The sequence below is a fragment of the Euleptes europaea genome, chromosome 13 (assembly GCF_029931775.1).
Source record: "Euleptes europaea isolate rEulEur1 chromosome 13, rEulEur1.hap1, whole genome shotgun sequence".
Classification (NCBI taxonomy): Eukaryota; Metazoa; Chordata; class Lepidosauria; order Squamata; family Sphaerodactylidae; genus Euleptes; species Euleptes europaea.
Genome location: NC_079324.1, coordinates 10,153,746 through 10,263,424, shown reverse-complemented (window position 1 = coordinate 10,263,424; position 109,679 = coordinate 10,153,746). Strand labels below are relative to the sequence as shown.

At 46.7% G+C, this 109,679-nt stretch overlaps 1 protein-coding gene across 1 annotated transcript; it reads right to left on the bottom strand.

Annotated features, from left to right (window-relative positions):
• Positions 1 to 1,072: 1,072 nt before the first annotated feature.
• Positions 1,073 to 85,130, bottom strand: CAPN6 (calpain 6). The gene is made up of 12 exons (XM_056859423.1): positions 84,966 to 85,130; positions 52,450 to 52,581; positions 50,129 to 50,337; positions 48,513 to 48,705; positions 39,078 to 39,271; positions 35,651 to 35,728; positions 34,762 to 34,957; positions 32,028 to 32,150; positions 31,586 to 31,788; positions 25,526 to 25,647; positions 4,158 to 4,294; positions 1,073 to 1,255 (listed from the first exon to the last, which is right to left on the bottom strand). Exons 1-12 carry the CDS (start codon positions 85,128 to 85,130, stop codon positions 1,073 to 1,075), a joined length of 1,935 nt encoding a protein of 644 aa, XP_056715401.1.
• Positions 85,131 to 109,679: the final 24,549 nt, after the last annotated feature.

Below are 109,679 nucleotides of genomic sequence, written 5' to 3'. Positions count from 1 at the left end.
TTCACACAGCTGTGGTAAATCAGGTAATAAAACTGAATCGGGTCCAAGATACGCAGCCCAGAATGTATCTCAACAAATCCTCCTTTCCCCCATTCCTCCAGCTCTGCAATGTGAATTGCAAGGAGTCTACTCAACAATTAGATATCCTCTTCTCATGGTAGTCATGAACAGACATGTGGCATTTAACCACTGCTTCGACTACCACAGTGGTACTCAGCACAAGACAAAGGAAATGTAGTCAATGCAGCAATATTCATGGTATGATTCATGAGAATTAGGCTAACGAGAAGCAAATTCAAGTCAAGTCTCTACAATCCCATTCTAACATTATGCTAAGGCCATTTACACAGGGCTGTTTCCCCTGGTCACCCCGCTGAATGCTTGAGGGTTTCCTTTTGATTTCCTTTCCCGACTGTCAGAGGTCTCCTTGCGCTCCCCATGTGTTTCTACACATTTTGCCTGCATTTTCTGGATTCTGGCTAAAAAAGCATCCAGAAAACACGGGGAAAGCATGTGGGGAGAGTGAGGCGACTTCTGATGGTTTGGAAAGGCATGCATGATCAAAAGGTAGACCAGTAGCAGTCGGCGGGGGTGACCGTGAGGGAAACGGCCCTGCATAAATGGCCTAAGTCTCCTATCATCACAAAGATTCAGCCCTGTGACTCCCAATGGCCAACAGTTCTGGAAGTAAATCCTATCTTGCCCATCTCCAGGAAATTTCAACTTCTAAGAGAGGGACTCAGACGTGTATAACAGCTTCACTCCAGTGGTAAACCCACCTCTTGAAACCAACCCAGTGCAAGGTAATGAGGTTAGAGAGAGAATATATATGTAGAAAAAGAGAGAGAGAGTGGTATATCAGTTACATAATTGCTCCCATCCTATTTTTTTTAGTCATTTTTCTTATTGTTCAGGTGAAACCCGGGTTCAGTGACAGAAGGCCGCAAAGCAAAAATAGGCTGTGTGCAAGCGACAATGTTTCTTCATCTTCTTCCCTGCTGAGAGGACAAACAAGGTCTCTTGCTGAGAGGCGGCAGCCCTGTCTGAGCTCGTCAGCTTCAGTTTTCGCTATTCATAGCTCCAGAAGGTCATCGCTGGAAATGACCGTGACGGTGATGTGACCTGGCATCTTCTCCGCCTCCCGCCTGCCCCTCCCCAAGAGCTGGAGTGTCTGTGCTTCCCTGAAGTCACCGGGTGATGCTGTCAGCCGCACTTGTCCCAGGAACCGGTCACACAAGATGCTGCTGTGCCAGACCTAGAGAGACGAGACGGGAAATACAAATTAACCCATTCCAGTGCAAAAAGAGCGCCTGTATGCAAATGAACATTGAGGCGTAACTTGATTATAACTTTCGGCGTACTTTCAAAGCAGCCGTCAATTTATTTATTTATTCAAATTTATAGCCCGCCTTCAATTCCCAGCCGAGCTGAGCTCAGGGCAAATAACGCTATAAAATCACATAAAAACCATAAGCATCAAGTTAAAAACATAGCATCACACTAATTAAACAGCATTTAAATAAGCCAGTCGCCACTATGGAACTGGATTACAGCAGATCACCCCCCACCGATGACAGGGGTCGGGGGAGGATGGGGGAGGATAACAGCCTTATCTTTACCAGACAGCAGATAGATTAAGTGATAGTCGTACAAATTACCTGCTGCAAGATTGGTTTGCCCTGACCTGGATGGCCCAGGCTAGCCTGATCTCGTCAGATCTCAGAAGCTAAGCAGGGTCAGCCCTGGTTAGTATTTGGACGGGAGACCACCAAGGAAGACCAGGGTTGCTGTGCAGAGGAAGGCACTGGCAAACCACCTCTGTTCGTCTCTTGCCATGAAAACCCCCAAAAAGGGGTCGCCATAAGTCGGCTGCGACTTGATAGCACTTTACACACACACACACAAGATTGGTTTGCTCCCCACCCCATCTTTCACCTTTCTCTGGTGAAAAGGGTCCAAGATCCCTTGTAAGAGTCAGTTTTGTGGAAGGATTGCTGGGATTTGGAAGTTGCTTTTTTCCTGAGGATTCGCTGGGCTTTGCATATAATTTGAATTGACTTAGACTCCATAGGGGTGTGTGAAACAGCTGGAGTTTGCATGTATTTGAATAAATAGTAACACAGACCTCTAGGGAATGAAAACTGTGTCTAGAACATGATAGGTACAAAGATAGGGTTGCCAGCCTCCAGGTGGTGGCTGGAGGTTTCCCAGTATTACGTCTCATCTCCAGGCAATAGACATCAGTTCACCTGGAGAAAATGGCCACTTAGTTGAGTTGGGAGGGGATTCAGCACCCCTGAGGGGAAAGGCTGAGATCCTGTGAACTGCCACAGGATATTTCAAAGACCTCAAGTCAGATGGTGTTGTTGGGCTGCCAACCTCCAGGTGGCGGCTGGAGATCTCCTGGGATTACAACTGATCTCCAAGCAACAGAGATCCATTCCCCTGGAGAAAATGGCTGCTTTAGAAGGTGGACACTATGGCATTATACCCCACTGAAGTCCCTCCCCTCCCCAGACCTCACCCTTCTCAGGCTCCACCCACAAAATCTCCAGGTGTTTGAATCACAGAGCTAGCAACCCTACACAAAGATAATCGTATCATAATATTGTTGAAGGCTTTCATGGTCAGAGTTCATTGGTTCTTGTAGGTTATCCGGGCTGTGTGACCGTGGTCTTGGTATTTTCTTTCCTGACGTTTCGCCAGCAGTTGTGGCAGGCATCTTCAGAGGAGTAACACTGAAGGACAGTGTCTCTGAAGAGACACTGTCCTTCAGTGTTCCTCCTCTGAAGATGCCTGCCACAGCTGCTGGCGAAACGTCAGGAAAGAAAATACCAAGACCACGGTCACACAGCCCGGATAACCTACAAGAACCAATAATCGTATCATGTTCCAAACATGTATCTGTGTGAAATGCTTCTTAAAGTCCCTTAATAATGAGCTGAGTGCCCTTTAATTAGAGTTGACAGCTCCAGGTTGGGAAATACCTGGAAATTTTAAGGGTGGAGCCTGAGGAGGGCAGGGTTTGGAGAAGGGAGGGACTTCAATGCCATAGAATCCAATTGCCAAAGTGGCCATTTTCTCCAGGGGAACTGATCTCTGTTGCCTGGAGATCAGTTGTTGTAATAGCGGGAGATCTTCAGGCACCACCTGGAGGTTGGCAACCCTACTTTTAATCCAAAACACATCAGAAGCCCCATAATGCAACATATCGGGGCTTTTCTATGGTGGCCCCAGCTGTGTGGAATGGACTCCCTGAAGAGGCAAGAGGGAGCCCTCCCTGGAGATCTTCAAGAGACGCAGCAAGGCCTGCCAGGTTGCCCAGGGCTTTCGAGAGGGTTTGAGTCACAGGCATCTTTTAAGCGGCGGGAGAGTTTGGGCTTTGCTATTTTATTTTTGGTTTTAAACTGAAAAGGCTTTTCACTATAATTGTAAGCCACCTTAAACCATGAGGAAAGGTGGGATGGTGGTGGTGATGGACAGTGCTGTCAAGTCACAGCTGACTGATGGTGACCCTGTAGGGCAGGGGTGTCAAACTCATTTGTTACGAGGGCTGGATATGACATAAATGTCACTTGGTCGGGCCAGGCCAGGCCTCGCCAGCCCAGATTGGGACTGGGGGGGTGGGGGTGGCTGCCTCAGCTGGCTCGCAGGCCAGATAAGAGGCCAGATCCTGTCCCTGGGCCATCTGTTTGACACCCCTGCTACAGCGTTTTCAAGGCAAGAGACAATTCAGAGGTGGTTTACCATTGCCTGCTTCTGCATGAACCTTCTGGGAGAACGGTGACTGGCCTATGGTCACTGAGCAGGCTTCATGCAGAGGAGTGGGGAATCAGCCCCCATTCTCCAGATTAGAGTCCGCCGCTCTTAACCAATTTAATAATTAATAAAATTAATAAGAACATACAGGGCCAATATGCCAGATCAAGTGTGGATGGAAGGATTATGAATGGGCAGCCATCCTTCAGGGCTGGTTTGGCAGGCCTCCGCATAGAATTCCTAAGGGGGATTTTGTACATCCTTCAGTAGCTACATTACAAGCTCAGGGGTGCTCTCAAGAGAACTAGTTCAGACTTTATTGTGCCAATCAAAAATGTACAGTTGGCAGAGAAACTCCAATGTTGGGCACAATCCAAGAGTGTGTCAGTTTCTCTTACCTGGACCACAATAGGCTGTTTAACCTTCCTTCGATAGAAAATGGCTTGAGTGTTGAAAACAGCATTGATGGTTCCCCGCTGCACAGGAGAGCGAACTTTCTCATTCTCACAGCTGACGATCAGGTAGGGGTTTGCTCCTGAAAGAGATTTAAAAAATATGAGTCGCACTGGAGAGTCAGTGTGAAGTAGTGGCTAGAGAGAAGAAGAAGAGTTAAGAAAAGTCATTGTGGATCAGACCAAGGTCCATCACGTCCAGCAGTCTGTTCACACAGTGGCCAACCAGGTGCCTCTAGGAAGCCCCCAAGCAAGACGACTGCAGCAGCACCGTCCTGCGTGTGCTCCACCGCACCTAATGCAATAGGCATGGCTCCTCTGATGCTGTAGAGCAGCGGTTCCCAAACCTTTTCGGTCATGGAGCACTTTTCAGGAGAGACGCTTGTCACGGAACACTAATTTTCACCTAGCACCTATATACTATGTTGGAAAATCTCTGGAGCCGAATTTGAGTGCGGGGGGGGGGGGGTTTCTTTCCTCCTCCAGAATCAGCCTCTTCCCTTGTGTTGATAGTTATGGCTAACTGACGCTGACAATTGCCTCTCTCTAGTTCACTCTCTCTCTCTAGCTCACTCTCTCAAGCTGTTGCACTGTTTTTGTTAAAATGAGGTAAAAGTTACAAAAGCCTCTCAAGAAAAATGATGTTTGTTTGGAATGACTTTATGATTATTTATTAAAACAGTTTTTCCTGAACATTTGATATGTGTGCTCTTCAAATTCCTCCACATTCACAGAATTGGCCGTTTAAGGACTCTGCTGTTAAAGAGGTGGAATATTCTGCACCCGGTCAGTGCTGGGATATTACCCCTAAAGAAGTAAGTGGGTTATTTCCCTTCTCCCACCCCATACATACTAAACCAAATGACAGTAATGTTTTTCTTTCCAATCTCTTTGCAGAGCACCAAGTGCTCCGTGGAGCACAGTTTGGGAACCGCTGCTGTAGAGAATAGGTGTGCATCATGATTAGTATCCATTTTGACTAGTGATGTGCCTCCCCATTTACGTAGAGTCCAATGGAGCAAGGAGGGCAAGGAGGCTGGTGTGAGCTTACGGCTTGCTTTATTGGCCAAGAAGTCATAACTGGGTGAGCCAGGATACAGCCGAACAGCTCTGCAATCCTGTCACACCGAGGGAGGGGCAATGCAAGAGGTTTTATAGACATTTGACATTCCAATACAACATTCGACGTTTACTTAACATTCGATGTTAGCTTGTCAATGCAACGTCATTAGTTTCTACAGCGTGTGCGTGAGCAATGCTACATTAATGAATGGAGCCTAGTGTTCCCTTGCAGGCTGAAGCGAAAGTTATCTGAAGGGGGAAGGGGGGGGGAACGCTGGACCGTTCCTTATCAGACATTGGAATGTGTGTGCGTGCTAGAAGAAAGGTGGGGCACTGAGAAGCGGCTTCTGACTTTTGCAAGTCAGTGGCTTATGCGTGTATGTCTGAATGTCATTACTCCAGCACAACACTAGGAGCCATAGATAGCCCTCTCCTCCACGAACATGTCCACTCCCCTCTTGAAGCCTTCCAAGTTGGCAGCCATCACCACATCCTGGGGCAGAGAGTTCCACAGTTTAACTATATGGTTGGTTTTTATATGCTGATTTTCTCTACCTTTAAAGGCAAATCAAACCAGCTTACAATCTCCTTCCCTTCCTCTCCCCACAACAGACACCTTGTGAGGTAGGTGGGGTTGAGAGATGTGACTAGCCTAAGGGCACCCAGATGGCTTGATGTGAATGCGCAAGGAATCAAACCCGGATCTCCAGATTAGAGTCCACCGCTCTTAACCACTACACAACGCTGGCTCTCATTGAAGAGCTAATTCCAAATTAACCAGCCCATTCCATCAGAAGAAGGCTTCAAACTTTGCTGATCCAAAGGGGGTGGATACAGGCCAATCTACCCCATTAGGGAGACTAGTAGGGGAGACCACCCACATTTATCCCTTGTTTGTGGGCTTCCTGGAAGCATCTGCCACTTGCCATTTTGGGAAGCAGCAAGCTGCAGCAGATGGCTCCTTCAGTCTGATCCAGCAGGGCTCTTTGCTTATTCCTCTGCGTGCAAACTGGCTGAATGGCTCATTAATCACGAGCCAATTTTATGACCAGACCTGTTCCACTGACAGTGTTAAAAAAGCATTTGTGGCAGTAATTAACATGTGATTGTTAAGTGATGCCATAGACCTGTTGAATCATAAGGTGGAGAGCAATAGAAGGATCAGAAGAACTGCACTTGCGAGCTGCATCCGTGAGCCGGAAGCCTGGCCTCTTGGCTCTTAAAGGTGTGGATTTCCTAAATTGTCCACCCTTGCTCGGTTCTCAGTGAGCACAGAGAGACTCTTCCATGTGCCTTGCAAGCACAAGAGGAAAGAATTAAATTCCGTGACCTCACACACAGGAAGCATCCAGACCCCATGATAAACCCTACATGTGTTTAAACCGTGGTTCGTGCAACAAATTCTAGTTAGCCTACCAAATGTATACAGCACATCCTTTGTTTGTGCACAATCCCCATACTGTCTGCTTCTTGCTTCCTTCTCACACCCCAACAGAGGGGACAGCCTTCCTGTGCTACCATGTGGTCACAAGGACAGTGCTACCAACAAACTGTGGTTTGTCAGTTTAGAGGTCACAACAAACCACTGCTTGCACAAATGGTGCTTAGCAAGCCAGGTAAAGGAAAGCCAAGGCAGTGTAGTGGTTAGAGTTGTAATAGGCAATGTCTGATGTACAAATAAGAAGAGAAGAAGATCCTGAAGGGGCTACAAGAGGGCAGTTAGATAGGATAGTGAGGTCGGCCCCTTCTCTCCTGATCTGGAGAACCAGGTACGATTCCCCACTCCTCCACATGAGCAGCGGAAGCTAATCTGGTGAACCAGGTTGGTTTCCCCACGCCTACACATGAAGCCGGCTGGGTGACCTTGGGTTAGTCACAGCTCTATTAAGAGCTCTCTCAGCCCCACCTACCTCACAGGGTGTCTGTTGTGGGAAGGGGAATGGAAGGTGACTGTAAGCCAGTTTGATTCTGCCTTAAGTGGTAGAGAAAGTCGGCATATAAAAACCAACTTTCTTCATCATTCCTTGTCTGTCACCAGATTGCTACTCTTAGGGCACGATCCTCCTACTTTTTGGAAATTCCACACCTAGATTCTCTCTCAGATAGTCATGTAGTTCGGACACTATCTCTGTCTCTCGTTTTCACTATCAAGTATGTTAGTTCCTGAATAAAGCTTTATCTACACTTTAGTCAGGTTTGTTGTGTTAATTACTCGGCTAGCAGTTAGTCTGTTGAACTAGGATTTGAGAAACATAGGTGCAGTCTCCTGCACTGCCATGAAGCATGCTAGGTTACCTTCAGCCAGCCACACACTCTCATTCCTACCTTATAGTGTTGTTGTGCATATAAAATGGCAAAGGATGGGCAGGATTAAAAATGTCCTAGATACAAATCCAAGTTTGGTGCCAGTTTGTTGGGCTTTCTGCATTTAGCCATCACAACTAACTGAGTTTTGATCTCACCATTTCTGGAAAACCAGTCTGCTGGTCAGAATAAAGCCAGTTTCAGAATGCTACATAAGAGAAACAGTTTTGTCTCTATAATTAAGAGCAAGATTTAAGGTAGGGATGATTGGATTTTCTTTAGTTGCTGCTCCTTTATCTTTGCTCCGCTGAGCATTTCATTCCTCCTGAATTCCCATTTAACTAGGTCGATTTCTAAAAGTAAGTTGGCAAATGGAGCATACGTGGTTTGCCACAGCGTTGAGTTCTTTCAGTACATTTTCATCTTTCCTCCCTTCTATATGACCAAGATCCATGTGTGCATTGACAAAGCACTGGAATCGGTCACACATGTAAGTGCCATCAAAATTCTTGTTTTGCTCGTATATGCACAAACATGGAGCTGGGGGAAGGAGCAGAGAGCAACACGCCAGGTGGGGGACGCGGGAGCCGCCCCTGCAGAAAAAAGAGAGGGAGAGCAGCGGCCAGTACAAACTGAGGGCAGGCGGTGCACGCTAGGGTTGCCAGGTGCCCGCTGGTGGCAGGCAAACCCCCCACAATTTACCCCTCTGCCCGCCAACCACCTGAGGGTGGGCGGGCAAACGTGCCCGCACAGGTAAATTAAAAGCTGGCTATTCAGAATACCTGACAGAAACACTGTTATAAAGTTATAATGCTATAACAATATTCAACTGCCACTGAAGAACAAAACAAAAAGCCCCCTGGTTGCAGGAGAGGCTATGGCTGCCGTGGCAGGGAAAATGTGGGGAAATTTGCTGTATGGAAGCTCTGTTGCTTCTGCGCTTTACTGGACGCCGCAGCAGCAATGGGAAAACCACACAAGCTTGTCCTCATATGGAAAACACCTAGGACATTTGGAACTGGGAACCAATTTAGATTAAATCTGGAAACATCCTAAAGATGGTGGTAATGAGCATAATCATGTTGGTAGGAAAAAGCAGGAAACCCGGAGCAGGATCCCCAGGCAATACCCTAATGACACCCAAACAAGCCGGAACGTTACAACCTCTTAAATAAACAGCTGCGTTTATTAAGAAGAGACCAAAAAGGACAATAAAACCCTACCTTCCTTTCTGCTACACAGCAGCAGTTTCTCTAAGTCAAGTTGGCAATTAATACAAGGGAACTGTTGCCTGCACAACAGAGAACACTCAGGAACCATCCCAGCAAGTTGCAATTTATGAAGGAACATTTGTGGTAGCAGAAGTGCATCATTCTTTCGTCCCTGCAAGGGCTGATTTCACCGAGACAAACCGAGAGAAGCCCTCTCCCCTAGCTATGTTTATCTGCTTCCCGTCAGGAGCCCTGGGGGCATACGTGGTTCTCCCTTCTTCCACTGCATTTCACAACAACCCTGTGAGGTACATTACACTGAGAGTAAGACACACACACACAGAGAGAGAGAGAGAGAGCAACAGATCCAAAGATACCCAGAGAGGCAGCTTTATGGATGAGAGGGAATTTGAACCTGGAGGGCCAGCGTGGCGAAGTAATTAAGAGTGGCAGACTCTAATCTGGTGAACCGGGTTGGTTTCCCCGCTGCTTCACATGAAGCCAGCTGGGTGATCTTGGGCAAGTCACAGCTCTCTAAGAGCTCTCCCAGCCTCACCTACAGCACAGGGTGTCTGTTTTGGGGAGGGGAAGGAGATTGTAAGTTGCTTTGAGACTCCTTAAAGGTAGAGAAAAGCGGGGTATAAAATCCAATTCTTCTTTTCCTCCTTCTCCTCCTCATCCCCTCCTCCCTGGTCCTAGCCCATTACTCAAACCCCTATGTTTACTAGGAAGCACCATGAATGCCAACCTGAGACACTAAAATGGGAATGGGGGGGGGGGGAAAGGATGACCAAGTTTCCCAGGTTCCATTCCTTTCTTGTTCCAGACATTTGCTCTGTACTGCTTTTTACCCCTCCCACTTAATTCCGCCAGAATTAAGAGAATTTCTAATATTAATTCCAGAATTGGGGCCCTCCACAACTTTCCATTTACTCCCAAATTTCTTTTCCCTTCTGTGATACCAATGTGCACACAGGCATGTTGGTAAAATTCTGCAAAAGCAATCTCACTGTGGGTCATACTCAGGTTGCATCAAGATAGGGTTTTTTCCTTTTCAGGATGTTATCAAGGCTCTCAAGCCCATCAGCAGAAACACCACAATCCGAAGAACACTTTCCTGGGAGAAAGTCCCATTGGAAAAAAAATGGGCTATACTTCCAAGCAGACCCAGGATTGCTCTTGCAATCTGACATCAAGAGTAGGGATGACCTTGAAATCCAGGGTAATCAGTCACTGAATCATGTTTTGTCACTGCATCCCTTTGGGACAGTTCAGTGGATCATCCTCTGGACTTCTGATGAACTTGGCTTTATATTCTTCCAGACGAAGGCACCATGAAAATGAAACTAAGGCTTTCAACAGCTGTAAGCCTTTGTCAATTTTATTTTTGATACACTAGGAGAGTACCCACCCTGATCTCAATGGCCCAGGCTAGCCTGCTGCCATCAGAAGTTAGCAGGTTCAGCCCTGGTTAGTACTTGGATGGGAGACCACCAAGGAAGTCCAGGGTTGCTACGCAGAGGCAGGCAATGGCAAACCACCTCTGAAGGTCTGTTGCCTTGAAAACACCATGAAGGGTCGCCATAAGTTGGCTGTGACTTGACAGCATCATCCACCACCACCCAGAAGATTCCTTTGCATGGGAATACAGCCCTGAGTGTAGGAAAGTGAACTGGAAGTCTCTGAGGGTGGCGCCTTCAGGAAAAAACATGGTAAAAAACAATTAAAAAGCAAAGGTCCTGCTTGGGGAGTGTAAGAGATGAGGAGAGAAAGGTCTTTTCTCCCCCTCTCCCACTTTCCTGCTCCATTTGAGAAGTTTCACTCTCAGTTTGAGAATTTTGACAGAATGATCTTCAGAATGAATCATCAAATCAAAACTGTTAACAAAACGGCTCTTCGGAGGTGACGGGGTTCCAAATTAAGCCCGATTTTTATAGTGTTCTGTCAAAGCAAACCTGCGTAGAGGAGAACAAAGATCTGACTGAATTGAAGCACCTGAACGCTGCAGACAAATTGTCCATATCCAACACTCTGTATGAATTTGTACATAAAAAACAGAACAGGGGAACAAAATGCATTCTTCCCATGCTGCAACTCCAAAAGAAATTCAGATGACAATTTCGAAAGTGCCTCTCATTGTCACACAACTAGCGTAACTCAGCATATGGTTGGAGAAGGGTTGCCAGGTCCCCCCTCTCCACCAGCAAAAGGTTTTTGGGGTAGGGGTGGGGCGGTGATCATGCGCGCAGACAGTGTGGTGTAGCGGTTAAGAGTAGTGGTTAGGAGCAGTAGACTCTGATCTGGAGAACTGGGTTTGATTCCCCACTCATCCACATGAGTTGCGGAGGCTAATCTGGTGATCTGGGTTGGTTTCCCCACTCCTACACACGAAGCCAGCTGGGTGACCTTGGGCTAGTCACAGCTCAGCCCCACCTACCTCACAGGGTGTCTGTTGGGGGGAGGGGAAGGGAAGGTGATTGTAAGCTGGTTTGTCTTCCTAAAATGGTAGAGAAAGCTGGCATATAAAAACCAACTCTTCTTCTTCCAGTAAACCCAGAAGTGACGCAATTGTGTCACACGCATCCGCACACGTGCAAATGCTTCTCCAAGCAGCGTGGTGGGTTGGCGGGCAATTGCCCACTGAAAATGCCAACCTGGCAACCCTAGGTTGGAGCACTGCATGGAATTCACACACTAGACCCCAACTGTAGAGAAGCAGGAAGAGTAGAGAAATCAGGACAAGGCAAATGGGTCTGGAAATCAACACCCATAACTGCCTTAATTCAGTGCATCACTTCCACATATGCAGAGGTTATTTCATTTGGCCATATTTAGGAGGGAGGCACATGCGATCTGCACAGTGCAAGCAGTATTCCTACATTGGTCAACAAAAAACAAAGCAACTCAGGCAATTACAACAGTAACTAGACTTTCATAAAGGGAAATTCATTAAGCTCTTACAATGTTTGCACAAACATAAATATACCAACAAAAGTCACATGTGACATTCAAATACAAATATCTCCATATGCAACCAGTTAGGGCATGTTCACACAGAAAAGAAGCTGTTCCATGTGGTAAAAGGTAAGTATCCAGTATCCAGTTATTTAACACATTATAAGTACATGTCCCCCTGACCTGGATGGCCCAGGCTAGCCTGATCTCATCAGATCTCAGAAGCTAAGCAGGGTCAGCCCTGGTTAGTATTTGGATGGGAGACCACCAAGGAAGGCCAGGGTTGCTGTGCAGAGGAAGGCACTGGCAAATCACCTCTGTTAGTCTCTTGCCATGAAAACCCCCCAAAGGGCTCGCCATAAGTCGGCTGCGACTTGACAGCACTTTACACACACACACAAGTACATGTCCGTGTCTAATATATCCTTCTTGCCCCTTAACAGGTCTCCGGTAGAAATTATCCTGTTTCAAGAATTTGTCTTCATCAGAGGATTCCCATGATGTTGTACTAAACTAAATTTGTTTGTCTGAGCACTGCTCCTTCATGGCACTGCCTTGGAAAACCACGCTTCCTAATCGTGATGCATATAGATCCCCGTTGTATGGTCCCCATGATCCCAGGTGGAGACCCATATCTTTTGCTCCCCAAGATCCTCCTGCCTAGCAAAGTCAGAGGATCCATCTTTTGATATCAAATCACAGTCTCTTGATCAAGACAGGCATTTCCTTAGGTGCTGCCAAGGGGAAGTAGAATGGCTGCCAAGAGAACTCCTGGGGGACATTAATCAAGGGTCCTTTGTGTGATCCTCCACAAAGTCCACACACCTGTGGCTTGCAGGACAATAGCTGACTTTCGCAGAATAACCTTCCCAATGAAGACTTCTCTGGGATTCTAATCAAGCACCCAGGAATCCCCATCCATCAGCCCATCTTATGACCATTGTCAACAAGCCTGAGTCATGTCTGCCACCTAATTTAACATCATCATTTGGAACCTCACATCTCTCTCCTTCCCATTATATCACCTATGTAACCCCTTACAACAGAAGGTTTGAATGATCCAGTTAAAGTTTGGTTTCTGACTCTGTCACCAATGGGACCTGAGATCCTAAAGTTGTACATGCAACTCAAATTTTGCCAGTCCTGAAGTTTGACCCAATGCCATTGGCGTAAGGGAATGGTGGGGAGAAGGTGCAGGCGAGCCGTCTCCTAAGACCGTTCCCTGTACGCCGATAAACAAAAAAAGCCATTTCGCGGCTTTTGTTTTGTTTAACGGGGCCTTTCGCCCCATTGAAAACAGCGAGGCAGCAACGCCGTCCTAGCGGCCAGTGGCCAAGGCCAAAAAGGCATAGGGAGCTGCCTAACGGCAGTTCTGCCACCACCCCACCCCAGGAATACCCCCCATGCTGGCGCAGCAATTCTCCACCGTTGCCTGCGCCATGGAGAGACTGCGCCAGTGGAGGGGCAAAATGCAGCTCTGTGGCGCTCGGGCACCAGCGGAACTGGCCTCGCTGCCAGCATAAGTGTGTCTTGTGTGATTAAACGCACTTACGCTGGTGGCGAGGTCACCCCGCCTCCTAAGAGGACTCGCCCCCCCCTCAGGAATGCACGGTAATTCTGCACAAATTTCAGCAAACACCACTGCATCGCATCCCCTCTGAGCCAGGGGCATAAAAAGAACTGCCAAGCCCTCCATTTCTGTACTTGATTCTGACCCCGAGCCTTTTCCCATTACTGCTGGTACAGAAATCCCACACTTCCTCATCGAGACAGGCAGAAAACGCTTCTCCCTTCTCCCATCTTGCTTCACTTCCTAAAATTAGCCCTCCATGTCTTTCAACCCATTCCTGTCTCTTAGCTTCTCTTTTCCCTGTTCTCAACCGGTCATCCTGACTGCCAGCTGATCTTCCCCAATAACATCCCCACCTGGTTGGGGACCCCTATCTCAAAAACCCTTCCCAGCCCATTCCTTCACGGTTACTGCTTCCTTTTGAGGCAACCCTAACACCTGTCTCTTCTCTCTGGCTTGGTTTTTCTGGACTACCCATGAGGGAAGAACACAGTCTGGACCCAAATAACTCTACTAGAGCACAAGCCTAAAACAGTACAACTGAACACTGGGACTGTCCAAAAGTAAATGGGGTTTGTTGCTTCCCCCTTTCTACTCTGTACCTTGGATAGGTCAATAAATCATTCTGGTTAAGTATCTGTCCCCCCCTTTGTCTTTCCTTCCCTGGGATACTTGTTAAGCCCTACTGGGAGCTTACACTAGACCCAAATGATCCCAGCCCTGAAATCCATGTTTAGTTCTATGTGTGTACAGGATGCTCTGTGCGTGCATTCCCTGGCACAGGGACTAACTGGGGTAACACTTGGATAATGGAGGAGGAGGAGGAGGAGGAGGAAGAAGCAGCAGCAGCAGCAGCAGCAGCTTTTCAACATGTTCACCAATGACCTGGAGTTGGGGTTAAACAGTGAAGTAGCCAAGTTTGCAGATGACACCAAATTATTTAGGGTGGTTAAAAGAAAACCGGACTGTGAAGAACTCCAGAAGGATCTCTACATACTGGAAGAATGGGCATTAAAATGGCAAATGAGATTCAATGTGAGTAAGTGTAAAGTGATGCATATTGGGGCAAAAAATCCCAACTTCACATATACACTGGTGGGATCTGTGCTGGCAGCGACAGACCAAGAAAGGGATCTTGGGGTGGTAGTGGATAGCTCAATGAAGATGTCAACCCAGTGTGCAGCTGCTGTAAAAAAGGCAAATTCCATGCTGGCCATAATTAGACGAGGAATAGAGAATAAAACTGCTGCTATCATACTGCCCTTGTACAAATCTATGGTGAGACCACACTTGGAATACTGTGTACAGTTCTGGTCACCACACCTAAAAAAGGATATTACAGAGCTTGAGAAGGTGCAGAAAAGAGCAACCAAAATGATTAAGGGACTAGAGCAACTGTCCTATGGGGAGCGGTTAGGATGCTTAGGGCTGTTTAGCTTGGAAAGAAGGTGGCTAAGGGGAGACATGATTGAGGTCTATAAAATTATGCATGGTTTGGAGAGAGTGGACAGGGAGACGTTTTTTCTCCCTCTCCCATAATACTAGAACACGGGGTCATCTGCTAAAGCTGGAGGGTGAGAGATTCAAAACAGATAAAAGGAGGTATTTTTTCACACAACACATAGTTAAATTGTGGAACTCCCTGCCCCAGGGTGTGGTGATGGCTGCCAGCTTGGAGGGCTTTAAGAGTGGAGTGGACATATTCATGGAGGAAAGGGGTATTCAAGGCTATCAGTTAGAATGGATACTAGTCATGCTGCATACCTATTCTCTCTAGTATCAGAGGAGCATGCCTATTATTTTGAGTGCTGCTGCAGTCGTCTTGTTTGTGGCTTCCTAGAGGCACCTGGTTGGCCACTGTGTGAACAGACTGCTGGACTTGATGGGCCTTGGTCTGAACCAGCAGGGCCTTTCTTATGTTCAGAAGAAGAAGAAGAAGAAGAAGACCTGGTTTTTATATGCTGACTTTCTCTACCACTTAAGGAAGAATCAAACCAGCTTACAATCACCTTCCCTCCCCCTCCCCACAACAGACACCCTGTGAGGTAGGTTAGGCTGAGAGAGCTCTAAGAGAGCTGTGACTAGCCCAAGGTTACCCAGCTGGCTTCATGTGGAGGAGTGGGGAAACAAATCCAGTTCACCAGATGTGATGGATATGTGAAGCAGCCCCAGAGTGCTGTGATTCTGCACATGAATTCCCAGTGTAAGAGCGGCTGACACATGCATATTAATTGCAAATGGATGGAAGGCTTGTGGGAGCGAATGGGCTGCCACGTCTAGAACACAACAGACAGATTTTACTGCATTTTCCATACATAGTCAACTCCTAGGCTCAGAAAGCCATTCCGGAGTAAGAATGAGATTAGAGGTCCAGTTTCAAATTCCTAGTCTGTCATAAACCTCTGCAGGTGACCTTGGGACCTCTCTCAACAAGGACTACCTCACATGGCCGTCTTGAGAATAAAGCTAGGGGAAGCCATGTGTATGTACTTCACTCCTTCGCAGAAGGGTGTGATTAAAAATAAGTAACAAACCCATCAAGCCCCTTAGACCATCCTCACCATTGAGGATATTCTTGTCATTTCTAAGAAGTGGTTATGGAGTTAGGACGCCATCTTGTTAATCTAAACTGAACAACTGGTTTAAAATTGTATGTTTTAATCTTACATTTATATTGTAATACATTGTGAGTTGTTATTGTTGGAAGCTGTCCTGAGCCTGGCCTAGCCGGGAAAGGGCAGGATATAAGTTAAATAAAATTTATTTAAAAACAAAAACCAACAACCATCAAGCTCAAATCCTGGTGGAACACTTGCAACCTTGACGTCAATGCTAGGGTTGCCAGGTCCCCCCTCTCCATCGGCAGGAGATTTGGGGGGTGGGGCTGAGGTGGTGATCAAGTGCACCAGTGGCTCGCAATGCGATCACACCACTTCCAGATTTACCCTGGAAGCGCCACACTGCAACAGGATGCTTCTATGCATTTGGGGGGGGGGGGTTGAGTGTTACAGCGTCCCATCGCGATACGGTGCGTCCGAGGGTAAACCTGGAAATCACGTCATTGCGTTGCACGCAGTTGCCGTTCCTTGCAGCCGGGTGGATCGTCAGGCAATTGCCCATCGAAACCAGACACCTGGCAACCCTATTTGATGACCAACTATTGTTTACCAGCAGTGGGCAGAAACCACAGAAAGCCGACATTATAGGGAAGGGGCTGAGGAGCAGGGGCAAAAAAGGAAGAGGAAAGAGACGCCCATAGATGCCAAGCGTGCAGGACAAGGTCCTCCTTGTTTACATACAAGTAAAACAAACGACAGGAGCTCATTTTGTTTATCAAGGGCCTGGGGATCTTGGCCCCCCGAGATGGGCAGTCCATTCAAAAGCATAACCACACCCCAGATAATGTACTTCATGCTGCCGGCGCAATGGGGCTTTCCCTTGACAGCTAGACACAAGTCTCTCTGCTCATTTTCCTCTTGAGTAAACATATTGAACATGCGTCACCCAACAGGGGGGGAATCCTCCCTTAGAATTCCTTCCTGAATTGTTTGCTCAGATGCCTCGCCTCAGCACTCAGCATCTATTAGACAGGAGGGCGCTCTGGTTGCATTGGGAGGGGATTCTGCATCTGTGAAGGGAAAGGATGAGATCCTGTGAACGGCCAGTGGAGATTTCAAAGTCCTCAACTCAGGTGCTTGTGTGGGGTTGCCAACCTCCAGGTGGTGGCTGGAGATCTCATCAGAACATAAGAAAAGCCCTGCTGGATCAGACCGAGGCCCATCAAATCCAGCAATCTGTTCACACAGTGGCCAACCAGGTGCCTCTAGAAAGCCTACAAAAAGACAATTGCAGCGGCATTATCCTGCCTGTGTTCCACAGCACTTAAGATAATAGGCCTGCTCCTTTGATCCTGGAGAGAATAGGCACGCATCATGACTGGTATTCATTTTGACTAGTAGCTATGGATAGCCCTGGGATTACAACTGATCTCCAAGTGACAGAGATCAGTTCACCTGGAGAAAATGGCCGCTTTGGAAGGCAGACTCTATGGCATCATATCCCATTGAAGTTCCTCCCCTCCCCAAACCTCACCCTCCTTACGCTCCCAACTCCAAAATCTATGCAGCTGTCCTCCAATGGATGAGCCTTCACCCAGTGCTACAGAAAAGCACGTCCGTCCTCAAACGAACAAACTCAACCGTTTGATATTTTCAATAATATCCTCCCTGACTCTCAGCACACCTTCATTTGTGTATGGATTAGGATTGCCAACCTGCAGGTGGGGCCTGGAGCTCTCCCAGAATGACAACTGATCCCTAGTCTACAGAGATCAATTCCCCCGGAGGAAATGGCGGCTTCAGAGGGTGGACCTCAGGACATCCCTTTCCTGCTGAGCTCCCTCTTCAGCAAGGTATAATACCACAGAGTCTACCCTCCAAAGCTGCCATTTTCTCCAGGGGAACCCATCTTCATTTTCTGCAGACCAGTTGTGATTCCAAGAGATCTCCAGGCTGCAGGCCCTATTAGATCTCAGAAGCTAAGCAGGGTCAGCTCTGGTTAGTACTTGGATGGGGGACCACCAAGGAAATCCAGGGTCACTACACTGAGGCAGGCAATGGCAAACCATCCCTGATCATCTCTTGCCTTGAAAATCCTACACCATAAATCAGCTGCGGCTTGAATGCAATAATAATAATAATAATAATAATAATAATAATAATAATAATAATAATAATAATAAAGTAACTGAGTAAATAAATAAATGGAGATACTGGAAATCAATCCTGGGGCTTGTGTATGTGAAGCAGATGTTCAGCCACCAAGCCACAGCCCACCCTATCCTAGGTATAAATGTGTGCAGTTTGCACTTCCAAACCCCAAGTGGTGGCGGTGAAGCATTTGTTTTAATGATCTGTTGGCCCTGCAGGAAGAGCTGTGGAATCAGCAGTCATGTTCTCCTAACTTCTTCAGGGAACGTCAAAAGAAAAACATTCCATGTGTTTTTAAGAGATGAGGGAGGGAGTCTCTAAAAATAAATATTGGGGAGTAGAGCTGACAAAAATGTTGCCTGAAGTTCTTGTTCTGGTTCCCTCCCTATTTATCTGCCCCTTTGGGTCTATGAAGTTCTTGGACTTGGAAAACAGGAAGGCGTAGTACTCAAACGTCTCATACAATTCTCATGAGGAAAAACACCAGCCTCGGCAAGAAAAATGTCTGGAAAATGAAGTCTAGAAACCTAGTCCACCATCCCGACATCCCCTCCTTCCCAAGGACCACCAAAGTTGACAAAGAAATATAATCTATTCTGAAATCTCAGAGGAAAAATCAGCACTGATTGCAGTGGGGAAAACTCAGCCAGGGCCGGCGTCAGGGATGAACAAGGGGGGCTCGTAGCCCATTTGCTACCACAAACTTTTCAAACGCATCCAAATGTAGGTTCCTATGACTGCATTGCCCTGGCCTGGATGGCCCAGGCTAGCTGGATCTTGTCAGATCTCAGAAGCTCGGCAGGGTCGGCCCTGGTCAGTATTTGGATGGGAGACCACCAAGGAAGTCCAGGGTCACTATGAAGGCAGGCAATGGCAAACCATCTGTCTTGAAAACCCTATTGGTAGGGTTACCAATTCTGGGTTGGGAAATACCTGGAGATTTTTGGGGTGGAGTCTGAAGAGGGCAGGGTTTGGGGAGAGGAGGGACTTCAATGCCATAGAGTTCAATTGCCAAAACGGCCATTTTTTCCAGGTGAACTGATCTCTGTCAGCTGGAGATGAGTTGTAATAGCAGGATATCACCAGCTTGTACCTGGAGGCTGACAACCCTACCTATGGGGTCACCATAAGTCAGCTGTGACTTAATGGTCCTTTCCCACACAGCAGTCCTCACAACCACTGGAGGTGTGTGCAGGCACCACGTGAGAGTAACATGCAAAATGTGAAAGTAGGGTTGCCAACCTCCAGGTAGTAGCTGGAGATCTCCTGCTATTACAACTGATCTCCAATCGATAGAGATCAGTTCACCTGGAGAAAATGGCCGCTTTGGCAATTGGACTCTATGGCATTGAGGTCCCTCCCCTACCCAAACCCCACCCTCCTCAGGCTCCATCCCCAAACCTCCCACTGGTGGCGAAGAGGGACCTGGCAACCCTATGTGCAAGGGCCAATTGCTCAGTGAAGGAGTACTTCTCTGGATCAAGGTCCCAGGTTCAATCCCTGGCACTTCCAGGTAAAGGATTTTCAGTAACCGTTGTTGGGAGAGAACTCTCACTGCCAGTTAGAATGCATACGATTTATGCAATAAACACATGAAGGCACCTTATACTGAATCAGACTATCAGTCCATCAAGATCAGTATTGTCTACTCAGACTGGCAGTGCATCTCCAGGGTCTCAGGCACAGGTTTTCACATCACCTGGTCTTTTGCCTCAAGATGCCAGAGATTGAACCTGGGACAGTCTCACGCCAAGCAGAGGCTCTTCCACTGAGCCACAGCCCCTCCCCAATAAAGACCAGTGGTCTGATGGACTATAAGGAAACTCCTAAGCTCAGCCTTCAATAATAGACTCATTTGGTACCTTATGAGAATAAGGTTGCTAGCATGTGGATGGGAGTGTCCGTGGGGGGGGGGGGGAGAAACTGGGGGACAGGATCGTGTGCAATGCTGTCTTCCCCCAAGTTTTTTTCCTGGTGCTCCATTGAATGAGGGTAGGGGCTCGATCGATGAGGGAGGGAAGTTGCCAAGATGTCTATATGAGAACAAATTAGGCAGATTTTTTTTTTTGCCATCAAGTCACAGCTGACTTACGGTGACCCCATGGGGTTTTCAAGGCAAGAGATGTTCAGAGGTGGTTTGCCATTGCGTGCTACTGCATAGCAACCCTGGTATTCCTTGGAAGTCTCCCACAGAAGTACTAACCAGGGCTGACCCCACTTAGCTTCCAAGATCTGACCAGATTGAGCTAGCTTGGGCTGTCCAGGGGCTTCCCCACATTCTCATTTTCCTCACTTGTAAATTCCTGTTTCTTCAGAGTTTTTTTCCTGTTTTGTGTGCGTGTTGCTCCCTCTGGTAGTCAGTTCAATATCACACAGGTTGATGTCCGACATAAAAAGCTGCAGTTTAAATATGCAGGGCAATATGCTGGATAGAAGACGGTGTGATATCTAATCGGCCACTAGAGTGAGCAAAAAACAAAAACCTCCCCCCTCCCCAAAGAAACAGGAACCTACAAGCGAGGAAAATGAGAACGTGGAAAAGTTCTAAGTCAGGGCAGACAAACCATAAGCAGTACTTAAAACAAATGAAGAAACTTGCGTGTGCTTCACTGTGCCTCACAGTTTAATCCGTCATGCTCTACATCCTTGGGATGTATTTTGCAGACCAGAGTCTGGGGACCGAGTGGCTTAAACGTCTGATTAAGAAAGGCGGCAATCTCATTGGCTCTTGCAGAATGAACTGTAACATCTAGAAATTCTGAAAAGAAATGCTACTCTAACTCAAACATGGAATTCAAACCATTGCAGAGTTAAATATAGTCTTTGCGTATTTTCTGATGAAGACTGGCAGCGTAACCAATCTTCTCTTGTGAATTTCTTCAAGCTGGCTGCCTGACAGCTTAGAAGATGCATGAGCTGGATATGTGCAGGGGCAAGATTCTCTGAACTCATTTCGAGCCTGGATCTTCTTCAGCAGCTTAAGTACATCAGAGCAGTTTTGATAACAAAGCTGGCTTGCCAATCTTGTTTAGCAAATATCGACGGTCAGTCTTCTTAGTTCCCACAAGAGATTCAATACCAAAAGGACTTCCTCATTTCTCTTCAGTGCAGCATCCAACGGATCAATTGAAAAGCCTGTGGAGTTTCTGAAAAGAACAGCGAACTGGAGACCAACTCTGAATTGGAACTCTGCTCTATTCAAGTCAGGAGCCATGTGCAAACTGGGGCCCAGTTCAATGTTCAATCAATCTTTATTATGGCCCACAAGCCACGTGCATGTATGTGTGTGTGTAAAGTGCTGTCAAGTCACAGATGATTTATGGTAATCCCATAGGGTTTTAAAGGCAAGAGATGTTCAGAGACTGAGGCATAACATCCAAATCACAAGATGTCATAGTTCCGCTGTACACTGCATTGGTCAGGCCGCACCTGGAGTACTGTGTGCAGTTCTGGAGGCCTCACTTCAAAAAGGATGTGGACAGAATCGAGCGGATGCAGAGGAGAGCAATGAGGATGATCAGGGGCCTGGAGACTAAGCCCTGAGAGGAAAGGCTGAGGGAATTGGGGATTTTTAGTCTAGAGAAGAGGAGGTTGAGGGGGGACATGATTGCTTTCTTTAAGTATTTGAAGGGCTGTCACTTAGAGGAGGGCAGGGAGCTGTTCCTGTTGGCAGCAGAAGATAGGACTTGCAATAGGGTTTACATTGCAGGCAGAAAGGTCAATAGGAAAAAATTTTTTACAGTAAGAGTTGTTCGACAGTGGAACCAGCTACCTAGGGAGGTGGTGAGCTCCCCCTCACTGGCAGTCTTTAAGCAGAGGCTGGACAAATACTTGTCAGGGATGCTCTAGGCTGATCCTGCTTTAAGCAGGGGGTTGGACTAGATGGCCTGTATGGCCCCTTCCAACTCTATGATTCCATGATGTGGTTTGCCATTGCCTGCCTCTGCGTAGCAACTCTGGACTTCCTTGGTGGTATCCCATCCAAATACTAATCAGAGCTGACCCTGTTTAGCTTCTGAAATCTGATGAAATTGGGCTAGCCAGGGGCCTGAGGCACAAACCACAGATACAATAAAACCAGCAAAACAATATTGCAAACCACTCTTGCCTATATGGTATGATCTTATCTCAAGTGTGATGCCAAACTACCGTGTTGCATTACACAAACTAGTCTTGGGTTCGCACGCCGCCTCCTCCTGCTGCTCCAGCTCCCTCCCTGGCTTCCATGGTTTGAAGCAAAGTTGAAAGTGTTGGACCCAGGTTTGAATGGGGACCCAAGTCGGCTTACATCATTTTCCTCTCCTCCATTTTAGCCTTACAACAACCTTGCAAGGTAGGTTAGGCTGAGAATATGTGACTAGCCCAAGATCACCCAGTGAGCTTCCATGGCATGAGTGGGGATTTGAACCCGGGTCTCCCAGATACTAGCCCAGGGGTGCCCAATGTGGAACCCATGGGTGCCTCGGTGTCCGCTGACACCTTTTCTGGTGCCCACCAAATGTTTTTAGGAAGTGGACAGGGCCAGGTAGGACTTTTGCCCAGCAAAGCTTCTGATTGACTATTGGAGATTTGATTGGCTGTGCAGCAGCAGCAGCCACCACAGCACAAGAATCTGCACTGGGTAACTGAAGTTAAGCTGTGGCAATCATTTTGTGGACGACTCCGCCTCCTGAACAGGGATGCCAGCAGCCTCCAGGTGGGACCTGGGGATCCCTCGGAATTACAGCTCATCTCCAGAATACAGAGATCAGTTTGCCTGAAGAAAATGGCTGCTTTGGAGAGTGGGCTGTAGGGCATTGTACCCCACTGAGCTTCCTCCCCAGGCTCCCTCCCCAAATCTCCAAGAGTTTCTCAACCTGGATCTGGCAACCCTACCCCCCCATCCCCCATCAGTGCCCGGGGGGACCTGGCAACTCTTCTCCTGTGGCAGCCATCCTGTTGCCACACCCACCATGCTGTGACAGAATTTCAAATGTGCCCGCAGGGTCAAAAAAGTTGGGGGGCCCTTTATTAATCTGACACTCCTAACCACTACAACACATTAATAACCACAGCGAGAATTATTTTTGTCTGCGTTGCCTGCTAATTTTGTAATGTTTGTCCTATTGTGATATTCATTGGATGCCTCATTTATGCTGTTTGTTTGCATTGGGCTAGTCACATATTCTCAGCCTAACCTACCTTTCCCCCCCTACTCCACCTTGAGTCTCACTGAGAAAGACGGACAGCAAATTAAGTAAATAAGTAAATAAACAAATAATGTGCAAAGATGGTATCCTGACAGGTCTCAGGTGTGGTGGGGGGGGAGGCAGGGGGGGGGAAACAAAGGCAATGAAACCATCTGTTGTCAAGGAAAACCAGGACTAAAATGATCATCTGTGACCAAATCCTGGTGTCACGAACGGAGCATCAAAACTTGGAGTTTTGCATTATATCTGAACACACCTGCATTTGGTGTGCCAGAAGGCAGTAAAAGTTCATGTGAAATACAAAAAGCTGGGAGTAAATTTAGCTTAAATCACAACTGTTAACGGTTGCATTTAAACATGGCTTGCATCTGTCCAGGCATATTGTAGGGTTGCCAAACCTCCAGGTGGAAGTTGGAGACCTCCTGGAATCAAAATCAGGTCCCCTGAAAAAAAATGGCTTCTTTTGAGGGTGGACTCTGGTATTTTACAGTGCTGAGGTCCCCCCTTCCTGAAGCACCCCCTTCCCCAGGCTCCACCTCCAAATGTCCAGGAATTTCCCATCCTGGAACTGGCAACCATACATGGGTCTCACACATTTTGTTACCAACCAGCAGCTATTTGGTCTCCATGTTCTTCTGCGTTTGCAAAAGGCAAAGTAGAAAGGACTACTCTATATGTGTTTAGACCCGCAGCAAAAAAGCAGCTGCAAACAAGTCTGAGAATCAAAGATGTCGCACAACTACTAACAGGTAGCCAGCAGAGGGCGCTGCTTGATTTTTCAACATAACATTTTCCTTTACAATGAGTCAGAGGTCTCGATCAAGAGTGGATTCAGACAGACAATCAACAAGGCAATGCATTCAACCCTCCCTTCTGCCCCCACCTCACTGACATCTACACCCTGAAACTGAGAATTCAGGGAGAGCTGATGGTCTGGGCCAGAGAGGTGCAAACATGCCTCTGCTTAAATACTCAATGGCTAGAAGCAACCTCGTAAAGTTTTTCCCAAAAAAAAAAAAAAAAAATCCCTTTTAACAAGCAAATGACACACTCTGAAATGAGATGGCAATATTTTCTAGATTTCAAAAATCCTCACCATTTCATTCCAGCTTGTCTGTCATTTGCCAACTGCAATAACAAGAATAACAATTAGGGTTGCCAGGTCCCTCTTCGTAACCAGCGAGAGCTTTTGGGGCAGAGACTGAGGAGGGCGGGGTTTGGGGAGGGACTTCAATGCCATAGAGTCCAATTGCCAAAGCAGCAATTTTCTCCAGGTGAACTGATCTCTATCGGCTGGAGATCAGTTGTAATAGCAGGAGATCTCCAGCTAGTTCTTGGTGGTTGGCAACCCTAATAACAATAGTCATTTTGCTTTCATAGCTCCTTTTCTAACCTGGTAGCCCTGTATGGATTCTTCCAAATTCCTCCCCAATAGGGGATTCTCCCAGTGTTGATCTGAACTGTATATATGTTGTTGGAAGGACTGGACTGTGCCATGTCGCTTAATGCTAGCACAGGCCTTGGAGCGACAGTGGAGGGCAGTAGAAAGTTAGTATAGGGATAGATAGGATGCTCCCTGACCTTTTCTTTTGTCCACTCCTACTGCTGTCCCTTTGTTACCCAGAACGCTACTCTTAGGGGTTTCTCTTCTTTCTGGTCACTCCTTCTCTCTCTCCCTTTGTCCGTGAGGGCTGGACATGTGTTCAACAATCTCTCTCCTTCCTAGTTTAGATTGATAGCTAGAAGCCTTTACTCTTCCTTTCCTATCCAGTAAGGAGTTCTCCTACAATAAGGAACTTCTATTTCTTTTCTAAAGTAATAAGCCTGAGTGTGAACTTATTCCTCCAGCAGTCGAACTATAGAATTCCACTGCACAGACACAACTCTGCTTTCATACGTTGCAGAGCAGAGTTTTATACAAATTCATTCTTCCCAATTTCCCCATTGTTGTGACTCAGATTTTGTGACTCATTGTTGTGACTCATTGGGTGCACATTTTGATGTGTGTTATCATTGTGGCAGTAGTGTGGAAGTATGGATTGCAAAGCGTATCAGAGAAGTGCAGAACACATACCAAAATGTGCAGCACCTATACGTTCACAGTAGAGTATTGGAAAAGTGTGGAATGGAAGCCTCGCTCCAACAAAACTATGGAAGGGGATCCAAACGGAAGAAAGTGGTGGGGTCATCCAACCGTTCAGCAGAGTATTTTCACAGATAAAGGGAATGGAATTTTAATAAACAAGTCACTGTAATAATCTGCTGTCTCAGAAGAAGATTATGAAAACTTTTGGGATCCACCCTTTGCGCTTACCCCCGTGTCTGTCTTGACTCTTGAGGCCTTCTGCCGCACCGATTTTTATCTGAGACACCCTCTTAGGGAAGCCATGCAGGATATCCAGGCACTCTGGCTTGGGTTTATTCAGCTTGAGCTCCCTGAAATGTCAAGATTGAACACATCAGGTGATTTGGAAGGATTTCAGTACAGGTACTGGGTTCCTTTTACAAAATGCTGAAATTTACCACCTTCGACAGCTGTTAAGCAATCTGCAATTTTTATTGATAATAAAGAAGAAGAGCCAGAAGTATATATGGCCTTCAAGAAGCCTCACAAATCTATTAAAATTAGACACCAGAATTAGGAAGAAAAAGACTCCTCGCGCTGTAGCTCTGCTGTTTCCTAACTAATGTCCCCGAAGAGAAGATTCTCTGTTGCTTTTGCCCCTGTGAAGGTTACTCAACTTGCTGCCTATGGAGGTTGTTGTTGGTGGAAAGTGCAGCCAAGTAGCATCAGACGTATAGTGACCCCATAGGGTTTTCAGGGACACAAACAGGTGGTTTACCAACCCTGGATGTCCTTGGTGGTCTCCCATCCAAGTACTAACCAGAGCCAACCCTGCTTAGCTTCTGAGATCTGATACAATCAGGCTATCCTGGCGAGTCAGATCAGGGAGTTATGGGGGAAATACTCCCATGTCCCAGAAATAGGCTGGCATGCTTACACTTGGCAGCCAGATTGTTTCAATCACTGCAGGGGCAGGCTGCTTCCTATCTGCTATCACAAGGCTCCTTTCTCAGCAGCCACCAAAGAGTTAACATTTTGGCCTTTAATGCAGGGATGTTTCTCTGCGATCACCCCCGCCGACTGCTTCAGGGCTTCCTTTTGGTTATGCATGACTTTTCTGCCCGTCAGAGGTCACCTCACACTCCCTGTACGTTTTGCCTCTGTTTTCCAGATGCTGTTTTAGCCAGAATCTGGAAATTCTGGTCAATGGTGTAAGTAAAGGAAAAACTATATATTTTATTATTTATTGGCTACTGCTCTTGTGCTCTTGTTGAAGGAACACTGAAAGACTAACAGATTCCCCTGAAGAAGCTTGTTGGTGAAACACATAGGGAATTTTGAGCTGAGCAATGAAATATATATACTTCACTCGTACCATCGGCCTTGGGTTTATATTTATCTTTCAATTACCCTTTTATTTTCTTGGATTTGCAGTGCCATCCTAAGCAGAGTTGCACCCTTCTAAGTCCTTTGATGTCAGTGGGCTTGGAAGGGTGTAACTCAGCTTAGGGTTGCACTGCGGTGCCTCAAATCAGGCTTTATGGATTGCTTAGAGTAAAGAAAACTCTTCTGGTTTGGGTGTATATTTACTGGAACATGGAATTATAAAACCAAATATCAAGGTTCCCTATTTTGAAAAAAGAGCAGGGCCCACAAATAGGGTTGCCAGTGTCCAGGTAGTAGCTGGAGATCTCCTGCTATTAGAACTGATCTCCAGCCGATAGAGATCAGTTCCCCTGGACAAAATTGCCACTTTGGCAACTGGACTCCATGGCATTGAAGTCCCTCCCCTCCCCAAACCCCACCCTCCTCAGGCTCCGCCCCCAAAATCTCCCACCGTAGGGTAGGGTACCTGGCAATCCTACCCACAAATTTGAATAAGAGATGCAAAGACAAATGTTTTGTATAACAACAACAATAATAATAACAATAACAATAATTATCTTTTATTAAAAACCCCGCCCTCCCCCAGCCAACCACCAACATAGTAAATATACACAGATGTTTAATTACAAAAAATTAAAACATTAACATGTTCTAGTATACTGCGATTCCTCTAGTTCTGACGTTGGCACCCAATTTATCCCTGTAGGGAGAGATGTTATTACAGCGCATAAGGATTGTTATAAATAGGGTTGCCAGGTCCCTCTTCTCCTCGGCAGGAGGCTTTTGCGAAAAAGTGTGCGCAGCTCTTTACCGCTCAAACTAAGAGGTATAAGGCCCCTCGCGAGGTGGAACTTCCGGTTCTAAACTGGAAGTGACGCATGTGGTATGCATGCACGTGTGCACATTTGCCTGCCGACCCTCAGGTGGTCAGCGGGCAGAGGGGTAAATTGCCGGGGGTTCGCCGGCCAACAGTGGGCACCTGGCAACTAGGGTTGCCAGGTGCCCGCTGTTGGCGGGCAAACCCCTGGTAAAGTGCCCCTCTGCCCATCGACCAGCTGAGGGTCAGTGGGTAATCGTGCATGCGCAGGCCCGTGCACAACAGCTGGAACCTCCCCTTGCCCTCCCTGGGGCGAGCGGGCCGCCTGTTTGCAGCTGCGCGTGCCACCAGGAACCCTCCCTTCGCCCTTCCTGAGGCGAGCGGGTTACCCTCTGCAGCCACACGCGGCAGGCGGCACTTCTGGTTTTCAACCGGAAGTGGTGCGTTGGCGCATGCGCGCACCCCCCCTGCAACAGAAACCTCCCGCCAAAGGTAAGTGGGGACCTGGCAACCCTAGTTGTAAAACACTGTCCATATATCATATAATGGGGAGAGGGAGTCAATGGACCAAGACTAAGTTAGGGCCTATAGGAAGATTGAGGATAAGGTCTCACAAGGCCCAAAGGGAGTCATGGGGAGCGGAAGAGGAAGGAAGGGAGGGAGGGAGGGGGAGGCCAGCATTCCAAGGGTACCGTTGCTGTCCTCAGCCATAGGCCTGGCAGAATATCTCTGTCTTGCAGGCCCTGCAGAATTCAGCTAAGTCCCGAGTCTCATTAGACAGAGAGTTCCCCCAGGCTGGGGCCACGGCTGAAAAGTCGCTTTGTTGGAGTTCCGAGGGAAACTGGGAGCACGTGCCACCCAGAGAAAAACTGCATGGAAGATTCTCAAGTGTGACTTGCTCAGGTGGCAGGAAGTGTTCCAGCTCAACATGCATGCAATATCAACAATGCTCCATTGTTTAGGCCTGTTCGTTTCAATATTCACACGTCAGGAAAACCAGTACAGATATGGGAAAAGGACCATTTCTTCTAATCGTTAAAAACTCTGCAATAACAGAAATGCAAAAAGGAATGGGAACAGAAACTTGGAAGGCAGGTTTTGTATCCTGAAGTAGGGCTGTTGAATTAAAAAAAATTCAGTATAGTTCGGATTCGGCTGAATTCGGCCCGTTTAGATTCGAGATATGCCGAAGTCCGAACTCCCCCGCTTCGGGTCCGTGCAATTCGGCGGGAATTCAAAGTTCGGGAAAAAAATTCGGCCGAATAAAGCCATTAAAAACACAACCGCGCCTTTCCACGGCTCTGGGGGGGGCATTTTTGGGAGCAAAGGTCCCAAACTTTCAGAGGAGCTTCAAAGGACGCTTCTTGAAAGACCCCCCAAGTTTTGTAAAGATTGGGTCGGGGGGGCTGAGATATGGGCCCCAAAAGGGGTCCCCCCACCCTTAATGTGTATCTCCGAGCAGAGCTTGCCGCCCACGCACAAAGCTCCCAGCCCCGACAAACAGCTGAGAGCAAGGGCGGGGCAGGTGTGAAAAAATTTGCAAAGCAATACAACTGCAAAGCAACACAAGCACGCAATGTAACACCTTTGCAACAGTGCAAAGCAACACCTGACACCTGGGAGTTTGCAAACCATGGAAAGAGACAGAGGCAGCTAGCTATGCATAATGCAGGGGTGGAATTTCCCCTTTTGCATGGGACTCCAAATGCATTCTTTAAGTCACCATTTGAAAACAAGTTTTGAGCAAGCATCCAAATAGACCTAACCGCTCTTATGAATAAGGGAAAACCTGAAGACACACAACTGAAACTCCCCCTCAAACCAGGGAGAGAGAGACTCGAGGGGGAACACACACCCCAGGCAGAACCGGCAAAAGCCCCCTTTGGCTCCCCCCCACCCACAGAAACTGCTCCCCACACACACACAGACTCTGCTCCCCCCCCCCACACACACACAGGAGAAAAATTATAGATTAAAGCCCCCAAAGGGGTCTTACTGTGGCTGTCTTCTGTTCCATCAGGAGGGGCTGGGGAGGACTCGGTAATCCAAGACGATTCCATTTAGGCACTTTTGCTCTGGAGATGCATACTGATCCATTGATCCCAATAGGGGAAAGGGGAAAGCCCATATCTCGGGACCCCCTGACCCAATGTTTACAAAACTTGGGTGGTCTTTTAAGAAGGCTTGTCTGAAGCTCTGCTCAAAGTTTGGGATCTGCACCCCCAAAAATGTGCCCCCTGCAGCCACGGAAAGAGAAAAGGGGGGAGCCGATATTTCTGCCCCCACTGAACCCATCTTTACAAAACTTGGGTGGTATCTTAAGAAGGATTGTCTGAAGTTATCCTGAAAGTTTGGGGGCTGTATCCCCAAAAAAGCGCCCCCTGCAGCCACGGAAATGGAAAAGGGGGGAGGGAAAAGGGGTGGAGCCCATATCTCGAGACCCCCTGACCCAATGTTTACAAAACTTGGGGGGTATCTTAAGAAGGCTCATCTGAAGCTCCACTGAAAGTTTGGGGTCTGTACCCCCAAAAATGTGCCCCCTGCAGCCATGGAAAGAAAAAAGGGGGGAGCCCATATCTCGGGACCCCCTGACTCAATGTTTACAAAACTTGGGTGGTCTCTTAAGAAGGCTTGTCTGAATCTCTGCTGAAAGTTTTGTGTCTGTACCCCAAAAAATACGCCCCCTGCAGCCACAGAAAGGAGCGAATGTGCACAAGCACCCCCCACACACACACACACGAAGATTTCCCTCTCTCTCTCTCTCTCTCTCTCTCTCTCTCTCCCTGGCCCGGCCACACATCAGCTGATTCCTCCAGTACTCAGTCCTGACTGATTGGCCAGAAGAAGACCCAGCTTGGCCACCGATTGGCTGGGGGAGGAGAATGCTGCTTACTGACGGTTATGCTGCTTACTGATGGCCGAATTTGCCGGATTTATTCGTGAACTCCCGAACTCGCTGAATTCGGCCCCCCCGGTTGCCCTCCATTTTTGAGTTCGGTTCGTCCTGAACTAAAAACCACCGAATCAGGGGAAATTCGGCTGTTTTTCAGTTCGGGCCGAACCGAATCAACAGCCCTATCCTGAAGTATTGCTGAAGGGGAGCAGAGCTGCTTCACGACGTTTGAAATGAACCACCCACCCACCCCCTTTGGCAATTGGTCTCCTCACTTTGAAAAGGGTTGTTGTGGGAAGGGGGAATGGGTCTCTATCGCCAAGGCAACCAGAACTCATCCGTGCACTGAGATGCACTTTCCATTGAAAGTAATGCAACACAGAGAGATGATGTGCGCATCCCCAGGGTGTGGATGCAGTTCCTCTCCACTGCCTCCCTTTCAACGGGAAGAGTATTAAGAGGCACATCGCAATGTGAGGGAGAGCTAGTCTGAAAGACTCGCTGTCTCTTTCCTCATAGCAGCGGATCAGGGAAACAATGACTGTGAACAGCCATAGAAAAGAATGCAACGATCAGTAGAAGACAGAAGGGTTTAATGAACATTTTAATGCCCCTTCCTCCTTCAAATGACCCTCACATAAATTTGGCAAATTGCTATCCGTAAGCCCTCATGACTCTTCTGCTAAAACATCTTGTGTATCCAGCTTTTTCATCATCATTCTATGAATTTCTCATTCCCTTCATGCAAACCGTGTGTGCCCAAACCTTTGGAAGATTTTGAACATAAGAGCATAAGAAAAGCCATGCTGCATCAGACCAAGGCCCATCAAGTCCAGCAGTCTGTTCACACAGTGGTCAACCAGGTGCCTCTAGGAAGCCCACAAGCAAGATGACCGCAGCAGCATTATCCTGCCTGTGTTCCACAGCACCAAATATAATAGGCATGCTCATAAGAACATAAGAAAAGCCCTGCTAGATCAGACCGAGGCCCATCAAGTCCAGCAATCTGTTCACACAGTGGCCAGCCAGGTGCCTTTAGGAAGCCCACAAGCAAGACGACTGCAGCAGCGTTACCCTGCCTATGTTCCATGTCACCTCATGTAATAGGCATGCTCCTCTGATCCTAGAGAGAATAGGTGTGCATCATGACATTGCACTTGAGGACCGCAAGAGAAACTGGGGACAATGCCACGCCACCTGGAAAAAGAAGTACCTGAGTTTTGAGGGCACATCTGTGAACATCCTCAGCATGAACTCTGTTTCCACGCCAGGACTGAATGTGGTTGGGATCAGGACGTATCGGCCTCGCTTGAGAAGCACCTTCAAAAACACTGTGCGCATGTCAATGTATGTGGAGGTCGCCACCTTCTCCTGTAAGTGCATCGAATGCATTCGACAGTCTCTGTTGTCCTCCACCTAGGAAGGGAAACCAGAAGGCACCGGTTGTTCTCCACACAGACTCTATCTTGGCTGGGGGCCATCCATCAAGCTCCAACCTTTAGGCCAGATGGCCTCTTGGATCTGCTATGTGGCACAGATGCAAAAGCGCCACTGCAGCGAGGGAGAACACACGGCACATCTGAGAAATGGACATTGCTCTTTGGAGTCGGCTTAGGCTGCCCTGAGTTAGCTCAGCATACAATGCGGCCACCTACCTTGAAGATTTCAAAGCCAATGACAAAGTTCTCCCCTTTCCCTTCTTTTTTGTGAACGCGCTGGTCCGTTTGCTGCAGGGAGATCAGCACTTTGTCCTCTGCCTTTTTAACATCAAAGATGTACTAAATGGAAGGGAAGAAGGAGAACAGATATTGAGCTGGAGTGGTTGGTGAGGCTTGCCATCTATACAGGGGTCCCCAAGTGTGGTGCCTGTAGACACCATGGCACCCGCCAGCGCCTTTCCTGGTGCCCGCCAATTGCTTTTAGATATTGGGCATGGTCTTGTGGAGCTTTTGCCCAAGAAAGCTTCCGGCTGGCTACTAGAGTTTTGATTGGCCGTGCAGATTTTTTAATATATTGCTTTGGCAGCAACTGCCGCCACTGCAGAAGGATGTTCACTGTGTGGCTGAAGGTAAGCTGCAGCAGCCATTTTGTGTTTAGCTCCGCCTCCTGTGGCAGCCATTTTGTTGCTGTGCCCACCATGCTCTGTCAGAATTCCAAAGGCACCCACAGGTTCAAAAAGGTTAAGGACCCCGGGTATCCACAAATGCAAAATAGCCAAAGGACTGTGCTGCTTGTTACAACGAATGCAAATCCTGCACAGCCCCCAATTTTTTTAGCAAGGGCTGAGAGGTACACTTTGGGGTGTGTGTGTGTTGGAAAACGATGCATAACAGCCAAACCCTTGTAGTAGTACCTTGCAGTAGTAGATGGATATATCTTATTTAATTGCATTAAAATTGATCCAATTCAAGTTTGTAAGATTTATAAACACATGCCTAACGCTGGTCAATTATTTCTATTCGCTTCACACTCACTGGCCGTAGCCGAGCAAGTTGACTTCTTACTATGATTGCCAGGTCCCTCTTCACTACCAGCGGGAGGGTTTTGGGGCGGAGCCTGAGAAGGGTGGGGTTTGGGGAGGGGAGGGACTTCAATGCCATAGAGTCCAATTGCCAAAGCAGCCATTGTCTCCAGGTGTACTGATCTCTATCAGCTGGAGATCAGTTGTAATAGCAGGAGATCTCCAGCTAGTACCTGGAGGTTGGCAACCCTACTTCTTACTGAACAATTGGGTAGAATGTGGTCTTTGTACATTTCTTTATCTCCGCCCATGAAAAGGGACTTATTTTAAATTCAAACTGAACATTCAGTGAGGGGACTTGTAATATCCACGAGCCCCTTCAGGCCCCCTTGCAGCTCATGGCTCTGAAAGAAAGCCAGAAAGCCACCAATGTAAGCCAGAGGGTTCCACCAAGCCACATAAGCCTAATGCTCCCCATAGAAATGACAAACTGTGCAGCTGCAAAGGAAAGATGTTGCCAAGGTTGTGTTGAATCAATTGTGTTGAAACGCTGAACTAAAGAGACTGAAGTCCCATAGGGAATCGTGGGAGGGGGAAGTTATTGGCACATCCCTCCCCAAGCCTCAAAACCCGGATTTTTTAAGCTGACAGAGGCATGAAGCAGGCTAATTCCCTCACAGTGTGTTTCCTTTAACCAACTCCCTTAGCGGCTCTCCATGCCTCTTGGAATGTCCTCAGTCAGGGCTTTTTTGGGAGGGGGTGCAGGGGGGGGGTGCCCTTGATTAATTTAGGGTGTCATATTTGTCTAGACTTTTATGGCATCCCCCCCCAAGTATGCAGAAACCCCTGCTTGCCTGTGAATGAACCCGTTTTGCGGTCATATAATGTGTGTGTGTTAAGTGCTATCAAGTCACAGCTGACTTATGGCGACCCTGTAGGGTTTTCAAGACAAGAGACTAACAGAGCTGGTTTGCCACTGCCGGCCCCTGTGTAGCAACCCTGACATCCCTTGGTGGTCTCCCATCCCAATTCCAAAAAAGGCTGACCCTGCTTAGCTTCTGAGATCTGACAAGATCAGGCTATGTGACCATAATAGGGACCAGTTATTTCATGATTAGCACAAATGATATAGAGGAAGGTAAGAAAAAACAGCCTATTTGCCTCTTGACTCTATATTAGGGTTGCCAGCTCTGGGTTGGGAAATACCTGGAGATTTTGGGGTTGGAGCCTGAGGAGGGGAGGGTTTGGGAAGGGGAAGGACTTCAATGCCATAGAGTCCCATTGCCAAAGCGGCCATTTTCTCCAGGGGAACTGATCGCTGTCGGCTGGAGATGAGTTGTAATAGCAGGATATCACCAGCTTGTACCTGGAGGATGGCAACCCTACCTATGGGGTCACCATTATTTCTGCTGGATGAGAGGAACTGCAAACCCCTAGGGCACAGTCCAAAGAACATTTTCCCCCAGAAAAGTTCCCTCAGACCTACAGAACTGTTCTAAATGAGGACTCAAGTATTGTATCAGGAAAATCAAAACTGGGTATAACAAAGTCATTTTTGTTCAGGAGTAGGGGTGCCAACCTCCAGGTGGGACCTGGAGACCTCCTAGAGTTACACATGATCTCCAGATGACAGAGATCCGTTCCCATGGAGAAAATGGCAGCTTTGGAGGGTGGACTCTATGGCATCACATCCCTGATAAGGCCCCACCCCTTCACAAACCCCACTTTCCCTTAAAATCTTAAGGAGAGTTATTCTAGTCTAAGCCCATTCATTTCAATGGGCTTAGACTGGAGTAACTCTCTTCAGGATTGCACTGTAAATCTCCAGGAATTTACCAACCTGGAGTTGAGACCCCTATTCAGGAGTCATTTGCAATAAATACTTATTGTCTTTAATGTGGGGAGTGCAAGAATAAATGCTCCCAAACCTGTGGGTTTTGAAGGAAAGTGGCTCTGTTATTGAAACATCCACCAGAGCGATTTAAAAGGGGGTCTGGATTCTTTCTCCATGCTCCACACATGATCCTCTTTTCCCAGGTTTTGTGGATACTAAAGAAGGATGTGTTCACAAGACGACAGATGTCAACATCAGTAAAGTTTTTGCACCAATCTTCAAACGTCATCCTGGCCAATGGAGCCAAAGAAAGATATCATTATTCATTTTCAAGGGGGGGAAATGTGGAAGGCTCAAATTACAAAGAAATCCATTGTAATATATCACTCCTTCGTAAAACATTTCAGTCCAGACTTCAGTTAATGCTATGTTACATATCAAAACATCAAATTAAAACACTGAAGTAATCAAACCCTGTCCCATGCCTTGAAGAATCTGCAGGAATGTGCCTCAACTGTTTAGGAAGATCCACAGGTTTGGGTGTAGCCTTAGAAGGCAACTGCAACGTCAAGAAGTGCTTTCTCCCATGGCTACTCGTGCTCACTGAGATTTGAGGCCCTCACAGTAGTTCCACCATATATTAAGCTAGAGGTCCCCAACCTCTTTGAGCCTGTGGAAACCTTTGGCATTCTGAAACAGTGTGGTGAGGAGTGGGTTATAATGCCATAGTCCAATTGCCAAAGCGGCCAATTTCTCCAGGCGAACTGATTTCTGTTGCCTGGAGATCGGTTGTAATAGTGGGAGATCTCCAGCCACCACCTGGAGGTTGTCAACCCTAGTAAGAGTAGATGGGCAAAGCATTGCTAGTCAGCCATGTGCCCTCTGCCTGGTCATGGGCCTCAGCAGATGCCCCACCACACCAACCTGGATGCCAGTTCTGGCGTAAGCCCTGCCTCATCAGTGACACCAATTGCCATGCTCACCAGAATTCTCCATCATTGTCAACAGTGAGTCCAATCTTCTTCCTTTCTTTATCGCTCACGTTCGTCCACTCCTCTGATCTGGCAACAAAATGATTTGATCAATTAAATATCCATTTGGTTCATACAAAGCTGTAACATACTGAGTCAGACCCATTTTACTTATTTCATTTTTTAACTTTGATTCGTTTATATCCTGCCTTTCCCCCAAAAGCAGCATACGCTAGTCTGCTCTCCTCCAGAGAGCCAGCGTGGTGTAGTGGTTAAGAGTGGTGGTTTGGAGCGGTGGACTCTGATCTGGAGAACCGTGTTTGATTCCCCACTCCTCCACATGAGCGGCAGACTCTAATCTGGTGAACTGGGTTGGTTTCCCCACTCTTACACACGAAGCCAGCTGGGTGACGTTGGGCTAGTGACACTCTCTCAGCCCCACCTATCTCACAGGGTGTCTGTTATGGGGAGGAGAAGGGAAGGTGATTGTAAGTCGGTTTGATTCTTCCTTAAGTGGTAGAGAAAACTGGCATATAAAAACCAACACTACTTCTCCTTCTTTTTCCATTTTATCCTTACAACAACCCTTTGAGGCAGGTTAAGATGAGAATGTGTAATTGGTAGGGTTGCCAGCTCCAGGTTGGGAAATACCTGGAGATTTTGGGGGTGGAGTCTGAGGAGGGCTGGGTTTGGAGAGGGGAGGGACTTCAATGCCATAGAGTCCATTTGCCAAAGCGGCCATTTTCTCCAGGGGAACTGCTTTTTATCACCTGCAGGTCAGTTGTAATAGCAGGAGATCTCCAGCCACCACCTGGAGGTTGGCAACCCTAGTAATTGCCCCAAGGTCACCCAGCAAGCTTTCATGGTAGAGCAGGGATTCAAACATGGACTCTCCTTGATCTTAGTTTGACACTTTAACCACCACACCACGCTGCTTAAACAGTGGTTTGACCTTCTAAATGCACAAGTGGCCAAACCAGAGTGCAGAATTCATCTTCTCTCACTTTCTGCTTGATTCCCAGGTCTGTTTCTCTGGGGTGGGAGCTGGGAGACATAGAGTGTGCCTGTGCAGTCAGCTGAAATCCATGCCAAGCTGAAGTGAAGTGCCTTTAACAAACTCCTCCAAAATGTTGTCCCTGCTATTACGTGGGTGGCGAATGGGGAGACATTCCTTTAAGTCATACTGTCATTACTTTGGCCATTTGAGAGGATCCATTTCAACACTCAATTAAATCTAAGTGGAAGTTAATGGCTGCTTTGTCTTAAGTAAGCGGTAAGCTTTGGACAAATGGATAGGGTTACCAGGCCCCTCTTTGCCACCAGCAGGAGGTTTTTGGGGTGGACCCTGAGGAGGGTGGGATTTGGGGAGGAGAGGGACTTCAATGCCATAGAGTCCAATTGCCAAAGCAGCCATTTTCTCCAGGTGAACTAATCTCTATTGGCTGGAGATCAGTTGTAACAGCAGGAGATCTCCAGCTAGTACCTGGAGGTTGGCAACCCTTCAAATGGAGACCACATGCTACTTGCTGTCTCAGGGCTATCCTCACTTGGGGCAAGCGAGGAAGCAAGAAGGACCTTCACACTGAAGACAGGATCCATGTGCTTAGAACACTTAGGGAACATTTATCTTAAATCATCAGCCCCTGTCTGAACCAAGGTTGCCAATCTCCAGCTGGGGCCTGGAGTTCTAGAATTACAGGTCATCTCCAGACTACAAAGATCAGTGCCTCTGGAGAAAATGACTGCTTAGGAGGATCAAGTCAAGTGAGTTTATTTGTATAGCCATAGGCCTTTACAAAGTATCCTAAAAGGATTTAAAATTATTTACAGAATAAAAAGTAAATTAATAGTTTTTACACAATCACAAATCTATAATCATACGATAAAGAGGGGGAAATCCATTAAAACTAAAAGTGCTCTCACTTGTTATGCCTAAAGAGTTCCCTTCTTTGCGGCCTCGAGGGCTCTTCTGCAGCCAGGGCAAATTGAGACATTCTATAAGTCACGCAGGCATCAGAGTCTGATAGTAGAAAAATCAATCTTTTGGTTGCTTAGGAGGGTGGACTCTATGGCATTATATCCCACTGAGGTCCCTCCCATTCCCAAACCCCACCCTCCCCAGGTTGTGCCCCCAAATCTCCAGGAATTTCCCAACCTGGAGCTGGCAACCCTACCTGAACATGTGTTTTGTTTGCTGCATGAGCTTTTCTTTCAGGACTTCTTGTTTTCACATGCATTGTTTTCAAATTTTTCAATCTTTTTTCTTTTTGTAAATTCCACCCACATCTCTTCCCACGAGTCTATTTGTTTTAGGGTTTTCATGTTTAAACTTCCATGTAATTTTGCAAAACGGAATCTGTTGCATTTTGATACGTGTCATGAGCTGGTCTGGAGTCTCTGGTCAAAAAGCAAGATAGAAATAAACAAATATGTGCAAATGTAGTCCCCCAGGGATGATGGTGTGTGGTCCCATGGGATACTTGGAGAAGGACAAGAATGAAGTAAACACAGGTTATATGACAGATGTTTTAAAATTTCAGTATGAGACAATGGTTAGAGTGTTGCATTGTAACTGGGGAGATATGTGTACCCCTAAGGGAAAAATCTATGGTGGCAAAGTAATTGGAACATTTCCTGCTCTCAAAAAGAGGGGCCTTAATTAGAATGCAAAAAATATCTGCCCAATTTTGCCACACAAAATTTGTGTCTGGCCTGTGGTCACACATGCAGCTAAATGAGGAGCCTTGGGCCATTTTTGCATGGTAATTAGCAGCGCATTCCAGGCTGAATTGCCCTGCATATTTTTTTTGAATTTTTCACACTGAACCGTCATTCCAGACGTGACTGCGAAGCTGGCGCATACCTGCTTCGCATTACTAAAGAGCCCATTTAATGCGACCTTTGGTGTTTGCCGCGAAGAATCCCCCTGAAGGTACCATGCAAAATAACAGCTGCGGGTTAGCTATGCACATGCTAATGGCTATGCAAACAGGAACAAAGGAGCAGGTGAGTGGGGGGTGGAATTTCTCCTTTTGCGTCGGGACCGTGAATAGGCATTTTTGAAGTCGCATTTTTAAAAAGAGCTTTAAACAAGCATCAAAATTGACCGTGCATAAATGGCCAGAGTCAACATTGAAAAACACCCTAAAATTTCAGAGGAAAGAGGCAATCCCTGTTGCGCAGGTTTTCCACAGGCAGGGTACATGCCTTTGGGGAGGGTATCACTTTTCCTAAGTGTTACCCATCCACCTGGATCAGTCCACTCTACCACCTCGAACTCTATCACCTCGTTCGCTTGAACGTGTAGACTGGTCCCTCTCCATCCTCGGAGTGTTTCCACACTTGTCCGCGAGGCTCCCCCCTCCCCGCTCTGTGTAAGAGCATGGAGCCCAACATGACAAGCTAATCCTTCAGGACCCCCGCAGGACACATTGCTTACTCATCACTCCATGCGCCGTTCCACTCCTTCTTCCCCCAAGGATTCCTCAGTCGGATCATGAAGAGTTTCTCAGACTTGACGCAAGACAACAGCTTCTCTCCGAGGCTCACCTTCTGGATTGCTGTCACCGAGTAGGAATGGCCCTGGATCAAACCCATGGCGGTTTCTGCCTCAAAATCACGGGCGGTTAAAGGCTACGGCAAAAGAAAAACTTGAATGAACATGAGCGTTACAATCAAATGATTTAGATCTCCCCCCTCCTCTTAAGACAGGAGCCCCATGGCGCAGAGTGGTAAGCTGCAGTACTGCAGTCCAAGCTCTGCCCACGACCTGAGTTCGATCCCGACGGAAGTCGGTTTCAGGTAGCCGGCTCGAGGTTGACTCAGCCTTCCATCCTTCCGAGGTCGGTATAACGAGTACCCAGCTTGCTGGGGGTAAAGGGAAGATGACTGGGGAAGGCACTGGCAAACCACCCCATAAACAAAGTCTGCCTAGTAAACATCAGGATGTGACGTCACCCCATGGGTCAGAAATGACCCGGTGCTTGCACGCGGGACCTTTACCTTTTTACCTCCTCTTAAACATAGTTCTACATTCTTTCATCAGTGCTGAGTAGTCCTGTTGCTGACTGTTAACCAGAGTTTTATACATAGCTTAGTAGAGCATTAATCAACGATTTAATGCTCTTCTCCATTATACAGTAGAGTTGATGCCTGTCAAGGACAAACAGGCAAGACCACAGATTCTGCATCCATCAGTGATATCAAAGCTTTCACATACATTTTCATATGCTGCTAGTGCAGATGGTTTTAAAAGGGGATTAGACAGATTCATGGAGGAGAGCTCCGTCAATGACTACAAGCCATGGCGAGTAAAGTGAACTGCCAGATACAGTAAACCTTTGAGTACCAGTGCTAGGAGGCAACGCCAAGGGCAGGCCTTGGCCTCCGTGTCCTGTGTCTCTGGGGCTACTCGTATGTCACTGTGAGAAACAGAGTACTGGATTAGACAGACCTCTGGCACGATCTGGCAGGGCCCTTGTTATGTTCTCGTGGACTGTAATTTTCAGGAGATGCTTCTGTAGGAATTTGTGGGTTTCCTCATGCCCAAATCCTTGTTAGTTTAGCAGACTGCACAAGGCTATTGTGCACAGAGAAGCCCATTCAAACTTCTTTTGTGTGCCCGAAGAAAACTGCTCAGAGCCTTTTGCTTATTCAACTAGTATACTTCATTTATTGTAGGAAATCCATTTTGGGGTTGGATAGAGTAAAATATAGTTCCCAATCTATTCTAACCAATTAGGATGGAGAGAGATCCAGGACTTCCCTCCTGGTGGCAAGATGGAGAAGAGTGTGTGTGTGTGGACTGGAGGTGTGAAGAAGCTGGAAGGAAGGTAGTTTCCCTAAGAGTAACAATCTTCACATCAAAAGATAGTTCAGAGCAGTAAAGAAAGATCATTTGTGCATAGGTGCTTTCACTTTTCATGTTTGCCCCCGGTATGAATCGGTTGTTCCTTGGAATTATGCATGAGTTTTCCGTCCATTAAAGATGACCTCATGCTAGGGTTGCCAACCTCCAGGTATTAGCTGGAGATCTCCAGCTATTACAACTGATCACCAGCCGACAGAGATCAGTTCACCTGGAGAAAATGGCTGCTTCGGCAATTGTACTCCATGGCATTGAAGTCCCTCCCCTCCCCAAACCCTGTCCTCCTCAGGCTCCGCCACAAATACCTCCCACTGGTGGCTAAGAGGGACCTGGCAACCCTACCTCGTACCAGCCCTTGCAATGTCCAGGTCTTCCCATTCCTCTGTTAACCCGACTCTTCCATCTTCCCTGAGCAAAGCCTGGGTGAAATCCCCATGCAGAAGGCAAAGTGCAGGGCACACAAGCTTGGTTTCGCTCACAGCCAATTACAAGGCAGCGTGTAAAGAGGCAGGGATTCAAATGCTTCCTGCTTCCTCAGAGCTCTTTCTGAGCAGAAGAAAAGCTTTTTAAACCGAGGCTTGGATTTCTTCCCCCCGTCTTTCAGATCGCTCTGTTTTTTGTTCTTAAAATGCTCTTTTATATTGCAATGGGTTTGGGGGTGGATTTTCTCTCACAGTAACGACTACAAGTAAGCCATTTACAAAGCAGCATTTCAAGGGGCAGGACTGGATTTGAGCTTGGAGACTGCTGGTGCAGAGATTCCCAACAGGAAAGTGAGGGTCCAGCCAGGAACAAACCTCAGGTAAAACTCCCATGCATAAATGACCAAAGTATGCCCAGTGTCTTGACCCCTCAATCTTTCTGACTCGCTAGCTTTGTCCTCCTCTGGAGTATGAGGTTAGAGACAGCGCAAAGTCCTTCACTTCCAACACCTTCCAACCTAGATTATTTCTGTACTTGATTCTTTAGGAATTGGGAAGCATCCCTGAGTTAGAAGAAATGGTTCCGCGGCAAAACAAAAACATATGCCACTAGATAAATTTTCTCTCAAGACCATTTATTGACTGGTTTTTATGGCATCTAAAGACCCTGGCAGAAAAGATGTGGCTTGAGAAAAATCCTGGACAATGTAGCATGGACACCAAAACAAACGCTTTAGGTCCAGACGCACAATGAGAACTTCTGACAGTGCAATCCTAAATAGATTTACACCCTTCTAATGGGCTTAGAAGGGTATAATGCTGTTTAGGACTGTGAATCACTTAGTTATCTTGCATTACATTTGTATACAGTAATACTGTTCATGCTCAATGTCCAAACATTTCTAGTATTGCCAGGATACCTTTCTTCCTCATTTCTTCAATGTTTTCTCAAATATATCCCTTAATCTTTTTTTTTGTAAGTTGACTTCCTGTTTGGATTGAGATCCTTGTGATGAGAGGTATGTTTTTAGATGGCTTCCATTTATATTTAGCATCATGATTTGTAAGGTATGAAATCACAGTAAAACATTGTTCGCCCCTGGCAGGAGGTTTTTGGGGAGGAGCCTGAGGAGGGAGGGGTTTGGAGAGGAGGGACTTCAATGCTATAGAGTCCAATTGCCAAAGCAGCCATTTCCTCTAGGTGAACTGATCTCTGCTTCCTGGAGATCAGTTGTAATAGCAGGCGATCTCCAGCTACTACCTGGAGGTTGGCAACCCAACACATGTTTGTCATCCATGACTGGTATTGCAATGCACAGAATTTCCGTCAACCATACGGCTCACTCACTGACATGGGTAGAGCTCTCGGCCTATAGATGTTGGTAGGGTTGCCAGGTCCCCCCACTCACCTTCGGCGGGAGGTTTCTTTGCCGATCTTGTGTGTGCACGCGTGCACGATTGCCCGCCGGCCCTCAGCTGGTCGGCGGGCAGAGGGGCACATTACCAGGGGTTTGCCTGCCACCAGTGGACACCTGGCAACCCTAGATGTTGGGGTGACCCCTGCAGTCACTCTTCCAGTTATGGAATTAGATTGCTGAAGGAATAAATAAATCTCCTTAGTTGTTTATATGCTAATCCTGCCTCAGTGATCACAATAATCTCCTTGTGCATGTGCACCACAAAACGTTTCTCACGGCAGCAATCCCAAAGCCTATACACTTGCTACCTTTACAGCAGTGGTTCCCAACCATTTTTTGACCAGGGACCACTGGGACTTTTTTGTTCGGTGCAGGGACCTCAAGGTTCAAAATAAAAATTCAGAGAATTTGAAAATAAACTTTAATCATAACTGTTAGTTAAACATTAAACTTAGAATAATATTTGAATATATTTTTATAATAGAGAACTTTTAATTGAAAATATTAATTTATTATGGGTTTATAACTTTGTTTCGCGGACCTTAATTTAGTTCTTGTGGACCCCTGGTGGTCCACGGACCCCCGGTTGGGAACCAGTGCTTTAGAGCATCTGGAAACTGAGGGGCAGGTCTTTAGTTTAAAACAAACCTAGATCCCGAAAATTTTAGGAGGCTGTGTGGGTCCCCTCAATTAGTAAAAAAAGGGTCTGTCACAGACAGCATCAGGGTTTGGCATCACTGGGCAACTGGGCCCACAGTTAGGGCTGCCAACTTCTACGTGGGGCCTGGAGATCTCCTGGAATTACCCCTGATCTCCAGTCTACAGAGTTCTGTTTCCCTGGAGAAAATGGCTGTTTTGGAAAGTGGACTCCGTGGGTGCGTTGTCATTTGCTTCTTCATGTAGGAGGCTGAGCAATAAAGCAGTCATGATGTCGGCTGGGCTCCTGCTCATTTCCCTCAGGGCGGAGCCACTGTTTGGGTGACCAGGACCTCATGCCTGCCCTCCATAGGGCAAAGTGAAGGAAGAATGAGGAAGGCCAAGGAGGAGGGCGCCCAATGGCACCTTGATGGGTAGGGTTGCCAATGCCAAATTCCTGGAGATTTGGGGGTGGATTCTGGGGACGGAGGGGTTTGGGGAGGCAAGGGACCTCAGCAGGGCATAATGCCATAGAGTCCACCCTCCAAAGCAGCCATTTTCTCCCAGGGAACTGAACTCTCTAAGTCTGGAGATCAGTTGTAATACCAGGAGAACTCCCAACCCCACTTGGATGTCGGTAACGCTACTCAATATCTGAAGCCATCCCTGCCTTTGAGTTCCAACAAGACCTCACTCCCTTATGGAGGGTTAAACCAGTTAAAAGTCCTGGAACATATCCACACCCCTTTGCAGAAGCGAGATGGCCTTTAACAAAACCACAGGGAGGATAAGCTAAGCAACCAAGCAGTTTTCTCACCCTCAAATCATTGGCGACTGCCAAGTCTAGAGCGCACTTCCATGACAACAGCTCATAGAGAATCAGTTCATAAGTTATCCTGAGATCCCCTGGCATTTCCCATGGCTCTCGCACACGCCACAAATCTTCACTTGTGCTCGTCACAAATAAGGCAGCATGAGTTTCTATGACAGCACAGGGGGTTATCACACTATTCGTTCTTGTTAAAGCGCAAAGCCTGAAAAGACCTCAGATATTCTCAGGCCTGCCTTACCAACCTGAATTGCAATCAGTCCTTTTTATATATAGATTTTTTTCTTTAAAAAGCAATTACTAAACAAATGCCATGTGCATGAGCGTTCAATGCTCTGAGTTACAGGATGGATTTAGAAACAAGCTCTTGCTTCTACAGTGGGCGAATGAAAAGCTCTGCAGTCAGGAAAGCACACATGCAAAATCATCTGCCTCTGGTAGGATGTAAAACTCAAAAGAACCTGGCTCATCTTTGGTGTGGAATCAATACAATCCCATTCCCCAAAGGATAATCTCCAGAGGCACCTAAATTTTGTTAATAGTGGAAGAAATATGGGTGATACTAAACTGGGCAAATTGTCCACCACGCAAATTGATTTCCTGCTATGTATGTTCCATGGGATAATTGCAGCAGCTACACTTCATGATTTCTAACTTCCTTGTAGATTCTCTTTTAGATTACAACAATAAAATAGTCCTGAGGTAGACTGGAAGGCAGCAGTCCAACAGTGCAGTGATTGGCCTGAATCTGGTGACTTTTGGTAGTCACGTCAATACTGACCCAGCCTACATTATGGATGATTCTACTCCTCCTTGACTCTGGTTTAAGCAGGAGAATTCCTGCCGGATTTGGACCCTGCATGGTTTGCAGAAATGTTTGAGTCCTTTCATTTGTTTGTATCTTTTTGGGTGGGTGGAAATAACCATTCCTGTGCATTGGTAAAACTCCAAACAAAATGTCAACCATACAGTGATCTATACAATTGGATCAAAGTTGCCCTTGTACAGAGTTCTGTCAATGCGCACGTGCGTGTCAGTGACTCAGAAGTGTTCATGAATGGAGGGAACTGGAAGCTGAGCCACAGAGTCATGCACACCGCTACCTATAAAACTGGAAGGCAAAACAGGGCAACGGAGGAGTCTCCATTGATTGGCTCTACTTCAGAATCAAGAGCAGTTAATTCAGAGCTCTCAAACCCTGGGAGAAATTCAGAAAAGAAAGCTTTTTGGAAGCATCCCTTCGCCAATACATTTTGTGAATGTCTGTGAAAACTCAGGGTCCCACAGTTGAACGTGGACAGTCTCAATTGAAACAGTTTTACATAGTATAGGGGGTCTAAATTTATGGGGCCCCAAAGGAGGTGCCACATCTTCCATTGGAAACAACTGAAAACTCTATTTGGGGGCCCATAAAATTGGACCTCTGACCCAAACTTCACCAAAGTTCTTCTAAGGAGAGTCACCTGCAGTTATGCTGCAAAGTTTGGTGCCTCTACCTTGAAAAACAGTCTGCCCAGAGCCACTCAAAATTCCCCACAGACTTTAATGGAATCCAAAATTTTCAAATATCGGGGGGGGGGGGGAGCCAAAAAAACCCATTTACTGGTATAGGTATTTGGCTTTTTCTGGCTTTTCCAAAAAATGTTGAGTCCAATAAACCCAAATCCAAAAAATAATGAAAAAGTGATGTATACCCCTAGTAGGGAGTCCCCGTCCTGACCTGGATGACCCAGGCTAGCCCGATCTCATCAGATCTCAGAGGCTAAGCATGGTCAGCCCTGGTTAATACTTGGATGGGCGACCGCCAAGGAAGTCCAGGGTTGCTAAACAGAGGCAGACAGCAGCAAACCACCTTTGCTCGTCTCATGCCTTGAAAACTCCCCTGACTTCACAGCAGCACCACTAGGGAGTCCCCATTTGAAAACAGCTCCACACATCATGGCATGGAATCCCCAAATATTTTCTGACTGCATCCCATGGCAGCCATTTTGTGATGCTGTCTACTTTCCAAAATCCCAGAAGTCCCCACAGGCTCAACAGTGTCGAGGGCCCCTGCCTAGCTATTATACCACAGTGGCTGTTGCCTACTGGTCTTTCTGAATGTCAAAACGAGAATGCGTCATCAATTGAGTATTTCCCAACACCACTTGCAGAAACCGAGTACGATGGTTTGGGAAACGAATTCAGAAAAGGGGAAGAAGAGGACGCATGAGAAAAAACGACAATAAAAGCTGGGACTGGGAACTGGACATTTCTGTTTTTAATCACCTAAATCTGATCCAGGAATGAGTCACATGTTGTCCCATACTAAGAAGGCAGAACTTCACATTCCCGGAAAGGTCAACCACCGGGCAAGAGACAGAATAGTTTATTCCAGTGGTTCTTAAGCTTTCAGCATTAAGGGAACCATGTTCATGTTGATTTGTTTGGTGTTATGGAGCCCAGTCATGTTGCTGAGGATGCTGGGATGGTTGACAGGGATACCAGACAGGTCGTTTTGTCCTCATTGTGGCCCCATGGAAGCTGACTTTAGGTCCTGGAGCTCACCTTCCATGACACTGAATTGCAGAGAAGGGAAGGTTGTCCATCATTTCCAAATCTCCTTACAGCCCATTCCAGAGAATGGGGCTGAAAGGTCTTTGGAGGCGGTGTGATCTGGCCGCCGGCGTAAATGCGTGTAATTGTGTGATTTACGCCGGCGGCGAGGCCAGTACCGGCGGCAGCTGACCGCCGCTGGACCGCGCCTCCCCCCTCCGCTGGGGCGGCCTCTCTGTGGCACCGGCAACGGCATGGAGAGGCCACGCCAGCACAGGGGGGTGGGCTGGGGCTCCCTATCCCCTTTCGGACACTTCCACCGGCACCAGGAATGGCGGTGCTGCACCTGCTTTTTAGCAAGCGCAGCCTCGCTTCTCCCTATGGGGCGAAAGGCCCCAGTTAAACAAAAAAAAAAAAGCAGCAAAACTGCTTTTTAAAAATTTAACGGCGTACGGGAATCGGCTTAGGAAGAGGCGCCGCTGAACCTCTTCCCCGCCGTCCCCGTACGCCTCAGCTCAGGAATGGGCTGTTATTGTAACATCCTTATTACTTTCCCTTAGGACCCCGGCATTCTGATGAATGCAGAGTAAAAAAAAACCAAAAACCCACTGGCTCAGTGAAATGATGCACAGGGAGTGGGGATCACATCCATCAGCCCCACTCATGCACTTCAGTCCTGCATAGTGTCATGGTCAGAGTGTCAGTCTAGGATCTGGGAAGCTCAGATTCAACTTGCTCAGCCATGCAACTTGTTGGATGACCTTGAGCCAGTCACTCTCTGTCTCAGCTGAACCTACCTCACAAGGTTGTTGTGGGAACAAAAAGGACGAGGGGAGCACAAAGCACAGTGCCTCATGCGCCTTGGAGGAAGGGTGGGATTTTAAAATATATGACATAAACAAACAAACAAATCTGTCGGACTGGGGACACTGTTTTTCCTGGGTCTTCAATCTCATGGATTGGAATGCATGTAGAATCTGTTCCTATTCAAAGCTGAATACTTAGGTGGGACTAGCAGGAGTGATCCTTCTCCCAGTTCTATGTGTGTAATATTGGGCTAATATTACCCTTAATATTACCCCTTACTTAACTTCACCCTGCAGTAGGGTTGTCAACCTCCAAGTACTAGCTGGAGAGCTCCTGCTATAACTGATCTCCAGCTGATAGAGATCAGTTCACCTGGAGAAAATGGCCACTTTGGCAATTGAACTCTATGACCTTGAAGTCCTTCCCCAAACCCTGCCCTCCTCAGGTTCTGCCCCAAAAACCTCCCGCCGGTGCTGAAGAGGGACCTGGCAATCCTACCCTGCAGAATGGGGAAGAGAAGAAGGAAACATTCTGCAGGCCCTGGTAGCTCTGAGGGGCCCATGGACCAGGTAAGTCAAGTGTTTTCATAAGATGTTCAGACTGGGTCTACTGGGTGGTAGTGATGGGGCTTCCAGCAACTCTTTGTCTGGGGCTCACGCTGGCTCTCTGTAATCCTGAAGAGGCTGAGCTGAAAAATGCTAAAATTACAAATATATAAATTTTAATAAGGTGCACATTCAAGTTCAAAACATAAGGCCTCTAGCATAGGCAAGACTTTCACATTCAATGTATACAAACATGAACACCTGCGATGTACAATCTTACATTGACCAAAGTAGGATCCAAAGGATCCAAGGTCAGAGTGACCTTGACCTATTACACTGCTTGATGTATACACATCCTTAAGAGCCCGGCATGGAACAGAAGGTGAGACATGGAAGCCACGTTCTAGTATATAAGAAATCAATAAACTTACAGAGAGCTTCACTATACTAGAAGGATGGGTGCTAAATTAGAACTATATTACTGACCACTGAGGAAGGCCTTCTTAGGCCGAAAATCATCTGGTCCTTTTTTGGATCCTACTTTGGTCAATGTAAGATTGTACATTGCAGGTGTTCATGTCTGTATACACTGAATGTGAAAGTCTTGCCTATGTTAGAGGCCTTATGTTTTGAACTTGAATGTGCACCTTATTAAAATTTATATATTTGTAATTTCAGCATTTTTCAGCTCAACCTCTTCGGTTTGGAATCAGTACTCTGGTTGAGTTCCATTTGGTTCCCCCCCTCTTTTGTGGTTGTTTTTCTCTGTAATCCTGCCCAAAGCAGCCCTGCCACAGATGCATCTTCACGCCTACCGTGATGTAACAGCTGATCAATCCTTCCCTTTTCTGGACTTTCAGCAGCTCCTCAAAGAGCCTCATCTGCTCAGAAATGTCTCGGGCATATTTCCCCTTGGTCATGTCGATGGACTCTGCTACTGCTCCTGTGAAATCCACAATGGCTTCTGCAGTGTTGCCACCATCCAAGGCTTCGTAACACCCAGCCAGCCTGGAAAGGGCACAAAAGAAATGCAGGATGTGTCTGCGCACACTGAAGGGTCAACCAGAGGGCTCACTCCTCCCTACCCTCAAGCATTTATACATGAAAGTAAAGAAAATTGGAAGTTAAGTTGGCAGCTATGTAGGAAATGGTGATCTCAAGGAAGGACCTACAAGTAAGGAGGTCTTCTACCTACCTCCTGCCCTACAGCACCATCAAGGTCACCAGGCACACCTAAAATATTTCACAAACAGCAAAGTCAATGTCACTTTTGTTGTGTGCCAAAAGCGATATCACTGCATCACCAGTGATGTTGTGACACTCTGGTATTTGGGTAAAAGTCTATGGTAAAATTTGTTTCAACCCAAATACCAGAGTGTCCCTGCAGTGCCGGTGACGAGATGACGTCACTTCTGGTGCATGCCAAAAGTGATGTCGCTGAGCTGCCAGTGACAGTGGCCCTAGTCCTTTCTCCTGCTGCAGGTAAGTCCCCACCCCCACCTCCACTGGTTGCCAGGGGGTACCCGGCAACCCTACTCTGTTTAGTCGTTCTAGCTTCTATGGAGAATGCAGGCTTGATTTGATCTGATCTGGAACCCACTTATGTGTCTTTTAGGTGGCCCCAGGTATACGTAAAACTCTCCTCTAGAGAGAAGAAGAAGAGTTGGTTTTTTTATATGCCGACTTTCTCTATTACTTAAGGGAGTCTCAAACAGGCTTACAATCACCTTCCCTTCCCCTCCCCACAACAGACCCCCTGTGAGGTCAGTGGGGCTGAGAGAGCTCTAAGAGAGCTGTGACTAGCCCAAGGTCACCCAACTGGCTTCATGTGGAGGAGTGGGGAAACCTGTCGCGAGGAGCTAGCGGATTAGTTGAGTCCCCAGGAAACAATCCAGAACTACCAAGCTACAAAAAAAGCCAGTGTTAGTTTATTTATAGTGCATAGATTACAGCTATCTCATACACTCTTGACACTCCACCAAATCTCCCCACACACAGTTACATAGTAAAAGACATATATACATTTCCCAGTCTTTAGGAACCAATCAGCATTCTGCTGTGTCATCTTGCTTAGTCATTGCACCCATTTCATCTTCTTGCATCAGCTTATGGTTAAGGACACCTGTTCAAAACCAGCGCAAGGCAGTCTCCCAGGATGCAATGTGTTCCTGACCTTTCAGTTCCTGATATGCAATGACTTGCATTTCTTGACAAAACCAACCCGGTTCATCAAATTAGAGTCTGCCGCTCAAGTGGAAGAGTGGGGAATCAAACCCGGTTCTCCAGATTAGAATCCACCGCTACAGACCATTGCTCTTAACCACTACACCATGCTGCCTCTCACCCTGAATCAGCAGTGTTTAAAATAAGAGTGTAATTTCCCTCATGACGAACGAACTGAAATTATGCAGTGTTGAAGGCAATCGCATACTTGGCATATGCTTTCTCCAGAAGCGCGCTCCAGAATTCGTTGCGTTCCTTGGAATGGCAGAAGACCAGCTCACCGTTGACGGTCGGCAGTCGATCGTCAACGACAACATCAATCCACTGCCCCAAACACCAGAAATTGAAGTGAAATATTCCCACGTAGTTCTCCGGCCTCCTTGGATCCCATTCCTGTTCCTTCGCCTTGGGAATTACCTGGTGCAAACGGAAACAGAACGGCAGGACATACTGATTAGAAAAGCCGGGGTCCCGTGAAAAAAAGATATAAACCGGTACCACGCTGGCTCAGGACAGAAACCGGTGCCATGGAAAAAAAACCCTGAGTCAATTTGATCATTTTATTCCAAAAGCTATAAGGTGAATCATCTCTGTGTGGAAGTAGCCTTGGTGACTTTGGGCCAGGCATTCGCTCTCAAGAGGATTATTTTACGGAGAAAGCAGATTGCTGCCGCCAGATACGCTACCTAGGGAAGCCTACAGAATCCACCTCTCCTGTATTTCTCGTAGGATTTAGAGGTTCCCTATTCCCAGAGCACAACTCATCATGTGGGAATCTGGGGTTTGTAGGGAGCTGTATTTCTAAATTGCTAGAGTTGCGAGGGTTGCCAACCTCCAGGTACTCAATAATAAGGAACAGCATGTGGCTCAAATTGCAAAGAATGAATTCTATAATTCAGTCAACATACAGTACAGACAGGAATGATTAATCTAACTCTAGCCACGTGCTGTTCCTTATTATTGAGTGTCTTCATTACAGCATAGGGATTTACTAGCTGGAGATCTCCTGCTATTACAACTGATCTCCAGCTGATAGAGATCAGTTCCCCTGGAGAAAATGACTGCTTTGGCCATTGGATTCTATGGCATTGAAGTCCCGCCCCTCCCCAAACCCTGCCTTCCTCAGGCTCTGCTCCAAAAACCTCCCACCGGTGGCGAAGAGGGCAAGCCTAAGAGTTGCCAACTTCCAGGTGAGGCCTGCAGATCTCCTGTAATTAGAACTGATCTCCAGGTAACAGAGATCAGTACCTTTGGAGAAAACGTGGCTTTGGACAGTGGATTCTAGGGCATTAGTCCCTGCTGAGCTCCCTCCCCAAACCCCACCTCACAAGGCTTCTCTGCCACAATCTCCAGGTATTCACAACCCAGAGATGGCAAACCAAGGAATGCACACATAGTCAGCAAAAATAATATGGTGAGGCCTGGAGATTTTCCAGGTGAGGCCTGGAGATCTCCTGGAATTACAACTGATCTCCAGTTCCCCTGGAGAAAATGGCTACTTTGGAGGGAGGACTCTATGGTATTGTGCCACACTGAGGACCCTCCTCTACTGAAACCCCACCCTTCCCGTGCTCGGGCTTCAGCCCCAAATCTTCACGAATTTCCCAACTCAGAGTTGGCAACTCTAAATATAACCCCTTTCAAAACTAACAATTTGTGTGCTAAAATAATGTTTTCCAGCTAGTTTTACGGGCGTTCCTGTGTTATCTGTTTTGTTTTCAAGTTTCAGTAAAGTGCAGTTGCATTCTTCTGGAACATAAAGAACAAAGAAATAATACAAACCCCTCCAAACCAGCCCAGGGGTACATATATATTTGGCACATAAGCCATTCATTTTGAAAGGGTTTCTTTTTATGTTACACTAGGGTGCTAGCACATTTCTGTGGAAAGGCAACGAAAGCAAATAAAACATTTTATTTCTTCTGAAAGAAGCGGCTCACATGATTTAAAAATATATTTATGAATCTCAAAAGGGCTAAAAAAAAAATCTTGCATGGAGTCACTTTTTAGCTTCCTGAAATTATCCTTCATTGGTTGAAGAGAACTGGAGCATAATCGAAACCGTCGTGGAAAAGTAATGGAACAGATCCTGGGGAGACTGCTCCTCTCTAAGGCCACCTCAGGGAAACGGAAAAACAGAAAGAAAGGGGGGAAACCTGGATTTCTGCACGTCCCAAAGGGACACATGGCAGAAGCGTAGATGGAACAGCTTCTTGCAACACAAAACCCTCCAGCAACAAGTCCAATTTATCTTCACCCACAGTAAATGGGATAGTCTTTAAGGTGCCAGAAGACTCACTGTGGTTTTCTGTTTGCACATTGGGAATGGCACCCTTTAAAATGGCTTGTAAAGTCATTGGTGAAGACCTTCTTTGTTCCCCTCTCCAGACGAAGGGGAGATGGGTGGTCTGGGCACATGAGGCCACAAGATGCCTTTATTACTCACTGAACGCAAAAATGTCTCTAGCACTTTACTGTCCTTGAATTTTAATCGCTGAGGCGCGGGAGGGTGGCTCGGTAGCAAGGTACCTTTTGCCAGAGACTGTCCCGGAGAGCCAAACAGGAACAAGCCGCCACGAACCAGCAGTTTCCCAGCTTCCCTTGGAGCAAGTCGTGGGAGCTGATGCCATTGACGAACAAGTGGGGATCTTCACATAGCTCCTTTAAGGACAAAAAACCAACAACCATCACTTTAGGAACAAGAAACAGGTGTTGTCAAACTGTTTAGCTGATTTACTGATTCCCAAACACAGGATAGGTTTCACTCTGGCCATCTCAATGTTCTTCCATCCACCTTATTAGAAGGGAGACACCACGGTGCGCCACTTTTATTACTGGGGGAATTGAAACGGCTCGACAGGTGCTGCTGAATTACCCCTTCTATGATGACCTTCAATATACAAGTTGAGTATCTCTTATCTGCACTGCTTGGGACCAGAAGTGGTCCGTATTCTGGACCTTTCCGTATTTTGGAATATTTGCATATACATAATGAGATATCTTGGAAATGGGACCCAAGTCTAAACAAGAAATTCATTTATGTTTTATATGCATTTTATACACATAGCCTGAATGTAATTTTACACAATATTTTAAATAATTTTAATAGAATCATGGAGTTGGAAGGGACCACCAGGGTCACCTAGTCCAACTCCCTGCACAATGCAGGAAATCCACAACTACCTCCCCTCCCCCCACACCCCCAGTGACCCCTACATGCCCAGAAGATGGCCAAGATGCCCTCCCTCTCATAATCTCCTTAAGGTAATAGAATCAGCATTGCTGACAGATGGTCATCTAACCTCTTCTTAAAAACCTCCAGGGAAGGAGAGCTTACCACCTCCCAAGGAAGCCTGTTCCACTGAGGAACTGCTCTGTTATAAAATTCTTCCTAATGTCTAGATGGAAACTTTTTTGATTTAATTTCAACCCATTGGTTCTGGTCCGACCTTCTGGGGCAACAGAAAACAACTCGGCACCATCCTCTATATGAAAGCCCTTCAAGTACTTGAAGATGGTTATCATATCACCTCTCAGTCTTCTCCTCTTCAGGCTTAACATACCCAGCTCCTTCAACCTTTCCTCATAGGACTTGGTTTCCAGACCCTACCATCTTTGTTGCCCTCCTCTGGATATGTTCCAGCTTCTCTACATCTTTCTTAAATTGTGGTACCCAAAACTGAACACAGTATTCTAGGTGAGGTCTAACCAGAGTAAAGAGATACCATCACTTTGCGTGATCTGGACACTATACTTCTGTTGATACAGCCCAAGATCACATTTGCCTTTTTAGCTACTGCATCACACTGCTGACTCATGTTGTGTTTGGTCTACCCCAAGATCCTTTTCGCACACACTACTGCTCAGACAAGTCTTCCCCATCCTATAATTATGCATTTGATTTTTCCTACCCAAATGCAGAACTTTACATTCATCTTTGTTGTAGGGCATTTTATTAGTTTTAGCCCAATTCTCCAGCCTGTCAAAATCATCCTGTATCCTGGCTCTTTCTTCTACCATATTTGCTGCCCCTCCCAATTTAGTATCATCTGCAAATTTAATAAGCATCCCCTCTATTCCTTCATCCAAATCATTTATAAAGATGTTGAACAACACAGGGCCCAGGACAGATCCCTGAGGCACTCCACTAGTCACTTCTCTCCAAGTGGATGAGGAACCATTAACAAGCACTCTTTGGGTGCGATCTGTCAACCAGTTACAGATCCACCTAACAGTAATAGGATCTAGACCACATTTTCCCAGTTTGTCAACAAGAATACTATGTGGAACCTTATCAAAAGCCTTACTGAAATTTTGTGTACGTTGAACAATCAGAAAGCACATTGGCTTGCTGATGAGGGCTAGTGAATAATGCATGCATGCCGGCTCAAAAAGTCTGGTTTTCGGGTCTGTCCGGATATTGGATGTCCAGATAAGCGATACTCAATCAGTACAGAATGACAGAATCACAGAGCTGGAAGGGGCCATACAGGCCATCTAGTCCAACCCCCTGCTCAATGCAGGATCAGCCTAGAGCATCCCTGACAAATCCTGGGAAGATAGGAATGGCATACCTCCTTTCTTCTTGCAGACCTTGAACCTCGGACAGTTGCCAGAACCTTGGATGGCTGCCAGATTAAGTGCAGCTGTCAAATTCTACCGAGGTACAGTATTGATTCAGTGACACAAATACATTTTAATAGGGGATTGTGTGTGTGTTGTTACAACCACTCTGCTAATGTACGTTTTATTCTGCTGGCCCATGACTAGACAAAGAGGAAGATTTCAGTCACAGTTTTCAAGTTCTTACAAAAAGTTTGCAGCCTAGTTTCCTGGGGGTAAGGATCCAACAAATTTTCTGAAGAAAAAGAAAAAAGTTGCAGAAGATGGTTCTAAATTGGGGAAATAACTTTTGGCCCGGTTGTTTCCTTCCTTTGACAGCTCAAGATGAGATCCACCCTTGCTGGAAAAGCCCTGGCGGTACTCCCAGAACTCCGACTGTGAACTGCGGCTAATTGTTACAATCACTGCACACATAGATCTGACATGGCTGCCCCATTCACTTTAGCGGAAGGAAAATTCCATGCATTCAATGTGAATGGCCTTGAGCTCCAACAAAGGGAATGGGGAAGGTTCATGTGCAGAAGCTCTGCATGTGCACTAGACATCGCGCAGAGCTTTTCAGATTGGTGGCGATTCAGGGACCAAGACCGATTCCTTGCTTTGATATGAACAAGAGGATTTCCCTTTGGGAGAAGGAAAATCCCATTCCCCCATGGCCTGGGTCCCTTCCCGGGTCTGGTCCCTTCGCTCCACTGCCTCCCTGTTTCCCCTTCTGGCTCCAGCTCCGTTTTCTCTCGCTGTCCCCTGGTTCTCTCTAGCGTCAGGTCAGCTCCTCTTTGTTTTCCGCTCTCTGCCTCTGGCTCCTTCCCCATCCTTCTCAGAACTTCCTCCTCCTTTGCGCTGGGTTGTGTGGCAGAACAGTCTTGCTCGGACCTGCAGGCCCTTTCCCACCAAGTTTTCCCAACACCTGGAGGAGCTTTCCCGCTCTCTCTGTTCAACTGCCACCGCCACTTGGCCTTGGCTTTGTGTCTCCCTCTTGCACCGCTAGGGAAGTAGCCCCTTGCCAAATGACTGCCCCTCCCCGCTTCCTCCTGGCTGCGGCCCTCAGTCTGCAAGACCTGAGCAAGGCTGTCAACGATAGGACGTTTTGGAGGACATTAATGCATAGGGTCGCCATAAGTCAGAAGCGACTTGATGGCGCTTCAGACACACACATTAGCATTTCTAAAAGGGTGGCCGAGGTGAGGTTGGAAAGCAATTGGATTGATTTCCCCCCTCCTGCCTGTCCTCAGCCAAGAGAAAAACTTTTTAAAACACCAGGTGAAGGTTTTGCTCAGTTCAAACCTCCAAACAAAAATGTATTTCTCCACAGGTTGGTATGGCAACCCAACATGTTACCCAAACTTGGAGGTGGTGGATAATTCTGTGTCTGTATCACTCATCTTTGTGTGTGTGTGCGGGGTTTTTTTTACTACCATTTAAAAAATCATTTCCCCTCTGCAAACCTACAGGTTCCTCTGGGTTTGCAAAACCCCTAAACTGTAGTCCCATTGTCGAAGGCTTTCACGGTCAGAGTTCATTGGTTCTTGTAGGTTATCCGGGCTGTGTGACCGTGGTCTTGGCATTTTCTTTCCTGACGTTTCGCCAGCAGCTGTGGCAGGCATCTTCAGAGGAGCTCAAACCCAACCCCTTTCTGACTATATATTACTCTTCCTACACACTTGACACTGAGAGACACTGTCCTTCAGTGTTCCTCCTCTGAAGATGCCTGCCACAGCTGCTGGCGAAACGTCAGGAAAGAAAATAACAAGACCACGGTCACACAGCCCGGATACCTACAAGAACCAATGTAGTCCCATTGTGAAGATGTTTTGATCCACAGGGTGGGGTGGGGTGGGGTGGGGGAGTGGGCAGTCCTTGGCTTTTAGATATGAGGATTCGGTGTTATTTCCCTTTTGCATCATTGCTGTTTTCCAGTTTCCTTGTCTTTGGAACTTTTTTATAAGTTTACTTACTAAATAGTTGGCGCAACTCTTTGGTGTGTGTGTTTTGGCGGGGGGCGGAGCGGTTGGACTTGCTTTAGGAAACCCAAACAAGAATAAAATTAAGCACGCTCACATTTGACCAGTTCAAACTGATCGTGCCTCTTGCGCCAGCTTATCAAAGCAATGATGTCGAGCTATCGTGCGAGTGGGAACTCTGTCTGCCTTCTCTCATCAGCCCAAGTCCAAGAATCCCAGAGGTCAGCATGGCAGACGGTCTCACATGTGGTTCTGCTTAAGGCTTGCTGGCCGCAAAGGCCCCAAACAAACAGGAAGATGACATCAAGGAAACAGAACAGCCAACGATGGCTCCTTCCCCACCCACCCCCATTACATAAACTGTTGTATAAGTGCTAAACATTAAGCCAGGAGCACAGAATTGTGGTCAAAATCTGCACGAGCGCACATTCGTCAAGAGCAAAGCCACAAGTGTCACTTCCAAGAGAGAAGTTAAGTCATCCATCAAGGGTCTGGATTAGGATCTCCCAGTCTCGGGTTCTGGCAGGACAGTTTCGGGTTCCAGTTTCCTTCTTGGGATCTCCGATAAAAAGGCTAAAATCTCAGGAGGAGAGAGAAGGAAAAAGACAGGCTGTTTTCTTCATGGCCTGGTATGAACATTAGCTACTAGCTCTGTTCGGATGCTGCCTCAGGCATCCCCAACATGGTGTCCATGGGCGCCATGGTGCCCACCCCCTTTCCTAGTGCCCACGAAGTGGTCTGAGCCAGGTGGGGCTTTTGTCCAGCAAGGCTTCTGATTGGCCACTGGAGACCTCACTGGCTGTGAAGATTTTTAAAAAGTTGCTTCAGCACATCGCAAGGGTCTTCACTGCACGACTGAAGGTGTAGACAAGAAAATATTAAACAATTTGTTAATTATAAAAGGCATCGTATTAAACACAACTTCTTCATGAACTGTTGAAGAATTACTATTAGAGTTATGTTTGACCTCACTTCCTGTAAATTTGTGGCTGGCTCCACCTTCAACTGGATGGGGCTATTCCAAGCAGAACACCATCAGAACACTTTCTGCTGCTCTTTCATGATTCTTCTGCAAATCAAACTGTAACACGCTTTGCTGATGTTCATTATAAGGAAAAAGAGCAATTCTTTCAAAAGTAATAAAATGCTGCATTCCCCCCCCTTGTTGAAGCATTTATGAACAATTTTGTAAGAAATTTATCGCCCCACAATGGGGCTCATAAAAGGCGTATCCTCGTGGACATGAAAAGACTGGAGTCTATTTGGTAGAGAACGCTCCGGGCTTATGGAAGCATCTTCTCTCTTAGATGGGCATAAAAAGTTCAGCTCCATCTGTGGAGATAAATCTGACAGGTTTATGGTGTCTGGAAAAAAAAAGTTAAAAAGAAAAGAATGCAGCACGCTTTTAGTGACTGTTTTATTAGGACCTTTAAGTAAGATGACTGGGTACCCTCTCTATGGCTGCTGTTATTAGAGTCCCAAAAGGGTGATTTCAGTACACAACTCAATTCCTAAAAGGAAAAAAATGCATTTTTCTAATCTAAATCCTGGCTTTGGAGATGTATCGGCTGGTTTCCTTCTTCTAAGAAGAGATGTAAGTCAGGTTGGATAGGTTCATAATGACCTTGAGCGGGTGGCTGGATCCACTCCCTGTGAATAGAAGATTCTTACTCCTCTGATGCCGCTCAATAAATCCGACATGGATGGGAGGGAAAGGGAGAGAAAGAGAAAGAGAGCGCAGGTCCATTTTTAAAGGGCTTTTGGGTATCCCAAGCGAGATCGGAATGATGCTGCATGACGACTTCCAGCTGCCCTGGAATATTTACAACTCATGATGCATCCAGGCAACACTGGCAAAAAACACCATTGCAAAATGTCAAATGTGTTCTAACTGGTGTGTGTTCTAACCTTATAACCAGAACCTTCAAACCCTTAGGTTGAAATGATACGCAGTTAATATTCTTTTTCCAGCACATGAAATTCATACCAGGGTGGGAGTATTCACACATACCACCAGCTCCTTTGTGACCGTGCCTGACAATTCAGGTCATCACTTTGTAGGATACATGATGGTCTATGACTGCGAATAAAGTAGGTATGTAATTCAGGTCATCCACAGAAGCCCTGGTCCAGATTCGAGTCCAGTAGCACCTTAGAGACTGAGAAGATTTTCAGGGTATAAGTTTTCAAGAGTCAAAGCTCCCTTTGTCAGAAGTCCTGGTCTCTATCTAAAGGTGGGTGGTAGATTCTAGAGATGAGGCCTTTTTAATTGTGCTTCCCCTGAGTAGAACTCTTACCCAAAACCATCCAGTTGATCTCAAGCTGGTTAACTTATTAAGCTTTTCTCCCATATGTTTTAAGATCTTTGCCCTTTCCAATTGCCTGCTCACTTGCTCTATTGATTCCTTCCTTTTTTAAGATTTTTTAAAAGATGCTGCTGTTGTGTTTGTGTTATAGAATAGAATCATAGAATCATAGAGTTGGAAGGGACCACCAGGGCCATCAAGTCCAACCCCCTGCACAATGCAGGAAATTCACAACTACCTCCCCCCTCCACACCCCTAGTGACCAGAAGATGGCCAAGATGCCCTCCCTCTCATCATCTGCCTAAGGTCACAGAATCAGCATTGCTGACAGATGGCCATCTAAACTCTTCTTAAAAACCTCCAGGGAAGGAGAGCTTACCACCTCCCGAGGAAGCCTGTTCCACTGAGGAACCGCTCTGTTAGAAATTTCTTCCTAATTCTTCCTAACAAAAAATAATGTGTTTCATTTTATTGCTTTATTGTTTCATTTGGTTGTTATTATTGACATATGTGTCAGCATTAACGATGGAAGCTGCCTGAATAATGCTGAGCACAGGGCATAAACATATTTTTAAAATAAAAGTTCGCCACTTGATGATTCCAGATGCTCCTGAGCCTATGAGGGGAGACCCACTTGGTTTTATTAATGTGCAGCACCTAGAACAGGGGTCCCCAATGTGGTGCCCACGGGTGCCATGATGCCTACTAGGACCCTTTTCTGGTGCCTGCTGCAAGTTTGTAGAATGTAGGTGGGGACAGATGGGGCTTTTGCCCAGCAGAGCTTCTGATTGGTCTCTGGAGATCTGATTGGCTGAGCAGATTTTTTAAAATGTTGCTTTAGGAGCAGCTCCCACCACAGCATAAGGACCTTCAGTGAGTGGGTGAAGATAACATAACCTGTGCATATACAATAGGGTTGCCAGGTCCCTCTTTGCCACTGACAGGAGGTTTTTGGGGCAGAGCCTGAGGAGGGCAGAGTTTGGGGAGGGGAGGGACTTCAATGCCATAGAGTCCAATTGCCAAAGCAGACATTTTCTCCAGGAGAACTGATCTCTATCGGCTAAAGAACAATTTTAATAGTGGGAGATCTCCAGCTAGTACCTGGAGGCTGGCAAACAAAACCCTCTATGTGGAAATGCCCCCCCTGCTGATTCTGTTAGACTAGGGGTGTCAAACATAAGGCCCGTGGGCTGGATCCAGTCCCTTGACGGCTCTTATCCGGCCTGCAAGCCAGCTGAGGCAGCCACCCCACTCCCCCACTCTCGGTCTGGGATGGCGAGGCATGCCCCGGCCCAACCAAGGGACATTTATGTCATATCCAGCCCTCATCACAATTGAGTTTGACACCCCTGTGTTAGAGCTTCCATTGGCTTTTGACATAGCTGCATATGTCATCCTTCTCGAGCACTGAGAAAGCCGGGCTTGGCTGGGTTAATGGGGCCATCTCTCCCATGTTTTCAGTCTGTCCTAATAGGAACACACCATTTGGGAAGTTCAGCCACTTCCTTGGGACCTTGGATACCCCAAGGATCAGTATTGTCGGGAAGCCACTAAATGAGGTCATCCACAGCTTCAGGGTTGGCTATGAACAGCATGCTGATGACACCCAGGTCCACATTTCCTTAATGGCCTCCAGCTGTTGCAGTCCTGGAACAGGGCCTGGAAACTGTGGTCGATGAGAATGAATAAACTTAAATGCAACACAGACAAGATGGAAGGGGTGCTAGTTGAAATGCTGTTGTTTTGGAAGGGGTGGATCTACCCAGGGTGGCAGGGCCAGATCTCCCAATCATATTAGCTGGAAAAGGCAGAGAAGCCCATGAACCAATTTATTCATAAGAACATAAGAAAGGCCATGCTGGATCAGACCAAGGTCCATCAAGTCCAGCAGTCTGTTCACACAGTGGCCAACCAGGTGCCTCTAGGAAGCCCACAAACAAGACGACTGCAACAGCATCCTGCCTGTGTTCCACAGCACCTAATATAATAGGCATGCTCATCCGATACCAGAGAGAATAGGTATGCATCATGTCTAGTATCCATTTTTACTAGTAGCCATGAATACCCCTATCCTCCATGAACATGTCCACTCCCCTTTTAAAGCCTTCCAAGTTGGCAGCCATCACCACATCCTGAGGCAGGGAGTTCCACAATTTAACTACACTCTGTGTGAAGAAATACTTCCTTTTATCTGTTTTGAATCTCTCACCCCCCAGCTTCAGCAGATGATCCCATGTTCTAGTATTATGAGAGGGAGTAAAGCTTCTCCCTGTCCACTCTCTCTATACCATGCATAATTTTATCGACCTCTGTCACGTCTCCCTTTAACAGCCTTCTTTCCAAGCTAAACAGCCCTAAGCGTTTTAACCGCTCCTCATAGGGCCGTTGCTCTAGTCCCCTGATCATTTTGATTGCTCTTTTCTGCACCTTCTCAAGCTCTGCAATATCCTTTTTTAGGTGTGGTGACCAGAACTGTACACAGCATTCCAAGTGTGGTCTCACCATAGATTTGGACAAGGGCAGTATGATAGCAGCAGTTTTATTCTCTTTTCCTTGTCTAATTCTTTGAAAAGCAGATAGGAATAGCTGCTAAGAGCACCTTTTTGGGCTGTTCTAAGTTTGAACTGACCTCACCACCACACTAATTGATGCCATGCTTGTATACTGCGATTTATGTTGGCTCTTCCCTTGAAGACAGCTCAGAAGCTTCCACAAGATAAGAAGGGGGTCATCTCTTTGTATCCTGGAGTTGTGTGGCGTACCCATGTACTACATGTTTTACATCAGCCTCCCTGGCTGTCTATTTACTTCCAGGTTCAATTCAAGGTGTCTTTTTAGCCTTTACAGCTGTGGTTTGGGACCCACATACCTGAAGGACTATCTCTTTCCATATACACCCACTCAACATGGTGGGTCAGAATAGAAGGGCCAGTTGGTGAGACAAGAAGAGAAAGAAGATTGCTCCATGGCCTTCTAAATGCCTTCTCGGAGAGGAGAGCTACTTCTCGTATATAGGGAGGCTGTTTAGCCTAGGGTTGCCAGGTCCGGGTTGGGAAACAGCTGGAGATTTTGGGGGTGGAGCCTGAGGAGGGTGGGGTTTGGGGAGGGACTTCAATGGGGTATAATGCCATAGAGTCCACCCTCCAATGCACCCATTTTCTCCAGGGGAACTGATCTCTGTTGCCTAGAGATCAGTTGTAATCCCAGCAGATCTCTAGCCACCACCTGGAGGTTGGCAAACCTACTAACTATGATTATTTTATATTTCTATAAACTTCCAATGCTAACAGCAGTAAGGACCTGCTGTTGAGGGCCATCCACATTCACTCTGTCTCACGTGCATATTTTCTGTTTCCATTATGGCTCAGTTAGGGTTGCCAGTTCCAGTTTGGGAAATACCTGGAGATTTGGGGGGGGGGGAGTGCCTGAGAAGGGTGCGGCTTGGGGAAAGAAGGGAGTTCAATGGGGTATAATGCCATAGAGTCCACCTTCCAAAGCCGCCATTTTTCAAGGGGAACTGATCGCTGTTGCCTGGAGATCAGTTATAATCCCAAGAGCTCTCCAGCCACCATCTGGAGGTTGGCAACCCTAACTTAGCCATTTTTAAAAAGAGTGATAGTGTTTTATAACTTTTAAATTATATGTTTTTAGTAATTTCCCCTGTATTTTGACAGTAGCCTGAGGAAGGTGGGGTTTGGGGAGGGGAGGGACTTCAATGCCATAGAGTCCAATTGCCAAAGCGGCCATTTTCTCCAGGGGAACTGATCTCTATCGGCTGGAGATCAGCTGTAATAGCAGGAGATCTCCAGCTAGTACCTGGAGGTTGGCAAACCTAGGAACGGTGAGGCAGGAAACCAACAATTCCATGAAGAAAGACCCGATGGGGTTGTAGACGGTCTTGATTAGACTTGGACAGAAAGAACCACGTGTTGTGAGAATCCTGGGGCATCCCTGTGTCAACTTCTCCCTCCTCACTAGCAGTTGGGGCAGGAAATGGCCAAGATGTTGGCCTCAGACACAAGGCGGCAGGCAGCCCTGTTTTTCTCATGCTGCATAGATCAGCCCCCCCTTAACGTTTTACTGAGCATGAGCCCAAGATAATTCTGAAGGTTACCTATTTAATAATGTTTTATGTGCTGTATTTTGATAAGATCTGGAGGGTTAGAGAAACATACACATAGAGCTTTTAATTTTTTACTAAAACATAACTTTTATTAACGATTGTCATCCCGTTTTGTGGTGTTTTTTGTTTTTTGTTTTTTTTGTAAAGGCCATCGGCCATATGCAATAAAAACTGAACTGAACTGGTTTACAGCTTAGGTGGAAACAAAAAGGAGTCTGGGAGCATCTTAAAGACTTATTCCATACTAAAATATTGGAAGAAAATAAAATGGAACAAAACATCGTTAGTGTTTTAGATGCCACAAGACTCCCTTTTCTTTTGGACGCAACAGAGTAATACGGGTACTTCTCTGGAATGATTACCGTTTAGGTGCTCAACAGGAAGAAAAGGTGGCTGACATTGCCATCCTAAGCGGAGTCACCCCCTTCTAAATCCATTGAAGTCAGTGGGCTTAGAGAAGGGTGTGACTCTGCTTAGGAAGACACTGCTGGAGTCGTACCCAACTGCAGCAAGGCTGTGCAGGCAGCAAGACGAAAAGCCATCCCGGGTGTTTCTCTTGTGAGCTGCGTAACTGACTAGAGCAAATTTAAGAGACCCCAAATGCTCGCCTGCAGTCTTGCCACGGCCATAAAAGCGTAATAAGCGCTGCCATAAAGCGATGTGCTATTTAATTTCTGATATTTAAAAGACACATTTACAAGGCTTTCGCCCCGAAAGCATTTGGAGACGGGCTCGCAAAACGTGAACAAATGAAACTCCTTTGGGGCCTCTCTTCCAGACTGCCTTCTTGGAAAGCCTGCCGCAGAGCAGTTTGCATTTCATTAGTCTCTCAATTCAATCTGCATTCCAAGATTTGCAGTGCGGTCCCAAGAAGAATTATGCCGTTCTGAGTCTATTGAAGTCAGCGGTGTTAATTCTTCTTAGGATCGCACTATTTGTTCACTAACGAACACAGTCACATTATTCCCTCATCAGAAGAGTCTTGTTTCGCCCTGAGCTATGAAGCCTGTTTAGTTTCGCTGAGTGGAACAGATGGCAAACCCGGGAATCATGGCAGAACCTAGTGTTGCCAGTGCCAGGTTGGGAAATACCTGGTGATTTTGGGGGCGGAAACTGAGGAGGGCGGGATTTGGAGAGGGATTTGGAACTTCAATGCCATAGAGTCCAACTGCCAAAGTGGCCATTTTCTCCAGGGGAAATGATTTCTGTTGCCTGGAGATTAGCTGTAATAGTGGGAGATCTCCAGCCACCACCTGGAGGTTGGCAGCCCTAGCACAACCTGAGATCAAACCACAACCTTTGGAACCTGTCATTCAATCACTTCCAAGGGTTCTAGAACCCTTCTGATAAGGAGCAACTAAGGTTGCCAACTACAGCCTGGCAAATTCCTGGAGATTTGGGGAGTGCAGCCTACGGTGGGAGGACTCTATGGAATACTATAAAGTCCACCCTCTGAAGCTGTCATTTTATCCAGGGGAACTAATCTCTGTAGCCTGGAGATCAGTTGTAATTCTGGGAGGTTGGCAACCCAAGTTTTGCAGCTTAATGCAGACAAGGAGAAAACAAAAGGCAGGGCTCTTAGAGTCAGGTGTTACTCTTCTTTCCTTCTTTCTCTACTTTCTCCTCCGTCTTTCTTCCTCGCTCTTCCATTCTGCTTAGGGTTGCCACTCCCGCTTGGGAAAGACCTGGAGATTTTGGGGGTGGAGCCTGCAGAAGGTGGGGTTTGGGGAGGGGAGGGACCTCAGCAGGGTACAATGCCATAGAGTCGACCCTCCAAACAGCCACATTCTCTAGGGGAACAGATCTCTGTTGTCTGGAGATCAGTTGTAATCCTGGGAGGTCTCCAGCTGCCATCTGGAGGTTGGCAACCCTAACTCTGCCTTTCCCTTCAGTATAGAAAGGCCTAGTCTGCCAAGCAACACACTACAGTGTCCCTAATAGGACACACTTCTAAACTTCAACAATGAAAACACAACACCTAGCCACCACCCAACGTTAGCAATGGGGTCATTTATTTACTGGGTTTAAACAAAGCCGTACAAGTTTGCTTCTGAATGATCCTAGCATTTCTTACTAGCCATAACTCAACAACAGCCTCCACACAAATACAAAAACATTGTGTTTTTTAAGGGATAGTGCCAGATGAATATTGATTCCAGTCCCTACTTAACTTGTAATAAATACCACAAATTATAGTCCTGACAAAATACTTCCCTGTTACTTGGCTCAGTGTCCAATCATTTTTTTTCTACATTGCTGAATCAAGAGAAGGATGGTAGGATGAACCTTCATTGTTAGGCTTGTGCAAGTTTTATTTATTATTGAGGATTAATAGGATGCCGCTAGAGGAATTCAGACTCATATTTCTCTCCTCCCCCCCACCCCCAGCCATCCCTGGCAAGATGGAATTAAGACCTCTTGAGCAGTTGATGTCTTTATGGATGAAATATGGACCTTACTGAAGCCAGAATTCCCTCGGATTTTTGATGGGGTCAGGATGTCGCTTTATATCAATTCTACAGCACCAGCGAGGCAGAGAATTTGAACGTTGCCAGTGGGGGTGATAATTTTTTTTATTGGGTAGACAGTGAGGACGAAGGAGGGAGGAGGGAGCTCTCCGCTCCAGCCTTTGCTTCACCCCATCACCATAGACACATTGAGTGAGGCATGCATAGTGGAGGGCAAAGAGCAAAAATGAGGAAAAACATCTTCCTCCATCAGACGCATATAGGCCTTTTATGCATGGGTTGTTTCCGTTGGATATGCTGCTTTCTCCATGCACAATATTTGCAGTCAAAATCTCAAACCACTCTGCACAGGGAGGGCAGCAAATCAGCCCCACTCCCTTGGATCTGACTGAGGTTTGAAACTGACCAACACTCGCTGTGAAACTGACCAAATAAGCAGCCTCACAGTATTCCAGCTTGGAGGGGAGGGGTTGGATGAGGGGAAAGATAAGTGGGAGGGTGAAGCGAGAATGGGCATGGGGAGAAAAACGCGAATTGAGAAGTATGCACAGAACCAGCTTTTGATTTGGGATCGAGGCAGACATTAAACTCGGGGTAAAGCAGCGTCCACAAAATGTGGGGGAAATGTGAGGGCAGAGCGAGGCGATTTCTATAGGTTGGAAAATAAATGCATAATGAAAACAAAGCCCCAAAGTAATTGAGGCTTGACGGCAATGGAAACAACCCACGCCTAAAAGGCCAAAGTTACAGATGCACACGCACAACCACAACTATGTGGAGAGAAAAAGAATTGCGTAAGATGTCTCAAGGTCCTGGAAGGGTGAGATAAAAATGTAGTAATATGCATTACTACATACCTATAAACATGAACAGTGATGCATTTCCTTCACACGTAATCACACATATTTTCCAGACTACTGGGGGTGGGTGCTACATAAAATTATCACATAAGTCCTCACCGTGACATTGGGACTGTTCACATACTTCACATTCTTACAACCACATATGTAACCCCAGATTCTCCCACCAACCCCAGTTGAGGGAATAAAAGACAGGACCTGCATTGGTTAATGGAGGAGATGGTGATTCAAAAGAAAGCAGCCATGTCTCCAGCCCCCAACCCCCACCCCAGCCTCTACTTCCTAGCAAGGGGGACAGCAAGCAGGCAAAAAGGGAGAAAAATGTTATTTCAAAAAAACCTTCCCAGACCACCAATAACTAGGGTTGCCAACATCCAGATGGTGGCTGGAGATCTCCTGGGGTTACAACTGATCTCCAGGTGACGAAGATCAGTTTATCTGGATAAAATGGCTGCTTTGGAAGGTGGGCACTATGGGATTATACCCCACTGAAATACCTCCCCTCCCCAAACCCCGCCCTCCTCAAGCCCCACCCCTAAAATCTCCAGGTATTTCCCAAACTGGAGCTGACAACCCTACCAATAACCTATAACCATAGACTAGTAAAACTTAAAACAGAAGTAGGGTTTAATTCAACAAAGAAGGATGGGGAATCAAAGCAGGACACACATGTACAAAACCAAAACTTTGATGACACAACTTAAAAGTTGGAACCAAAGGAGTGATAAGTGTCTTTAAATGTCTCTCTAAGGCCTTCCGCAAGTCTGTTGCAAGCTCTCCGCTGCAGATTGTCTGGCTGACTGTGATGGCGATGGTGTTCCTGGGGTGCTTGATGGGGTTGGAGATCTCTTTCCAGACTCCTTCTCAGGTTTACTCTGTTCTCTGCACTGGGACCCGCAGGTCTTCTCTTTCCCTTTCCTCCTCAGGACTCACCTACAGCTCCCTCATGCGATCAAAATACCCTCCTCTCCCCAAACTCCAACACAGGGCCAAACTAGGTTGCCAACCTCCAGGTGGGACCAGGAGATCTCCTGGACAACTGTATTGATAGGGTTGCCAGCTCCCAGTTGGGAAATACTTGGACATCTTAAGGTGGAGCCTGAGGAGGGCAGGAGTTGGAGAGGGGAGAGATTGCAATGGGGTATACCATAGGGTCCACCCTTCAAAGTAGCCATTTTCTCCAGGTTAACTGATCTCTGTCGCCTGGAGAAAAGTTGTAATACCGGGAGATCTCCAACCACCACCTAGAGTATGGCAACCCTATCTATAGAGATTAGTTCCCCTGGAGAAAATGGCTGCTTTTGGAGGGTGAATTCTATGAAATTATGCCATGTTGCGGCCCCTCCCCTCCCTAAATCCCACCCTCCTAAGGCACCACCCCCAGATCTCCTGGCATTTGCCAGCCTGGCAACACACACATCCACACAACACACATGTTGATGTACTTAATTGCCTACATTGCTGCCATGTTTCTGGAAGTGACAGAGCCCCACACAGGACTGCTGGAGGACAGAGACCATTTGCCTCAAGGATGCTGCTCTTCTTGCCCCCGCCAACAAGTGAAAAGTGGTGAAAGGAGTGAGGAAGAATCCCCTCCCGTTCTTCATCTGACACTCCTTGTGTTTACACCAAATGCACATCTCGCCCTGTCCCATCTTTACGAGATCCTTAGCAATGACTTTGACAGGAGGGTGTAACAGCCACTCCAAATGGGCCATTTAGGCTTGTTCCACTTCAGGGGGCAGTTAATGGTTCATATAGCCAAAGAGCAATTTCCAGGAAGAAACGGCCTCCCTGCGTTTGGGAAAATTGGGTGCCAGGAACAAATGTCCCAGCTTAGTCTTCTCCCCAAGATGCTTGTTTTCTATGCGTAGGAAATATTGTTATCTCCACAACTGAGGATTCGATCACATGACCTCCTACTTCCACACGGAAGCGGTTCAGCCCATATATTCCCATGAGTGCAAAACCAGCTTGAGCAAGCATCACCCTCCCCTGCCAAATGAGCCTTGCACGGCTTACCAGGTGGGGAGGGGATGCCACCAGCTTGGATGAGACCCCAGAATCTAAGCAATGATGAAGCTGGTTAGGCTGAAAAGGGAAAAGCAATGGGCAGGTCAGCAGACAGTCTCAGAGCTGGACTGAAGTTATTTATAGGAACTAGTACCGACGGCTGTAAGCCTGCAAGCACGTACGGATGGAGCCTGTCCAGCATCCTGCAAAGCCTCTTCTGAGGCCTCACAGGCAGGCTCCAGGCGGTCAGGTGGGTGCTTCACAGTTCAAGCTGAGCTTCTGCCCACACTTTCCATCTCCTCCACTCCTGTGGTTCTGAGGTGATAGTGGAATCAGTGCAAATACATGGTTCCCCTTATTGGTAGGGCTGCCAGCTCCAGGTTTGGAAATACCTGGAGATTTTGGGGGTGGAACCTCGGAAGGGTGGGGTTTGGGGAGGGGAGGGACTTCAATGGGGTATAACGCCATAGAGCCCATCTTCCAAACCAGCCATTTCCTCCAGGGGAACTGATCACTGTCAACTGGAGATCAGTTGTAATAGCGGAAGATCTCCAGCCACCACTTGAAGGTTGGCAACCCTACCTTATTGGGGTCCTCAGCAGCCACAGTCTCTGTCTCCAATTCCTGTCCATGGGCCATTTGGGTTTCTTGCCCAGCAGCCATAGCTGGAGGCAATCTTCCGATGGGTCCTGGGAGCCAGAGAGCCCAGGATCTGCAGGATCTGCCAAAGTCTTGATCTCCATGGGGCATTCCTCAGACCCAACCCTGACAGAGGTCCTGTCAAGCCCAAACCAGGCCTGTTTGATCACTCAGGGACTCCAAATAGGGTTGTCAACCTCCAGGTGAGGCCTGGCAATCTCCTGGAATTATGTCTGATCTCTAGACTAGGGAGATGGCTCCCCCGAGGAAAAATGGCTGCTTTGGAGGGTGGACTCTATGGCATTGCTCCCTGCCTAGGTCCCTCCCCTCCCCAAACACTGCCCTCCCCAGGTTCTACTCCCAAATCTCTAGAAATTTTCCAACCTGGAGTTGGCAGCCCTAACTCCCAACCACCCCAATGCTACAAATGCCTACATGGAAGAGGAGGGAGTTATTTGTGAAGAAATCATTCTTATCTGAACATAGGATACTGCTGTTCCTAGAACACACTAGCCCAATCTCAAAATTCCTGACACCGTATGAAACCTCCTCGACACCTACCTGTTGGTTTTTTGTGCTAATGTAACCCCACTCTAAAAATAATAATAATACCCAGGTATATGTCTCCTATAGTTTGGATCTATGTTCATATGCATTTATATAAAAAGTCTTGGGACAAACTCCTGCAAAGGTGTACTGTTCTTTCCTTCCAGGAAGTCAGAATTTCACTCATCCCACAATATTTCTAAATATGGAAACAAACGGAGAAGTCTACCGCAACACATTCCTTGGGTTTCACTGCCAGAAGGTGTCTCAACATTTCCGGAGGAGGTTGCCAGAAAGGAACTTTCCACCCCCACCCAATTAACAGATCCCACAAAGCCAGGCATCCAGGGCCAACTCTCATTAGCTGCAGTTATGAGTAAAAGTGTCAATGCCAGAAGCAGCATGTTTCATTACGTGAAAACCACTGACAGGAATAGCCCCAGTATAAATAGGAATCCCTCCCCACTCTCTCAAACATTGTACGTCTCAAACGTTTTTAGTGGAAACAAATGGCTGAAGTGGGGTGGACAATCATGTGGTCACACCGCATCCCATTGTGGCCTGAACTCTAGAAGCCGTTTAAGAAGTGGGCATTAAAGCTATGCAAGGGGAACAAGAGGGGAAGTCTGAAAAGGTATCAGGTGGGCAGCCAGGTTAGTCTGTAGGAGGGGAACGACTCTCGAGCTCAGAAGCACCTTAAAGACCAACAGCATTTTCCAGGGTATAAGCTTCCATGAGTGAAAGCTTCATCAGATACCTCATCTGAAAAATATATATTTCATTCTCTTGCTCTTCCTTTAATGTTCTCTTTCTTCTTCCAGAGGGCCCCAAGCTCAATGAACGTGTACATCAGGGGGCCCCAACATTTTTGAGCTTTTGGACACCTTTGCAGTTTTAAGCCGCATGTTGTGCACAGCCACACAATGGCTGTCACAGGAGGGGGAGCCAGCCGCAGAGGAAGCCAGCGCGTTCTCTTTCCGTCCCAGTCTCCTTGGACAAAAGGAATATTTCTCCAAAGAAAAATCAGAACATTCCTCCTTCTCCATCTTCATTCAAAAACCCTTACCCTGCTGTGACCAGTGCTGTTTTGTCCTTGTGGCAAGCACGTGCCAACACTGCAGGGTTATCAAGCGGGGGGGGGGGAGGAGAAATCCTGCCCCACCCAGAGAGAGGAGCTCATTCTGGGTGGCAGTTTCAATCAGAGCCTCTTGCCATCACTGGGGGCTGCTAGCAAGTCAGCCTCCACCCTCAGTCCCAATTAGGGTTGCCAGATCCCTCTTTGCCACCGGTGGGAGATTTTTGGGGCGGAGCCTGAGGAGGGCGGGGTTTGGGGAGGGGAGGGACTTCAGTGCCATAGAGTCCAATTGCCAAAGCGACCATTTTCTCCAGGTGATCTGATCTCTATTGGCTGGAGATCAGTTGAATTAGCAGGAGATCTCCTGCTACTACCTGGCAGTTGGCAACCCTAGTCTCAATGAATGCTGATCAATCCTTCCAGGATTGCATGCATTGGCAGAAGGAGGCTTCTGCCAGAAATAGAGTTGCCAAACTCCAGGTGGTGGCTGGAGATCTCCTGCTATTACAACTGATCTCCAGCGGATAGAGATCAGTTCATCTGGAGAAAATGGCTGCTTTGGTAGGTTGTCTCTATGGGATTATAGCCCATTAAAGTACCTTCCTCCCCCAAACTCCACCCTCCTCAGGCTGTACCCCCAGAATCTCCAGGTATTTCTCAACCTGGAGCTGGCAACCCTAGCCACGAATGCCCCCCCCCACATGCCTTGCTAGGGTTGAAATTCCTGGAGATGTGGGGGTGGAGCCTGTGGAGGGTGGGTTTTAGGGAGGGGTGTGGCCTTGGCAGTGTATAATGGCATTGAATCCAGCCTCCAAAACAACCATTTTCTCCAGGGGAACTGCCGCTCTTGTCTGGAGAGAGGGATGCCAGCCTCCAGGTGGGACTTGGGGATCCCCCGGAATTACAACTCATCTCCAGACTACCAACTCAGTTCCCCTGGAGAAAAATGGATGCTTTGGAGGGTGGACTCTGTGACATTGTACCCCACTGAGGTCCCTGTCCTCCCCAGATTTCAACCCCAAATCTCCAGGAGTTTCCCAACCTGGCAACCTTACCCACCCCATTCCCCACTGGTGGCCAGGGGGGACCTGGGAACCCTATCTGGAGATCAGTGGTAATTCTAGGAGATCTATAGACCCCACCTGGAGATTAACAACCCTACTTGCAGACAGGTGTCAGCAACTGGGAACCTTGCTCTCATTAGCTTATCTGATTTTCCAGCTCCCGACTAACTTTGCCTCGCAGCCCCCTTCAGCCTTTGTCTCCACAGAAGCCCATCTGAAAAGGTCCAGTCTTGGGATTAAGGTATACAAGAAGCACATTACATGCTGATCTGGTATGTACATAGTCAAATCATTGGTCCATCTAGCTCCATCTTGTCTATTTGAACTAGAAGAGGCATGCCAGGATCTCAGGAAGAGAAAGTCTTTCCCAACACCTGAGACACCAGGGATGGAATCTGGGACCTTCTCAAAGCAAAGCAGATGCTCCACCACAGAGCTATGGCTTCGTAAGTATTTTAAAATGTCTCTCATTGGTTCGTAGCTCTCAAAGCAATTCCACATTTTTCCAGAGACAGTGAGGGCATCACTAAATGGGCACACCCTGCATATAACCTCTGCACTATCTTACTGGGTTGCCCCTGTTGATTTAACTTAGCACACAACAGTCATGCTACATTTTTCTCAAAGGCAAGGCAACATTCCAGAAACATCAAGAACTCAGGCCTTGGCCCTGGCAGATGGTGTTGCACAACAACATGTTAGCATTCATGGTGGCCAGAAGGAGAAAGCCAAAGGCTTAATTTCACGATAAAGCACAATTATTACTCCAAGCAGATAAGAACAGTCCAAGATCCTGGCAGCCGCTGGGAAGAGTTGCCAGAAAGGATTAGCCTAGGAAAAGAAGATGTGTGTGCTTCCCTGGCAATTTGGGTGGGGCACTCAGGACACATTGCGGAGTTTGCTACACAACTGACTTATGGCGACCCTGTAGGGTTTTCAAAGGCAAGAGACAAATAGAGGTGGTTTGCAATTGCCTGCCTCTGCATAGCAACCCTGGACTTCCTTGGTGGCCTCCTATCTGGTACTATCCAGGGCAGACACTGCTTGTGTGTGTGTGTTTAAAGAGCTGTCAAGTCACAGCTGACTTATAGCAACCCCAGAAATGGGCTTTCAATGCAAGTGATTAAGCAGAGGTGGTTTGCCATTTTCTTCCTCTACAGAGTCTTCCTTGGAGGTCTCCCTTCCAAGTACTGGCCCTGCTTAGCTTCTGAGATATGATGAGATCCGGCTATTCAGGGCACTCACAATTAGTTATGCGGAACATTTCGCAGCTAGTACAACCCCCTCTGTTACATGCAACACGAGCTCTTTGTTGGATCACTGAAATGTTGCCTGGAGAGGTTGTTCTCTAACACAGTACCATGCTGAGCAGTCTTGCATCTGCTCAATAGCCATTTGGTCACCACAGCTGCTTTTGCTCATCTCGAGAACCAAATCATGTTGTTTACTAGAGAAAAGACAGTGCCCCCTGAGGTTATGGCTGTTAAGGTCATTAAATTGGCAGACTTGAGTAAAGAATGAAATTGCTTGCTATTCATCCCCTCTTTGCACCTTTAAATGACTGACATTGGCTAGATTGTATTGCCTGCTCTTTGTATCTGTGCAGTCAGTGGCATTTATTTGAGAAGTGATTGAAGACCCAATGGCGAGATTAGCTGGGTTCATGGGCAGTCACCAAAAGCACAAAGAGACACTAAATAGTAAGTCTCCGCTCAAAAATCTTGACCTGATTCTTTTTCATTTTACTGTGTCCCCTTTTTAAAAAATTGAGCTTGCAACTGAGGGAAGGGGGAGTAGCCACCAGCAAGTGTAATCATGCAAGAAAACAGTCCATAGCATGCAAATAGAAAAATCCAAATTCATTTGGACAAATTCAAAGTGCCTGCTGAATTATCAGCTTCCTGCTCACAACTAGCAGAGGGTGTTAAAGCATAATAGCAATCCGTCTAGCCACTGGAGCTGGTTCAACAGAAATAGGCTCAGACCCAAAAATATCAGAGTTGGAGATAAAGAAAAGCAAGCATTTTCTTTAGAGCAACAACAGCCCCCAGTTATAACAAAAATTGGACTGTTTGATTTCAGAGTTATATTTTTCAGCCCTTGTCATATTGAGCTACACCCTAGCAAATAAATAGCATGAGTCCCACATCAGAGTGTGTTTGTGTGCGTGTGTGTTTGTGGCTGAAGTCCTGATGAAATACCATGAAGATTCTGTTGTAACCCATCCCATGACGTGGTTGCTTTAGAAAAGCAATTGTGCAACTGCAGCAGGAGCTACCCATTGGAGAAGAGCCGTGGCTCAGTGGCAGAACGTCTGCTCAGCATGAAAAGGTTCCCGGGTTCAGTCCCCATCATCTCCACTTAAAAGGATCAGGTGTTGTGAAAGACCTCTGCTTAAGACCCTGGAGAGCCGCTGCCAGTCTGAGTAGACAATATTGACCTTGATGGACCAATGGTTTGATTCAGTATAAGGCAGCTTCATGTGTGTTCATGTTTGGTAGCACACACACCTTACAGTACATCATAACGCGGTTCTGGGGTACTGATTTAAGCTGCATCCATTTTGCAGTTCTCACATACCACAGAACAGTGTGGGATGGGAAGGAAGACTGAAGCTAGTTTAACTCAGTGAGCTCTTCGACACTTTTTGCTTTCCTCCCAGACAGCTCCCAGTTTCCACTTTGCTACTTGGCAGTTTTTATCATGGACCATAAACTTGCCATGGACCATATACTTGTAATGTATATCCATTAGAACCAGAGCTGGACCAAAATTACTCCTCTCTATCTTGCATGAAGTGGCTAACAAAACAATAAACAATATGTAAGCAGTAATACGTTAAACTGATAAAATGATGCTCTGGTGAAACTTAGACTGGGCTTCTTCAATGTGCTCTGTCTGGGTCTTCCCTTGAAGACTGTTCAATATATATTTTTTCAAAACACTGAAGCAAAATGGATGACTGATGCAAGTTATTGGAAACATACCTTGCTAGTTTCAAAAGAGCTACACTGGCTGGCTATTTGCTTGAGATGCTAATTCAGCACTTTCACCATTACCTTTAAATCAGGGGTCCCCACCCTGGTGCTGTGGGTGCCATGGCACCTGCTGACACAGTTCCTGGTGTCCACCAAGTGTTCTTAGAAAGTGGGCAGAACCAGAGGGTCTGCTTTTGTTGCCTCTACTTCCATAGTTAAGGCAGGTGACCACTATAAACAGGGCCTTGGTGGTGGTGGTACCCTTCCCAAGGCTGTTCACTGGGTACTCAGCTTGTATAGCTTTGAACACTAACTGAAAATATGGCCTGATATGATTGACTATGTAGCATTATTAAGGCATTTCCTTTATGACCTCCCATTGGGTAGGATAGGATTATGAATGATGCTAACTCTGGGGGTAGCAATCAGGGGGAAAGAATAGCACTAAACAGAAAAAAAGAAGACATTTTAAGAGAATGTGTTATGCAGAAAACGTTTCTACACTAAAATGAAAATTGGAAAGATATTAGGTGCAGTGTAAATCTGAAACTTTAGGTGAGCAGCTGTAAGATTTTTCACAGACTCAGGCAAATGCACACCGGTCTGGCTTTACTACAGCAACTTTTTTACAAAGTATTCTGTTGGGGGAGACCTGCTTAAGTAATGCTTGGCTGTCTGAGGTTTTGGGGGAGGGTGTTGTAAGGTGAGCCATAAATAACACCTGGCTTGGAAATGCTCTGGATACTGGTGTGCTGGAACTTCTGTAAAGCAGCAATAAGCATTACAAAATCCATTATTATTCATGTTCTAACCAGATCCTCGTCAGATGTCGGAAGCTAAGCAGGGTCAGTATGCGGAAAGGGAGACCACCAAGGAAGACTCTGCAGAGGAAGGCGATGGCAAACCACCTCTGCTTTTCTCTTGCCTTGAAAAACCTTTACTGAGGTCACCGTAAGTCGGCTGCAACTTGACGGCACTTTACACCCACACACGACCCCTTGTAGAGACATTCCTTATTCTGCTGATTCCTATACTTCTGATAGCTGGGACATTTTTCTGAATTAAAATAGGATGCACCCTTCAATCTTACATGGAGAAAAAATTACTTTTTGTTTACCATACACCCTTAGAGGAGCCCAAGCCCTTGCATTTCTGCATTAATCAAGCCCTTTTCAGATGTGACATCCACATGTATTGGCAGCCTGGCTACTGTCCATACATCCTCACAGTGCATTCAGTTCCCATGATGTCCAAACATCAGTGCTGTCTGTACTTTGACATGCATGCTGCTTCACTACGTGCAAACTAGCCACTAGATCTTCCAGGGTTCTGGTTTGGACATACAGAAGATATACATGCATGAAAAATACACAAAGCACCATTCTGCAGACAAGACTGCATCGTGGGTAGCACAATATGCTTTCAATACCTATGTGCCAAGCTCCTGGTATGCCTAGCATTTAAAAATGACTTGATTGATCTAGCATGCCACTTCATTGGGTGGAGACTATCCCAGAGCAGCTGTTCATTCAGTGATGCAACAGGCAGCCTCCCCCGAAAGCAGGTAATTTGGTGTGTATCTCGGCACAGGGAATAATGGAACAATCTAAATTATGCAGAGATGTGGAGGAAGGACCTAATCTCAGTGCAGGCAGGTTAGTAGGGGCAGATCATAAAAAGACACAACCTGTCGAAGGCTTTCACGGTCAGAGTTCATTGGTTCTTGTAGGTTATCCGGGCTGTGTGACCATGGTCTTGGTATTTTCTTTCCTGACGTTTCGCCAGCAGCTGTGGCAGGCATCTTCAGAGGAGTAACACTGAAGGAGAGACACTGTCCTTCAGTGTTACTCCTCTGAAGATGCCTGCCACAGCTGCTGGCGAAACATCAGGAAAGAAAATACCAAGACCACGGTCACACAGCCCGGATAACCTACAAGAACCAAAGACACAACCTGGTTTGTGAAGTGGGCAGTTTGAGCACCCAGAAGTCATGAATCTCCCATGGCACACAATTTGCTTTGTCTGTTAAGGCCTTCAAGGGGTGTTTTTTTTAAATTTCATTTAGCTATATAATTTCTTTATAATGTCCCCTTTCTGATGGCCACTGAGCTGCATTACTGCTACACCCTTGCAGCCGTGGTCCTGCTGCCATTTGGAGATGCGGTTGCCAAGGCAACTCACGCTGGCAGCCTACCTCTCTGCCAGATGCATCTCTGGGAGCAAAGCCAGCATCCTGAGCTCCCACTGCTGGGGGTGCATTTAACCCTTTCATGCCCATCCCCTTCTAAGGTGTGGGGGGAAAACCCATCTGAGCAGTTGTGGGAAAGCAGCAACGCACCGCGAGAACCAGGGATGATGGAAGACTGCGGGAAAGCCACTTGAAGCAGCGACACAAGGACAGTGTGACCCTCTTCCCTCTTTAATTGGGCTGTGCCGTTTACAGTCTTGTCGAGAATAATAGCACAGCTTTGTGGGATTCCCACTCACCCCAAGGAAGGTTAATAAACCCACATGCTGCTAATTGGGAGGTCTAACAATGATTTATAGTCATTTCCCCCAAGCAGTGGAGTCAGACAGATACATGATTACCTGTGAAAGGGGGTTTGAGGGAGCCTCTAAAGCAGAACGGGATAATTTTAGACTAGCACTTCATTAAAGCTGGAGAGCTTTAAAAGGTAACACCAGCTGGGATGGACAAGGTTTGTGGGGTGTTTTTTCTTTTTTTTTCTTTTTTCAGTTGTTGCACAAAGGCAACGGGTGGAAGGTTTTGGAAAAGTCTCATCTGCTTATAAAACACCCACCGAATCACTCAAGGAGAGCTTGTGCTCCTCTAGTTCTTGAAGAGATATTTATAGCTGGAGCTGACTGGCACTCGATAGGATGCTTCTCAGCTGCTGGAAAAATGCACCCATGTCGGGTTAGTAAACAGAATGCAGTTTCCTTTTTCCCTCTTCAATCCAGCCTCTTTTTAAGTTTCAGGAGGGCAGCCGTGCCGGTCTGCAGTTGAATAGCTAGATTTGAGTAAAGTAGCACCTTAGAGACCAACAAGCTTTTCAGGGCAGAAGCTTTCAAGAACCAGAGCTCCCTTTGCCAGACACCAGGGGACGGATGCTCTATGGAGCCCTCTTCCAGTTCTTTGTCACTACATCCTGTGTCAACATCATTTTCCTCTCAATGAAAATCAATCGGCACATCATCTTTTAAAAAAATCTACACTTAACGTCCGAATGTAGATTCCTGTGCTCGAAATTTTACAGCGCTCCAATCAATTTTTAAACTTATTAGATTCACTAGCAAAGTACAGCACTCCTGCAAATGGGAACTTCCTCCCCCAAGGTTCAGTGGGTTTTGAACCACTAAAATTAGAGGGATTTGTGAGGGGGGAAAGCAACAAAGTGGGCAGCCCTGCTTATCAGGAACATGAGGCGAACTGGGAAGTGTTGCTTGCTGCTGCGGCCTCAGGTTATGACTGAACTGCCCCACCTTCCAACCGGCTGGATTTAATTGGAAGCAAAGATTGAAGGTTTTTACTACGCTAGTATCCCACTTGGGAACCTGTGGACATTGCTGTGGCTTAATAGTGTACCTTTGTGGACTTTGTTATATTCTGGAATTACCATTACATGGATGAGATAATATGGGGCTGAAGAAACCAAGGTGAAACGGCCGTCCCCCATCTTTGGATTTATATTCACTGGATTCATACCGGATGAACATATTATACAATTGGAACCAACCAACTTTGATAGACTTAAGAAGAGGACTTTTTTGCCTGGTTATTCTATAATCCATGTATATATTGTACATTGTGTAGTCACTGCTGTTAGTGTACATTGTGTAGTCACTGCTGTTAGGTCTATTTGTCTCACACTGCTGTCTTTGATGTTTTGCACTTATTAACATTTGCATTTTTGCTACTTGGCTCTGTGCATTTGTGTACCTTTCACCCGTGCTAATTTCCAAACCTCCAGGTATTAGCTGGAGATCTCCCGCTATTACAACTGATCTCCAGCTGATAGAGATCAGTTCACCTGGCTGCTTTGGCAATTGGACTCTATGGCACTGAAGCCCCTCCCCTCCCCAAAACCAGCCCTCCTCAATCTCCACCCCGAAAACCTCCCACTGGTAGCAAAGAGGGACCTGGCAACCCTAGTGGCGGGTGGGGGGCAGGGTTGTCAGATCCAGGTTGCGAAACTCCTGGAGATTTGGGGATGGAGCCTGGGGAGGACAGGGAACTCAGTGGGGTACAATGTCATAGTGTCCACCCTCCAAAGCAGCCATTTCCTCCAGGGGAACTAATCCCGGTAGTCTGGAGATGAGCTGTAATTCCGGGAGTTAGTTATCACACAGGGGTGGATTGGCCTTTAACTTACTGGGAAAATTCCCGGTGGGCCAGGCAACCCTACGCCCATTTTCAAGTTGCTACAGCCGAGATCCCAGCCGAGCGGCCCCTCTGGTGCAGCCAGGACTGCAAGGGCTCAGCTTGCTGAAGAGCTGCTTTAATAGCCAAATCTACCCCACCTATCACATGCCCTAGAGTCCACTGTTCACAACTACCATTTTCTCCAGGGGAACTGATCTCTGTCATCTGGAAATCTGTTGTAATTCCAGGAGATCTCCAGGCCCCACCTGGAGGCTGGCATCCATAGCCACATGCCTATTTTGACCAAGCAGTTTGTGCCTGTACACTTCTGAATGCAAAGGGTGCCAAATGTGATATTCAAATTCAAATACCTTTATTGGCATAATACAATTTATAAAATGTAGAAGGATAAAATTTAAAATAAAATTTATGTATAGTTAATTCCTAAATGTTATGGTCCTTCTTCTGACTAAGTTCCCATTGGCTGACTGCAATTATTAGGAATCTTGCCACGTTTTCTGTGATCTCAGGATCTCGATCAACTAATAGTTTATAAAGCGTTTTCCTAATGTTCAAATGTGATATGAACGGGGGAGCCACCACAGAGAATCTTAGTCTGGGGCCCCACAATGGTTCACAGCCCCATTGCGAACTGGGCAGTCAACCAAGCTGTTGGGTCAGCCTGGGGCTGTTGGGGAGCAGAGGAAGAAAGGGGTTGAACAAGACTTCTGTTGGTTGAGTTTGCAGGTCAGACAGGATAATAAGAGAAGATCCCTTTACTGAAACCAGTGGTCCAGTATAGGGAGTGTGGGGCAACTTCTTCCACATTGGGAAATCACTCTCCCAGATTCTCAGCCACATTTTTCTTTTATCCTTGCTGGCCTCTCCAAGCCCTGTGTGGGAGCCGGCTCAAGATCCAGATAAATAAGATTCTTGAATTCTTTCCAATTCTTAAAAGGCTAACTCTTTGATTCTAACTCTAAAAACAGGTATCCAGACAGGTCACCTGGCCTCCTGAAAAAGCCCTTTCTACAATGGCTACATGCAGGTTTAGTTCTCTCTGGATGGGGGCACAGAATAAATTTATGGTGCCGTTAAAATATCTGTGTTATTTACACATGGGGTGGGTGTTAAAGAGAAATTTCTCTTAATACCTCTTTAACCAATTTCTCCTTGAAATCCATTTGTTTCCTCTTTTTAGGAATCTGGAGTCAGTTTCTAGCCCATTTTGTTTTGACAAAAGAGAACTTCAGAGTGAGGAGGGGCAGGAAGGGAGGGTGTGCTAAATTTCAGAATTTCATTCTGTAGATGCTCAGAGGCAGGTCGTGTCTTCCATAAGAGCCAGCGTGGTGTAGTGGTTAAGAGTGGTGGACTCTAATCTGGTGAACCAGGTTGGTTTCCCCACTCCTACACATGAAGCCAGCTGGGTGACTTTGGGCTAGTCACAGTTCTCTCTGAACTCTCTCAGCCCCACCTACCTCACAAGGTGTCAATTTCAATTTCAATTTATTACGGTCATTGACCAGCAAGGCAAACATTCAAGAAATTAACATTGATTAAAAAAGTAAAATCTAACAATATATCTGTTCGTAAGATAACCTCAAAAGGTGTCTGTTGTGGGGAGGGAAAGGGAAGGCTGGTTTGATTCTCCTTAAAAGGGAGAGAAAAGCGGCATATAAAAACCAATTCTCCGGCTTCTCCCCAAGCCTTCCCACCCTTCTGCTAGAACACTCCCCACCCTATGGTGTGAACCTTAAAAAGAGTCCAAGGGCTGAGGTTACAAAAAGGTACACTGACTGCTCGTCGAAAGAGAAATGAAAGAGAAACGAAAGAGAAGGAAGATGAAAAATCAAAGGCGATACCTAAAAAAAAGAGAGAATGTCAGGAAAAAAGAAATCCCCCTCCCCTTAACAACACTGTTATAGACACAGTGGCAGAGCCCAGTGAAAAGAAACCGGCTGCGATAGCAGGTAGCAAAATTGCTGAGCCTGCATCAGTGTTGAACCAGCACGGAGGGCCGCCGTCTCCCCAGGGGCCCGTCTCTTTCAGCTAAACGAATGGCTCAAACTCTCCCTTCTCTCTGTCCATATTACAGTGGTTCCCAACCTTCTTTTGACCAGGGACCACTAGGGCTTTTTTGTTCAGTGCAGGGACCCCAAGGTTCAAAATAAAAACTCCGGGAATTTGAAAATAAACTTTAATCATAACTGTTAGTTAAACATTAAACTTAGAATAATATTTTAATATATATATTTTATAATAGAAAACTTTTAATTGAAAATATTAATTTATTATGGGTTTATAACTTTGTTTCGCGGACCTTAATTTAGTTCTCGCGGACCCCTGGGGGTCCACGGACCCCCGGTTGGGAACCAGTGGTCTATAACAAACAGTTTTTCTGTACCTCCCGCTGCCTGGGTGTTATTACTTCCCCAAATCTGTTTTTAATTTTTTGTTTTTATGGGATTCTGAGGCTTTATTGTATATTTATTGTTATGTGAGCCGCCCTGAGCCCGGCTTTTGCTGGGGAGGGTGGAGTATAAGAATGATGACATAAATAAATAATAATAAATCTAGCGGCAAACACTCCCGGTTGTTAATGAAAGTTCTTTTGTCAAGTCTATCTAATACATATTGATCCCGCCCTTCTTCTAAGAAACTCAGGGCAGCTTACATGGTTTCCCCATGCTTTTTACTTTCACAACAACCCTCTGAGGAAGGTTAGGCTAAGAAAGACCGACTGGCCCACGGCTGCCCGTCAAGCATCATATCTCTGGACCAAGCATGTAACCCCTCCGCCCCCAGCCCCTAATACAATCGCGTGAGTCTTGAAGAAGGGGAAAATATTTTATTTCTGATATGGGCTTGCAGCAAAGGTTGCCAACCCAGGACTCTGATAACAGGTACGCCAAGTGTCTCCCCCGCCCCGCTCCCCATCCCTGGCAATATACCGTATCTGAAGTCAGATTTTGGCTTCCAGGATCTTAAGAGTGGAAAACATGTGCCTTGTCAGATTTTGTAGATGCAGAGGACAACGGTTTGGACAGATAGTTCCTTTTTCAATTCTCTAGCCTGGATATGATTTTCCCAGCTGCAGTGTACTAGAAAATTCACCCAGGGGGTTACCGCATTATGTATTCCCAGCGTTGTATTAAGAGTTTGAAAATGTTATAAAAAATACTTTGTTTGGCCCCTTTAGCTGTGAAGACGTCTTCCAACCATTTTTTAGCCGTGGCATCCAAAAACCCTTTTAAAACGATGTTTTTATAACATTTTCAAACTCTTAATACAACGCTGGGAATACATAATGCGGTAACCTCCCCAGAGATAATAAGAGGATTGGGTAGGTTTGGTTTTATATGCATCAAGGCAAAATAGACAGGTGGAAAATTCCTGCTAAAATAACCATCAGTTTTGTTTTATCATAATATACAACAAAGCAGTTAACGAGAAAAGAAAATCACAGGCAACAGCCTGACTTTGAATTGACCATTTTTCTTTTGCCAACATCAATGGGAAAGAATTTTCACCACAGTTCAGTGACTGCATCAATAATATAACAGTTAAATATAAGAGGGGATGTAGAGAGAGGTGGGAGCCAGGGTGGTACAGTGGTTAGAGCTTATTTATTCAGGAAATATATAACAGAATTAAGTTACAGCAAGACTTATGGCGACCACTTATGGAGTTTTCAAGGCAAGAGACTAACAGAGGTGGTTTGCCAGTGCCTTCCTCTGCACAGCAACCCTGGTAATCCTTGGTGGTCTCCCATCCAAATACTAACCAGGGCTGACCCTGCTTAGCTTCTGAGATCTGACGAGATCAGGCTAGCCTGGGCTATCCAGGTCAGGGCATGAAACTTGCTGGATGATCTTAAATAGACATCTATTCCCACATGATGCAGCTAGTTCTGTTTCCCAGATTACAGAATGTGGAGTCACTGAACAAGCCTACAGAGTCCTCAGCAAGCCTACTGACTTCAATGAACTTAGAAAGGTGTAACTGGATTCAAGAAGATCTCAAATGCTTTTTGCTTTCATTGGCCTACAAAAATTCAGATATAAGTTCTCCAATGATGAGTAGTAACTGAGTTGTAATTCCAGGAGATACCCAGGTCCTACCTGGAGGCTGGCGTCCCTATGCTGTTCCAAAAACGTCTTGTAAACAAGGCCCAGCTTATAATAGGAAGCCAGATGTAAAGTTATTTAATTTAGAACACTAAAGTGTTCTTTTTTGCTTTAAAACTAATCAAAAAGAATTTTTAAAAAAGCATACCCCAAAATCAAGTTTCAAAATGAGTATTAGGAAACATTTAGAACTCACAAAGTTGAATTCAGAAAGCTTAAAACTTTTGCCAAGGAGCTTAAAACTGTGAGAGCTTGACGTTTTGCAAAACCATTTCAACTCTAGAACACACTCACACCTCACCTTTATTCTGTAAATTAAAATATTGTCTCACCCTTCCTCTAAGTCCAGGTTGCCATTACCCCCTCCTATTTTATCCTCACAACAACCCAATGCAATAATTCACATGGCAAGAGACTGCCTGGCCCTAAGGCCTTTTATGCAGGGACGTTTCCTGGGGTCACCCCCGCTGACTGCTTCAGGGCTTCCATTTGATTATGCATGACTTTTCCATTCGTCAGAGGTCACCTCACTCTCCCCGCACGTTTTGGCCGCATTTTCCAGATTCTGGCTAAAACAGCATCTGGAAAACATGGGCAAAATGCGTGGGGAGAGCGAGGCGACCTCTGACGGGTAGAAATGGCATGCATAACCCAAAGGAAGCCCCAAAGCATTCTGGCAAAAGGGAAACATCCCTGCATAAACGGCATAAGTCACCTTGTGATCTTCATGGCAGCGTGAGGATCTGAACCCAGTTCACCCCAGCCTCTGACCACTGCACAGTACTACCCCCAGACTTCTATTCCTCTCCTTACAGGGGCTTCATATCCAGTTTCAGAGAAAGGGGCAACATTATTAGTAAGGGGGTAGGTTCGGCACAGTTTATATCCTCTCTTTTGGCACATTGGAGGTTAAGTAGCAAAAGAAAGTGTCTTGCAAGAGGCTCCGCTGTGATTTGTTTTGTATACATCACCATAACTAGAGCAGACACACAAGAGGCACATGATAGTCACTCCCTTCGTGCCTCTGGCTCTCATACCCAGGATGTAGCCATAAAAGTGTCCATAATGGTGCTACTCAAACCTATTTGCTTTCCTCTTCCCTTTTGCAGAAGATAATCCCCCCCACCGCCCATCCAGACATTTTTTAAAAAGAATTCGGTCCTGCTTCTCACCTAGGCTGAAAAAATAGAGAAGAAAACCAAGACAGTAAACTGCAAACCCCCTTCTGAGATGAAGCTGTTTCAGTTTCTCCTGCTAGGGTTGCCAACTCTGGATTGGCAAATTCCCGGAGATTTAGGGGTAGAGCCTGTGGAGGGCAGAATTTGGAGAGGGGAGGGGCCTCTGTGGGGTATAATGCCAGGCAGTCCACTCTCAGAAGTTTCCATTTTCTCCAGGGGAGCTGATCTCTATAGTCTAGAAACGGTATTGGACTGCTGTTTCCTCTGCTGGTGACCAGGGAAAAGCTCTCTGTTCGTTTCCAAAGGGCATCTTCTTCTTTACTGATCCTTCATATATCCCAGAGCGGACTCCAAACGCATGCATACAGACCCTATTTGGGAATCCCACCTTCAACATCTCTGGCTTGAATCCACCCCCACTTATCTCACTTCCTCTTGAAAATGAAGAGTGACTATATATTGCCCCGACCAGGATGGCCGAGGCTACCCGGATCTCATCAGATCTCAGAAGCTAAGCAGGGTTGGCCCTGGTGAGTACTTAGAGGGGAGGCTGCCAGTGAAGCCCGGGGCTGCTACGCAGAGGCCACCTCTGAACATCTCATGCCTTGAAATCCCTTCAGGGTCATCCTATGCTGGCTGTGACTTGACATCCCTTTCCACCACCAAACCTATATTACAGAAGGAGTACCAAAGGCTAGTCTACCCCAAGGAGAATGCATACCTTTGGGCGTTTCCAGTCCACTTTCCTTGGTGGAGGTCCACTGTAGAAAAGAGATGCATCAGAAGCTGGAAATTCGGGGTCTTCAAAGAGTTTCTTTTGTTCAATGCATTGCTGTTTAAGTTCCCAATACTTCTGATCTTTGAAGGGTTTTGCTGACGAAGGCATGTCTGAGCAAGAGGAAGAGATAAGGAATAAGCCTTTTACTATCCAGTTGATATCCAATGCAAAAGCAAGAAGCTACTTCAGAGCAAGACTTTTAGATTTTTTAAGAACTGCAGTATGAAAGGAAATCTTATAGTAATACATAAACTATCCCGGTTCTATTGTTTTCTATGGTATTTTTAAAAAATAGTCTAATAATGTTTTAATTATTAAACATATGAACTATATTTACTTTTCTATTTAATGTTTGTGCAAATCATTGATCTATTTATAATAACATGTGGAATTTATGACATTAATTATGTCTTTGTAATTTTATATTAGAACAATTCTTGGGGGGGAGGGGAATAGTAATTAAAAAAAGACATTTTCCACTGCCTCTCAGCATTGGGTCTCAAGTCTACTTCCATCAATAAATACTAAAACAAATAAAAATAACAACATAATAGACACAAATATAAAGTAAATTAAAAGACACAACTTTAACAGAAGAGAGTTTAAGAATGAATAAGGCTTGGCTTCCTGTCCTGAAAACCTCCAGACTAACAAAGACTACAGTCCACAATAGCCATGCGGATTAGCTTTGGATTTCACACATTAACAGATCACTTCAGGATACAATGGTTCCATATTAACATACCACACCCTCATTAGCACATTATCTTGATACTTACAGGACAATGGTTAGCACATTACCTTTGATACTTTTTGCAGGACAATGATTCAGCTCAAACCCAACCCCTTTCTGACTATATATTACTCTTCCTACGCCCTTGACACTGAGAGACACTGTCCTTCAGTGTTACTCCTCTGAAGATGCCTGCCACAGCTGCTGGCGAAACGTCAGGAAAGAAAATACCAAGGCCACGGTCACACAGCCCGGATAACCTACAAGAACCAATGAACTCTGACCTTGAAAGCCTTTGACAATATTTTAAATTAAAAGACTTGGAATAAGCCAATAATAAAACCAGCATGAACTAAACATTTGTTGTATTTTGAGAATGAGAGCAGGGGTTAGAGTGTCAGACGGGTCCAGGAGACCTGAATTCAAATTCTGAACCTGCCATGAAGCTTGTTGGTTGCCCTAGATCAGTCAGGCTTTCTTTCTTAGCCTATCCTGCCTTATGAGGCCCTATTATCCTATGTCATAAAACTGTGGATTATTACACAGAATGGATGTGAAGCACTTGGAACAACGAGAATTGCTATATATAGGGTTGCCAGCTCCAGGTTGGGAAATACCTGGAGATTTTGGGGGTGGAGCCTGGAAAGGATGGGGTTTGAGGAGGGGAGGGACTTCAATGGGGTATAATGCCATACAGTCCACCTTCCAAAGTGGCCATTTTCTCCAGGTGAACTGATCCCTGTCGCCTGGGGATCAGTTGTAATCCCAAGAAATCTCCAGCCACCACTTGGATGTGGCAACCCTAACTATATAAATGATGCACTGGTAGTGTGTGTGTGTGTGTGTGGTGGGTGTATATACATGTGCAAAGTACTGTCAAGTCACAGCTTACGACCCCAGCAAGGGGCTTTCAAGGCAAGTGAGAAGCAGAGGTGGTTTGCCATTGTCTGCCTCTGCAGAGGTTGCCTTGGTGGTCTTCCTTGGTGGTCTACCTTCCAAGTACTGAACCCTGCTTATCTTCTGAGATCTGGTAAGATCAGGCTGTACCATGATGCCTTTCCTCCCTGCACTGGTAGTAGTATTAGTTAATTAATGTAATTCATTTTTATTTTGCCCTTCTCCCCAATGGGGACCAAAGCTATTTACATCATTCTCCTCTCCTCCATTTTATCCACATAACAATCCTGTGAGGAAGGTTAGGCTGATCCAATCACAGCCTGTGGGGGAAATGCTGATCTGAATCCACCTGTTACTCAAGCGTTGGTTTTGTTTCTTTCAAAGCTGCTCACCCATTAGGTTGAATGGACCGCGTTTTGTGGTCTACCAGACTCAGCAATCCTCTCTCTCTCTCACACACAGGCCATTTATGCAGGGTCAATTTTGATGCTCACTCAAAGCTCTTTTTTAAATGCAACCTTTAAGATGCCTATTCACGGTCCTGACGCAAAAGGAGAAATTCCAACACACACCCCCACTCGCCTGCTCCTTCGTTCCTTCCATTAGCAACCACCGTTTGCATTGCTAACCGCCGGCTGTGAATTTTGCATGCTGCTTTGAGGGGATTCTTCGCTGCGAGGGCGGAGCAAACACAAAAGGTCATGTTAAAGGGGCTCTTAAGAAATGCGAAGGAGGTATGCACCGGCTTCACAGTGACTTCCTGAATGACGGTTCAGTGTGCAAAAAAAAAGCTGTGGGGCACTTCGGCCTGGAACGCGCTGCTAACCCCCAAGCATAAATGGCCACACACTTTTGCTGCAGGCAAAACAAAAAACAGAGGGAGGTTTCGCATCAAGCTCAGGGCTGTAGCCAGGGTGTGGCCAGTGGGTACACCTCTCTGGGCTGCAGAGTCTCCACCCTGGCAACCTGCCTTGGAACTGGGCTAGCCCATAGCAGCACTACTCCAGAGTGCATACCTCTCCTCTTGTGCCGCTCCCACCAATTTATTTACAACAGTTATACTCCCTTTTCTTAGGGTTGCCAACCTCCAGGTGGTGGCTGGAGATCTCCTGGGGTTACAGCTGATCTCCAGGCTAGGTAAAAGTTGGTCAAAGGTGACATCATGTTGAATCATCTGTGCATCTTTAACAGGGGACATAAGAAAAGTTGCAATGAACACATACATATGGCAGATATTTTTAGATGGCCATAAATGCGGTATATTTCACCATTTGCCGACTATAAAGCTGGAAGCCACCATCTGATTTCCAAAAGAGCATTTCACCCTCTGATAACACCTGTGACTGTTTCTAATGCAGCCTGCAGAACTGAATGGAGAGTTGACGCAAAGTCAAACTTTGCTCAGAATAAATGCCCACGTGACGCCACATTCGCTGGGAATCTTTTCAACTCCCAGAGCGCACACAGTGTGGTTTTGCACAGCACCTAATCCTTAAAAACATGCATGCTGCAATTTAATCCGTTTCTCCACTGCCAGAAAGAGCTGACTTCATTCACCGTCCCATAAGCACCTCGGCTCTTCGGACGGGGAAATGTCAATAAATGAATCCTGCTAAAGCAATCCTTGTATAATGACACCAAGCGCTTACCTGGATTATCCTGCTTCCTCTCGGGGGCTTCGTGAGCTGTCAGGCAAACACACACACCAAAATCAATACGGCAAACAAAACACGCTTGGCTTATTAACCTGCAAACTCTTTGGACTGTACCAAAATCCAGTAGTCGGTGGGGAAGTCTATAATAGTGTCGCTCCTCTCTCTCTCTCCCTCTCTCTCTCTCTCCCCCCAAATTCAGCTTGCAATAATTTCATTATGAGTCTCGTGGGACAAGAAAACCACAGCTGGAAGGAGCGTGGAGCTTTCTTTGGACGATTCTGGGAGAACATCTGACAAAGAGCTTTACTGCTCATATCCTGCGGTTTAAAAATAAATAACTAAGGAGATACTAGAAAGGAGGACTTGTTTGGGGGATTTTTGGAATTCCTTTCCTATAAACAGGGCCAGCGTTGGTAACAGCAAGGACAAGGGAACTGGCTTATAAGCAAAGGTTTCTAACTTTAGCCTTTCTCCCGTGGAGCAAAAACAAACTGCTAACCTGTTATTCCCTTTCTTTTTGGTGCCGTTCTTTCGCACAATGGACCCATTGTGAGATTAAACCTCATAGTAAAGGAAATCTTTCAGGAATTAGTTACAACTACCCTTAGCTTCAGAAGCACATGCAGGCCCCTGCAGGATCAATGGGTGTGGAATTCGGCAAGCAGAACCGGCAGCAACTGGCAATCGTGTTGAAAAGAGAGCTCTGGGACCCTTCTTCTTCTTCTTTTTTTTTTAAATAATTTTTTATTATTATTTTCAAAAAAAAGTAAATTTAACATCCATTTAACAACTGTTGTAATAACAATCATAAAAGAATATCTCTGTAATGTTAAAAATACATAGTAATGAATTAAACAGTGACTTCCCCATCACCTCCCTCTGCTTCAAAATAGATTAATGTATTTCTTACGTTTATAGTATTGACCCTAATATTAAACAAAAACCTAATAGCTAGTCATCAGAGAATACCTAATGGGTCAATTCAGTGTGTAACCTTCTAATTTCCCTAAATGTAATTCATGTTCACAATAAATTCTCCATACCTCCCATTCTCCCATAAACTGTTCATTGTCTCTTTGGTTTATCAATGCAGTTAATTTTGCCATTTCCACTAATTCTAGCATTTTCAGTATCCAGTCTTTTTTTTTTTCTGGAATGTCCGTCGTTTTCCATTTAGCTGCGTACAGCAATCTTGCAGCTGTGGTTGCATAAATCAAAAAGGTTCTTTGAGTTAAAATAGTGTCTAAGTAGCTATACTAAGTAGTTAGTTATACTAAGTAGCATCCTTTCTGGTGATTTAAGTATATTCTTCTGTAATATCAATCTGATTTCATAGTATAGCTCCGGGACCCTTCTTGAGAGGAGACCCACGCGGGATTCTGTTTTCATCTGGGCATGCAACAACAGGAGCACTCAGCACATTTCGAGCTGGCAAGAAGTAAAAAGGCGACGCCACCAGCCAGGGCACAGAGGCTTGAGCCAAAGTGCCGCTCTGTACGGAGCTGGTCTGCTCAGAACAAAGTCCCACGTTATTCCAACGGGACTCCCTCCCAGGAAACTGTCCCTAGAACTGCTGCCTTACCTTCTTTCTCAGCAGGGCTGCCAAAAGCCCCCATGGGCCCCCAAAGGTTTCTTCTGCCCCCGCAAATGACGCCGCTCCAAACCACATATCAAAACCAAACAAATTACTTGGCTTGCTGTCACCAGGACTCTATAATACGAAAAGGACCGGCCTGTCAGTCCTTCTGTCTGTTCTGTCTGGGTACAACCCATCAAAAATAAAGGTGGGAATCTGGAAACTGGCTACCAACTTCAGGAAGATTGTGGGAGTTCAAAGTGCCAAAAATTAAAGGAATCAGAATATTTTTTACAATTTATTTTATTTATTTATTCCCTACTTTTCTCCCGAATGGGGACCCAAGCAGCTCACATCATTCTCTTCTCCTCCATTTTATCCTCACAACAACCCTGTGCGGTAGGTTAGGCTCAGAGAGTGTGACTGGCCCAAGGTCACCCAGCAAACCTCCATGGCATAAGTGGGAATTCAAACATGAGTCTTCCAGATACTAGTCCGACACTCTTAACCTCTACACCACACTGGCTTTCTCTATATGCTGGACAAGGTTATCTCCAGACACAAGCCCCATGGTATTCACAATCAGAGTTGCCAACCTCCAGGTGGTATTCAAAAAATTGTAAATGCAACTGTAAATTGGTAGTATTCAAAAACACAGATGTAGGCTAATAATTCACTTATATCTATATTTTATACATATATAATCTTATAAGATTGCACTATTACTTCATAGTGCCATTTCAACCAGCAAAATTAAATGTACAGAATTGTATATACAACAAGGCAATATTCTTATGAAATTAATAAAGTTAATAAAGTTCAACAGAAATCAGCAATTAGCTTGTAGTGTCTTTCTTTCATGAATTATGTATATACTATCCATAAATGTCCTTAATTCCAGTTGGGTAGTGAAGGACATATATTTATGACGTCTGGATCCTCTCTCAGAACGTCCTTTGTATCATCAGCATTTGTCTGCAATTTCAGAACGCTGCTCTGTTGATAAATTTTTCAAGTAGGACTATGATTAACATTCTTAGTCTTGAAACATTAATTATTTTATACATGTGTAATATAATTACATTTATACTCACAATCATGAACAAATTGTCATACACAGTAACTTGTGTGGTGTCAACCCGACAAGAATCCTTTCTTGTTTCCAGTTAATTAATTCCATATGGGCAATATACTTAAATGCTTGCTACTATTCTCATTAGGACCGATCCCAGGTGCAGGTGTTAATTTACAAGAAGGAGGTAAGATCATTGGCCATGTTTAACCCCTTTGGGGATATGCAATCAAAGAGTTGCACAAAGCGTGCTTCTTGCTGACTTAAAATTCGTTCCATGTTAGATCTCTGGAACCTCTTAAGTGTTGCTTGCCAAACCGGAAAGAACTGAAAATCACTATCTGTATGCTTTCACTTTAACCAATGCTCCACTAGGGGAGCTTCCAATACTTGATTTTTTATTCTAGATCTGTGCTCCCCGATTCTTAATTTTAGGGGGCGTGTGGTCTTTCCAACATAAATTAATTTGCACGTACAAATGACTAAATAAATTACATTTGAAGAGGTGCAGTTTGTAAATTGGCACAGCACATATGTGAAGCCAGTGTCTTCCCTTGTAAAACTCTTTACTGGGAGGGAAAAATGGCAGACTGCGCATGACCCACAGCGGTGATGTCCAGCAGCCCCTGTGGTGGGAGGTACTACCTTGAGATCAGTATGTATTAGCGAGTCTCTTAAAGAGCCCGTTCTTTTGAAACCAATCAAGGGTGGTATTGTGCATCCTGCAATGCTCTGTACTATGTGCCAGTGTTTGTAAATTACCTGTTTTATCTTAGTTGCCAAATGTGTATATTGTAAAGAAGCTGTCAAGTTCTGTTTTTCACGTTTCTTGGAATTGAAAAGAGTGGACCTATCTATCTCATCGGCTCGAAGGCGTGCAGTATTAATGATATGTGGTGGATAACCTCTACTTAAAAGGGCGTCCCCCAATTCTGATGCTGCTTTTACATAATCCTCTGTTCGTGTTGCATTCCTTTTTAACCTCAAAAACTGGCCATAAGGTCAGTTGTTCCTCATAAACAGGGGGTGATGAGAATTATAATGTAATAGAGCCCCCTTATCTGTGGGTTTTCTATAAGGAACTACCCAAAGTTTTCCCACTGAGTCCACATTAACTACTACATTACCTGGAGAAAATGGCCACTTTGGAATGTTGCCTCTATGGCATTATACCTAGGGTTGCCAGGTCCCTCTTCACCACCAGCGGGAGGTTTTTGAGGTGGAGCCTGAGGAGTGTAGGGTTTGGGGAGGGGAGGGTCCTCAATGTCGTCGAGTCCAATTGCCAAAGCGGCCATTTTCTCCAGGTGAGCTGATCTCTATCGGCTGGAGATCAGTTGTAACAGCAGGAGATCTCCAGCTAGTACCTGGAGGTTGGCAACCCTAATTATACCTCAAAGCCCGCCCTCTTCAGGCTCTGCCCTCAAAATATCCGGGTATTTCCCAACCCGGAGCTGGCAACCCTGTTCGCAATGGAAGCCGAGGATCTCTCTTTGTGCCACACCTAACTCATCAGAAAAGAATGCCAGGTGTTGGGAAATTGGCCCCCGACCTCAGGATGATGATGGGAGTTGCAGCTTCAGAAATGAAGGGACTGGTTAATGTTCCCAACAGTGAACATGTAACAAAAGAGCTTTCAAGCATTTCATGAGTCTCTAATGCTTGAATCCCCAATACACCATACGAGGTTGCTGGGTGACCTTGGCCTGTCACACATGCTAAGCCAGACCTGCCTCACGGTTATTGTGAGGATAAAATAGAGGAGAGGATAACAATGGCAGACATGGAATTTTTTTTTTTAAATACAGTAAATCTATATCTCCTTGTTACAATGGCCCCCAAAGGCAGAGAGCATCCAGTCCTTTCACACAACTGTCATTAGGGGCCCAGAGATAACAAGGCCTCATGTCTTCTTCATACTTTGACTTTGGGAAGGAGCCCATTAGGATAACCTTTTGACTAGGGTTGCCGCCAACCTCCAGTTGGAGCCTGGAGAGCTCCCACTATCACAGTTGATCTCCAGGCAATAGAGATCAGTTCTCCTGGAGAAAATGGATGCTTTGGAGGGTGGTATTGTAGCATACTGAAGTCCCTCCCTTCCCCAAACCTCTACCCCCAAAATCTCCAGGTATTTCCTCAGTCAGAGCTGGCAACTCTACTATTGACCCTTGTGTATCATTGTTTGGTCCCTCCCACCATTAAGACTCCCAACTTATTCTTTCCTTCTCCACTTTTAAAAACCTTGTTTTGAACTTACAGAGTAAGGCTTATTAGCAGGAAGACAAATATCCTGCAACCTACAACATAACTAACTGGAGATTGGAAATTACAGTATATTAAAATGTAAATAAAAACCAGGCCTTTGTGAGGGCCATCTGGTTTTAGCTCTTATCTGTTTCTATCTCTACCCCTTTGAACTCGTACAAGCAGTTCGCACCTCTATGTGTCTTCCTGAGTCCCCCGCCTCGTCCATCTTGCCCAGGTGCCACCTCTCCTCCCCTGCTGTGCTTTCTGCCTTCACTCCCTCGGGCCGAGTCCGGCCTTGAAATGCAGATAGCCCTCGCTGTCTCTCTGGGTCTGTTTGAAGTTTTGTGCTACACCGATTTGCCTTGTAACCTCCCATGCCTCCCATGCGTGTGAACCTTCGTGCCCTGTAGTAGATAAATACTGTAACCCCGATAAGCTAGTCACTCGCAACTTTGAATCCATGAGCCTGTCTTCTCTATCTGAAGCCTTCAATAAATCTTTTGTTTCTGCATCCAAGTCTGAGCAATTGATTTGGCGAAGTTTGCCCAGCTAGGTTGGGGACTCTCACAGCCTTACACGTCATTTGGCTGGTCCTAATAACATGTGTTATGTGAATTGTGTTCGGGATCGTTGGGTTTTTCATTTGGAGCAGCACAGCTGACAACGTCTTTCTGCACAAATAAAGCCTCTCTGTCTGTGTCGGGAGGTTGCCAACTGCCTGGAGGGGGGAAAAATGTCCTGTCCTCTTAATGAGATGCTACTTACCAGGGGATGCTACTTACCTCATGCTACGAAAAGCTCCCACTGCCCACTCCACATATTAAAGGCTACCATCCCAAAGACATTTTCTTGTGGGGCAAGAGTCCCCAGCGTGGGGCCCATAGGCACCATGGTGCCCACCAAGTCTTTTTAGAAAGTGGGTATAGCAAGGCTGAGCACTTGGCCAGCAGGGCTTCTAACTGGCCACTGGAGAGCCTGCTGGCTGGGCTGCCTGCAAGAATGTTGTTTCAGCGGCAGCTGCCAGCACACCGCTGGTTTCATTCTTTTTCCCAGTGTATTGTTGCAATTGCTCCCCCCTTTCCTTTGCACCCCAGCTTCCTCTGCTTTTGCAGCTCCCTCTCCTGCAGCAGCAATGTTGTGGCGGGGCCCCCCATCCGGTGTCAGAATTACAAAGTGCTCACGGGCACAAGGAGGCTGGGGACCCTTGCTGTAGTGTTGCCAACTCAAGGTTGGGAAATTCCTGGAGATTTGGGAGCAGAACATGGGGAGGGCAAAGTTTGGGGAGGGGTGGAAGGCCAGAGGGGATGTGAGAGCCCCCCACCCTCCGGAGCGGCCACTTTCTCCAGGGGAACTAATCTCTGTAGTCTGGGGATCAGTTGTCATTCCAAGAGAACTTCAGGCCCCACCTGGGAGTAGACACCATTAAATGAAAGGTGGCTTACTTCTAAGAAGACCTGCTTACGATTGCTCCCTAATCTTCTATTTAAAGGATGGGGCATTTTTTTCTTAAGATTGTTGGCAACTCTTGGGGGTTTGCTGAGGACAGATGGCTTCTGGTGTTTTATTGCGATAAAGAATGAAAACAGTGATGCTGGCCCGTCTGTCTAACCATATCTTTTCTTTACTAAATTAACTCACCTCCCACTTTCTTCAGTATCTTAATCCAAGCCTCTCTATTGGAGCTCAAAGTTAACCATCTAAACTAAATACAGAAGTAATAACAGAGTAGCCAGAGGCCAGCAAAGCTTCAAATCCCCACCAGACAAATCCCATTGCAATACCCATCTTTTTAATAAAACTTTCAGGATTACCAACTTTTTACTCCTCTGCTTTTGTACATTTAAAAGCAGATGAATCTTCAGGCATTAGCCATCAATTATGTTGGCCTCAGTGTAGTGGGGAAAAAGAACTTTTCCTGCTGAATTTTGCACATCAAAGTGTTGTAGAAAGGGCAAGAACAGGAAATGACTTTTTTCCTGGTCAGTTGGCAATTTCACTCCTCCATTTTGTCCAAAACCCACCCACCTACCTAGGGTTGCCAGCCTCAAAGTGAGGCCTGGAGATCTCCAAGAATGACAGTTGATCTCCAGACAACAGAGATCAGTTCCCCTAGAAAAAAATGGCTAGTGTAGAGGGTGGTGTTGGTAGGAATGCCAGGTCCTCCCTGGCCACTGGCAAGGGATGGAGGGGTAGGGAATTGCCAGCTCTAGGTTGGGAAACTCCTGGAGACAGGGATGCCAGGTCTCTCTTTGCCACTGGTGGGAGGTTTTTAGGGCAAAGCCTGAGGAGGGAAGGGTTTGGGGAGGGGAGGAACTTCAATGCCGTAGAGTCCAAAGTCCATTTCCTTCAGGTCAACTGATCTCTGTTGCCTGGAGATCAGTTGTAATAGCAGATCTCCAGCTAGTACCTGGAGGTTACAACAACAACAGCATGCAGGCTCCAATGTAAAGTAATTACACAACACTAAGAAATATTTCCAACAATGATTATAATCTCCTTCAAAGTAACAAGTTTATATCCAAAACTAAATATATCCCAGCCAGGGAGTAAAAAATAGTCCAAAGTATAAGGAAACACTTCTAACTGAAAAGTCCAAGCTACTTGCTGTTCTCAAAATGTAAGTCGGGTCGCATCACCCCAATTTGCAAACACAAAAGTTCGAAAGGAGATAAAGATGATCCAATTGTTGCTGATGACAAAGTTGCAAGACGATACCTCTAGGTTGGTATTCGTTTCGCATACACGTTGCTTCTTCAGTTATATATTTGGTTGTATAAAGTCTCCAGGGCAAGATGCCTCTATAAAGAAAATAATAAAACAGCATACACACAGCAACTTACATCTGAGTATACATTGGTTTACAAAAATATCTATAGACATTTAGTGCCTAAGAATTCTTACCATTGTCGCAATAATCAGACCCAAAAGGGTTCCTAGACCAAACTGTTCTTCTATCCTACTGTGCGGTAATAGCATCTCCCGCCCTGGCGAGAGGACTTATTTAAATTAAGAGCATATGCTTGACCAGCTGAATCACGTTATGTACCATAGGTCCTGGCCTGTGTGGGAGGGGTAGGGTTGCCATCCTCCAGGTGGCACCTGGAGCTCTCCCAATATTATACATTATCCCCAGATGAACAAGATCAGTTCCCCTGGAGAAAATGACTGCTTTGGAGGGTGGATTTTACCCTGCTGAGTTCCCTCCCCTCCCCACCCTTACCCAGGGATTACAACTGATCTCCAGCCGAAATCAATTCCCCTGGAGAAAATGGCCACTTTGGAAGAGGGGGTCTATGTCATTATACCCCATTGAAGTTCCTCCCCTCCCCAAACCCCACCGTCTTCAGGCTCCACCCCCAAAATAGCTAGGTGTTTCCCAACCTGCAGCTGGCAACCCTAGGGAGAGGCCTGTACTTTCGGGGTGGGGTTTGAGGAGAGGAGAGGCTTCAACAGGGATAATACCATAGAGTCCACCTGGAGATCAGATGTAATCCCAGATCACCAGCCACCACCTGGAGGTTGGTACCCCTATATGGCCTTGCTGTCTATCAGTAGTTGAAAGGAGCCATACAAATAGTTTGCCTTTATTAGTAAAGCTGGCAGTATTGACCTTCACAGCCAGTACAGCATTAATATTCTTTTTAAAATAACTGCAGGAAACTTTTCAAAAGAGGTCCCCAACATGGTGCTTGCAGATGCTTTGGCACCCATCAATACCTTTCCTGGTGCCTATCAGGTAGGGTTGCCAGGTCCCTCTTCATCACAGGCAGGAGGTTTTTGGGGCGGAGCCTGCGGAGGGTGGGGGTTGGGGAGGGGAGGGACTTCAATGCCATAGAGTCCAATTGCCAAAGCGGCCATTTTCTCCTGGGGAACTGGTCTCTATCGGCTGGAGATCCGTTGTAATAGCAGGAGATCGCCAGCTAGTACCGGGCGGTTGGCAACCCTACTGTCAGGCGTTTCCACAAAGTAAGTGAGGCCAGGTGGGACTTTTGCCCAGCAAGCTTCCGATTGGCCTTTGGAGATTTGATTGGCTGTGCAGATTTTAAAAAACGTGACTGTAGGTAAGCTCTTTGTAAGCAAGAAAATACTTTAAACGATCTGCTCTTTTTAAAAGGCATTCTGTTAAACAGAGCTTCTGCCTGAAATGTTGAAGAGTTACTGTTCGAGTTATGCATAACCTCACGCCCTGACATTTTGTGGTTGGCTCTGCCCCCCTTGGCAGGCGTTTTGTGGTCGTGCCCACAACCCTATGTCAGAATTGCAAAGGTGCCCACAGGCTCAAAAAGGTTGGGGACGCCTACTTTACAGCATCAATGCCCCTGTTTTGAATTTGAATTAAGGTACGTTGTGAATTTGCTGATGCCATCATAATAATCAAATGTTGCTAGATTTGTATGGATCAAACCCAAACAAGTACGGCTATAGTTTCTTATATCTGGAATGAGTAAATACCAATTTACAGATCCTTGTGTGCAAATGCATCATGTTTTGGGAGAGGGAGAAATAGCCCGTGCAAGCCGTTCATCACAGTCACAAAATGGGCTACAGAGGCATTTTTTTGAAGAAGAAGAAGGCATTCAGCAATGGAACAAAGAGGGAGAGTGCCGATGATGGTCTTTGCCTGGGGAACCATTGGGGTTGCCAACCTCTTGGTGCAGCCTGGAGATTTCCAAATGCTCTCCAAATCTGAAGGGAAGTTACAAAAGGTCCCTGTACGATGCCCAGCCTGTGTCATTTTGGATGGGAGAACACCAAGGAATACCAAGGTTGCTATGCAGAGTCAGGCAATTTCAAACCACCTCTGAATGTCTCTTGCCTTGAAAACCCTACAAGGTCACCCTAAATCGGCTGCGATTTGACACCAAAAGAAAAAAAACATCCTCTGTAAATCCTCACAGGTTCCCACTTGTTCAGCGATAAAAATGGAGGGGAAGTCTAAAGTTTTCACTTCCTGGCTTTGGTCATGTTGAATCAAGACTCGGCAGTCATGCTTTAGATGACTCTTCAGAAGACTCCAATCCCATTGATGCTGGTGGAACATGACAGCTCAGAGATCCAGTTTTGCCCCTCCCTACCTCACCCCCCCGGCACATATAATTATAAATGCATTTACGGGTGCCAGTGGCAAAGCAGAGCATTTTCAAACACACGCCAAACGCTGTCAGTTCCCCCTGTTTCAACGACAGCTCTGCTTGGCATCAATTATTAACAAACTTGCCCTGTGCAAATTGGTTAATAAAAAATGAGCTTGTTTCCAGCAGGGATTCTCCCTAAAGGCACCATGTTTGTTTTCCTTTTTTCCTTATTTAAGCAGTTTTGTTCAGAGAAGGGCCCAAGAGGGAACTTTTGGATCCATGTCAAAATCTGGAGGAGGCCTTGCTGCCTTATGGTTGCCAACTCTGGGTTTAGAAATTCCTGGAGATTTGTGGGTGGAGCTGGGGGAAGGCAGGGTCTGAGAAGAGAAGGGGCCTCAGTGGAGAATAATGCCATCGGCCTCACCCTCAAAAGCAGCCAGTTTCTCTAGGGGAGCTGATCTCTGTCATTTGGAGATTTGGAGAATTCGGAGGGATCTTCAGGCGCTACCTTTAGGCTGGCAACCCTAGCCTGTCTGGAGGTCAGTATGCCTCCAGTTGAAGAAGGTATATCAATTGAAAGGCACCAAAATCTTGCAGAAAAATCTCTTACAACATCCGGTACCACTAATTAGCACCCACTGTCATTGCAGAGGGCATGGCAGGCTGCAGTGGAAGGGTGCAATTGGCACCCCACCCCCCACCCCCATTCAGCCAGTAGGTTCCAAGCCTCAGCCTGCATGGAACCATCCATTCAGCGGTCCTTGGTCCACGGAGGTGCTGGGTGTTGCAGAAAACAAGGTGGTTCTTCCATTGTGACTTCCTTGGGAACAGAGTTGCCATCTCCGTGCTCAGAAATTCCTGGAGATTTGCGGACGATGCCTGGGGAGACGAAGGCTTGCCAACTCCATCTTGGGAGATTCCTGGTGATTTGGAGTTAGTGTTTGGGATGGGGAGCAAACTCAGCAGGGATGTGATGCCGTAGAGCCCACCCTCCGAAGCTGCTGCCCTTTCCTGCAGGGAACTGAATTATGCAGTCAGTTGCAATTCCAGGAGAACTCCAGGTCCCACCTGCTGGCCCTTGTCTGGTGGGCAGAAGGTGGAGTTCAGGGGACAACTGCTGTGACCCAGCGTAGCTCCTGTCATATTCCGGCGCTACTTGAAAGATATCCAGCCACTGCTGAGAACGTTTACAGTTCTATGGCACCCCGGTCAAACATTTACCCAAATTCTGTGCTGGTCTTCTGCCATTACCGCTGCCTTGCAAGAGCCTTGAAAACTGGGAAACGGGGTTACGGTCTGCTCACTAGGTGGCAGCGTCGCTCAACGGGACTCCATTGTCCAGCTCTCTCAGGCCCCGTCCTTTTATACTGCATTTCTCATGAAAATCAGGCCTGGTGGCGCCCAATACCCGCTCTGTACTTGACAGGCTCCCTGGCCCATCACCCTCTGTTTCGCCCTTCCACAGCCAACTGTTCTGCCCTTCCACAGCCAACTTCCAGGTAGTAGCTGGAGATCTACTGCTATTACAACTGATCTCCAGCCAGTAGAGATCAGTTCCCCTGGAGAAAATGGCCACTTTGGCAATTGGACTCTATGGCATTGAAGTCCCTCCCCTCCCCAAACCCCGCCCTCCTCAGGCTCCGCCCCAAAAACCTCCCGCTGGTGGCGAAGCGGGACCTGGCAACCCTATCATTTCTAGAGCAGGGATCCCCAACCTATGGTGCCCATGGGTGCCATCACAGCCACTGACACCTTTCCTGGCACCCACCGAGTGTTTAAAGAATGGGTGGGGCTTTTGCCCAGCAAACTTTCTGTGTACGCACTGTGTACGCAAGCAAATGTTTTAAAACAATATGTTCATTTTAAAAGGCACCCTGTTAAACAGAGCATCTGCCTGAAATGTTGAAGTTACTATTTGGCCATTTATGTTTGGTAATTAGCAGCTCCTTCCAATATATATATGGTGGTTCAGCGTGAAAAATTTATATATATATATATATATATATAAATTTTTCACGCTGAACCACCTTTCCAGAAGTGACTGCAAAGCCGGCGCATACCTGCTTCACATTACTTAAGGACCCTTTAACACAACCTTTGGTGTTTGCTGCGCCCCCGCCGTGAAGAATCCCTTCAAGGAACCATGCAAAATAACAGTGCGCATTAGCTATGCACATGCTAATGGCTATGCAAACAGGAACAAAGGAGCAGGTGAGTGGGGGGTGGAATTTCTCCTTTTGCGTCAGGACCATGAATAGGCATTTTTAAAGTCGCATTTTAAAAAAGAGCTTTGAGCGAGGATCAAAATTGACCATGCATAAATGGCCTTAGAGTTATCCATTACTCCAAACCATGACATTTTGTGGTTGCCTCTGCCTAGGGTTGCCAGCTCCAGGTTGGGAAATTCCTGGGGATTTTGGGCGTGGAGCCTGAGGAGGACGGCGTTTGGGGGAGGGGTATAATGCCATAGAGTCCACCTTCCACAGCAGCCATTTTCTCCAGGAGAACTGATCTCTGTTGCCTGGAGATCAGTTGTAATAGCGGGAGATCTCCAGCTACCTCCTGGAGGTTGGCGACTCTATCCCTGCCTCTTTTGGCAGCCATTTTGGCAGCTCCCTAAAGTCTGTTAAAATGACGGGTTCTGAAGCTCCTTAAAAACCAATATTTTGCAGCACAAACCTTTCTGGTGTGGACCATTCTCCATGGAGGGTTGCCACCCTCCAGGTGGGGCCTGGAGTTTTCCTGTGATCACAGCTGATCTCCAGACTACAAAGATCAGTCCGCCAGGAGAAAATGGCTGCTTTGGAGCCATTGTCCAACTAGTTGTCCAAGGACTGAGAAAGCTGGAAGGTGGTAGGTTATGACCTATCTTCCTTCTCTCCTTGTTATCCAGCACCCATTCCCTGTCACCCCCCACCCCAATACATTTATCCTCATAAGTAGGGATCTCACCTGTAACTAGACCTTTCAGGCCAAGTAGGCTGCCCCTTCTGTTTCTGCCTGAGGAAGCATTTCAGGCTTGGGGAGATGAGCTCCCGCTCCCCAGATCATGGCTGCTCACCGTTTCTCTCTGCGGCATCATGTCAATATCCTCCCCCCACCCCAATTCTCTTTCCCCCAGTAGGAACATCTGGGGCTCTGGGCAGGCTGGGGAGTCTGCATGGAGGAACACAATTCCCCCGCCTCACACCATCACTTGGGACAAGAAGATCCAAAGATGTATGGAAGAGTTTGTCTCCCCCCCCCAAGGTTGCCAACCTCCAGCTGGTCCCTGGAGATCTCCCAGAATTACAACTGATCTGCAGACTACAGAGATTAATTTCCCTGGAGAAAGTGGCTGCTTTGGAGGGTGGACTCTGCGGCGTCATACCCTGCTGAGGTCCCACCCCTCCCGAAACCCTGCCCTCCCCAGGCTCCAGAGTTGGCAATGCTATGGAAAAAGGCCTGGAGCCACAGCCGGGGAGGACTATACCAGACCTTGTTGTCCACAAGGCCAACAAGGGAAGGGGGCCACAGGCTCGCCAAGTTCTCCTCTGTGGTTGGTGGCCTTCCACACCTCAGTAGGGGCTGCTGATTTCATTGTTCCCATGCCCTGTGGGTTGCTGTAGCTTTTAGTTTCTTCATGTAAATTGCATTGCAACTTGGGGTACATTAGCCACTTTGAGTGATCTGAAAGGTGTCAAAAAGAATGGTATCCATTGGATAAATAAATAAATAAATAAATAAATAAGAAGAATAAAAGAAGAATTACGTCAAATTTACACTCTTAGAATGAGTCAGTCATGTCCCCTTTTCTTGCAGCACTGAGCCCTCCTTTTGCCTAATGTCTTCCCAGATGGTTGCCAACTCTGGATTGGGAAATTCCTGGACATTTGGGGCTGAAGTAGGGTTGTTAACCTCCAGGTAGTGTCTGGAGATCTCTCGCTATTGCAACTGATCTCCAGGCAACAGAGATCAATTCTCCTGGAGAAAATGGCTGCTGTGGAAGGTGGACTCTATGGCATTATACCCCTCACCAAACCTTGCCCTCCTCAGGCTCCGCCCTCAAAATCTCCAGGTATTTCCCAACCCAGAGCTGGCAACCCTAGGCTGAGTTTGGGAAGGGGAGGGATCTTGTAGAGAGTCCACCCTCCAAAGCAGCCATTTTCTACAGGGGAACTGATCAGAAAAGCCCTGAGATCATTTGTAGTTCCAGGAGATCTCCAGTCCCCACCTGGAGATTGGCAACCCCACCCCCCAAATGATCCCCTGAGCTGTAGTTGTAGACGGAATACAGTGTAAGCATCACATGGTCAGGAATCCTCTCCTAGTGCATGCTCTGCTGCTCTGATACTGCTATCGAGGCTGCTTCTAGCTCAGAGTAGGGTTGCCAGGTCCCTCTTCACCACCGGTGGGAGGTTTTTGGGGCGGAGCCTGAGGAGGGCAGGGTTTGGGGAGGGGAGGGACTTCAATGCCACAGAGTCCAATTGCCAAAGTGGCCATTTTCTCCAGGGGAACTGATCTCTACTGGCTGGAGATCAGTTGTAATAGCAGGAGATCTCCAGCTAGTACCTGGAAGTTGGCAACCCTAGCTCAGAGTCATGGGAAAGATGCCGGAACAGGGGATCGAATGGCTGTGAGATGAATGTAAAGTCTCATCCAACAGTCAGGAAGAGGAGAGTCATTCCTTGAATTTCCTCGCACCGCAGCATTTTGGGGATATGCTGTCAGTCATCAATCCTGTACTAATCGTCCCCTTCCCTGAGGAAAAGTGCATGTAGCTGTAGAGATCTGCCCGGTTTCTCTGTGTCAGCACAGGGCAGAATACACCAGACAGTCTACATTCATTTTCTTACATGTTATGACATTAGGAGCCACCCTGGGGAAGTCCAGAGTTCACATCTGGCTTGCATTCATTATTAAGAAGTTCACCTTGAGACTTTTGCCATATAAGGGCTTTTCAGCTTAACAAATGAGAAAATACACACATACATTTATGCCAGCGAAGCACATACCCACCACTGGGTGGTCTATGCCTCTAAGACTTGAAACACATGGCTTACTGTATTTAAGGTTTTTGACATGTGTTCTTCCTAGGTTTTTTGATATCTTAGCAGGGATTCCTTTTTGAGCACACTTCCCTGAAAGCCAGCTGAGCGCTACAAGTTTCGCCTGCAATGGACAGCTATGGTAGAGTCTTCTAGGCTGCTCTTTTGGTTCATGCAGAATAGCAATTAGTCTCTAGAGGCCTGGCCTAGCATCCTCCGAATATCATCATCAATACATCTAGGGTTGCCAGGTCCCTCTTCACCATTGGCAGGAGGTTTTTGGGACAGAAACTGAGGAGTGCGGGGTTTGGGGAGGGAAGGAACTTCAATGTCATAGAGTCCAATTGGCAAAGCGGCCATTTTCTTCAGGTGAACTGATCTCTATCAGCTGGAGATCAGTTGTATTAGCAGATCTTCAGCTATTACCTGGAGGTTGGCAACCCAAAATACATCTATTTCCCAACATGGCCCTGTCTGTGGATACCTATATATGGAGACTGAGGGCATGAACAGAATAGACAGATCTTTGTAAAAAGCCCCAGGTTTGCAGAAAAAAATTAAAATACAAACCAACCAACCAACCAACAAAAACAACCACTGGGTGATTAACCCTCCCCGCCAGATAATGGAAGTTTGAGTGGGAGTTTGAGTGGTATAAGGCCCCTCGCGATGCGGCACTTCCGGTTGTAAACTGGAAATGACGTGCCGTGGTGTGCACGCGCGCATGCACGTTTGCCCCCTGACCCTCAGTTGGTCGGTGGGCAGGGGGGTGAATTGCCGGGGGTTTGCCTGCCACCACCAGGCACCTGGCAACCCTAGTTACTAGGTAACCAAACAGTATTGCCCGACTTCAAGCTTTGGTTCCTGTCAGTAAAAGGAAAGGGGAGGCGGCAGGGCCCTTTCCAGGACTATTTTGGTCTTTGACGAAGGAGTTATCCAAGCCAGGCCTGGCAGCAACCACCAAGCTACTTGCATGATTCACCCAGGCCCGGCTGCTTGCTTCTGTTCCACAGCAGCCACCCCACGAAAGCCAGTAGGGTGTAGTGGTTAGAGTTTCACACTAGGATCTGGAACACCCAGGTTCAAATTCCTACTCTGCCATGGTGGTCCCTGGGTGACCTTGGGCTAGCCACACACTCTCAGCCTAACAAACCTGACAGGGTTGTTGTCAGGCTAAAATGGAGGACAGGAGAATGATGTAAACTGCTTTGGGCACCCATTTTGGAGAGGGCAGTGTGTAAATGAAATAAATACATGTATATTTATATATAGCTGAAGATGAGGGACAGATAATATTGGGATATTTGGTTAATATATCAGAGTTTGCCCAGTCATAGAAACATGATGTTGAGTGCAGTAAATAAATCTCCCAAGAAGTAGATTGCAAAAAATAAAACTTACAGTTATTCAAGTACATTCTGTTCACATTCAGGTTGCAGTCGAAAGGAGAGAGAGAGAGAGAAGCCTAACCTAAAGAGTACTTTCGCTATTACAAATGGCTGGTTAATCCCGCATCCTGTGTATGGAAGTATGAGGCATTGTTTCTACAGGAGAGACCTGTAGATACCTGTGACTCCGTGAAAAACCATGTGGACGGTGGGAAGAACAGTGGACACAGAGAGGAGGAGGAGGGGTCAGAGGGCAGCTCCCTAATAAGACAAAGAGAGGGACATCCCATTCGAGGAGATAACACTTATACACACTTTGGGCGAAAACGCACGGTCGCTTTATCTTCCTTTAATCCCTGTTTTAGCCAGGATCGAACGCCCATTAGGCGAAACGCATGCGTTCGATCCAGGCTGAATCCTGGCTGAAACAGGGATTAAAGGAGGATAAAGCGACCGTGCGTTTTCACCCTCTGAGTGATGTCGTGCCCCCCGCCCAATGTCCAGGCATGCTGAGATGATCACTCCAACAGATAAAAAGTAAGTTGGTCGGTGGCTAGGAAAGAGAACGGGAAGCAGGGAAAGGTACAGCAAGAGGAGGAAAAGAGGAAAGAGTGTGGGGAGGGGATACAGGGCGAAGGAATGTTGCCAGCTCCGAGTTGGGAAATACCTGGAGAATTTGGGGGTTGGGCCTGAGGAGGGTGGGGCTTGGAGAGGGGAGGGACTTCGATGCCACAGAGTCCAGTTGCCAAAGAACCAGAAGTCCAGTTTAGAACCGGAAGTGCCGCCTCGCAAGGGGCCTTATACCTCTTAGTTTGAGTGGTAAAGCGGCCGGAAGTGCCGCTTTACCCCTCTGCCCGCCGACCACCTGAGGGTCGGGGGGCAAACGTGCACGCATGCATACATACCGCGCGCACGTCGCATTGTAAACCGGAAGTGCCGCCTCGCCCTTGCAAGGGTCGGGGGGCAAATGTGCACACATGCATACATACCGCGCGCACGTCACATTGTAAACCGGAAGTGTCACCTCGCCCTTGCAAGGGTCGGGGGGCAAACGTGCATGCACGCGGACATACCACGCGCACGTCACATAGTAAACCGGAAGTGCCGCCTCGCCCTTGCAAGGGTCGGGGGGCAAACGTGGACGCGCGCGGACATACCGCACGCACGTCACATTGTTAACCGGAAGTGCCACCTCGCCCTTGCGGTTTACAATGTGACGTGCGTGCGGTATGTCCGCGCGCGTCCACGTTTGCCCCCCAACCCTCAGGTGATCAGCGGGCAGAGGGGTAAATTGCCGGGGGTTTGCCCACCACCAGCGGGCACCTGGCAACCCTAAGACAGGAGGAAGGGAAGCTGAAGACAGCTAAAGGCTGGCTGTTGTGGAGCAAGGGGAGAAGGAAGAAGACCGGAGAGGCTGTGGGGGCTTTTGTGAAAAGGAAAGAGGAAATAAGTCCAGGAGGGGAAAATGAGAGGCCCCCCTGAAGTCCTTGCAGGTCCCCTGCTTGTACTTGAAGACCAGGCCCATTGCACACCAAGACTGGTTTGTCCGGTACTACCTCAGGCGATGCTATTTCTGAATTCTCCTCTACTAAAAGTTTAACTTCAAGTCCAAAATTAGCACAAGGAGAAAGATCTAGGTTAGCCCTCACATTGCTAAGCCCATTGGGGTTTGTTACCCACAAGAGCACTTCATATGTATTCAGTCAAGTACCTAGGGTTGCCAGCCTCCAGGTCTGACCTGGAGATCTTCCTAATTTACATCTTATCTCAAGGCTGCAGAGATCATTTTGTTTCCCTGGAGAAAATGGCTGCTTTGGAGAGTGGACACTGTGATCAAAAGTCTGTTGAGTATCCCCCATCACATTCCAATGTCCAAGATATGAGCATGAGCGTAACTTCCTTTTATCTGTTTTGAATCTCTCCCCCTCCATCTTCAGCAGATGACCCCACATTCTGGTATTATGAGGGAGAAAAGCTTCTCCCTGTCCACTCTCTCCATACCATGCATAATTTTATTGACCTCTGTCATGTCTCCCCTTAACCACCTTTCCAAGCTAAACAGCCTTAAGCATTTTAACCGCTCCTCATAGTGCAGATTCTCTAATCCCCTGATCATTTTGGTTGCTCTTTTCTGCACCTTCTCAAGCTCTGTAATATCCTTTTTTAGGTGTGGTGACCAGAACTGTACACAGTATTCCAAGTGTGGTCTCACCATTGATTTGTACAAGGGCAGTGTGATAGCAGCAGTCTTATTCTGTATTCCTTGTCTAATTACAGCCAGCATGGAATTTGCCTTTTTCACATCTGCCAGCGCAGATCCCATCAGGATGGACACTATGGGATTATACCTCACTGATGTCCCTCCTCTTCCCAAACCCTACCCCTCTCCCAAACCCTGTAAGCAGTCGGACCCTCCTCCTGCTAAGGCAGGGGTGGGGAACCTTTTTCCTGCCAAGGGCCATTTGCGCATTTATGACATCATTCAGGGGCCATACCAGGTGTAGCTCTCCCGGTGGGGGGGGGGAGAGGCTAGGGTTGCCAGGTCTCCAGCCACCACCTGGAGGTTGGCAATCCCAGGGGAGGCCACACAGAGAAGGCCTGCAGGGTGCCCCCTCTCCCCGGCGGGAGGGCAGCCAGCGGTGGGCCCCAGCAAACGAGGCGTCGGGGGAGCCCGCAGTCGATCGGCAAGGGAGGAAGGAAAACAGAGAAAGAGGAAAAGGAAGGGAGGGAGGGAGAAAGAGAGAAAGAAATGGAGAGAGGGGGAGGAAGGAAGGAAGGAAGGAAGGAAGGAAGGAAGGAAGGAAGGAAGGAAGGAAGGAAGGAAGGAAGGAAGGAAGGAAGGAAGGAAGGAAGGAAGGAAGGAAAGACGAAGGGAAAGAAAGAAAAGGATGGAGGGAGACAAAGAAAGCGACAGGGAGAAAGAGAGGGAGAGAAAGGAGAAAGAGTGACAGAAAAAGAGGAAGAGAGAAAAGCCTCACCCACACACACACCTGCGCACACCGACCCGCACAACCGGGCCCCAGCCTCCCCACCTCCCCCGCCCACACACACACACACACACACACACCGTGCAGCGCACGGAGCCCCGAGCGACTGGGCCCCAGTCTCCGTGCCCTCCCCCCCAGAGTCCATAAAAGTTCCCCCCCTGAAGCCCAATCGGCTCCGGCATGCATCCTCTGTCGCCGGGAGCCGCTGGCCTCTTTCCCCCTCACTCGCTGCTCAACAGCCGACAGGCAGCAAGAGGAGTTTACAATGTGCCATGGTGTTCCTGCATGCCGCAGCTGTAGGGGGCAGCCTTGGGGGCAGCGTCCCTCCCCTTTCGCCGACCAACAGCCAACAGTCGGCGAGAGGAGGTCCAAAGGGCACTGCAGTGCCCCTGTAAGCCGTGGCCCCAGGAACACCCTTGGGGAGGGCCGCCCTGCACCCCACCTCCGTGGCAGGGCCCCGGAGCTCCCGAGGGCCACAATAAATGTCCTCGGGGCCCGCATATGGCCCCCGGGTCTGAGGTTCCCCATCCCTGTGCTAAGGGGTGCCATGGAGACACAGGGGCCAAAGACTGGCATAACAGCAAGACATTGCTCCCCACAAAATGGATGCCCCCTCAGAGAGTTCTGGGATACATCTTGTGTGTCAAGCTTGGGCAGGAAGGAGGGTGGCTGCTGAATTTTTCCCCTGGCCCTAAGGTGTTCCTGGCTAGACAATGGGGCTTCCTAATCTCCATTGTGTCACCTTAGGGTGATTTAATCTGCACTTCTAGCAGACCATTACTTACCCTGTCTGCAACCCTTCCCAGCAATCAATCAGTATGCAAGGGAATAGTCCAGGCATTCTCTTGGGTCCTGACAACTCATCAAACCTCTCTTACCTTTTTGTTCGGACCCTGGAAAAGCAATCAATTCTTTGTCTCTGGCTTTCCTGCCAGTTTACCTCATATCGCCTCAGGACCTATTTTGGGGTACAAATATTGGTCCTTTGGCCATTCATAGTGTGTGTGTGTTCTGGATCTCTGTGCGCACCCCCATGCGTGGGCTCTTTTCTTTGCTCCTGGAAACCCTGGTTGTTTTCCTCTTCAGTGCTGCTTTCCCTGGACGTCCCTTCAAGACTGGTAACTACCACCCATCCCTGAAATCCTATCCAACTTCCTCCCTTTTCTCTTAGTCAGCTTTTGTAAGCTTGTATGTTCACTGCTAAAAATATAGTTGTTTTACTATTTTTATTGTTTATTAAACCCATATTTTAATTATACAACCGCCTGCTCATTTGAGAGTTTTCACCAAGGACTGTCCTGGTATACATAGGTTATCCATCCCAGTTACCCCCTCTTGCTCTCTGTCTCCAACTTATTCCCCCAACTAAAGTGCAGATTGCCTACTGAGGGTAACAGCCCCACCCCCAAAATCTCCAGGTATTTCCCAACCTGGTGGTGGCCACCTATATTTGACATAACTGAATCTAATGCTTTGGGAAACTGATATAGGTATAAACGCTGCTGTAGGTCTGTATTTGCTTTCAGTAGGCTCTGTTTGAATATATATTAAATATGTACATATAAATTTTGAACTGATAGTATGAAGAAATTAAAAGTCTCCAGCTCTCTTCCAAAGGAAAGAGACATGCTGATCAAGGAAGTGGGGGGGGGAGAATGTCATATATTCTGGTATGGAAAGAAGGCACAGGTGTAGCAAGAATGTTGTTGAAAGATGTATTCTGAAAGTAATTGTAGGAACTTCTCATTAAAAGTATATATAGTGTTTATCTTGATCACTTTCCGACTTGTGTGCAATTTGCAGACAATATTAGTTAAAGTCACGGACTGACTGCCGCTCTTCAAGGCGTCCAAGGCATCTGGCCTCCTCCACATTTCACATTCCGTGGGAGATCTGCCATCTGCTTCCTGCTGCACATGTCTGGCTTCCACCTTCGAGATGCGTTCAGAACCACCAACCACAGAATTCTGGAATGATTTGTTAAGTGACAAGCCATACAGGGA

Bases quoted from the DNA above. Each gene is read 5' to 3' on its own strand.
- CAPN6 (XM_056859423.1), bottom strand. From the start codon at position 85,130: ATGCCTTCGTCAGCAAAACCCTTCAAAGATCAGAAGTATTGGGAACTT. The intron at 50,338-52,449 runs GTACCTTGCTAC...CGTTTGCACCAG, and splicing joins GGGACAGTCTCTGGCAAAAG to GTAATTCCCAAGGCGAAGGA. The intron at 34,958-35,650 runs GTGAGCATGGCA...TCCATTGGCCAG, and splicing joins GACAATGATGGAGAATTCTG to GATGACGTTTGAAGATTGGT.